We start from the raw sequence: 109,764 nt of genomic DNA, 5'->3' as shown, positions 1-109,764 counted from the left end.
ACATCCTGCCGGCAGAAGCTTTGCCAGTGTAAGGCAAGATGTCCTTCAGGGGAGCTCGTTGGGCTCCTTTGCCTACCAAGCTGCAGCAGTGTGGGTGCCAGTGGCCTCAGCCCAGCAGGATGCAGGAAGAGGCACTTCCCCGGAGCGGGGCAGGAGGCGGAGGGGCTGTGGTGGGCACCAGCCTGCTCCACTGCCGCTGTCGCCTCTGGGTGGCACCTGCCATCTCCTCTGCTGGGTGCGTGTCTGAGGCTGCATCCCTACCCGCAGAGATGGGTTTTACAGCCTCTTCAGGCCTGAAACTAAAGCCATGGAGGACAGGTCTGGAGTCAAAAATAGCAGTCCCTAGTGCAGGAGAGATAAAATATGTCATTACTCATAATGAAGATGACATTGCAGATAAACAGAATGGGACTATCATGGTTTCTCATGCCCATCGTATCTGTGTTCCGCTTTGGGTTTTGTATTTTATTTTAGCCCTATAGTAATAGCTCCCATACCGTTACTACAAAACATCCCTCAGCCCAAGTTGAGGTCTTTGGGCCTCAACCCAGTTCGTTCAATACAGCTTTCCAAGGACAAATCTTGCAAATCTTTAGTGTGTCTTTTTCTGATAAGCCGCTCACTTTGAAACTTACTTCTGGAGTAAGACCTTCGAGACTTTTGTAGGCTCATGGGAGTTCTACAGGAAGGTTCTGAGGTGATGAACCTCCAAATATACCCCTTGTCCCCCATTCAATGAGCACTTCTGGAAGACTTGTCCTCCGTAGCCTGAAGATAATGCAGATGATATTGTACTATTAGGATGTGTAGTTTGCAGGTAAATTTATACAGAAGTTAGAGGTGACAGTTGCTTCTGAACATCCATGCAAAAGTTCTTTTCATACAATATTTGTTGTTCCCTTAAAGTAGCAACTCTCTGAATCACAACAATAAATAACAGTTTTCTAGTAGAAGCAGAGAGTAAAGTGATGAACTTCTGTTAAAAACTCCCTGCAGGTGGTAACTTTGTTGGAAGCAGTGGCCATATTACAGGGCACATGTTCACTGTCAGGCCCAGCTGATCACTTGTCCCTCTGATTTAGAGTTCATGTAGGAAGATAAACAATCATCCATACTCAACCATCTAGTCATGTCCTAATTGTCCAAATTTGCAGTGTTCCAAGCCCAGCATGGTGGTGTTTTATACTTTAGTCTTGCCACGTAAGGAAGGAGATACCACCAACAACATTAATGTAAATATATTTTTTATTATTAGCATTATTAAACAGTTAAAAGCTTCCTTGTTATATTGTTTAATAATGTACTTTTCTTTCCCACACAAACAATTTTTCCGAATTGTATGCATCTACAAACATAATTCTTCAAGTCTCTAACAAGCACATGTTTAAAAAGACAGGCAAAAGGAAATGCACAACGTTTGCCCGACTTAGTGAGCATACAGGCAAATATCCCATGAGGAGCCGTGCCCCTAAACATCTTGGGTTGAAAAGGGAGGAATCATCTTAGTTTGAGGTGATTTAGCGACTTGCGGGGTGCCAGGAGATGTGCTGACTCAGGGATTGCTGTAGGGCTGCGGACAGGAGGGGCACAAGGATGGGGGAGCCACAACTGGGGAGTTTTACTCCCAAGATCTTTCTTTGTAAAGTGAGCATTGGAGACCGCTTATAATTGGGCTACTTCAGAGTAAACTGTGAAGGAATAATTCTATTCCCCCAAACCTGGTGAGTGTTAGTCACTAAGCCCTGATGATGTTCCCAAAGCTTGCTAGGCCAGGTGGATTACACTACTTTTCCAGTAGATGAGGGGAAACGAGGAGCTCACATTTTAGCTGAAAAGCATGATTCTCTCGTTTCCTTCATCTGAAGCTCCACCTGAATCTATATGGAGGAGTAAAATAGTTTATCTAAGACATTAGTCGTATGTACTTCAGAAAAAGCAACTAGTAGGGTTGTAAACAGCAGTTCTCCTGTGAACTACATTTTTTAAATGAGTGGATCCATGGTTAGGGATTCTCTGCAGCATTTTGGTAGTTTTGTTTTCCCTTGTGAAGACACTGATGGCTACAAGACATATTACTGTGCTCATTTAAAAAAAAAAACAACACAGATTTATTAACAGATTTCTAGCAAATGAAAGCATTTGCCAACTGGAACAACCAAGATCAGCAACAAAACCCAAAACAAGCCCTCTGAGGGAAATCCAGTTTCCCAAGTCATCTTTACAAGCATTTTGATTCAAAATACCATTGCGTCTGTGGTTAATATCTTTTTCCCATGAGTACAAGAGTGGGAGTTTGGTAATGTTTACTAAACAGTGCTTACTACAAATGAAAGCATGAAGAAGGGAGGGATGGGGGGGATGTGTGTTTATAACTCCCGTTAAGTTATTAGCAATGAAGGCATTGCAATCCTCTTGTGAATTGACCAAAAGGACTTTTCCTTTACTGCCAGTGTCTGCTTCCACCGCTGAAAGAATCCTCAGCCCACTGTGCTCAGTTGAATATAAGTCCTGCAGACAGGGAAGGAGAGTTTGTTTGCTGCAAGCCAGAGAGACGTGGAGCATGTGTTACTCACTTTGAACTACATGCTAGTGCTTCAGAGTGAGAGTTCTTATCAGATCCTTATCAGGATCGCATTCAAATCCCGAATTTTCTCACAGAATAGCCTTTGCTGACTGAACAGAACTAGCTGCTTAATTGCTTCACCTGGCAAGGCACAGAAATCACGGCTAGTATGATTAATACTAATAAAACTTAATTTTATTCTTGATGTTTTGTAATCAAGCTGGTTTCAACTTGATCATTTTTTTAAAATATGCATGCTGGTTCAAGCAAAAGCTGAAGAGAGCCTTTAACAACCGACGATGACTGAGCTTGGTTTTGTGTCGGCCGTTCTGTGCTGCCTTGTCTCATGTAACAGCAACAGTTAGTTTAAACAGTGGCATTTACTCATCTGCTTTGTCCTTGCCATATGAGGACAACTGCAAGGGGAATGCTGTGAATCTCCAAGGGCCACAGGCGTCAGTCAAGGTTCAGTCATCTTTGCCTTTCAGGTGGTAAAAGCATAATAGGAGTTTTAAAATGCTATATAGCGGGCACCTCTGAGCTCCCAGCTGTGTCAAGTCTCACTTCTGGACTGCTGAGCTCCTCAGATGTGCAGCAGCAACTGAAGTAATGATAGAAGCTCCGAAGTTTCAGGAAATTCAGCCTCTGACTGAGGTGAGTTAAGAAACGTCCACTACTTGCAGGTCTGCTCATAATTGTCCAGGCCAGTTCTCCTACTTCACGTTGGTTCTTCCTTGGAGGCATCTCACACTCGGCAGTTTCCAGGAGAGCTACTGAGACTTACGCTCTGATTCGATGGTACGTTTGATGGTTCCTAGAAAAGCTGATGTCTCTACGTGCATTTGACAAAACAACAATACAAGATCAAGGAACGCAGAGAAGGGAAACAAAGTACTTTCACATGGCTGGGTCATGGGAATTACAGGCAACAAGCTGTGCCTTGAAGCCACAGGGTCTGTTTTGGTAGCTCTCCACTTCCATAAAGGACAGCTGTTGCTATTGTAAAGGAAGAGATGGGGCGAGTTGGAGAATGATCCTATTTCAATGGACACACTCTAGAAAAAGACCTGAAGTTATAGGTGATGACTACTTTTCCACTTCTCTTTCCATTGAGCTCTAATTTTGAATTCTCCAGGGAAACATGAGCCACTTCTTGGACTCCTGTTTTTCCTCACAGTCTGTTAACATCATAAAGGAAGATGTAAAGGGAATCATCTATCAGTATAAACAGCTCGTTTAAAAGGTGAAGACTGAAATTACCTGTGTATCTGAATTGACTCGTCCCATGGGGAAACAAAACAATTATGTACTTCGACACAATGACATGGTCTCTCTGATGCTACAAGTGTGCTATTATATCACTCACTATCTACACTTTTCTATGCATTGTTCTGTGCACAACAGTTTTCTCTGACCAAAGATGGACTAGACCTTCACGTCTTCAAGGCAGCAGTGCCTGTACCTACAGCATGACAGCCTTGGGGAGCAGCACTGCAGAGGAGATTCTGATACTGCAGGTCATGGGTCTGAGCAGGTCAGGAATGAGAGCTATAAAATAGGGTTTGCAAAACTGGAAGGTTTGTAATTTTGTCAGAGCAACAAAGGGGAAAAAATAGTTTAATGGACCTTGTCAGGAAATGGCTTTTATTTTGTAAAAAACGAAGTTAACTGGTGCCTAAAGGTTAGTATTGAAAAGAGGACAACTGATTCTTAGGTAATGCATTTAATTAAACATTCCCTATTTAATTAAATGTTAAATTCCCTGTTTGTCATCTTTGATCAATGCTTCTGTACAATATATGGGAACTTCACCAGCAGCTAAAATGAGAAAATGTCACTGAAGCATGGTGAAAGGAAGCTACGGTGCAACTTCTAGTGCAGAAAAGCTGAGGAGAAAGAAATGAATAATGCTGTAAACTTTTAATTAGCCAGAACACTTACGAATGAAACAGACTGTAGTAACTCAGCATGCACGTTGTCTAGAAAACAGTGCTAACCTTTGCTCTTTTCACTGAACTCCATAGGATCTCCCATTGCAACACTGCTAGATCTCATCAGTATCAGACGTGTCCCTGTAAATGGCAGAATAAATTCAACATCAAGGAACCATCCAAGATCTCTTGATTTTGTATCACATTTGCCTGGGTCCTCACATCAGTACAGCCAAATTGTCCCAGGTGACACCAGTCTGCCAGGTTCCATCTTCTGCCTACTCCCTCTGTGTAAATTATAGAAGAGAATCCTTGGTTATAGGAGGCTGTGGCATGTAAGACAATACAGTGCTCGTCTGTGCAAGGGGATTTCTCTACTGCCTGTTTGCAGCCTAGGTGTGTCACTGACAGGTATGTCCAGGTATCCAGCTTTGGGCTTCTGCCTCCAGGTGCTGCAGGACCTGAGACTGTTGGACCTGAGACCTGTAGGCTTCACTGGTAGTTCATCATGGAAGAAGACAATTCGTAGCACCTTAGATAATCTTCTAATTTGAATTGCCCTCTGGCAGAGCGGCATTTTCAGGGCTTTGCATACATAAACAGACCTTTTTAATGGCCCTGCCTAGCCTTGTCGGGGAGCCCCACCAACACCCTCTGTCCATGGTGCAGGAGCACAGCTCCAGCCTGAGCACCCAGACCTCGTCCAAGCTATGTTGTTAGGTGTGCCTGTGCCTTGCTCTGTTCCCTGCCAGTCTTGGTAGGTGGACTTGAGACTTAGGGGGTAGATACCCTTGCCGGTCTCCAGTCCTGTCTGACGGTCTGTGGACCAATGTCATGGCCTGGTCCCCAGTCCTGTCTCTGGCCCTATCTCCTGTTGTTTCTCACTGGACTCCCAGCACACTGACTAAGGAGCCTGGCCCACAAAGCTCACGAGTGCCCCAGGAAGGGATGAAACCTATTTGCAACAATCAGAAGAGTTCAAATAATTCACAGAAGCAAATAATTGGCAGGGCAGAGTGAGTGAGCCTGTCCCACTGGTTGAGCCTGGTAGGAGAGTCAGCCCAGACCTGCTGTCCCAGTCCTGCCTCAGGAGCTGCTGTGCTGCAGCAAGCAGAATTAAACATCAGGTCCCTCCGGACACAGAGCACCTGCAGCAATAATGGAAATACGGCTTAAATTCTTCCAGTGGTGTTACTGCAACATTAATACCATAGTAGAGCTCTGCTGAGGCAAACAACTTTGGAAATCTTACTGTATCCTACTGGATTTGTTAAATCCTGTGTTTTTATCAGGAAATCACTTCTGCTCGCCATCAAAGGCCTGCAAGTTGTTTTGAGTCTGAACGCTTTAGGCTGTTCAAGTATTTTTGCGTACAAATAAATTTTAAATGTATTAATGTTAGCAGATGAAACTGTATCTAATGGCAAACTCAAGGCAAACAACTGCTTCCTTTGATATTAAGTTGTGCTTCTGTCAAGAGGCACCAGCTGATAACTCTGTTCCTTGTAAAAGAAAAATATTTTGCTTTTTTTCATGCAAAACAGAGGACAGGATAAGCTAAACTGGCAAGACAGTACATTTGCTGTGTAAAACAACGGTACTTTTACTGTGCAAAAGTAACAAGCTGATCAAAAAACCACATAAGATTTCTCAAATGTTAAGAATAATTCCTAGATTGCTGCTTATAATTAAATTTACTTTGCTGCAGCCTGGTGATGTGATACCATGCGGTGTAAGGGAAAGTGGGTGAGTGTAGCTCAGCCCCTCCACAGAACTCTCCCACCGCCAGGCAAATCCCAGGGCTTCAGGAAGCAACACTGTGCAGTGCACGAGTAGCATTGCATTGAAAGGCACTTTCTGGTGTGCCAGGGAGCCAGAGTTTTCGTTGGGGTACAAAACTGAAATATTGATCACCTTTGCTGTGTAATTAGTCGGTGAGACATTTTATAAGACTGTGTAATTGCATATTCATGTCACTTGTCTGCCACGTGATTAGTGTGTGATTAAATGGCTGCGTTACGCATCAATAACCCCACCAATATCGATGACAATATTTTCACTCACAAATTAGGCACACCTTTTGAGAGTCACTGTTCAGACACATCTCTAGGCTCATATAAGTGGTCAGTTCAAAAAGTTCACAGACCATCAAGCCGAAACATATTGTTGCCATCAACTAGTCTTAATTCCTGACTAATTAAATTATGACGTCTTCCCTGACTAATTCTTATATGAATTAAATCTTATCTTTTAGACAAATATTCAACCATGGTTTCAGCTTTCTATCTGTGTAATTATAGCCACTCTCTAAATGCCCATTTCGCCTGGAGAGCTTTTGGTTTGTTTTCAACCTGGATTGCTTTAGTACTATATAATTTGGAGTTTACTACACCCAGTTTCTGGGTGCAGCAACTTTAAATAGCCTATTCATATTAATTTCTTTAAAATCTCCTTTGAAGACTACCAGAATGCCGTTCCTGACCCTGAAAATAAGTGCCAGGGTAGGGGGGATCTGAACTGACAGCAGTAGTAATACAATCATTTTGAATTGGTTACTTTATGTTTGAAGATCAAGCACAATTCATCAAAGATAAAACCGATAAACTCAGTCGTGCAGCTGTGCGTGCATGTAACGAGCTTCACTCACGTGAGCAGGGCCCGTCTGCTAGAGGTGATGCGGAGGAGCATGTTGGCTCCAGTTCAGCGAGGCTGCTCGAGGTCTGCCGGACTTCAGACAACACTTGCGTGCCCCTCCATTACCAATGCTTCAGTAGGACTACTCTTGTGCTTAAAATTAACTGTGTTTTTGAACATCTCGCTGCTCTCTGCTTAGTGGGGTCAAACATCGATGAACTTGAGCTGCACTGGAGTGCCTGATGCCACCGACCTTGACAAAACGACAACAGCGTTGTCGACTGTGTGAAGATTTGTACAAACTCTGCGGTGAAAACGAGGCGCAGGAAAATAACCCTGCTGAAAACTTTTATCAACCTGTGACACTTTGAATTAAGATTGCTCTGGCATAGTAGAGAAAAAAGTGCTCTCGTTACAAGGAGTCTTTACAAAAATTACTAAGCGGACCATTTCTTATAAAGACAGGATAATATAAGTGCTGGTGGCTTGGCAAAGCTAATTTATTTTTCTGCTCTTCAGCTTTCCTATCTGAGAAATATGGGAGGCAACATGTTCTATATGCTCTTGGGTAGAGAAGTGAAATAATAAATAATCCTGGTGCAGGTGTGTCTCTGTTGTGTCCTGATACGGTCTCACACAGGACCAATGCTTCACTTCTGGAGGAAGGTGTCGAGCTGCTTTTTTTTAGGATTGCCTTCAAATCTAAAGATATTTCTTTGCATTAAACTCTTGTATAGGAGAGAGTACCTTAGCACTCCTCAGCATCCTTAATGCAGAAGTGGAGCTCAGCCTTCTGCAACTTTCAACCCCAGCAGTCAGCTTTTGTTGTTTTACATTTCACTTTTCCCTAAACCTGGATGTGAAGTGAGACATGACAGGCCCCAGAAGACATGAAATAGTATTTTTATATGACTATTTGCACTAGCAAGGAAAGAATAATTGCACAAAACGGATCAGTCCTGTGGCATGCAGAGAAGAGTAAACACTAACTTTGTATCTGCTGCTATGAAAAGAGTCACTGTTCTGTGGTTCCGCTAATTCACATGCATGAGGATCGGAGAGTAGCTGCGGACTCCGTTCCCAGAGCCAGGGCAGTAAAACAGAGAAAGAGAGAGAGGAAACTGGAATGAAGAAAACTGCATTCTTCAGATAATGGCAGAAAATAAACAAGAGAGGATATTTAACAGGAGAGTATTACAATTGCAGAGATTAGTGATAACAACCCCAAAATGGTAAATGTGCAGGTGTCGTTTTTGGACTTGTAAATTCTGTGAAGACAGGAGTATAGGCTGACATATATTCATTATTATTACAATCCTTTTTCTCTTACCTTCTAGCTTAAATTCCAAAGTAGAACTGTTGTATACAAGTGCATACAGACATAATTTAAGGGAATTTAAGTGACATCACAGATGTAACAGAAATGTTCAGTAACTTTAACTACATTTAAATTTAAAAAAAAAAAATATTTTGGGCTTACAATTTAACATTTTCCTTCTTGGACAAAAAGTATGAGTAACTTTTAACTAAAATGTTATCCTGGTAATGATGTGAAGAAAAACACTGATCTAAAATGTACTATCCCTTTCATATAAAACAAATTATTAAAAAAGCTTTTAAAACAGCAGGATTTTAACTTCAGCAAATGGCTAGTCCTCAAAGAGAACGTTCTTGACAGTTCTAATTTTTAAAAATTAGAGGTGTCAAAAAGCCGTCTTTATAGCAGTGCCTATTAAATCTAGTCAGATTTTGCTGTTACGTTACTTTCAAATGTCAGCAGCAGTTAACTGTTAACACCTTTCATTCTTCAGGACAATGCTTAAATGTTGAGTATGAACATTAACATGTACCTGCTGGAATTCAGGTTAAACGATATGTTCATTTGCGTTCCTTAATATGACATAAACGTTGCATCAATTCATTTCTTCTTTTCAGTTTGGCCACTCACAAAGTCCTTAAGCACTCACTTTTCTCCAATGGCAGATAATGGTCTGGTACCACCATTGACTTAGTTTTTAGCATAAGTATTTAGTAAGCATATGGAAGGTTTACTTTGTTTTAAAATAAAAATAGCATTCTCAAAAATCTCAAGAAAATAAAGGGTAACAACACTGCCCTGTCATAGTGAAAATGTAGCCAAGAATGAAGGGAAAAAATCTCTTTCACTTTGAATGTCCCAGGTATCAGGAGTGAAAGATCATCTATTGGTTACGAAAATACTGAAATTCTCTAACAAAGAAGAAATCTGTGACAAAAGTCACTAGACTGGTTTGGAGAGCGTTTGAATTAAGCCCTTGTGTATTTTGTGAGTTTGGACTTTATCCTCCTTCTAAAACTGCTATTACAAGCTCCCTCAAGCCATGCACCGTGCAAGGTTTGCCTTCCTGCGATTGCATGGAGCGCTGGAGGCAGGAGAACGGTTTGCCTAAGTACGATTTAAGAGTACAAGTCAATAAACTTGAGCACGTTGTAATCAAGCTAGAGCAAAAACCTAGGTGGTTTTTTTTTTTTTTTTTGCACTCTAGTGCAAACTACACGTGGTTTATCCTTGCCTCTGATACCAATGGAATTTTTAACATAATCTTTTCTAAGTATGTTTCAGTCATTTATCTGCAGCTCCGACTATCAGGCAGGACATTCACAAGGTCGAGGACAGCACTTTGTACAAAACTCGAGCAAGGACAGAACTTTGTAACCATCAAGGGTGCTTGTACAGCATTTGGCAAGAACAACAAAGGTAATTGTGTCCTGAAGTGAACTTCGCCTCAGAATGAGTGGGGGGGCACTTAACCAAACAACCACCCACGACCACCCGAGACCCCCACACATGCGTTGTATAGTTTTGCAACGCCAGCATTATGCAAATGTAGTAGATAGATAGGTGGGATTCGGTGTGATGTATGTACCATGCAAGCAAGATAGGCAAATCTCAGTGTATGAATACATTTTCTGTTCAATTTTGCACTCGATTTGGCAACTTCCCCAAGTGGCCGATTCTGTGCACTACTGAATAAAGCAACGTCTCCTTTATAAACATAGTTTCTTTGTGTGTTTTGGGAGTTACATTAAAATGATAACATCTCTGTCCTCTTGGCTTTTTTATACCTTAAGGATGTAGTTTCTCACATAGAACAGTAAGTAAAAACAGGTGACCAGCAGTTTTCCATTGTGGAAAAAAATCAAAATATATAGTGAAAAAACAGCTTCATTAGAGATAATAAAAGGAAAGGCATCTAAACTTGAAATCTAGATTATATTCTTCTTTCAGGTGAGTTCTAAACTCAAGTGAAGTGTATTTTAAACCACTCCAAACCAAACCTATCTGAATCTAAGTGGTATATTACTCATAAATCTATAGGCAACCCAGTGTGAGAATGTTTTTGTTCATTTAACTTCAAACTCTGAAGTACAGTAAATTAAATTATACTTCCATTTTGTCTTGTGATAATGGCTTCAGGCACTTTTTAGGGTTTGGTTGGGTTTTTTTTCTGGCAAGCTTTGCACAGGTGAAGTTAACTACAGAGCCTCTTGGGCAGGCACCTGAGTACAGTGTCCCAGGCCAACACCCACTTCTCCTTTTTCTTTTGGCTCCTACCAAAAGACATAGGGCTTCCAGAATTCCAGAGGTGAATTATACTCATGCTTCTTATTCCAATGCATCATGAGTCAACTTCTCTCACTTCTTCATTTTAAATTGTTAGGAGGAGACACAGTGCAATGAGATGATGCATATATATTGGCAGTGCCTTAACTAGTGGCATTGGGTGGTTTGAGGCAGAGTGAAACTACCATTGCTTTGAGGGAGCATTTGGTTGCAGCAGCTTTCAACAGTGGAATGATTTCAGGACTTAGGAAGTCAACAAATGGAATAATGAAATACCAGGATAATGAGTAATGGTAACAAAGTCAGGATGACGAAGGTCACTGCTTTTCTCGTACTGGGCTGAACTCCGCAGAAGTCACTGCAGCACAAAACAGCAACAATACTGTCACTCCCATGATTGGTATCAGCCCAGTACTGGTAAGAACCAGTGATCTGGGCTGTTCCATGGGGATTTTAATGCTTTTATAAATGCACAGCTGTCCTGGTTTGTAAGGGTAGACGTTGATCAATGCATTTATCCAAATGAGCATGTTGGGAACCCAAGGGCTTGTATGAAGCCTGTAACTGGGTTAATTGAAAGAGAGAATTAAGAATGGCGTATTCTCCACAGTTTGCAGAACCCCAAGGTTGAGGTGCAGAGCTCAGCCTTTGTAATAAGTTCGTGCACAGGTCTTTATTTCTGCATTATGTGCATGATGTCACTTCTTAGGGCCAACATGAGTTTATATAATGTCCTTCTACTTTCTTTGCTTTGCAAGTGGGGCTGCATTTGCAAAGTCCTTACAAAACTAATTACTGAAGTTATTAGAGGATATTAACAAATAAACACCACAAGACTTTTCTTACTGCATTCTTCCTTTCCACTGACGTTTCCTCTAACTGCAGAATGCATTCGTATTTTTTTAAAACTGCTGTCATCCTTGCTAGTGGTGTCGGTTAGAACCTCCAAGTCCAAATTGGATGGTGATCACATTGCAGTGTTTAATTCTGCTTTATGCTTTCATGAACAAAACCACAAAAAAGCAGCCACCGGGAAAGAGAGGTGCCAACAAGTTATACAGGGCTTCACAGGTAGCCCTGCAAGTCCAACCAGGTAGCTCCCCCCAAACTGGCAGTTATTTCCAGATTGGCATTCCCCTTTCCAAAACCCCTTGTTTCAACACTGGTCAGACTGGTCCTTCCTCATTTCAGCTAAACCCAGTCTGTCTTCTTCAGTCAACCACTCTTATTAGGAACCAGCACTTGCCTCTGCTCTAAGATGACAGAACCCAGGGCAGCACAGACCAAACAATCCTGCTAGAAGGCCTACTAAAGGAGGGTACCTTTAGTCTAGAGATATTTTCAAAGTGATAACATGTATGATGTTACTACTTCATATTATCAGTCACATGGCAGGTTTTCTAGACAGAACTCACATAACTATGGTCTTCTGCTTTCCTGTGCCTCCACCTTATTGTGTTTCAAGGAAAACTCTGACATTTAGGGACGTGGTAGAGGCCACATCACCAGAGTTTTTCAAGATGCTCTTGAACAAGATGCTAGATCATAGAATCATAGAAGCATTTAGGTTGGAAGAGATCTTGAGGATCGAGTCCAACTGTTAACCTAAGTCCTCACTAAACCATGTCCCTAAGCACCACATCTACAAGGACGGTGACCCAACCACTTCCCTGGACAGCCTATTCCAATGCTTGACAACCTTTTCCATGAAGAAATTTTTCCCACTATCCAATCTAAACCTCCCCTGGTGCAATTTGAGGCCGTTCCCTCTTGTCCTATCGCTTGGTACTGGGAGAAGAGACCGACGCCCACCTCACTACAACCTCCTTTCAGGTAGTTGTAAAGAGTGTTAAGGTCTCCTCTTTTTCTCCAGGCTAAGCAACCCCAGTTCCCTCAGCTGCTCCTCATAAGGCTTGTGTTCTAGACCCTTCACCAGGTTTGGAGCCCTTCTTTGGACATGCTGCAGCAGCTCAATGTCTTTCTTGTAGTGAGGGGCCCAAAACGGAACACAGTAGATAATCTAATCTAGGCTCCCTTTCTCACAAAATGTTGGATCAGATGATCTTTTGAAGTGCCCTCCAACCTGGGCTGTTGTATGATTCTATGATTCTTGTAGTGGCAATATATTAAAATTAACCCATTTTCTCATGGGCGATAAAAGTTGAAGAAAAAATACTGAACAAATGCTGCCCTGGTGGAATATCTTTACTTGGACTCAAGTATTACAGACTTGGGAGTACCCAAGTACAAGCTGCCGTTTGCCCCGCAGCTTTATTTCCACATTCCCATATTTCATTTTCATTTGACACTTGCATTAATATTTACTAAAGGCGGCTGCAGGCTTGGGAGCACTGCAGGGATCTACATAATCTGAGTGAATTCAGGTACTTGCTCTTATTCACATGTTACAACAGGCCCATAATTGTGAGAGCTGCACCCTCCCCCCCTCCCACCCCCAAGCAGAAGCAGTATTTAAATTGAAAGTTATAATCTAGTTATGGCAATAGCCAGAAGCAGAGAAGGTAACGTATCTACAAAGGTTTAAGTGAATAATTTTTCTGTAGAACAGGTTAACTCCTGCTTGAAGAAGAGTGACTTACTTCAATTTAAGATGCTGGATAATGAACCTTAAAAAAAGGCTGACATCCAATCCTAACAGATTTTAACGTGAATATCAATCTATTGTCACATTTATCCTGTGCCCAAAACAGGTTCTTTAAAATACCAACAGTATTTCAAGATGTTTCAGTCCTTTATTGTCCGAAAAAGTCACTCTTCTGAACATGATCTAGTCCTTAATACCCAAGAGAGGTGGTATATCCCCTTCATTTTTTTATAGCACTTCATTTTGTTGTCCCACGGAACAGTGGTTTACATTCGCAATGAGTCACCACTCAACAGCACCATGGACAGACCCAAGACAATCTATATTGCTGTAACAACAAAATAGAAATATAAAAAAAGAACCAAAAACTGGTGAATCTGATACTCCTATACTTCAATGATCAGGATCAAGACACCAAGCCTAAGTGAAACCTGGATTAAGATTTCTCACACGTAATTATGTCATAATCATACTTTTACTTGAACTTCTAACACATCTAAAACTCAAGTCACAAATGAGGACCATGCTTCATAACTGGAACCTCTTCAATGCAGAAAAAATTGAGTGTATCCTCTTGGTACTGTGCACATATTGGTGTCACTTCAATATGAAAGGAAAATCAGTGACAGAGAAATCAGTGACAGAGTTATCTCACGTACTAAGGGTACTGATGACTCTGAAGAAAAAGAAATATTCAAGTGTTTAAAGAATAGAATTAATTTGCTTACTGCAGTGACCACTTTTGGATCCTCAAACCTATCAATTTCCTTGTTTCTATCCTAGCTCCTGCATTGTCTGCCTCTCCAAGCAGCACACAGACAGGTAGTGGTATGCCTGTCTGCTCCCTTCTGAGCTCAGGAATTGCTCTCAGCGACACACACCAATTTACAGGCAGTTTGTCACATACTGCAACTTCTTTCTTGTATCCCCTACTCCCCCTCCCCCAAGCTAACAGGTTTACAGCTACTAAATAGTTAAATGTAAGAAAAATTGCATAACCTGTACTCCACTCAATATAATACATCCAGAGTTAAACCCGTCCTTTTTAGAGTTCAAGGGTGCTCAGATCTTTCTAACTACTGGAGACTTATGAGTGGGAATTTCAAAAGCAACTTGGTGTCATCACTAAGACGTGTCAAAGAAAAAATTCTGAAAAATGGCCTTTGAAGGTCCTAGCTGAAGGAGTTAATCCAGATCACGTTCATTCACACGATAACAGATCAAAGCATTTCATGCTGCTATGAGTTTAAAATCACAGATGCCTTCTCACTATAAAAAGCTGTCTGTAAAATGAGACCCGTATTAAAGAGTAGTGAAAAGCTGAGCAGGTCTACTCCAGGGTTTGAATGTATACTTTGTTTCAGGAATCAAAAGAATATAAAAATAAGGCATTTAATTGGAAGAAAAAGTATCTTACAAAAATTGTGTCTTAATTCTAGAAATCACAACAGTATTAATAAAATCTTAAAAGACAACTAATACAATGGTTATTTAGAAGCAGCATAAATCCAAACAATGCATAAAAATTTCGAGCGTTTTATTGTTACAGTTTAAGTGCATATATTCCTTTTATAATTTTGTGCCTTTCCACAGGAACAGACATACAGCAGCCACACAATTTGTTCTTTTCAGAAAGCTTTGAGCAGTTTGAAATCCCATCTTTATAATTAGGTAATACAGTAAACTAGTTCCAGTGATAAAATCCAGATTTATATAGACTAGATTTCAAAAAAAATCAACATGGAAGGTGTTAAAATTTTTGAATACTCCCATAAAAGGTGACATAATACACTACACAGGCAACATAGACAAGACATTCATTAAAAAAACCCAGATGTTTAATACAAAATATTCACCTATCTCTAAAGACAAAAAGCCTTTTAAGTTAACAGTATGGGCTCTGCCTTCTGAATGTTGACAGTGACAGTGATTATGAGGGCATCTTTAAGGCCAAAATACAATCTGTGCTGGCTAAATTGCTTCCATCTCTTTTATAAGTTAATGATGGAAGGTAGAATCATCTAACAGAAGATCCCAAGCACCAGAAGTTATATTCCCAGTTTGAAATGCTTTATAAACGACACTTTCCCCATTCACTACAAGAATAACCTCTGTAGCTTCTTTAGCTGAGGCCATCATCTCTGAATAGTAACCCCAAACAAAACGGGAAACATTTCCACTGCTGAAAGAACCAAAGACTATAGTGTGGTCAGAATGCTAAACATTATAGAGCAATTCTATACTTGCAGAAAAAATGTTGTATTTCTAGAGAGATGAATGTGAATTCACCACTGTAATCTTTAATTTTAGATAATTTAATAAGTATCACAGTATTGACAATCTTCATAAATACCATTAGTTTTTAAATAAAGATGTCAAAAAGCACAGACAATTTTATAATTCTTACTGGAAAAACTAGTGAGTTTTTATTTTAAATTTAGTCTTTTCTTTCAAACATTATGTCGTGGCATCACTTTTGCCAACCCTGTTCTCAGGGAATTGAAGACAGTATAAGCATACAGAACAGGCAACAATGCTTACTTCTTTCTTCCCCTCCTTGGAAAAAAAATACTTCCATAAAACCTTACATACTGTAGATTATGGGAAATACCAGAATTCACCCATTTCACCCATGTCACCACTGCCTACATAAAGTTGCAGAGTACTTTGTGTCTGGCTTGAACAATAGCCACAATGCTTCATCACAGTGATTGATATAGATTAGAGTTCTGTTTCCAGCTTCTTGTCCTTCCAGATGCTGGGGACTGGAAAGAACATAGTCGTCAACGCTTCAGCTCCATGAGGATAAATGAAGTGCTTCACCTCATTTGGCAATGATCTACACCCATTTAAAGAGCAGCAGGAGCATATTGACAAAATCCTTTCCTTGCTCTGACAGATACCAATTGCCGTAAGAAGCTTACAGCCTTAGTAAGTTGAGTTGGAAAGTCCTTTGGCTCTCTGAAAGTTTCAGATCCTGCTCTTCAAGAGAGTTCAAAGAGAACTTTTTGGAGTCTTTCAGTAAGACTCAACATAACTGAATCACATGCAGAAAGCCATAAACCATTTCAGCCCCTGGGCCAGAAACACCATGCCACGCCTGGAAGCACCAAAGCTATGACTATAGAAGAAAAAAGATTTACTGCGTTGTTGTCTAATATAGGTTTTCCAGATATGTGCTTGGAGTCTTTTGTTTGGTGGTTGACAACCATGCCAATATTCGTGTCAAAACCTGGGAAAAGATAAAAACTTAATTTTACAAAGCCAACTGAGTTAAAAAGAAACTCAGTAACTAAGCATATGTAACTTCCTAAATTTAGTTTACCATTATTGTGTTAAACCTCTGAAAGAACAGATACCAACAGACTAAAGTGAGTTACAGTTTAATCTGGTAACTTCAAAGAATGGAATATAAATGTAATACTCGACAAGTTACTTCTTTTGGAAAGTTACACTTCTGTCAGGTCTGCTTCTCTCTTTATGTAGTTTCATAGCAAAGAAAGAAATTAAACAAGCTAAATCAGAAGAGAAAAAAGCTATTCCAACAGCCATTCTAAGGATGCTGTTTTGAACAGAACAGAAACAACAATGTATTTCATTGTCAGGAAGATGTATTTGTTTTCAAAGGAAAACTACAGAAATAACATTATTACTAGATCGGACAGAAAACAAGCTCCTTACAGAGGCTGAATTGATCATTTCTGTTTACACAGCAGTTTTATACTACCAGCAGCTGGATTTTTTTCCTAGTACTTCAGCCATCTCTTGCTCTACCTCTGTATTATCAGTACTCTAGCATTGTGTTTCAGTAGCTGTTACTGTATACACACTGTTATCCTATGTTTTGTCCAGTTGCATTCTTTTATATGTGATAAAAGCATAAAATTCTAGCACACTTGATTTTAATGCCAACTCACACTATGGTGAAGTATAACTGGGTACATGCATAGGCACATGTTTAAGGTTGACATGAAGAAACATTCCAAAACAAATCAGTACATTTTATATTAACATAATTTTTCTCTATAGACTTGAATATCTGCTGATACTCACAATGTGGAAATTTCATTTTGAGCTGCTGCTTTATTACAAAAAAAATTTTAAGCACCTCAGACGAAACTTAAAAAAACGCCACACCACAAACCTGCTTGGCAGGTATATAGCTGGTATTTATTACTGTTACCTTTCAATCACACATTTAAGCCTAACTTTAGGTAATGCAAAAGTGCTACAGAAAAAAATCAAACTTCAAAGCCTGATAGTTTAAAACTCTCAACACTTGCTATGTTTTTGAAAGTCTGAAGTTTTCTTGCGAGAAAAACTGGGAATAACTTTAATAGATATATATCTCAAATGCACACAAAGCATAGATTCAGAGCATAAACAAATAGGAAAGGTAACAGTATGTCTTTCCACTAGGTTATTTACAGAATAGGTATGGTTTCAGACTAGTAACATGGGATAATCTGAATGTAATTCTGTGCACCTATTAAACAAAGTTTTACTTAATAGATGCATGGGCAGGGAAGGACTTTCTCTTAGAAACAGTGGGTATCACAGACTATTAAATAAACCAAACTTAGGAAGATTACCAACAGGAAGAACACTGACAGAAAGGATGAGCAGTGCCAGAGAGACTAGAGTATTTCTTATGAGACCACATTGAGCAGGGATTGGAAAAGTGGGTTAAAGCAGAGAGGAATGCAAAACCTAACAGTGTGCACCACATGAGCAGCACTATTTCATCTGTATCACAACACACATACCATAGCATAATGTGTATATAGTATATATACTCCAGTAGTGCTTATGAACTTATAAAACAAATTGTGGAACTTGAGTACTTGTCCCTGCTACGGCTAGCAAAGTAAATTGCTGAGCATGGAAAAATACCTAAGTGCAGAAGAAATAGATGCTGATAAACGCAGGCATGCATTAGCTAGGTTTACCACATTCTCTTAATGCATCCGCCTCATTAGGAGCATGAAATATTGTCTGAGTGCTCACATGCTTCCTCTTTAGTACAGAAATATTATATCTAAAAATTCCTCAAATGGTTAAACACTCCACTATATTTTGAACTTTCCTGGAACGACAAGAAACAGAGCATAAAAACTGCTGGAAAGCCAAATCCACAGCATGAACAACACTTTGCAGTTGTCACTGTGATGGCAGATTGAAAGGACTTGTATCTCTCAGGCAGTTCACCTGCACATTCAAACCTCAACTTCTAAGAAATAAGTATACTGACAACAAAATCTGAAAACTTAAATTCTCTCTGTAAACCAGCTGCTAAACAGAATAGTGTCAATACGGTCTTAAACAATTCTTAAACATAGGGTAAGTTCACAGTTTAGCCTAAAGGTTGTCTGTAGTGCTTATTCACAGGCAATGATCCTTAAGGACAATGAGCAAAAAACACAGTGAAATAGATTAGAAGCAGCCAGCCAACAATCTTTTTTAAAAATGGATGTGATTTTTTTTATTTTCTAAAGTCACAGCTAGTTTGTGATAAGCTTAGCTTATAGGAAACAGTATTCTATTAAGTGGTGAAAAAACAGAACGTAAAATATTGTGCACATTTCCCTGGAGCTCTTATTTAATTCTTAAAGCGCAGACTATTGCTAAGTCTTCAGGGTTAGAAATGGAGCTTCACAGTGATAAATTAATCTGAGTAAATGGATAAAATTAAGCTGATATTTTCTGCCATAAAGCGTTACCATAATTAGATATAGAGAAAAGGAGAGGGCAGCAATTGCTTTTCCAAGGTAACACGTCGGAGAACTCTGGTCTCTTTCAGTCATCAACAAGACAATAACATGAGATAAACAAATCAAAATGTGGAAAAGGACCAACCGCCCTTGCTCTTGTTCTCATTATCACATCCATCACTTTGGCTCCTTGTGTCCTTTGTGTTGCTAATTCTGTATTTTTTCCATTTAAAAACAGTGCCCTCAGCCTTTCTTGAAATTCAAGTCCATTTTTAAGTTACATTAGGAGAGGGAGAAAAAAAAAAAAGAAGAGGGGGGAAAAAAAGAGAAAAAGAGAAGAATCTTACCACTGTATTGCATTGTAGCTCCCAAATATGAATCAACAATTGATCCCAGGAAGCCAGCTGCCGCACCAAACACAATAATGGGCCATTGCGGAGCAGATATTTCCAGATCAGTCACAAAAATGAGTTGTGTTATGAAGTAGGCTAAACCTACTGCCGTGCCCCCAAGCAAACTTGACAGCAGGCCCACTAAAGTAATTGCTCCATTGGTACCTAAATCAAACAAAACCAAGCTGATTTACAAACTTTTCTTAAAGACTTATATTTGTTCAAATGTTTTATATGAAACCAAAACTGTGTTCATAATGATCTGCCCCCCTTATACCCACAAGGCTTTGCTACTACAGCTTTTATTTACGATTCCTGTTATGCTGCTGAGAAGCTTAAACTGTACCATTACAGCATATTCCTATTACTTTTCCTGTCTCTAAGGCTACGTATCTAGAAATACTCATTAGCATTAAATTAAATAAAACCAGGTAGCATATCTCTCAAAGTCATCTGATATTTGTCTGCTTGTAAGGTGTGGGCTAGGAAAAAGATATTTGCTCCAAAAAATACAGAGCTTGAGATATGCATCTTATTAAAGCAATGCCACTTTCAGAAGTACACCAAGACATGTTTCACCAACACATTTAAAAGAAATAACAAAATCCATAGACAGGAAGACGTTTGACAGCTCATTGAATAAAAATCTGAAGAACACTTAGAAAAAAAAACGTCCATGCATTTAAATCCTATCCCAGAAGATCTAAAACTCAGATCAACATGCCAGCAAGGCACAAAAAAAGGCACACTGCTTTAAAGTAGCAATGTCATCCACTGTGCAGACAAGGTTTGACAGACAGAAGGTTTGCTTTACCCACCCTTGGTAACATATTAAAGGAAATGAGACATTTGGTTAAGAAGTGAATTTTTTGTACTGTCTGTATTGAAGATATATATTCTTCTACTGATTAAAATTTCGATGTCTGAAAAATTCAGTTGATAACCTGTATTCTTTATATTATTGGCAACATAAAGACTTCTAAGCATGCCACAGATGAGATGTGACAGCATTCACTAAGAATGATTTTAGCTCACTGCATGTTATGTTTGTGCATTTCACCACCGAGATGCAGCAGAAACACAACTGAGTATATTCCATTTCAGAGAATGCGTCCCTGCTAACATTTTCTAATCCCAGCTTTCTGATGTTTGTTTTTCTGGGGCTTTTTTGGAACTTTTTGAGTTGGATGCATAATTCAAAATGGATCAGCAAAATATTAAGAACATGGAGAACAGATAACACCTTACCTACTGGAACCTTTTCCCAGGTTGTTATTAACCTTGGCTTGCTTTTACTCATAACACTACCAATCTCCGAAGCCCATGTATCACCAGCAGAGCATGCCAAAGCTCCCAATAGGGATAAGCACATCCATGATGCTGTGTAGTGCTTTGAAAAGTCAATAGGAATTTCACCCGGTCCATTTTCGATCATATATAAGACAGCCAGCTCAGTAGGAACACCACCGTTACAGAATACTTGCACCCAATTCCTCTGTCCACCTAAAGTGACAAAAACTAAATTTTAGCATTTTCAGGCAAAATACCTTGAGAAGGAACAGCATGAGGCAAAGGCAAAATACACATACATAAAGTTAAATTTAAAAAGACACACTTTTAAAACAAAAACTAGATAGCAATTTATTAAAGAGAAAAGAAGCAAAAGCAAAGTCAATTGCTAATGTTCACAGGAATGAAGGTGGAGGGAAAGCATAACAACAGTGTTCCGTACTCTGGATGTTAGATCTCATCTGACCCTTGGAAAGGAAGAGGAATATGCAGTACTTATTCTCCACAAGGGATCTGAAGGAATTAAAATGGTATGGCCTACCTTCTTTGTATTCTGCATCTATTTGCTTCTTTGTATCTTTTTTCCATTTAGTAAGTTTTGAAGAAGTAACAAAAAATACAAACAAAGAAGTGAAGAAACTGTAATTTGCAACTGTAAGGATAAATCCAACGACCAATCCTACGAAGAAAAAAAACAATATTTAAAGTTCCTTCAGGTAACAATGCCTGCTTTGCAAAGCAATTAAGAATTCTGAATCTCTTAAATAAGAAGAGTATCTTCATGATAAACCTAAGACAATCAAGCAATAAGAGAATTACTGAAATGCCTAATACCTGTATGAGAATTCCAGAGACATCTTGACTGAAAAAAAAAATCAGTTATCTTTACTATTTTCTCTTGAATTTTATTGCTAAATAGCTAATTTTATTGCTGCTGCTACAGTGTATGATTTTTAAGGCCTTCTCTTGCCACAATTCAGTAGTACTGCGCAAAAATAAAAGACAGAGGAATAAAAACAAACAAAAAAAACCCACAAAAAAAGCCAAAGAAGATATAACTGAAATTTCAGTACTATGTCTGAAGAATATGATTATTTGTACAAGAAGCATATATACAGCTGTGGTTGTGTCTCTATCAGCAAGTTTATCTTCAGTTTGGGAATCAAAGCCCTCCCTCAAGGTCTCTAAGATAACCTGGATAATCCTCCTCTGTATCTTAACAGATGCTACTTCTCCCTCTGTTTTCCATTTTTTCCTTCTGCTTCTGATTTTTATGCCATCTTTTTCTATCTGTAATTATTCTTAAGTATTTGAGCTCCTGGATGTGCTTCTTTTTGATCTCCTTCACAAGGGAGGTCTAATTCTGACTGTCTACCATGAGATTACAATTCTTCACGACTGAAAGAAAATTGGCTGCACTTAAATGCCAATATAAGGTGGGTAGCAGAGCTGTTACGGTAAGAGGTAAAAACATAGCAAAAGAGAAAAGATGGTTTTTTTTAATTTAGAAAATGCTCCCCTTAACTCACAAACGGAACAAGATTTGCAAAATGGGTGACATGGAGGAAAGGATTTGAGGTCCTGTTTCTTTCCATTTGACCATTAATTCAGACAATGTCACAAGACAAGAGTGAATCACCTCACCCAGAAACTGTGCATTAGATTTCAACAAATACTATTGTACACTACATTGGGGTTTTTCTCACATGGTGGAGAAAAACTTTGTTGAAACGGTCATTTGCTAGAAGTAGAATAGAGATTTAATTTTCTTCTTATTTTTGGAGGCCAAAAAATGCCTAGAACTGCTCATATTACAGAAAGGAGAATCACGTTATCTTTACTGGTTTCCTAGCAGGCAAATAAGCTGCTGAAATGGCTCAGTTTTACAGTATCTCTTCACCACTGCCTCTGCCATTTCATTATCTCTATGCGAATCCATCTACATGTTAAACCAAAACATGCGATTTAACTGCATACTGTGCTGAAGTTTAAAAAAATCTTCTAGTTTTAGATAAATCTAATGGCAATATTAATCAAACGAATTACAAACAGCAGCAAAAATTAACTTGACTATTTAAACAAGCACGAGGAAAAAAATCAGTATGAATTCAAGGTATGTGTGCTTACATTTATACTTTTATTATCATAGAACTAAGTAGGGAAATATTAAAAGAATATTAGGTCCAATAAAAGGGACCTTGATTCAGTTTACTAAATGTTTAGCTTAATAAGAAAAAACATACCTCCCAACGCACCACTGTGATCAAGACTCTTCTTCTTGTAACCTTGTGTAGCAATCATTAGTGGAACTAAGATGGAAAAAAGCCAGCGCCATGGAGAAATGGGTCGTAAAGTACCTGATAAATCAAACAGAAGGGTTACAGATGATCCTTATAAGCCTTTTAAATGCCTTTATATATGAAAAGTCATTATCTTCTAGTACATATTTAAAATCTGATCATAATAGAGATTAAAGCTTTCTGCCCTTCAAAAGAAGGACATTCTTACAAAGGGAAGACCAAAATATCTGCAATTATCCACTCAATTTTTCTATTCAGTTTTCACAGAAAAAAGAAAATACATTACAGGAACTAAAATTAATTACCAAAAAAATAGCAAATGTGACAAGGAATAAACATGGTGATATTTTCCATTCTAAAAGGGATTTATAAACTCCAAAAACTAACATTCAAAACGTTAAGACCATCTGAAACTTGATTTGGATAGAACAGGTAAGCTCAGATTTTAGAAAAAAACCAATCATACAGCCACAGTAAGGTATGTAGAATTTGTTTCAAATATGAATAAAATTCACACTAAAATTCCAGTTAACAAACCATTACCATTCCTCTCATGTAAAAAAGACTGCAAAGTAACTTTAAGTAAATAAATTAGTGCAAGACCTTCCTTCATAGATCAAGTTATGACTTATTCTCTAGTAACTATAGGAACAAATCTGAATTTATTATTATTATTTTTTTATGAAGTTTCAGAAAAGACAGCAACAATAAAGGGAATGAACAACACTGTCTATGGTCACTAATGCTTTTTAGCATTGTAACATAAGGAAAATTAGTACAATATATTGGAAGCTTTATCTTGTTTTTCAAGGCATTCCAAACACTAGTGTTCTAGGAAAACTCATTCTTGTTTATCAAAAGCTTTACCTTGATAGCTCTTGACTATGAAAAGCACGCAACTTTTTACATCCCTTTTTCCATCACCTATGTAAATTATCCCTAGAATGTGCCTGATATTGTCACTTTGTTGTCTATGCCATCAATTAGAATTTTACACTATATTAATAAGACTGCTGCTACTTGGCTGACTCAGAAGACTTCAGAAGTAGTTCCAAGTCTATGCGGAGAGAATACGTCAGCTTGCATATAAGCTAGCTAATGGCTGTGTTTCTATGGCTTTAATATTACTACCATATCCTTTTTATTCTACTTTGGAAAACTTACATATTCTGTAATATATTTCTTAGCTGTGCTACAGTGATACTTGATGTCATAGAACCATTGAATGGTTTGGGTTGGAAGGGACCTTTGTCCTGGTTTTCACTGGGACAGTTAGTTGTTCTTTATAGCAGCTAGAAGAGCTCTGTGTTTTGGTTTTAGTTTGGAATTTGTTATGAGAAAAATGTTGATAGTGCACTGATGTTTACAGTTGGTGCTGACACATCAAGGTTTATTTTTACTAACAAAACTGAAAATAAAAAAATCCAGCTATCGTCTCATCAAAATACCTACAGTGCCTTCTAAAAAGCTTTTTCTTGAGTTTCCAGTTTGTTCCCTTTGCTTAGTCATTCAAGTCACTATGATCTGAATTTAAACAAGCTTGCAGAAGAGGAAAACAATATCCCACTCAGCTGTCACAATTCCACACCATTCCATAAAGCACTAGAGTCCATAGCAACTTTTTATCATCAGTCCTAAACATATTTGTTTCCTTCTAAAATTCCAGAATACTCACTAAAATAAAAGCAGTTAATAAAGGAGTTGTTATTATCCAGTTAAAAGGCATATCATTACCTGACTCAAAAAATGACTGCCTTAGCAGTAAGATTCTTACAACCTTTACAGTCTATCATCTCATTTTGGCTTCAAACTGGAAGATACAAATTTCATTCCAAAAGAGTCCAAAATGGCATCTTAAAGAATACTGAAATTTAAAAGTCTGAGAAGAAATTGTTCTTTCATACTGCAGTGTAAAAGTCTTTCATCTTTGCGATCACAGAAACGAGAAAGCTATTGATTATATCCTGAACTACACTACTTACTCTGACAGAATTTCACTACCAGAAAAATGACAGGAAAGCTAGTCGACTAGGTGAAAGCGGCGTGACCGCTTTCTAAAACATCAGCCCTTTCAATCCTTTTGAACTTGATGTAAAGCTCTCAAAAGTATACTTGCTGATGACTACCTCAGCAAGATTTCAAGTGATAGTTTTTGTTTAAAAGATCCACAAACCTTTAAAAAGTAAAGTTTATCATTAATGTAGCTTTTGAGCTAAAAAAAAAAATAAACCCCAAATCATGATAAGTTATTTATCACATGTGCTATACAAATATAAGGCATCACAAGTGTAGCATTAAAGTCGGTCTCAATCTCACAGAGGAAAGATTTCACACAGGCATAGCAGCTTCTCTTGCTGGAAAGCTAAACATGATGGTTTTCAACAAGAACTCTTGTGTCAGCAGTACCTAGAGCTTTGCAGATACACAGCCTTCCTGGTGCAAAGTAGCACAAACATATTTCACAGTAAAACACTTGTCATCGCAAGCACAAAGATTCATAAGACGAAAACTTCTGTGTACTGAAAAGCCTGGATGCTGTAGGAGGTGCGCAGCAGAGCTTCGCAGCCAAGGTTTGGCTCAAAAACTCGAAAGAAAAGCACCACCAGCTGTGTATGACGAGATCTCCCATGCTATAGCCTGGTATTGCTAATCAAACCCAGAATTTTCATCTTTTTAAGGTCATTTTTAAACGGATCTTATTTTATTTTCGTGGGGGGAAAGAAAAGTACGCACTATACTAAACTACTACTAAATATAAGCAGTTAAGACTAAGATGGAACACGTTCATAGGTTTATTATGGGTTCTTTAACACTTCAATTTCATCAACGTTTTAGTCACTGTTTGGTGCTTAAGCATTACTATAAACTATATAAACTGTAGAGTAATAAATGCACGTTTGTAGTATTTTTATATGTATGGTTCAAGACTGAATTTCATGACTTTTACAGGCTGAAATTATTTAAGTTCTCTTTCCTACTTCATTAAATCCACTCCTACTATATGCTTCATTTATCTTCTCAAGTCAAGGTATTTCCATAGTCTCAGGAAAACAGACAACAAGAGTTGCACATCCTTCTTGTTCTGTAACCATTCTTCACAAAAAGGAGGATTTGTCTGCAATCTCCTCCTTTGTATTAGTCCCTATCCTGATTCACCTGATATCAGACCTCTCCACTCTGTGTTGTCAATTCTAAATCACGTTAGATAGCAAGGACTGAAATACCCTAATTAGAGGCAAAACTCAGAGAGCAGACATGCACAAATAAAAGTCTATTTAAATCCAACTTGGCTAGCTCTAGATGACCCTAACAAAACCCAGTCGTGAAGCCTACTTCTGCATACCTTCTACGAGTCTGGCATCTCACTGTAAACCAAATTAGTAGTGTCCAGGAAACATATTGCTGTACCAAGACTAATAAAATCTAAAGCACCAAAAAACACTAACCAGAGACATCCAATTCCCACTGCAAAAGTCAGCTTACACTAGTGGGATAGTTATTCTAGCTCCTTCTGGATCCAAGGCGACACTAGGCACTTGAGGGTGTTCACAATGCATACCTAGGCGCTTGCAGCAATAGCAACACTGCAATGGCACTAGAGCTCTTCCCGCATAAAATCAGCTGAGGTCTTAAGGACAGGTCTCTACCTGTCCTCAGAAAGCAGTTAAGCTCTTGTACGCTTGAACTGATGCCGAAGGTAGTACTGCTGCTTTTGCAGACGGAAAAAACGGTCCTAGAACTGAAACAACAGACCACAGAAAGTACTAGTGTCCCTGCAACTGTACGCAACTAACCCTTAGCCTGCCTGAGTTGCCTGAACAGAACACAGCTGACTCTGTACAACCATGACAGAGACTCCATGCATATACTTCTCTCTACCTTGACCAGGGAATTCTCGCATGCTCTGTTCAAAGCCTGCACGTGCATTCTTAAAACTGTTTTGAAGACTCATGCACTCCTCCCATACTTTCACTACCTTCCCTGATAGAGGAAGACTTCTATCAGCTTGCTTTTTCTTTTCATGGTTTCATTTTTATCTTATTGTCTTTCTTTTAGGGAGACGAATCACAATAGACCACAACATCTTAAATTCAACGATCTCTCTGGGCAGAGCTGCGAAGAAGGGTACAGCTGCTGTTAACACCTTCTAAATCATTATCAGCTACTGTCAGAACTGATGTTTCCAGCTCTGCTGACGATGGAAGGGGCTGTGCACACTCCTCTTCCAGTTCTTCATCTCCAGCCTGCAGGGGCCGGAGGGGAGGGCAGCGGGGGAGGGCAGCGGGTCCGGGCGGCTCGGCTCCTCCCTCGCCCTGCCGTGCCAGCCTCTCCCCAGCCAGCCCCTGGCCTTTGGACTCACCGTAGTACGTACTTGCAGTCATGGACACGATCCACAAAGCCAGAGAAATACAAATGAGCAAGTTCAGGACGACAATGTTCACCATCATCTTGACGTATTCTTTGAAGAAATTCTCCTGGCAACAGGACATAGGAAGCCCGAGGGAGAACACCTGGCGGGGAAGCACAACGCGCAGCGGATCAGCGACACCTCTGCTACCGCTGCTACCACCACCACCACCACCTCCTCCTCCTCCTCCTCCCGCCCGGCCCAAGCCGGGGCCCGGCCCGCACCGCCGCCGGCACCTCGGGGCGCTGCGAGGCGGCACCACGGCGCTCACGGGGAGGCGGCTGCGGCCACCGAGCGCCGGCTCGGGGCTGGGCTGCGCGGCGCTCAGCGGCCGGAGGCCCCCGCCCCGTCTCCCCCCGCCGCATCGCCCCGCTCCGACACCAACCTGCTTCCCCGGCCCGCCGGAGCCGCCACCATCCCGCCCCGCCGCCGCTCCGCGCATGCCCCGCCGGCCGCCGCGCCAACGCCGGCCCCGCCTGCGCGTCCGTCGGCGGGGGGGTAGAAAGGAGGCGCCGTGTGCCGCCGTGTGGCCGCGCCCAGGCGCGGCACCGTCCTCTCCGCTGCAGAGGCGGCCCCGCGTCCCGTCTCCCGCGCGGGTGGTGTTTTCCCCTCAGTTGGGATGCGGCTGCGTCCCTCCGACAGACGCTGCTTCCCCTCCCAGCAGCGGCCCGCCGCCCCAGCGTGGGCTACCCCGTTCCCTGCTTCTCTGCATGGAGAGGCGGCTGCTCTGCTGCCGCGGGCGGCTATTGCAGCTGAAGGCAGCCAGCCGGTCTCCCCAGCCTCCCTTTTCCCGAGGGGCATCGCACCCGTCCGACCCGGGCTCTCCGCTGGCGTCCTGCTGCAGAAGCCAGGCTGATGTGAGGGCCTGAAAGCTCATGGCTCCTCCGCAGGCCTCGGCACAGACCTGGGGCTGCGCTCCCCACCCCAGAGCCCTTCCCAGCCCTGGGTGGGCTCCCCAGTAATATCCCGCAGCGCTGTCAGGGTCCATCCTTTGCAAAACCCCACGCTGTAAGCGTGCCTCCTCTGCAGCAGGCGACCATCCCTGGCCCAGCCATCAGTGGTATCAGTGATACCAATGACTACTTGGATGGAAACATGGAAAGGTGTTGGAACATTGCGAAGTTCATTAACACTAGAAGAAAAAGACTTGATATGTTTCCTAAAGTTAGCTTAGGATGAAAACAAGGCAAACGTGCTTGGTAGCTTTTTTTTCGGGCATGCCAAAATTACTCCCAAAACACTTGACTATAAATGAGATTGCTAACACAAGTTATGAGAAGGCTCCATAGATCCCCCTTCCACAAATCGGAGGCTTTGTCAACAAAAGCACAGAAAGACGTTAAGCTCCACAACTTTTCAAAAACCCTGCCTTCATTTCGAGGCAGGTGCCTATGAAATAAACAAGACTTTAGGCATGACAGAAGAAAATTTTGAAGTAGCATTTATATATTCAACATTTGTTCAGTGGAAAGTAGATTAAAACCCTTCAAGTTTACAAACACTGGTACAGATGAGTCACCTCCTGAACACCAATAACCTCAGGTGCTTGTTTTCATGGACTTGAAGCAGCAGCAGAATAGAATGTTTATTTAAGTATTCACTGAGAGGCAGAGCAATAGGAAAAAGTGAATTAAATGATCTTTTACATGCAACAGGAGTAGTTTTTAAGCTTGAGAATTCAAGTGAATAATCTTAGTGTAAGAGTTGATAATTCCTTACTGAATGTAAGACTATTTCTGACTTGTTGGCATCCATTCATCTTTGAGGCATGTTCTGTTATTTTTCATTCAGCACCTGGAGTAAGTTTCTAGCAGGATATGAACACAGTCCAAGGTTGTGAATTCTTTTACAACAGAAACTTAGGTATATTTTTGTGTTGTTGTGAAAGACATACTCAATTATCATTCAGAGCTGATTCTTCAGATGTTGTCTAAACTACGGACCATACTCTGCAAAGATTTATGGATACTTGGTTTTAGCTGAAACAGTAGGCTTATTTCAGAGGTTAAAGTTGACACTTGGGTGTTTACGATGTATTGGCTCCAGGCAATTAGAGCCAAAATTTTGCCAGGTGCCTTAGACAAGGGTGTACAGGCTTTATCTTATTTTCTGCTATATTTATGGATAATAAAGACTGGGAACACCCACATTTTCTCTAAACTAGAGATCCCCAAAACATTAATACTAATATAGCAGGACTGACTTTGGTATATCTGGTCATCTTCTTACCTCCCAAATTTTCATTAAACCTTCATTGGAGATCTGAATTTGAAATCTAAAAATCAGAGGCTTAGTAGCTGGGCTCCTTTGTAAGAACAGGACACCTTTCAAAGGATAACACCAATACAAAATTGCTTAATTAATACTGGAATTTCTGGTGGAGAGACAAAGGTTCCTGCAGGAATCACACAGTTCTGGCTGCTATCTGTGGGACGATACAACCATGGGACCATGATTAATGGTAACTCACAAGTTGTTGTGAAGAGGGGGCAGGTTTACAGAGCTCTAAAGGTCCCTTCAGCTTCCTTCATAGATCTCATACCTGCGTTAAGTAGCACTTGTGCTGATTGAGAGAGACGTGCCAGGCTATTGCACTGGCTTATCCATAGACCTTGTATCTTGGCTTAAAGACACAGATGCTGCTGCTGCTTGAGTTTATGTGAGCAAGAAAAGCAAAAGAGAGTGCTGCTCTCAACGCCTAGCATGCGAAAGGTGGTCTAGTCATGAAATCTGTAACAACCATTGCAATGAATAACGTTGGCTTTGACTTCTCTTTCAGCTCTGAGACTTTTGTTAAATGTGGCTTCCCTCTTCCAGTGTTTTCGATTATATGAAACCAACAAACTTTCCTGCAGTTGCTTGCTACACATTAAATGTTACAAATGCAAAAGAAAGGAACCCGAAGTTAGACTTCTTTCTGCATTTAGAAACTGAAAGAAGTACCCATGTTTTTGAAAGTGATGTCTACAGCAGTTACTGTCATTGGTCCAAATACTATGTTCTCTTTTCTAGATGTTGCCCTTTGTTTTCACTAGGTCCTGCAATAAAAACCAAACCAAACCAAACCAAACCAAACCAAACCACAATACTTTTAATAGGCAAAAGTGTGGGGGTTTTAGTTTAAATGTCCACCTAGATGTTTACAATATTGTGAATTTAGAATTCACATGCTTAAAATGCCATCTTGAATCAGTAAGAAGAGTATTATGCATATGCAATACATGCAATACATACATTTCATAAACAATTTTTACTTAGAAAAGCCCACATTCCTCATTCATACTTAATAATATTGGTAAGCTTGATAATTAAAAAAAAGGCAAATAACAGTTGCTTGAGACAAAAAGACCTGAAAGCTTTTCCCCACACTTTCCCATACAAATACATACTTGAACTAAGAAAAATCTGAGAAGTTTAAATAAATTAAAAAAAAAGAGTTAGAATTCTAAGATGCCCAATATTTAGAAGAAGAGTTTCTTCTTACCTTTTACCTAGATCTATAGATGCAAAGCACAACCAACGCGGAGGCTGGAAGTAAAAATAAATACGATTTAATAGGAGACAGGAATGTGAGATGATTAAAGGCAGCATGACAAACTGAAGATAATAGCATGTTACTGTATATAGCATGCTAATCACTCTTTTATATTCATTCTTTTCCTAGGAATACATTAGAATTTAGTAGATTTGCCATGATACAGCATAAAATTTCTGAATTTTCATGAAGATTTTAGAAGTAGACTTTCTGTTCTGCATTACTTTCCTACCTTGTTTGGGTTTTTTTTGTATCTCTGAGATAGTACTCTCCATTTCTCTTCACTTCTTAAAACATTATTCATGTTTGTGAGGCCTCTTTTTTTGTTATGCTATTCTTTTTTCTTAATGGTAAAACATTAATAGGAAATACTGATCTGACCATGGAATAATCCATTTCACCTCGCTCAGTAGTCTTTTTTACAGGATAAGAAATATTGTTTATAGTAGAGGCAAGAAGAGAGATAAAGGGAGCTGGCCATTGGTTTTTAAAAGCTGAACAGAGGACATTATTAAAATTCTGTCTAGAGAAAAGTATTGTTTGTCTTGTAGCTAATACGGCAGTGAAAGAAGAAAAAACCCTTTGATGGTCTTGGTTTTTACTTTCTTTTGCTTAGTTATTACAGGAGAAAACACCATACTTGGACATGAACTTTTATGCTCTATTTTCCTTGTTACACTCCACAAGAATTTTTATATATACATATATTAACTGCTTTTTATCAGTTGCATTTTTTAGTTTTTGTGCTTGATAGAATGCATTATGAATAATATAGTTTGAAACTTAAGTAAGCATTTTTTTTATTATTCTTTGTTAAACATGTCTTACATGTCTGATTGAAAACAAAAAAAACTGATTGAAGACAAAATGCTATTAAATACATGAGATTAAAAATCTGGAAATATTGTTAACATTGTTCTAAGTATAGCTACTTGCAAGGTCCTTGAATAATAGTCACATCTGTACAAATGACAAAATAATAAGACTGTAAAATTTTATGCTGATAGCATTGTTAGGTAGTCTACAGAAAACAGAAAGAAAAGCTTAATAATGCAGGTAAATACCCGTCTTCATTCATTTAATTCACGCCAGTGGCATTAACATACCAGTGCCCATATTATTATCACTATTAAAAAAAAAAATGCATGTGAAAGCCCTTTTAGTGTTATTATTTGTACCATTTCAAAGTGACTCAAGGGCTTGTGCTGTCTGATCTACCTTCTCTGTCCAAGTTTGAACAATACAGACTCCAAGGAAGACGTAGGGAAAAATAGTAGACTTAGTCCAGCACCTGCAGTAGCAATGCGAGGAAGACACCATGAACAAAGTGGCCTCCAGTCCTCTGGCAGTGGAAGAATGTGCTTCTGAAGACCTTGCTGCTCCAACTGCTTTGCCCATGGTGGACTGGAGGCTCATGAGGATGGAAGGTGACCTCAGGCTTATGGAACTGCATGATCATAACATATAGGATGATCACCAATGGGTGTGAAATTTTCAGATGTGGAGGGGAGTCTTTTGAAGATATCTCTGAGCTGGCTCCATTCCTTTACCATTCTTGCACAGTATTTTGGAATCCATACTTGTCTTCAAAAGAATACCCACTGCCTTTGTGGAGACTTGCAACCCCAACTCCTACTAATCAGTGGCTAACTAGCTTTGCGTAGACAAGTCCATTGTGGGAAAAAGAGTGATCAAAGTCTTCAAAGCCATCTGTGAAACACTCTTTGTTTGAATAATGGTTCTGAGTTCCATCAGTGAACTCACCCTTGTCCTTTGGTCCTTTTGAGTTCCCCAAAGAACTACCTGAAAGGAGGTTGTAGTGAGGTGGGTGTTGGTCTCTTCTCCCAAATAACAAGTGATAGGACAAGAGGAAATGCCCTCACATTGCACCAGGGGAGGTTTAGATTGGATATTAGGAAAAATTTCTTCACTGAAAGAGTTGTCAAGCATTGAAATAGGCTGCCCAAGGAAGTGGTTGGGTCACCATCCCTAGAGGTATTTAAAAGACGTGTAGATGTGGCATTCAGGGACATGGTTTAGTGGTAGACTTGGCAGTGCTAGGTTAACAATTGGACTTGATGATCTTAAAGGTCTTTCCCAACCTAAACGATTCCATGATTCTATGGTTCTAAAAGTGAGAGAGTGTTGAGGGAGTCCACATCACTATCCAGCGCCCAGCCCAAAACACATCCCCTTGAAGTGTTCAGTTCTTTGAGAAGTTTTTTGAGAAGATCACCTGCTTTAAATTTAATAAATTATTGCTCAGATTCTCTCGTGTTTGGTAGCAGACCTGAGGTTAGCAACCTCCTGGCACTGTTGCTGAGTTATCCTATTGTTTTCATGATACCTTTGTTACTTTCACATGAACAAGTAATGTTAGTGGATTTCTGGGAGGTAGAAGGCATTTTATACAGCAGGAAAGTTAAAGAGATTGAACTTTCTTTTACAGAAAGAAACTGTAAAAATAAGGTAATCTCAAAGGGTTCAGCAGTGGGGAAGAGTAAGGAAATAAGTCAGGTAAAGATATGAAGGAATGTGGGTGATGATTGAGGAAGGATCAGCAGAGTTTCAAGAAAGAGTTGAGAGCTGGCAGCTGAGGCAATTGCTCCCATGGTGTTTGGCTCTCTAGAGCATCAGACAGATCCAGGGTGTTTGAGAGCTCTGCCCTGCATGAAAACCTCCTATTGGCACTTGTTAAGTTCATGCTGCAGGACTTTGTGATGGTGTGGTCCTCATGTGGGGTCGGACCTCTCAAGCCTTTGAGTGTGTCTGGAGGGAAACCGGGAAGTAAGGCTACTCCAGGAGGAACATAGCTTATGTACACCAAAACTGCTTTGAGAAATGAATACCAACACATGGCGGATGCGAACAACCGTGGGAGACTGGCGTCAAAGCTGCGTCATTGTTCTGTGTCACCACGTTAAGGAGAGCAGTCTATATTGACAGAATAATAGCTATGCAAGGAAACAGGATTGGCTGGCTTTTAGATTTAGATAACTTCTAAGTGAATCAGAATCATTAAGTTCCATACATTTTTAGCCTGTGAAAACACACATCCTTCCACGTCTGCCTCAGCACAAATGGGTGTGACTTGTCATACATGATTCAAATTAGCGGTTTGACCTGTTTAGGCAGACTGTGCACAAGTGATGGAACTATGCACACATATATTTTTCTACATAGATCAAACTGTTAGATTTAAGATTTTCAGCAAAAGAACTATGTCACATTTACCTTCAGGGTATTTAGCAGAATTGGAGAATTCTGGTAAATACTGCTCAAGATTTAAGATGACTAACTTTTCTACTATGTTTAAAATATTTTTTAAGAAATAGTCGGGGAGGGAGGAGTGAACAAAAGCTAAATCTAGATATGGAATAAAGTCTTAATAAAAAATACTGTACTTCAGGTTATTAGTGACTCGTCCTGCATTTTTATGGGTTTGCCAAGCTCACATTGATTTTAGTTGGAAATGAGTGTCCAAATATCTGTGAAGACATAAGCTGTAGTTCTTTAAAATAAAAATACTTGAAAATGCAGTTCAGAGGAAGGGCAGATGGAATCTATGAAATTGTTGAGCTGGGGCATTATATAAAAGAAGATTGGTGGCTTCAGGTAAAAAAAAAAGTCTAGGGCGAAAAAGAGGATTGCAAAAAAAGGAAGGGCAGGCAGAATGTCTGGGAAACACTGGTGGAGATAGACTGGAACATGGGAAGAACCATCAGGAAGAACAAGAGGTAGAAAAAGCTTTGCTGAGTGATGCAAGCAAGAAGAAACACATTGATAGGAAGATAGAAGGGATAATATGATGGGTGTATGCACAAGTGCAAAGCGAATGCTCCAGCACACCTCGACACCAATTTTCAGACTTTAATGCAAAGAGAAGAAATACTTATTTTTGGTCTTCTTATAAGCAAGATCAAATGAGCTAAGCTTGGAAAAAGATTTTTGGCTGCAGATATGACAGTTTCATCAAAAACATTAAATCGAGTGATTCACCTCCAGATGATTTAATGGCTTGGAAATCACCAGGAATGCAGCAGACCAATGTTTACTGGTCTTTACCCATCTTTACAGAATTAAGCAGAACGAGGATAGAAAGTACGTTTACTATTTTTAACTGACTGCTGCAACCATCAGACTCCTAGCTCTTGTAAGGTATGTCCGTGTTACAAGAATTTTGTCCATATTCTGTTCTGACTTTAAGATGCAACAAAAAATTAATCAAAACCAATATGTTTTGGTTTTAGCACAACAGCACTTCCCAAACAGAAAAAAAAAATTGTAAAATTCCTAAACATGTCTTCCTGATAGAGAAACCACACCAACAGGCTATCAAGCCCAACTATTGGTTGAATTTATGTTTCACTGTAGAGGCTCAGAAAGTAAACCAGTCTACAACCCACTGGAACAGGAAGAGCAACAGGGAAATATGTGACTCCCATTTCAGAAGTAATCTCCTTAATAGGATGGTAGACTGTGCTTTCCTTGAGCAGTGGCTGGAGTACCAAAATGCTGTGTCTATGTGAATAGCTTTTAATGAAGACTTGTCAAGCAGTTGCTCATCAAGCCTTTATCTGCATCTGAACTAAACCAGCACTATGGCTATGTGCAGGAGGAAGTCTGCCAGTGTAATCAATGGATGGTAGTCTTTCACCTGCCATGTCTCCAGTCAGGGCATGACTTCGTATCTCCTCCTACTCCCGTTCTCCAACATTTTTTCACTTGCTCTAAGCTATCATGACTCCAGTTCTCTGTCTTTTCCATGTGAAGGAGGGTGGGATGCATAAATTCTGGGATGAACCGTTTGTGGCTGTACAATGCTGCAATGTTGCGCAAGTCAGTGAAGATGCGGGGATATAATGTGCAGATCTGACCTGAAAACTCAAGGTATGTGCTGCTAACACCATCTAATTATTATTTCAAAAGCAGATTTACAGTGAGAATTACTTTTTATTGAAGGAGAGATTAGTTCTCAAACACCAGTTAAATGAGTTTCTTGTCTTTACTTTTTTGCCGTTTGTTCCTTATTAAATTTCCATTTGACAAGTTGGGGTTTTTTTAATTGCTTCTGAGAAATAAGTGGAAGTGGTATTTTTTGTTAATGACAAATGTTTTCAGAGTGGTAAATCACAAAATGCCTGGCTTTGAGTTACCTCTGCCTTTTAGATATATCTCCTTTAAACCAGTGGAAGAATTACGCTTAGGTACTTAATAGACAGCAAAGCTATGGGCCACAAAGCCAGCCTTTGCTGGGCTGATAAAGACAGATGACAGCGAAGAACAGATGACGAAGGCACTGTCCCTGCTAGTGTATTTTGCTTTAGTTGCCTAAGCCATTACAGTTTGGACTGATACTAGATGCGTGGATGAAAGTGATACAATTCATATTTCCAGTGATAAGTGTGTTCATTTCAGCTGAATCATATGATGAATACTGATGTGCTCCTGGTAGTTCTGATAGAAGAAATAAAGTAGTCATCACTTCATCCATTATTGAATGCAGTCTTCATTTGTATTTGTTTCAGGTGATTAAGATTAGAGGTACAATAGAGGTTACCGCACATGTACTAAATTCAGGTCTGACTAGGGAAGTATAGAAAAAATAGCTTTCACAACTCTTTTCTGCAGTTATATTTCTTAGCTTAAATTTATAATCCATTATATAAAATCTAGTGAAGCATGTAAAATGCCTCTTAAATCAACTTCAAAGCAACTTCATTTCACTTTTTTTAGGTTACTAAAAGTATGGGATAGCTGAAAGTGAAGTATCAAATCCAATCTGAATTTTAAACTGAATGAATTGCGGTATAAAGGCACTATTAGGGTAACATTATGGCTGGGTGTTATATGCATCTGAGAGGCAGGAGCATCAATTATTAAGACACAGCTTAAGTACTGAGGGTATTCTGTCTCTCTGAATTAGTAACACATACTTTGTATTTCTATAAGCTGTTCAACCATAAGAGGTTAAAAAACTTCACAAACATTACATTTTGGCACAGTTTAAGGGAGGGAAATAATATCGGTAAATGTCTTGTTCCAAACCAAATGGGAAACTTAATCAAGACCCAGCATAAAACCAGATGATCAGCCAGTTCTTTCATGCATAATGAAATGTTATATTAAATATTTGAAAAAGATGCTTTAAGCCCTAAGCAGAGTCTCTGGATCTCGTAATAAAATAAATTATTAAATCGTCCTTAAAATCAACACTTACCTCAGAAACTACCAAAGAAACTATAAGGAAAGTTCATGCAGGAATTATCCAGCTGAGGAGTGTACCCAGATTCAAATCTACAGCACTACAGGACCTTCCACACACTTCATACATTGTAGAAGCCTTGTACTGATTTGGTCTCAGGACACAGAAGACCCTACATATTAGTAGGAGCATATTAAAAACTACTGCAGACAGCAGTGGTGCCTGAGGTGTTTTTAAAGACAGTTATTTTTCTTACCTACACTGCAGCATTATTATGAGGATACAAATTTTACAATATAAATTAAACCCCGTAATTCTTAGATTTACAGTATATTGTAAATATATACTTGTAAGGTTGCATCTGAAAAATTGTGTTGTGTAGTAGCTGGACAGATGTTCAATTTTCTGTTAAACCCAATAAATATTTCCTTGGAGAGCTATCTATTAGAGGATAACACACTTGTTAAGCACACTACAAATTTAGCTACGTTTTGCAGATAGACGAAAGCAAACAGTTCTCTGTGGCTAACAAATTGGATTTCAGGAGATTTTCTTTTTAATAAAGAACAATTTTTGTATCATTAAATACACTCATGCCAATACAATACTTGTTATTTGGGCAATACAGAATTTTAGTCCTGGTTCACCTGGGGCAAACACCTGCACATCTAACTTTAAACACTGCTAAGGAGCTGAAGACTTAAGAAACTGGATAATTAAGTAAGAAATGTGAAGACGTCCTGAAAAACCAAAACTATGGAGTGAAGAAGGAAAGTTTTACCTAAAAGAAGTGGCTATAACAATGTGCACTTTAAAGTTACATGGAGATATCTCTTACCTTTCAAGACTTCTGTTCAGTTCAGATTCAGTAGAACCAGTGCAGAAAAAGTATTTCAAAAGCGAGATGAGCTTAAGTCCTACAACACAGAATTGCAGATTCCCAACTTTTTCAGCAACTGAAGTTTCTCATCAGAAAGAAAATTTAACTGCCTGTTCTGCTGCTTTGCCGTGATAACTTATTCCTGTTCTTTCAGTCACAAACAGTAAAGTGATGCCACAGCAAATCATCCTGTCATGAAGTAGATGAAAAATGGAGAAATCAAGACGCTAACAAACAGGGTGGAGCCCAATCCACTCTTCTCATGCCAAGACAGTGTCAGCTAAAGACTTCTTTTCTTGTTCTCTTGACTTCAGAGATCCACCCAGTGTCATAAATCGGTATTGAAGTTGCAGAGGGCTCTTCCTCTGTACACAACACTCTAAGGTACCACTGTTTTAATCTCAGAAAAGATTGTATTTTTGACTGGCTGTGAAAGAACTCTGTATTTATTCCCTAGTGTGGTCATAACAAAAATAAACAAAACTTAGTGCTCTGCTTTTCCACATAAATCTGAGCTACTTCCATTTTGGGAAGTCTAGGACATCACTATAACAACGGGAGGTTATCTCACAGCTGCCAAGTCTTGCTATATTTGATATTTTTTCTTGATGACATAGGCATTGGGTAATGTGAATGCAGAAAGAAGAATGACTTGGATTCAAACAAAATCTTCCCAGGAGAAATCTGAAGACATGAATAAAAAGTTAATATTTTTAACATCCATGATTATTTTAGTAGAATGGATCATGATTTTTTGATATATTTTACATTCTTCTATCCTGAGACTTCACCTAGCCTGCTTTTATGTTAATTATTTCAGCCTCCCACTTGTAAGTCTGTTCAACTGTCTACAATTCATCATATATGTTTAATTTCTCTTATGTCAGCCACTGATGCAGTTGTAAGCCTTAGGTAAGCTGGAGCTGTTCCAGTCTTTGTGAGCTAACTACTTCCATAAAAAAAACTTTCTTTTTTTTTTTTTTTTTTGCCTAAAAATTCAAGCTTTTGTCAAAGGCTTTAGATTTCTCTCTTGCACATGAGGAACTTCAGAACTCTTCCAGAGTCAGTACTGCCACGTAGAAGAGCTTCTGAATTATTTTTGTTCTGAAAAACTGATCCTATGGTTTCACTAGAAAATACTCAGATCTAGAAGATAACTAGTAATGGAAAATTCTCTATATAACAATCAGGCCAGTGGTAGCTGCTGGCTGACATAAGGTACTAACACTTCTGCAGAGTTGGCTAAGTGTATGATGTTTACCGATTCATTGTCTTAGGACACTTGTATGTATAAAAGTTAAGTTCAGCCTATGCAAGCCACTCTCCTTCTATTAATTAACACAAGATTTCTGGTATGTGTCCCCTCTCTGAAGTCAGTTGGCATTAGGTGAACTGAAACAACTGGTACAGAAATTTTTCTTTCTCCATCAACTAAGAGAAGACCTTGGCGATAAATTTGTACTGCTAAATAAATAAATAGGACCTGGGTGCAGCTCAAGCACTGACCTCTCTGCAATCAACACTGCTTAATTGTAAACTTGCTCTCCAGCTGTATTTGAATTGCTCCAACTAGCTGTTTCCAGGAGGTCCCTAAAGAGTGGGCTATTCCTAAGCACCAGTTGGCCTTGAGGCTAGGGACTGGACCCAAGCCCACTTATTTGGCAGCACAGACAAAGTCAAATATTCGCCTTCTGTGCTTTAAATTGGGGCCTTTATGAGTATCATCCCCTTCTGCTTCTCTTCGCTTGCCAAGTTAAGGTTACTGAGCTTTCCTGAAGATAGTGTAAAGAAAAGATGTTTGAAGCCGAAAAAAACACTTCAAATTCTTTACTTTTCCTACATATTCACAGTTCAGATTAGGCTGAAAAATAACAGTAAAGTGCTGCAAGAAAAGTTGAAAAAATTGTCCTGGCACTGAGGATCGTGTCACACCTCTTTGCATATCGGTTTAATTCTCCAAAATGGCAATCTCAACACTTTTCACAGCTACCAACTGAGAAATAACATTCATACTCCTTTTTTTTAAATATAGCTTTTATAACGCATTCATTTTTAAAAGTCTGGCTCTCTTGCTGATATGTTTAATAGCAAAAATACTCAGGCAACATCGTGGCCCAGGTCCAATGGGATATCTTTTTCAGCTGGTATAAAAAGACATCCAATGGAAAAAACAACCCAAAACCAAAACAAAAGAAATCACAGAAACTCACTTTTCATTGGAAAGAACCCTGCATACTTTGGTCCTGGGTCATGCCCTAACTGTTGCTCTTCCCCACGCAAACATATTTTCCAATGAAAATGACTCCTATCATCAGCCAACATTTCTCTTGCTGTTTGTTCTGTCTTTAACCCTGCAGCATTACGTCCTGCCTCTGCTGATGGAGACCACCACGACCATCTTTCTGTCACAGAACAACCCCTCCACAACCTCAGAGATGTTGCCCTACAGAAGCCAGACACAATCCTTTTTGTAGATGGGTCCCCATGGCTCCGCAGGGCATGAGCTGCAGGGTGTGCTGTCTGTACTTCCGCCAATGGTCTAGAAGCTTATTCATTGCCAACAACCATCTCTTCGGCACAAATTGCAAAACTTGTTGTACTGTCTCGTGCCTCTGTACTCGCACAAGAGCAGTCAGGCCCCTAAGCAATCGGTGTTTCACTGATTCCCAATACGCCTTTGGGGCTGTGCACAACTGTAGGCAACTCTGAAAACATGTCTGCTTCTTAACATCATCTGCCACTCCTTTTCGAAACGGCTGCTATGTTGAAGCTCTTCTGCAAGCATTATTATTACCCTCTCTTTTACCCATAGTAAAATGCTAAACTCATGTTTTTCCTTATGATGATATCGCACAAGAAACTGCCTTAACGGATCAATCAGAAAGGGCAGTGGGCCTTTCTGCCCAGTAGGCTCTTGAACAAGCTCTCATCAGCTTTTCCACAGTGCAGTTACTGCTTGTTTCTCTTTCAGAACTCTCAATTTTACAGGACCCAGCCTTGAGAGACAAAAATGCTGTCTGGCTCTGCCAGGGATGCCAATTACACCTCGATTCCTTGTGGTGCTCCCCAGATGGCCACCTTATCACACCTCAGGTTCTCCTCCCTTACTTTGCTGGTGTGACCCACCTGGTGACTTGCACTGTCAAATAAGGGGGTGATTGCAGTAGTAAAAACAAGATTAGTTTGCTCCAAATTTCTCTGTAAAAGCACAATAATACTGCAGCACTTGTCCTGTTTATTTGGTCCATAACATCAGACAGTCAAAATCAAGGTTGCAGCACATCCAGACCCATGAGGCTCCTTTGTAAATTTGCAAATGGATTTTATACAGATGCCCAAATGATGTAACTGCAAATACATTTTTGTAAACATAAACATGTTCTTGGGATGGGTATAGGCCTCCCCATGTAGAATGTAGAATGTAGAAATGCAGATGTTACTACTGTCACCACAAAACTCTTGAGAGAATGCCTCATTCTGGAATACCTTGTACTATGCAGCAACTAGGAGACTCATTTTAGAGGACAAGTTGTCCAGGTGGTCTGTAAAGCCCTAGGAATCCAACAGTATTTACACTGTGGAGCTGTTGAAAGGAAGAATTCTGTTTCCAAAACTAGATTGGCCAAAATTTGTGAAGAAACTGGCTTTAAATGACTGGACACTTTACCATTGGCCCTAATGTACGTCAAAAGCACCGTGAATAAAAACATGCACTACCCCCATAGGAAACTGTAATGGGTAAATCCATTCGGGTACTGCATATCCTACCTAAGCCACCTCATTGATCCAAACTACAGATGACTGATGATGTTGTGTTGAATTATTGCAAAGCCCTAATGAAATGTGTGAGGACTATTCACTCACAGGTAAAAGAAGCCCTTCCAGATCCTGCCTCTGAACGTGCCACTCTTGGGAATCTGGAGACATGGGTCTACACCAAGGTGACACAGAGACAACTCAAGATCAACAGAATGGAACCCATAAAGATACTGTCTTCCAAGAGTTGAAAGTCTTTATATTGTCACTTAAACAATCACAATACCTTTCTTCAGTTGGCCTACCATTATGCTAAAGACTTAGATGTTTCAAAATGTTGGGTGTGTTTCCATATCCCTCGTCACACTAGTGAATATGTACCCACGCTTCCTATGGTATGTAATTCATCCGTAAAAAGACCAGTCTGGAATCCCCAGAGGGCAGAAATTTCTTGTCAAAGATTATGCCCAGTGGCAATACATGGGACCTGGTCTGAGTATATCCAACATGGATGAGCAAGAAGCTTCAACTCCTGCTCCCCACCTGGAATCAGATAACTCTGGGGAACACTTGTTACTTGAAAGCAAATGCAACATGCTACATGTGACACAGTAATTGTACCAAAACTATTAATTGTCAGAATGATACTAGACACTTACTTGATAACTCACAAAACTGTGAGTTGACATCATCTTCTATACATACTTTCTTGGGACCCCACTTCATTAGTGGTACATTTGCATACCTGTGGCTCCCAAAGGACTGGTTTGGATTATGTTATATTGGGTATATAATGCCAGCTGTTCAACATTTATCATCTCTCCCCTATGAAGATCCTCAGAAAATGCAAGCTATGTCAGAAAAGGCAAGAGCGTGAAAAAATTTGGCCTCTTATACTTCCTGTGTATGAAGTAGCAAGAGCCATTAAAAATGGCTTATTAGCTATTATTTAAAGCAAATTGGTAATAACACTGCCGATTCTTACCAAATAATGTCTGAAATCACCGCTGTTGTACAGTCCTCCTTCAAAACAGGTTAACGCTTGACTTTATGCTGCCTTATAAGGGTGAAATATGCACCTTACCTGGAAAAGAATGTTTTAGCTCTATCCCAGCCAATTCTGAAACCTTTTGTGATTTGAGTGAACACATTAAAAAAGAGGCAGCCAAAGCAAAACAACCCAATAACTGGAACTTGTGGAGCTGGTTTGAAAACATTTAAAAATGTAGGGTTGCTAGGTAAAAAAAAAAAAAAAAAAGTACAGTGTTTTATTCATATTACTCCTGTTGATTGTACTGTATGTGCTTGTTCAAATAATGCTCTGTACAATAAAACTGTGCATTAAGAAATGCAGAGATACTGTTGTAACCATACTAACCCTGGCCTGGCAGATGGGACTCGTGTACCTTGACATGAAATGAACAGAGGTGGGAAGAGAAGAAGAAATCCAGAAGAAACGCTGCTTGACAGCCAAGCCTAGAGGCAAGAGCAGATGACAAGATGTGACAGTCTGAAGGATGATGGGTCTTTGGCAGCAGAGGTGTAAGACGGCTGCAGCTTGTCTGCTGCACTCTGGGGGCCTTTCGGGATTGTGAGACTGCGAGGTCTCAAAGGGAGGAATGTGGAAGGAGGCTTTCCTAAGCCCAAATGTTGGTCAAGGGTGCAGCAGCATCCCAAGATGGATAAGCTGAACAGCTGTAGGTCGAGGCCACAGGGCTGCAGACGCTGAGTTATCAGGAACACACGAGTACAACTGCTGTAAAAGAGTTTCCTCCTGTGCAGACGCTGCTGCTCTGCCGTATCAGGCTCCTTCACAAAGCAGCCTGTATCTGCCCTAAACATATGTAAGCCCCAGCACTTTTGTTTTCTGTCAGAGTTTGTATCAAGAGGGCTGAGCCTCTGTTGCTTTCTGCTCTCTCCTATAGCTATAGAAACAACCCACTCCTGCCCAACCTGGTTAACCTTGGGCTAGACTTACAAGTACAATACAAGTAAGAATTTCAAGTACAATACAAGCCCAAGAGAAAAAGCCTACAGTCATCTTTGCTTTAAAGAGGGCACGAGTTCTATGGTTCAATTTCTGACCTTGCTTGCTTACTTCTCCTCAACATGCCATTCATTTCTATGAGTCCTCACAGAGATGCTTGTGTAGAGAGTCTCAAGTACCAACACAGGATTCTCAGTTGTAAATCTCTGGGGATACAGGAAAAGGCACTCAGGTTCCCTAGAGGAAACTGCAATTCTTTTTCGCAATATCTAACAGGAGGAAATTAACTGCTACTTGAGTAACTGTGTTCTATCTGAAGTGATGTGCAGCGATTATTTTATGTTCCTAAAAATAACGCTGCTTCCAAAAGAAGAAAGCTGCTTGTATGCATTTTGGGAAAGACGAAACTCACAGAACCAGCTCTTCTACCAGACACTTTTATTACCTGAGGTGAAAACCTGAAATCACATTGTAACATCTCACAAATTTTGAAGAAGTCTTCAGTACTACTGAGGTGTATTTAATAATTAAACAGCCACAAAAAGCAGACTTTTTCTTATCACAGAGTGAATGTCTGAGAGCGTATCAATGTGGCCGCTTAATTTTTTAGCATCAACTCAGCATAAATATAAAAAGTAAAGAATACAGACCTTTTTGAATTGAAAAGCTTTTATAAATAGACTGCTGTAAAATATGTGATTTTTGTCTCCTAGCTCATATAACTATCTCAGACTTTTACCTTGTATTTTTAACTCATCCAGAGGAACACTCCTTAAGGCAGCATCGCATATAATTTGCTCAAATATATCTCGTGGTGAAATATCATTTGATTTAAGCTTCTGATTGTGTGGCTCTGCCTTCTTTTTGAATGCAATTCTTCACTATTTTTCTCAATCTTACTGCCTCCTCTAATTCATATTGCTTTTTATTTTAGCATGTCTTGAAGGCATTAACTGTGTTGAACAAGAACTTGTTTACACTTAACGTTTATTTTGAAGTCGGAAGTTTCTTCTTAGATATAAGCCTCTTTCTTCTTAGGAAGACTTCTTCAAACATTTCTGTTAAGGAAACTCCCAAATCAGAAGAAATATGTTAGGAAACAGAATACAAATGAATGGGAGATTGTGCAACTTGCATAGTGTAAAATTATGCATTAACCTAACATAATTCTCAGAAATTCAAATACAATCTATACAGTGTTCAACCATTTATGTAGAATGGCTTCATCATAAGATTTTACACTCTCCCAAATGAAGAAACATTTTTGTCACATACTTTATCCTCACCTTATTGCTAAATTAAATTTTCAATTCATTCATGTTTTCTTAATTAGTGAAAAATAAAATCCTCATTATTTAGAGTCCATCATATTTAAGATTATAATTGTTTGAGTATAGGACAAGGGGCAATGGCTTTAAACTGAAAGAGGGTAGATTCGATTAGATCTAAGGAAGAAATTCTTCACTATGAGGGTGGTGAGGCACTGGAACAGGTTGTCCAGAGAAGCTGTGGATGCCCCATCCCTGGAAGTGTTCAAGGCTAGGTTGGATGAAGCTTTGGGCAACCTGGTGTAATGGAAGGTGTCCTTGCCCGTGGCAAGGGAGTTGGAACCAGATGATCTTTGAGGTCCCTTCCAACCCAAGCCATTCTAAGATTCTATGATACCAAGCAGAAAACAAACCAACAATCAAACAAAAGGCATTGAAGTTACTTAGTTCCAGAAAGATCCAACCTGTCACAAGTTTGAGGGGGAAAAAACAATGAATATGAATAAGCACTAACTAGTAGCATGTGTATACTCTGTGCATATAGTTTATGTATCCAGCTGTGCTGCATTGATCCTTGCCAGCAGCTAAGCACTCACACAGCCACTTCCTCACTTCCCCCCACCAGCAGGATGGGGGAGTTAATAAGAAGAAAAAAAAAGCAAGAAAACTCATAGATTGAGATAAAAACTAGGTTAACAGATGAGGTAAAGAGAAAAAAAACAAGCATTGCAAAGGGAGTCACTTGCCACCTCCCACAAGAAAACTGATGCCTAGGCAATCTTTGAGCAATGCTCAGCTTGGAAGACAATTTCTCCACGGTCCTTCTTCCTCTACCGTTTTTTTATTGCTGAGCACGAGGTTGCATGGTGTGGAACATCCCTTTGGCTGGTTTGGATCAGCTCTCCTGGCTGTGTCCCGTCCACATCTCCTGGCCACCCCCAGCCCACTCCTGGGGGAACAGGCAGAGTGGAAAAAAGAGCGAGCCTTGAGGCTGTGCAGGCAGGGTACAGCAATAGCCAAAACACTGCCTGTGTTATCTACACTGTTGTAGCCACAAACTCAAAACACAGCACCATGATGGGCTGTGATGAAGAAACTTCATCTCAACCAGATCAAGTACAGCAATACCAGTTTCAATTTAATGTAAAGTGAATTAAGCTTAAATTTGCCTAGATTAAGTCTTGTGTTGGTATCAGACAATTGTAATTGACAATTACTAAGCAGGAACGGAACAAAAATTATAATTAGCCTCAGCCAAACATTATAGTACCAAAAGATACTAAATGTCTTTTATATTCCGAAATATGGCCCGGACCTTAAAGCTCAGGTTGTGCTTCTGAAAAACAAGATTCCACTTTACTAGTAATAATTTAATTTTACTTATATGGTAAACACGTTACTAATTTTCTGCCTCAAACTTTGAAAATTTGATTTTTTTTAATGTTTTGTGGACCAGAAATGAAGTCACTAAAAGCAAAAAACGTCACAGAGACCACTAACTCCAGTATTTTTTTTTCAGCTTTGGATAAAGAGCTTGAGACACATATCATGAGAAAATAAGAGTATGGTAATTTTTTATATCAGGGATATTTAAAACTTTAACAGAAATAATACTGCTAGGATTAGGATAGCTGCACTAATGATCGTAGTTCACATCTGTAAGATATGCAAATGAGTCTTAGTTGCATTAAAGCTGTTTAAGCACCCAGTGACCTTTGCTATTTATATTGAAATACAGAACTTGTTATCAACTGCACCAGCTGAGTCCCAGGAACAGATCTTGAAGATATCTTTTAACTCCCTGAGTCTTAGCAGCTTATGCACACAAATTTCAGTAGTTCAAGAGGTGCAGGTAATATTCAGGGAACTTGACAAAGAATAAATCAAAATCTGTGCTCTAGTATTAAGACATATGCTTTCCTGTATTTTAAATCATTGCATTTGTACTTTACTCAAAACATATTCAGTATTTAACACAAAAATTTGTTCTCCAGCAGTAACATCATCTCTTTGAAAGCCATGAAGTCGAATGCAGCTGAAATTTCTTTATTTTTTGTCTTAAATTTACACATTGCAATAAAACCTCACAAAAAATTCTTAATCTATTCCCCATGCCATAAGCAAGGAAGTTTCTTAACGTTTTCTCTTTGAATGGCATCTCCCTTGCAGTTTGCAAATGTTTACGGCCTCTTGTTCAAACGTGTAGATATCAAAAACATCAGATCAACACATTGTTTTTACACATGCCATTTTATTCTCTTTTCAGAAGAGAACACCTTCAATTTTCCTGTTTATTAACAGTGATGAATACAGTTGATGGATCTGCTGCTTCCTGAAAACATAGACATAAAATTACTTTCCTGATAACTCTAGACAAGAGAGAAAAGCAGGCAGTATCAGATGACTGAAATAAAAGAAGGGACATATGATACTATAGGATATGCAAAGCCACTGGAAGGTTCTCAGGATCTTCTTTTTTGGATGGTTAAGTATATCAACTATAAATTTATAATACATATCATATAACATTGTTGAATAAGTTCAGCACATTTTTGGATGAACTGTAGGCAAACACAGTAACAATTAATAGAGTGGGAATACACACATCAGTTTAACTTCCCATAGAGCTGCTGCTTTTTTGACAATACCTTACAGTTCTATAAACATTTTTCTTCCCACTCTAAAAGACGCTGATACTAATTTCCTGCTGGTGCGTGAAAACACTTCGAAATAAAGGTAACTGTACAAAAGAAAATGGAACCAGATATATGCAAAGCTCTGGGATGCCCAAGTAAGCAAATGTCTGCTGGGAGGGAAATTTCTACAGCCTAGATGTAGAGATATTGAAACTTCTTTGTAACTACAGCAGATCAGATTTCAGACACAGAGATGGGCATGTAGTATTGTTTAAGAAACCTGCCTGACCTCCAGCTGTTACTTCAGAGAGTTTTCAGTAGGTCCTGTGCCATATCTGCTGGCCCTTTGGGGATATTTTTAGTACTGTGGGATATGTAGAATAGTATAAGCCACCAATGAAGCATGATTTCTAGAGGTAATATCTATTTGAATAGAAGAACTGACACAAATAACACACTACTGTAGTAGGATGAATACCTGTAAAGAAAAAAAGCAAACTTTTAACTTGTTTCATTCTTCCTTGTAAATATCCTAATAGAATCCACAATCCACACTGTTTTAAATAGAAGAAATTAGAGAAATTTAGGACATGATATACACAGTCCAATACTCTACCCTGAGTTTTGTATGAAGTCGACTCATTGGAATGGTATCTATTCTAAGTCATGTAGTTTGTCCAGTTAGGTCAAAACGAGAGGACGCAAAGTGTTTTGAGCAAAGAAAAGTAGTTTGTTTGGCACAACATTTTGAACTTTACAAAGTATATGCATTATCAGCTCTCCTGTTCTTGTGGGATCTGAAGAAAATCTAGAGAGAAAGGCAAAGAAGAAAAACAAATAAACACGATACTGAATTTTATTTTTGGTAGTTGTGCTTTTGTAGCACATTATTCACTGAAAAAAAAATCCTTCATCATTCACCCTCAGAAAAAGAACAAAAAGACAGCCTTTCTCCAAGTTTGACAATCGTGGTGTTATGATTTTAATGTAACTCCCAAAACACAGACAAAGAGACTACGTTTAGGAAGGAGACATTGCCGTATTCAACAGTGTGCAGAATCAGACACTCAGGGGAAGTTCCCAAATCAAGTGCAAAATTGAACGTATTTATACACTGAGATTTGCCTATCTTGCTTGTGTGGTACATACATCACACTAGATCCCACCTATCTACTACATTTGCATAATGCTGGTGTTGCAAAACTATATTACACATGCACGAGGTCTCTGTTGGTCGTCGGTGGTTGTTTGGTTAAGTGCCCCCTACTCATTCTGAGGTGAAGTTCACTTCAGGACACAATTACATTTGTTGTTCTTGCCAAATGCTGTACAAGCACCCTTGATGGTTACAAAGTTCCATCCTTGCTCCAGTTTTGTACAGAGTTCTGTCGTCGACCTTGTGAATGTCTTGCCTGATAGAGCCGCAGATAAATGACTGAAACATATTTACAAAGGATTACATTAAAAATTCCATAGGTATCAATGGCAAGTCTGCAAGACATTTAGCATGCATGATCATTGTGAAGAAATTCTCAGGGATTGTGCTAGAAGTTTTAAAAATCAAGTTTTGGAAGTTTTCAAGGAAACACCAATCTGACTTAGAAAGGCTGAAAGGCTTTATTTAAAACAAGGATTCTCCTTCTGCCGAAGAAAGCCATCATTGGGTAGCTGACAACACCCTGGTAGGAGGCTGAGTCCCTGAAACAAACTACAAAGTATCACCACAGTACTCGAAGAAGTGAAATTAAAATAAATTATTTTAAGGAGTTTATGTAATTGCTTTACTCTCTCTGATATTTAGTTTACACTCCTATCAGAGAAGCCATTATGGCCAATCTGAACTTCAAAGCAATTACAGGTTGGGAGAGCTTCCCACAAATGACCCTCTTAATCTGAACCGCAGTGTAGCTCCTGGGAGGGAGCTGGGGGGTCAGTGATGCTTATCAGGGTGCTAGGCTCTGCCAAAACTGCTGCTTTCCATTCTTCAGAAGCCTGTGCACCGTTCTGGGGGCAGCAGGACACGGGCTCAACCAGAAGAGAGTCTGCGGCTCGGCGGAATGGGAACCAACAGGAGTGCCCAGGAAGACTCGTACCTCAGAAGCGTCGCGGTTGGCGCCGCCCCGGACGGTGCTGAGGGAAGCTGCCATTGACAGTGCTGTGGTGGAGTCCAGCACAGCCCGCCGCCAAGCACCGGTTAGCACCACCTCACCGCCCTCCCTCTCCAGGCAGTTCGCTTCCCTTCAACAAAATGGCGGCCTTCCCACTGGCCTCCTTTACCAACATGGCGGGTCGAACCCCCATTGGCTTCCGCCCGCCGCCAGCTCCCCGCTATAGGCTGAGCCACCGGCTTTCCCCGCCCCGTGCCTTACTTGGCCTCGTCTCTCGCTAGGAACTACGTTACCCAGGATACCTCGCGCGCGCGGCGCTCCCATCCCTCCCTCTGTGTTTTTTTTTCCCCCCTTACGTACCGCACCTCCCGCCCCCTCCTGGGCGGAGCGCGCTCTCGCGAGAGCGTGCGCGGGCCGGGCCGAGGGGCGGGGCGGGGTCGCGGAGCGCAGCGGGGCCGCCCTGCGCAGGAAACGAAACCGCCCGAGCGGCTGGGGCGGGCCGCGCGCTGCCTCGCCGGGACCGTCCGCCTGGGCTCCATGGCGGCTGCGGAGGCCGCGCCTGCGGAGGCGGCGCTGGATCCTAGCGGGCTCTCTCCCAAGGAAGAAGGGGAGCTGGAAGACGGCGAAATCAGCGACGATGACAACAACGGCTTCGGGCCGTGTGGCGGCGGCGGTGGCTCCGAGCCCGGCGGCAGCCTCGCCAGCAGCAGGCCCTACTCGAGGCGCAGGCCACCTCCCGGCCTGCGCGGGGGCATGTCCCTCTCCTCCGGGCAGCGCTTCCCCCGCTCGCGGCACCAGCCGCCGCCGGAGATGGGGCACCCGCACGGCCACGGCGGGTATCGGCCCAAGGACTCGTTCCGCTCCCATCCGCCGCCCATGCCGGCGTCGCGGATGCCGTCGGGCTCGCACTCCGAGACGGGCCCCCGGCTCTCCTTCTGGGAGCGCAGCCACAATGCCCTGGACCGATTCCGTTTCCGAGGCCGGCCCTACAGGGGCGGAGGGCGCTGGGGTAGGAGCCGAGACGGCGGCGATCGGGGAGGCAACCCTCCGGGGAGGCCGCCCGGAGGGGGAGGCGGTGCCGGATTCGCCAGCAGCCAGGGCTGGAGGGAACCCTCGCCTCGAAAATGTATCCTTGAGACGCGAGAGGGAGCGGAGGCGCGGAGGCCGTGCTGCTGGGGTGGGCCGGGGTGTGGCAGTGCCGCGTTACGTGGCCGAAAGGCCTGGGAAGACACGCCGTTCCGTCCCGCTCCGTTGGTAGCGGTAACGGAAAGGGTGGCACCCCTTCCAGGCCCAGGGGCCGGCCGGGGCAGCGGGCCCTGCTTCTCAAGGAGAGGCTGCGGGGAAGCCGCATTACTGCCACGACCTGGCTTGCAGCCTGGCTGACCAGTCCCGCGTAGGGAAAAAGAAAAAGCGTAGCCTGAAACAAAGCCTTAGTCGATTGGATCCCAGGCGGCTGCTTTGCTAGCCCGAAGTGCGAGTATTGTGAAGCGGGGTCAGCCTTTGGTGCGGCAGTTTTAATGCATATAATTAAAGTGTTAACAAGCAACCCCATAGCTTGTTAATTTCCCGTATTGGGCAATGAAGGATCCACTGTTTTTTCATTTTAGCTTCCAGCCCTCCAGAGGCTGTTACACATAGCTAAAACTAACTTTAAAGCTAAACCTAAGTTGAACTGGGACTATACGCACAAAATGCGGCTTATATGGGAGTTTAGGTAACATAGGAAAGCTCTATTTATAAAGCCATTGCCGACATTCCTTGTAGGATGTTCTCCATGATTGCTCTTAGATTTGGTTAGGTGACTTTTAATACAGTTCTAATATTTCCTGCTTTTAAGAGTAGGAAATGTGAAAGTGATGGAAAAAACTCTTTTTCCAGGTTTGCTATAGAAAAAAACCCATAAAGATCTGGTGCCAAGTGTAACTGAAGTGCAGCCTGGTATTGAAACTTGATGTAGCTGCATTATTGCTTAAGTGAAAATGTAGACAAGTGTGAAAAACACTGAGCAAGAGAGCTAGTGGTTAAAACCTATTCTCCAGAATCTTATTATTTTATTGTCCTCTGTACCAGTAGCCAAAGGATGCGCGTTGTTTGCTTGACTGTGCTGGTTGATCCCAGGAACAGGAATTTTTCCTACTTCTGCCAGCACTTAAGGCTTTGAAAGCTACTCATTGGATACTGTGTTACTTTAGATACAAGATTGTTTATCCATGTCATTAAACTTTTAATGTGGGTGAAATATGTAAACTAGTAATGAAGAGATGTTTTTATTTAATCTCATCTGGTAAAGTTAGAGCATTACTTCATAAGAACTTTTCATTCAAAGATCTTATCTCAAGAGGCAGTGAGTGAAGATGCGATTTGGCCAGGGTTGCACAGTAAGACGGTTCTAGTGCTGAAAATAGATTTTTTTTTTTTTTAAAAAGTCTGTTAATTTGCAGTGTTGCTCTAAGTACCAGAAAATGGTTACTTTCTGTGTAATGAGTAATTTGCGGACAAACATATTGATCATCTTAAACAGACCTTGTTTGTTTGTGATAATACTTGTTAATACTCAGTCTTCTCCCTTTTAATTAAAAGAGCATTCAGAAACCAATAATTCCATTTTCAAACCAAAAGCAGAAAATGAGGAAATCTTTTTTTTTCTCTTGATACTCAAGATGCACTCTTCTGTTTAAATGTGATAGAGAAGGTTCTAATACTGTTGCTACTTAATGAGTGACATTCCATTGGTTATGGATCATATAGTTCAGGAAGGCCCATGGTTTTCCTTCAATGTAAGTTCTTTTCAGTATTTTTCATATCCTTGCCACCCAAAGGAGTTGGTATTACAGTATTCCTAAACATTGAAGTACCTCCATGTTGCTAATATTGATGTAGTAGGGACATAGTTCATGGGCATGTGACTTCAGAAGAGACCTTCACATCAACTGCTACAAGGAGGCAAGTGGTATTTGGAATTCTCCCAGGAAAGTGAAATGTTTAAGTGTCTGCTAAGAGAGAGAGGTGGCTGTTTTCTTTATCCTTGGAACTAGTACTTTGCACAGTGCTTCGTAGAAGTGTGTGTGTATAAATGGAGTGAATGACACAGTGGAGCACTTCAAGAATTCTTGTTACTTTTCTTTGGATATTAGCTTTCAATAGACTTTTTTAATTCCTAGCAGCTTTAACTTGAAGCTGTTAGATAGTCATTCTGCAGAAATTGTTGCATAGAGAATTGTGGGATTTGGAGTCTGAAATATGGGAGCGAAATAGGACTTTCTGTTCTGTTGAATTCTGAACTCTGTGATTCCCGCTGTACGTTTTTCCCCAGTTTCGTTAGTTGGTCTCTTTTTGATGGTAGGATGAAGTTTCTCTTGAGTTGGTTGAAGAATAACTGTTGTTTTAATGGTTACGTGCCTGTCTGTCTTTCATAGCACTCCATGTAGTTTTACATTCTGTGTGTAGAACCACATATAAATGCAATTTTCTACATCTGTGAAACACAGAATTTCTGCTCAGTTCTCATTGAGGGAGCTCTAGCAATTTTATTATTCTGAGCACAAAAAAAACTTTTCAAAGCTTTGTCTTTTTACCCAACTCTAGATGATTCCAGAAGCTATTGAAGTGTTTCAATAATAGTTAGACTTATTTTTGTAAATTATGTTATATCACTTAATTAGCTTCAGACTTTCCTGCGACTCACAAAATCACTACTGTAGTTGTCTTTTTGGAAGTAGAAATATGTTGGAAGTGAATTTGGTGAATATGCTTTTTGTATAATTGGTGTTATACTGCACACAGCTCTTAGTGTTTTCAGCATATTTGTAGATTGTTTGATTGCCTTCTGGATTTTATGTAGTTTATCTTTATTAGTTTCTGCTTTTTGGGTTGAAGCTTAAAGGAAGCATTGTGTAACAAAACATTTCCTGGTACTACAGAACTTGATTTTGTAGAATACATACGAACGTTCTTCATACTTAGGTTAGAAGTTAACATAGTGAAAGATCCAAGCTGTTGATGCATGTTGTGAGCAGAAGACAAATATAAAGTTATCTTCCTCTGGATTCAGTGTGTCTGCATTCAGAGGACACTTATTTTAGCTTTTAGTTTTACTCCATTTATTGTTTTAAGAGATGATGTTGATGAAAAAGCATTTCACATAACTGGGTGTGAGTCAGCTGTTATCACAGCGGGGTTGATACTGAAAGTAGAGTGAGTCAAACCTGACTTGGTATCCTAAAAGATTTCCCCTCGAGCATGATTATTTTACAGGGTAGTTTAGCTTTCCAAGTGTTAGGTTAAAGTGAGAGGAAGTGAACCTCTAATAGTGACAACTTTTATTCGGGATACAGTTGCCTGAGAATATTTCCATTGCCTGCCTTGGACAACATGTTGTCAAGAAAAATCTGTCACTCGGGCATGCACAGATAACCTTTTCTGAGTAATTAGTAATTCTCAATCCTCTTTTTAACATTTTTTGAATGTTTTGATTCCCAGTATTTAGCCACCATTTTTTTTTATTCCGTTCAGTTGTTGATTATTCTGTGCCTTGCCTCATTTGTTGAGCTATACTAAGTGCAGTGTGTAATTGGGCTATGTCCAGACTTGGCATTTTATGAAAGGATAAAATGAGTGAGAATGAATTTAACCTGTTTTTGGAATGTCAGATGGGGAGTCAATACTTGAGTTACGAACTCTGGAAGTCCAACTTACTCTTTGTGGTGGGGAACCTTCTCAGCATTACAGCTGTTGTTTCTGGGAGCATGGTATGAGCAAGTGACAAGACTTCTCAGCAATTTATGAAATTCCTGTCATAAGTAGGATATTTTAAATTGTTGGTTTGAGAAAATGTTTATTTAAGCTATCAATATATAATAATGTCTACATCTTTTGCATGGTGCTTGTATTTATAAAGGATATTTTTCAAGCTAGCCTTAAGGTAAAATTAAAATATATGAGAATGATCTTAAGTTCTGTTTGTCATAATTTAGTCTTCAGTAGTAATATCGCCACTGTTTTAAGGTTATACGTGTTCTTGTCTTAGTTTTCTTGACCAGTAATTCAGCCAAAACTTTTGGAAGATCCCCATCTAGGAAGCAGAACTACTCTTCAAAAAATGAAAACTCTGTGGAAGAAAGTTTTGAGGATCTGCTCTTGAAGTATAAGCAGATACAGTTAGAGCTTGAATGCATTAATAAAGATGAAAGACTGGCTTTGAGCAACAGGGAAGAAAGTGAACAACAAGATGATGATAAAACAGTGGACAATGAGGACCAAGTAACTGTAGAAAATGACAGTATTACAGCAGATGCTATAAAAGAAGTATCTCCTGAGGAGAAAAATCCGGTTATAGCCTTTCAGGCATTTGAACTGAAACCTCTTAGACAAAAACTGCCTACTCCAGCTGAGAGGAGCAGATTAAAAAAAGGCAAAGAAGGAGCAAAACAGTCATCGCAAAAATCTGAAGTCACAGAATCTGGCCAAGGTAAATACTAGTAAAGTTGTTTTAGCTTGTAAAGTCCTTTTTGCTTGTCATTATCTATCTATATCTATCTATCTATATTAGGTGTTGGAGAAAATTTACTTTAATTAAAATCCTAACTTTAATTAAAATGTTAAACGTTTTAAGTTATAGATTTAATGTACTTAATTCTGTTTTTATGTAATTCCTTGAGTTACATGAACGTGCTTGGAAGCATGTGTTTAGTTTGGTTTTGTTTTGTTTTTTTACTAGTGTGTTTTCTCAGACTAACTGGTAGTTTGGCAGAAAGCATGAGGACAAGATTTGAAGGTTTTAATTGCTGTTCACAGCAGAAATAATTTACTTTCACTTAAAGTTTTCCTTCTGTTTTTCCCTTGTTCTTCATTGCAGAAGCAAAATGTGGTTATTTTTTTAGCTGAAAAGATGGCACTTAGAAACATCTTTTACTGCATTTCATTTTTAAATGTTTTCTTCAGTGTAACAAGTCTGTATGAGATTTTCACCAGCATTATTTTGTTCATAATTGATATTCATGAACAGTGATGAAATCATAGGCCAGAAATAGAAACAATTTGTAGAAGAAATGTAGCTGAAGGGGTAGAGTAAGTATCTTGTTCAGGTAGATCTGGACGGCAGGCCAAAGAGGATAATTGCTCAGATGCGTGAAGCCGTTAGTGGGAAACAAGTTATGTCTAGCTGACCTGCAATGAAGTCCTTGACCTTACTTTTAAGTCTGCAGCAAAATAAGGCAGCTAGCTTTAACTTCCTCTTCTGAGGCTTCATCTAGTTCTAATAAGCGTTTTCTGTCGTTGAGGGTGTGCTTGTGGTTATCACTTGTCATCTTAATGTTAGCTAATTTGTCAATGTGTGTAAACTATCTGTTTGAGTGGGAAGAGACAAAGTAGTAAATGGATGGGTTAAGAACACAGGTGAGTAATTAGTAGGAATATGAAGAAAGGTAGGACTAGAACACTGGAAGTCAGAATGATTTACGTGTACCTTCAGAACGGGGATTTAGGAGACAAATCCTGTAAAGAAACTGAGATTCTGAATTCTATGATTCTAACCTTTTTTTTTCCTTTTTTTTAATTAACAGGAAAGACAAAAGGGGGAAAGAAAAATCTAGAATGAGGTGGTTTGACTACTAATTACCAGTTTTCAGTTAGTAGTCAAACCACCTCATTCTAGATTTTTAAAAAAAGGGTTCTAGTATTCTTTAAGGGGTAATGTAGTTTTAAATGGGAGACAGGAGGAAAAACAACAGAACTTGACTGTAGAAGAAAAAACAGTAGCCTGCAGGAAGAGAACATAGCAAGGCAGGAGTAAAAGCTTTTTAAAAAATAAAACAGTCTCAAAGAAATATCCAGCTTCAAAACTGAGAAGCACTGAAGTTGAAAATACAGCTCATAAGATACTGAAAATAGATGCTATAGCATGCACATTAAAAGCATCTTAATTTTTGCACACCACTCAAATGTATGACATAAAAATGATCTGAAGGCACAGATATTATGTATGCGAGTGATTGTTTATGACTATGTAGTACAGGCTTCCAAAGTGGAAAAACCCAGCGGCTTTCAGTTATTGCAGATTCATGTGTGTAAAGTGAATGTATACTACTTGATTATGCATGTATTAGGAAATTAGGGAAATTTGTTTTTCCCATTATATTAATTTTAAATGATGTACGGGATATTTCACCAGACCTGTTCAAGTTGGATAACTTGTCTTAAAACTCAAGGAAGCTTGTCTGGAATTAATTCTCTGTGGTTCAGTTCTGACAAGAGGCTTTACAGTATCCCCTGCTTTCCTTACCGTGTTACCCATTAGTCTGTTCTGCCTGTATTGTCCCCTTCTGGTTTGAAAGAGCATTTCAGTTTGTGTAGTATGTCCCTGCGTGTGTCTGCATCACAAACTGCTGTACCATCTGTGCCTCCATACTTCTGTCCTGTGGACTGAATGGTTAGGATCTTTGCTTAGTGTAATAATAGCTTTTTTTAATTTTCTTTTAGAATATGTGTGGGTATTAGATATTATTTTTCTTCCTCTTATATGTGTGCTTTAAAAAACGCGCATGTGCAAGCAGGAAGACCTTCAGCATTTGCTACGTAGTATTTTCCCTTAGGTGTAAGGTCTTGGTAAATTTTAAACAGCGCCTTTCTGAATGTGAGTTTTTGTAAAGTGCTAGAAAGAGTAAAAGCTGTATGGAGTGCAAACTTAATTTCTGCCGGTTCGAATTGTGGGAAGGAATCTGTCTTTGAAGAAGGGCTAATATACGAAAAGGTCTCCAATTTTCTCCCTAAATGTTTATTTCCTTCCTCTGATGCACATAAACATATATGTATGTGGTTATTTATAAATGATATAAATATAATTTTGCTATCAATTATATTAATAGTTATTAGCTATAATAATTATGTAATACTATATAATACACATACAACTGTGTTATGTAGCATTAAGTATGTGTTAGTGTGTAACGCTGTGTAATCAGAGGGATATATAGGTTTTGGGCAGTCTAACAAATTAATGTGTCAATGTCTTGATGTTTAGCAGGAAAGCATTATTATTTGTTTTTCCTTTCCATAGGATAACTCTTTTCTATTTTCCTTTGGCATGAAATGGAACAAGTGTGTTCTTAGTGCAGCTTTGGGCCTTTATATTTCGTTCTGCAAAAGACTGATCAGTTACTCAAAATAGCTGCCAGTGGAATCTGAGACACTCAGGACAGCAGCTGATATGAGATGGTAGCATAAAACAGATGGCAAGAAGTCATCTTTTCCCCTGTCTCCAAATCTTTTTTTTTCTGCTTCTTGGGGAAGTATGTGTCAACCTTAAGACAGAGAATTATTAAAAAATGACAAATCTTGCCTTAGGCTTATGGCATCATGGTGATGTAGATTTCATCAGACATGCCAAGTTTATGTTGTTAGTTAATGTGGTTTTATACAGACAACTGCTATTCTGTTTTACATTATGTACCAATGATACTAATAAAATATGTTTGTATGGATTAAATTCTGCACATCATTTTAATGTAGCTCTGTCTCATGAGAAACAGCTCTCACAAATATGGTATTTTTTCTTTTGGAAGGTGCAGAAGACAAAGAACAAACATCAGTGCGAAAACTTAGCAGTTCAGATGTTACGTCTGAAAAGGTAAGAAAGTTTTTGTCTGTAGATGAGGCATAATTGCATTATGATACTCTGATTGCTTTTTCCCAATTACAGTTCAGAAATGTTTCAGTGATAGAAACAGTCCATTCTTAAGGAATGACACCTGCTAGTACAGTAGGATTTTTAAGCTTTCTTGTAAAAAATTTTGGGGCAGACTTCAAAAGACCCTTTCAAAAAAGATGTAGTTATTAAATGATATTTCTTCACTTTTTGTCTTATCCTTTCTTCTCTTTTCTTCTCAAGAAGCTGCTTGATGATGAGGAGGAGATGTCTGAATTGCAACTTAGGCTTCTTGCACTTCAGTCTGCTAGTAAAAAATGGCAGCAAAAAGAACAACAGGTGATGAAGGAAAGCAAGGAAAAATTAACAAAAACGAAAAGCGTAACACAGAAAGTCAAAGCCAGTACAAAAGCACATTCAACCAAAAAAACTAGTGCTACAGGTAATAAGTTTAATGTTACTGAAATGGCTACCAATGGCATGACCTCTGAAATAAAAAGTGTAGTATGTTGTGTGGAACATTGGGCAATGAGCTTTTAATCCTAAAACACCGTACGTCTACTCGAAACTCTTGAAGAATGTAGGATTAGGAGGAACCATTTAGGTAAGATGGAGTTAATCACATAGCTTTTTATTTTAAAGCTAAGCAAGGTTTGAGGAAACAACAGACATCAAAGAAGATGCAGCAGCAAAAGGAACAAGACAGGCGTCAGAAAGAGGAAGACCAGAGGAAACAAGAAGAGGAGGAGAGAAGAAAGAGAGAAGAAGAAATCAGAAAAATTAGGGACCTCTCAAATCAGGAAGAGCAGTACAATCGATTTATGAAGCTGGTTGGAGGAAAGAGGAGATCAAGAAGCAGGGTAAAAAAAATCTATTATATGTTGTTAAAGTGTTATATTTGTGATTCGTGGGTCATTTCTGTCTTTATGCCCCTCCTGGTTTTACGTCCCTCGTCCTACACCACCCTTCCTTAAAAAAAAGAAAGAAAAGCTCAAAGTATTTCAGTGTTTACGGTATTGTAATCCCATGCTAGGCAGGCATTCCCTTTGGGTGGTATTGTAATCCCATGCTAGAGAGGCATTCCCTTTGGGTTTGGTAACATCAGTTTTGTACGAGTTGTATGTTTGCAAGTCAGTGGTAAAGCGTTCCCTTCTAAAGATATTTTGAATGTCGTGATCAAGGAGCAGTCTGTATTTTAACACAAACCAATCAACAAGATGTTCTTGGCTTTCTTATCTTGGATTGTAGTTTTGTCTCCACATTTTCAAAGTTTCTGTGTCATATTATACAACTTCAGTGGCCTGCTTCTTTCAAAATGTCATCTGTGGTTTGGTTTCTTTGTAGTATTGTTTTAATTTGTCGAGGTACAAAATATGCCCAGATGCAAAAGATAATTAATTATTTCAGTCTCATTACAGGATGACAGAATTGTGTCAAATTTATGAAGGGATAGAGTTACTGCAGTGACCATCATGCTGCACTTGCAGGCTGTCTTCATTCTCTCATCTTAAGATTAGCAAAAGTCACTTGAATCACAAATGTTCTGTCTCTTAAGCATGGGTACGTTACCGAGAAAAATGACAGTGTGTCTTCAGCTTTAATTCTTTCATCATGGAATCAGTACAGCTGCTGTAGCTAGATGCTTCAAGTGCTTGGAGCTACTGATGCTGTAATGAGAAGTGAAACGGCAGCTAAGGAAATTGGGACTCCTTGCTTGAGGTCGTGTTATAGAAGAGTCCCGTTTATAATAATAATGAGTGGAAAACTGACACTAAGAGTGCTTACCTGTTAACACTAGAAAGTCTAAAAGCTGCCGAAATGTCTACTGTATGCCTCTGAAATATGCAAGTTGAGAAGTCTAAGAAGTCATACTCACCTGTTCTGTGGATTTTCAGTGTTCATGGAACATCGATTGGCATCCGTATAGTTTTAGGCATTCTTTGAACAATCTGCTTTATTAGTTGACAGTCTCTAGACATGTTTCCATGTGATATGTGACTCCTTCGGGACAATAAAAGGATTATCCACCTAAGACATCAGTCTTGCAACAATCGGAACATATTTCACATGAACACACAACCTTTGTCATGGTGAAGATGCTCCTTGTGCAGTTCTGTGTGATTTCCATCAAGGGTAGTTCAAGTGCCCTTAGTAATTGCCATGACAGTTTAGCAGAAATAATAAAGCATTTAATTCTCTTTCAGTGTTTCAGAAATATATAACCATGACAATTACCAGATACATAATGACTTAATAGGTATTTAAAAATTGCTTCTGTGTATCATGACACCTCCCCAATTCCCCTCCCTGAAGAGATCCAGTTTTAAAACTAGTTAGTTTGTCAAGTCACACCTGCAATGGATTTGATTAAAAGGTAATCTTCAGTTTAATCTTTTTGTACAACTAAGTAAATTGTATTTATAAAGCAATTTGAAGACAAAATTATAAAGGCTTGTTTCTAAAATTTACTTTTAATAGATCTGCTCTAAAAGAATAACATATGACCAGCTAAATAAAATACACTTTTGTTGTTTAGTCTTCAGATACAGACTTGAGATGGTCTTTGGATAAGCCATCTACAGAGAGTGCAGGAGGCATATATCAGTATGATAATTATGATGAAGTTGCTATGGATACAGATAGTGAAACAAACTCTCCAGGTAAGATTTACTTATAGTTTTCTCATATGATGATCGGTGAAAATAGTTAAAAAGTAGGAAATGAGCTATCATTTTAGAAAGAAAGCCTTTCTTTTGAGACGTGGCAGTCATAGAAAAACATTTAAGGTGAGCTAATCTGTCTTGTTTTAATGCTGACTCTTTCCTCTCCATCTCAGCTGTAGTGGTATTTTGATGGTCTTCAGGGTTATACTGTTCTCACTGCAGTACTGCAGAATTCATTATTCTACATTCCCAAGCAGATGTGTGGAAAGTAGGGGCTCTAGGGTGTGGACTGGATAGACAGCAGCTTTGCACATAGGGCCTGGGAGTCCCAGTGGGTGTGAAGTGACCTGTGGGTCCACAGTGTGGCTTTGGGTGATGAAGGGTGAGCTGCAGCCTGGGTGGTCGCACTGCGACTGTCACTGTGGGCAGTTGGAGGGGCTGCCAAACGCTGGTGAGACCACGTCAGCTTTCTGGTTCCAGGGTAGGAGAAAGATAGTGACGTGCTGGGAGTTGTTGTCTAGCAGAAGACCTTTTTGACTAAGGGAAATTGTTTCAGGCTGTTTTTCATAAGTTAATTGGCGACTGGAGCACTTGATTTGTGGAGAGACACTGAGAGCGCTCAGTTTGTGTTGAGAAGAGAAGGCTGAGGAAAGCTTTTGCTGCTGTCTTCAACCACCTGGTGGCAGTTAGAGAAGACAGAGCCAAACTCTCCTGTGAAGTGTGCAACAGGAGGACAAGGGACAACACTTAAAATTGTAACAAATAAATTCTGGTTAGATGTAAGGGAAAACTTTCACAGAGGGTGGTCAATACTAGAACAGGTTAACTGTAAACATTGTGGAATCTCCATCCTCAAATATACTTGGAATTTGGCTGGACAAGGCCCTTAACAACCGGACTGTGGGGCACAGCCCTGCTTTCAACACCTGTGCTGGGGCATATTCCTTCCAGAGACCCTGTCTGGCCTAAATCATTTAAGGACTCTGAGCTTGAGGTACATTTTAAGGTATTCAGGTTTCCCTGTTCCATCTCAACATGCGGAGTGTTGGGAAGGTTTCATTAAGTGTACTACTTTATTGGCCACTTGCGTTCTCTTGCCTTCATCTTCCATCTTTTTTTTCTTTTTTTCCTTTATTTTCTGCTTTCTTGTCGGGCTTCCTTATACATTAGTTTGTTAAAATACTGCACCTGCTGGTTTTGGCATGTAAGCTACATGAATCTTCTCTTGAAGCATCTGAAGCTCTAGTTTTATGTTTCAGAATTCAACATCAGTTATGTGTTTGGTCTGCTTCCGTTCTAATTCATATTGCATTTTTTGGAAGCCAGTAATTGGGATACTCTGTGTTGAGATACCTTGTTTAAGAAGGTAGATTCTTGCAAATGAAATCAGATATGAGGGCTGAATCATTCTGAATCATTACCTTGCTAGTAGAGTTTGGCTGTACTTGCGTTTTTGTATGTAAAATAGAAAAAACGACAGGTAACTACTCTTTTATATACATATATGGAAGAAATAAATGCACTGTGCTGTGTCTGTTACCTTTCAAATTGGTAAAAACATTTTTCTTCTACTGCATTACATCAGTTGAAGTATAAGCATGAGTTGGTGTTTAGTAATTACCTGTCTTATTTCTTACACTTGATTTTTTTTTAATTACAGCTTCTTCCCAGTGCAGCCTCCTTTCTTTGAGTGTCCAATAGGATATTTTCCACCTCCAGTTCCACCAATCTCCTTGCCACTGCCACCTCCAATTCCAGTAAGTAACCTTGAAAGAAGTGTATTTTTTAAAATATTGATAACTCTTATTTTGTATCTTATATCTAATGCTAAAATTAGAATTAAGTTTAGATTCTGCTTTTGATACATTTCTCTATTTGGTGATTCCCTTGAACTATCTGATAGACTTGTGATTGTTTTTTTTAAAAATATTTTACTTCAGCTACTTTTTGGCTTATCCAATTCCTGTTCAATGGAAAGTTCTCCCTATTGAACTAAAATTTTCTCTTGTTAGATATGTGCTGTTTCACAACTGAAAGCAAAAATTACCTGAAGCATATAAGCAAAAATACTTGGAACTTAGTGCGAGGCAGGTTTACCTCTTATCTCTAGGCCATGTATGTAGATAGGCTTATTCTCTGACTTGTTACCTAGAGGAGAAAAAACCCAAAAATGTAGGTCATCACAGTCCCTTCTTTCAGACTTTGTGTGTTTTGACTATATGCTGTCTACTCACCAAAGAGTCCACATGGAAACCGAGTTAGTGTGGGCTTTTTGCCAGCATGCTTCTTCACGGAATGATTCTTACCCTTCTTAGTAAAGCAGTAGAAAGCTGCCATTCCCTGCCATGACAGCTTCTGAATTTTGACTAAGGGAACTGTAATTTTGTTAGCTAAGACAAATTCATAAAACTGTTTAAGGATTTCTTTTCAAGCAGTGTGAACCTGTCTGGTCAGCCCTGTTTTTCTGTGGCTGGACCTATCTGGTTCTGAATCCTCATTACATTTTAGTGTGTATGTCTGCACTAATTTACTATCTAAATGTACCTTGTTTCCATTATCTTCTTTGAGTAATTACTAAGTGTTCGGCAGCAGCCTTTGATAGTGGTCTAAATCCACTCCAGTTGAATTAGTTTTTAAACCATGAAATAATTTAGGTCTTAACCTCTGCTAAATAATCATAAAGTAGTAGTAATTTTTCAAGTTTCGAACCCTTGTTTTTCTTTTTATCTCAGCCTGTACCATCTTGAGCCAACTTTATGTGGAAGGTATTCTTGTGTTTCTCTTGAGGCCACCTCCACCTCTTCCACCTCTTCCCCCTGAAGAGCCTGAGCAGCCACCAAAACCTCCATTTGCAGATGAAGAGGAGGAAGAAGAGATGCTCCTAAGAGAAGAATTACTTAAGTCTCTAGCCAATAAACGAGCTTTCAGATCTGAGGTACTCCATTGTTTTTTGAATGTAAACCTCTAGATGGCAATCTGACCAAAAACTTAAATAGGATCTGCTAAGTGAGGATTACAGGCCTTTTATGCTGCCTTTCTGATTACTTAAAAAAAAAAAAATATTAAAAAACAGTTCTCTGTTTTTTTATCACCCCTCTGCCCCCAAAATAAACCAAAACAAAGACCACCCCAGAGTGACTTTTGAATTGTAAATTGCAGCTTATCTTTATTTCTGAAGGAATTAGAAACTTTAAGATTCTGAAAATTGAGTATGTTCAGGGGAATGAGGCTTTATTTTTTTTGCAGAAAATGGTTTATTGTATATCAGCTGTCACTTAGAAACAAGACAACTTTGTTTCAACCTTCTAGCAAAAGGAGTTAGGAAAGGTTAACTGTTCTGGTTTTGGTTGTTTTGGGTTTTTTTTGAGGTGAGAAGCCAAGTTTGTGGTTTTGAAAATTTAGATGATTTTTGACGTCATTAAAAGGTCACAGATCTCTTGCAGTTGACCTGTGAAAAACTAGCATATTCTTGTGTGCCTTTATGATATTATTGCAGAATTGCAAGATTTGTCTAATACATCTGGATAATCTGCCTAAATCACAATTCCAAGTTCCAAGACATGTATGGAACAATCTCATTTATGCTTATGTCTTTTAAAATAGCTGTGTATAGTGTGTGGTTTTTATGACTATGTTTTTGTTTTATTTTGTTAGGAAACATCAAGTAACAGTGGCCCACCTTCCCCTCCTGTTCCAGATAATTTGCAATCCGTGCCAAGAAGCAATTTGTCTGCTGTCAGTATTAATACTGTGTCCCAGCCACGAGTACAAAATACAAAGTTTGTTAGAGGACCAAGGCTTCCACGAGCAGTGATCACAGTAAGAAAATATTGGTGCTTTCTGTTAATAAGACTATGAGTTGGAGTCAAAGTCCAAGTGAACTCAGTCCAAGTGAACAGCAGATAGACTTAAGGTTTTCTAGTGATACAGCACAGAATGATGGAGCTTCAATTAAACATTTGAATTATTAGTAACTTTTATAATCCATGTGCTCTTTTAGAAAGAATTTGACACTAAGCATTACAGCTTGAGGGAGCATCAAAACACACTAGCACTTATCTGAACTGAAAGAGACTGTAAATACTGTTCAATTAATTTATTTTCCAGATTAGCACAGACTAAAGGGTGCTGTTCAATGGTAGCCGAGCCTACCTAATCACTGTTTGTTGCCAAAAAAAGAGGTGGTCTTGCTCTTTCTCATGCTCCTGGCCAAATGGTGTCTCCCTTCTTTTAAACTGGGTTCTGGAACCTCAGACCTCTTGCTTAACTTAATTTACATGCTAAAGTGGTTAAAAAACTAATCTTGAGGGGGGAAAAGTTAGTTTTCCTTCTAGGGAAGGTGAATTTTTTCAGTGAACAGTGTATGAGCATCAGAGCTAGCACAAAAGCGGTGGCAGATGGCGTGTCTGTGAGTGTGGGTGGAAGACAGAGGAGAGAGTATTTTCCTCTTCAGAAGGCAGCAGGCTTCGTTATATTAGCTCAAGGCAAGTTCTGTAACTTGACCTTCGTTTCAATGATTGTGGGAAATAATGTGCAGGTAGCATTTGACTTGTGATGTCTGCAGTCTCCTTGGATCGTTGGAGACATGTTAAAAAAATTTAATTTGCTTATGTTATGCTAGACTGGAAGCCCATGTAATCTACTGTTCTATTTATGGCAGCGAACCATCCATAGTAGATACTTTGTGATTGTTTTAACAATGCATGTTAACAAAGCTTGGTTTGTGGTAGCTCTTTCCTATGCAGATTTTCTAATGAAGAGTGCGGTTGAGTCCATACCTTTATCTTTCTGTCAGTGGATGGTGTATCTAAAAAACTATTTTTTTTCACTAAATTTGGAGGAATATATAGTGTCTTTGAGACTGTATATCACTGTCAAATCTAGCTGTAGCTGGCCAACAGCTTTCTTGCTCATATAAGAGACTGTATGATCACATGGTCACTTGATGCTGTAATGAAAAAAAGAAAGTGAGATGGTAGAGACATGAATGGTCTCTTTTTGGTCATTCTAAGGCCCACTTTCCTTTCTGTAGGAAAATTGTACTCTTAAGCTTAAAGTGGATGTCTTTTTTTTTGTCTGTACCAACCTTCATAATCTACTTTAAATTCTAGATATAAGTAGAGTAATTGTTCAATTTGCATGTGTTTATATTCTTTCTGTAATCATTTCACGTTTACTTTCATTAAGTGTTCTTGTGTTTAAATACTAAACTTCTGAAAAAAACCTTAAATTACCACATGCTCTATTGTCCTGTTGCATAAATGAGGGAGAACACATGTTATTGGGGAGCTGTTGGTTTGTTTTAGTAACATAATAAATGTCTCTTATCAGCTGTGCTGTTGAAAGGCGTTATGTAAATGTTAGACCTGCAGCTGAAATTCAGTGCCTGTTGCTAATGATGGTTAGCTTAGTTTAAAGCTGACAGATTAATACCTTGTACTTGAATCAGCTACCTTGGCTAGTGTCTTTTTTTACAAAAATGATAATAGAAACAAAGCATTTTACATTTGTTAATTTTTTCAAAATAGCTTGGGTTATAGAGTATTTGTATATAAATAGATGTGTGTTTTAAAGAACTTATGGCCAAATAATATTCACAGGAGGCTAGTCACAAGGTATTTCTGTCCTCTGTGAAAACAATATCAATTACTCCTGTAAGTTCAAGCTTTTAAGCACAATTTGTATTGAATGCTTATGGCTTTATTTGTATTTGGTATTTCTTACTAGAGCCTAAGAAACAGTGAACTCAGGAGAGTTTTGAACTTAAAAACTGATAGTTTTTCTGTGAGCATTTTTTGGTATATCCAGAAATGAAAACGTCACGAAGGTATAGAAATAGTAAATTCTTCAGGTGTTTGAAATCTAATTTTATTGTTTTGAGAGCTTGGTAGCTTTTGAATGTTTGAGTATGCTGTACCATATTTCAGAAGAGGTTTTAAATTCAGAAACCTTGAGATTTCTGCTGTGAAGTTGAGGACCTCTGCATAGTGAAATAGCCTACAGATACTAGTTTTTTCAATGACATATTGTAACCCTGTTTCAAAGTAGTCATGGACACTCTCAGGTCTGTTCACCACAGATTGGAAATACATCTTAGACATGGAGAGATTCTGTGTTACAGCTGAGGCTGTGGTTCTCTTGCAGTAGAAGCTAATCTTAATGAACGCAGTGTGGTGGTAGTTGCCTGGTGTTGATCGCTGATGGTTAAGCATTTTGCTGAACCACATCAAAAAATAACACCTGGGAAAAAGCACTTGGAGAAAAGCTGACTTTGACCCTCCCTGCTCTCAGCTTTTCCCCTAGAAGAAAAATGGGGAAGGCAGTTAGAGACAGTTAACTCTACACAGGTGTGCCAAAAGCAGCTTGGATCTTTTAATACCAAGAGCCAGCGATCGGGAAGGGATGTACTGAGCATCTGAGGATGAGGGGAAGGGTGAGGTGCCTTGCCTGATTAATTTAGGTTTCTGTGGAGCTAGAGCCAGAGAATATTTGTGAGGAGAGGACCAGTACCTTGTTCCGTTTTCTTGCACCAGTATAAATTGGGATTTCACCTACCTGTACAATGGTGGTGCAAAAATGATGCAGCTGTAATACATTCAGGAGTAGTAAATGTGGTCCTTATTTTAAGAGCTGCCCTGAAAGAGAATTTAAAAAAAACTACTGTGGAAATCGGGTATTTTTTGCTTTAAAAAGTAGGGAGTTTGTGAGGTGTGTGCTTTAAAAGACACTTAGAGCTTTGAAGAGATCCTGTCCTGAGGTAAAGGTTAAATGTGTAACTGTAGTTGTCCCGACCTAGACTGGGAGGTGGGAAGAGCAGTCCTGGAAATGTGCACCAAATTGCTTGTTTTCAAGCTGAAACTCCAGAGCATTTGAGGTTAATCTAAATTGTCTGCTTGTTTCTGCATCTGTCTTTGTGCTGGAATTGGCAGTCATCTGATCTTCAGTGAGCTTTCCGTTAGTTATGTTGGCAAAAAGTGATTCGTCTTATTTCATTTGTTCTTTATGTACTGTTGGTGTTCTGCCAATTCAACTGCCTGAGCAGCTCACTGTAAGGACAGCTAAGTATAACTGTAGAACAAGAGGCATCACAGCTGTGTGGCAGAAAGATGAGGGAGTTCTGATGTCTGCCACAGCGTTTCTGATGCAGAATTGATTGATTGTTGCCTCTCAGTTACTTAAAGAAATTGCTTTCAAATGGCTGATGGTGATTTTCATTACAACTGAAATAATTCATGAAGTATAGGAATCAAAGGTTTGAGATTTGTAAATAGGAGGATGTAAATATGCTGCAGAGACTTGGAAACAGGTTGAAAGTGTTGGAGAACCTTTCATGTTACAGTACCAAGAATGGGTACAGTATGTTTATCCTGTAGTAGAGATACAAATGCTTAGGTTTTCTTACAATGTGGAATTGATATGTCATGATAACAAAAAGGGTTAACGTTCTTTTTCTCTTTTAGTAAATATATGCTCAGTTTGTGTGTCGTAGTAACTTTTTCTTGCTATAAAGCTTTTTTCATTCTCTCCACAGCTTCCAAAGCACAAGTCTGTTGTGGTTACATTAAATGACTCGGATGATAGTGAGTCTGATGGAGAGCCATCTAACTCAACTAACAGTGTGTTCGGAGGACTAGAATCTATGATAAAAGAAGCAAGGAGAAATGTTGAGGTAAACACTATCAGTATTTAATAGGTTTGTTTGGTCAAGAAATACTGAATTACATCAGAAATGGGCAAGAGTGAGTACATTACTCCTGTCTGGACCACTACATTGTAATTTGGGTTGCACAAGCTAATTAAAATGAATTTTTGGTTAAGACAGCATTCTGACGGTAGAATTTGTAATGTATTTTGGTTTCATTTTTTAATTAAAATTCAGTGCATCTTTAGTTATTAGCAAAAAAAATTGGCTTAAGAGATCTCACTAGCCTTCAACAGCTTTGTTTGTGCTGAAATGCCTCTTACAAATAGTAGTTACTAGCTGTTGTTTTAAACTTAGTGTGACTGGTATTGACTTGAACTTCATTGTAACAGGCCTCAAAAATCAAAGCCCCTCCAAAATCAGAAAAAGAAAATGATCCAATGAGAACTCCAGAGGCTCTACCAGAAGATAAGAAGATAGAATACAGACTCTTAAAAGAAGAGATTGCCAGGTACAACTGAGTTTAATTGTTAATGTAAAATGTATATTCTTTATAGTCCTTTAATAGTCTATTTTTGTAACTGGAAGGAAAATCTGAGTTAGAAAACCTTGTCATTATCTTCAGATTTTTCCCCTCACTCAATTTTTAGTAAGACAACATTGGAGTCTAAAGAAAGTCCTGGGATTTGAACTGACTTACAGTAATTGATTGCAGTTGTGGAAAGTTCTTATTCTTTTAACTTGCATTTTTGTCCTGCTACTTTTTTTTTAAGATTTTAAAACTATTGGGAGTACACATGGAAATGAATGTTGAAGCTACTGAACATCTTTGCTTTTAACATCTCTGTTTTAGTCGTGAGAAGCAACGCTTAATTAAATCTGATCCGCTGAGGAACAATTCGTCCCCTGCAAATTCTGATGGTGAAGTTGATGGAATGGGCAGAATAGCGGTAGTGACAAAACAAGTCACAGAAGCAGAAGCAAAGCTTAAGAAAAACAGGTACATACTTCACTGTCATAAGTCCTACCTTGTTTGCTTGGAAGGATGAAAATATTAACTCTTTGAGTGTGTGGCGTTTGAAGTACAGCAAACAGTTGGGTTTCTGTTGTCTTGAACTATTTAGTCTTGAGTTCTGTTGCTGTACAAGAGGAATTGTGTTGTAGTGCCAGTGTGGTGTTTGATGGTAAATTTTAAGTATGATCTGTCACGCTAAGTGTTTTCAGCTGTGTATGTTCAGTGACCAGAGTATCATCTGTGCCACCTAGCAACTCTGAAATATGCCTGATTTTATATATATGTGTGTGTAAAAAAAATTAAAAAAAAATAAAAAAAAATGAATGTTTCTGCTGAATCGATGTACTGTTTGAAGCTTTTCCTGTATGCCTATTCTCTGTTAGCATGCCTCTTACATGTTTCTCACCCTTCTTTCAAGTTATTCTGGAAAATGTAAATGCTTTGCATCCTTCTTCTCTGCTTCTGTTGCCACTTGATTATTTCTGTGTGGTCTTGGGAACAAGCTGGTTCATGGTCAGACATCAGCTGAAGGACATTATTCCCCCCTCACTTTGTTCACACCCATCTATCTAAGTCTTTGTCTTGCTTACTTCAATACATAGCTTTTATATTCAATTACTCTGTTGTTGTGCCATAATACTACAGCTTGCAGTCTGCTAATGGATGTATGCACCCTAAGGAAGAATTGGGCTGTTACTTAACAGAAAGCAAGAACATATGTGTTTTGAATGTTTTAAGGTTAAAAGCACTATTAAAGATACACCATTAGCTTACCTTCCCCTGTCCTCATAACTAGAATGTTTTTATCTACTTAGTACTGACATGCTGAACTTAAGATACTGAAATCTGCTGTATGTGCTACTGATATATAGTCTCATGGATGTTAAGACTGACTGAGGAAACTTAGAATGTTGTTTGTTGATAAGTGAAAAAGAACTGGGTTCTTAAATAACTAGGGTTTCAGAGGAACATTGATAGCTCTGAGAAACTTAACCTTGGAAAAAAAATTTCTTACATAGCTTTTCTACTTTTAGACTTCTGTTGATGAAGGATGAATCTGTCTTGAAACATTTGTTGCAACAAGAGGCCAAGAAGAGAGAGAATGTTCGAATTGCCGAAAATAAAATTAACAAACTGGCTGAACAGCTACAAGCAACAGAGAAGATCTTGAATGCTAATAAGATGTTTCTCAAGAAGCTTCAAGAACAAGTAACTTTAATTTTGACATATTTCTATTTCCTAGAGCTGGAAATCTTGAAATGGGAGGCCTGATTTTTGGAGGCAGTAGGCTTTCTTTGAAATAATCTTTAATTTCCAAGTCTTCTCTGATTATATTTTATTATGTGGTCATATCTGAAAATTTGCGTTTTACTATAGTTTTTTCTTTTTTCAGATTCATAAAGTTCAACAACGAGTTACAGTTAAAAAAGCTCTGGCATTAAAATATGGGGAAGAACTGGCTCGAGCAAAAGCAGTAGCAAGTAAGGAAATTGGGAAACGAAAACTGGAGCAAGATCATCTTAGAGTAAGTCTGTTGCATGCTTTTAAACCATGCTGTAGTTGAAAAGCAGTAGCAATTTTGATTAGGAAACTTAGTGCAAATGAGATTTTGGCAAAATAGGAAAACATTTCAAAAGCCCTATAGGAATCTTCCTATTGATTTCCTGTATTTTTGAGAATTCAGCAGAAAAAGCATTACTAATTTAAACAAGAAAACTATTCAAAGCCTACATTTCTGTGCCAGGGGAATGTCATTAATAGATAAACAATAAGAGCAACTATATGCCTGTGAAGGAAGTACTTTACTGTCTGTAGACATCAGTGATCTGGTTAAAACTACCTAGCAAAGGTGCTGAAGAAGGAATCTGGTCTTGTTCTAAAAAACAAGGCTAAAATATTTTTGTGAGTTTTTCTTTTGTGTCCTCAACACCACTGTATATACTTGTTTTATAACTTTCCTTTTAAATGTGGCCAGAACTTCTCCTGTATGTGGTGTAGGGTAATCTTTATCAAAAAACCTACAAACCTGCCAGTTGAATTGTGGCGAACTCTTTTGTGGTTTTCCTGCTGTTTGTTGAAATTTTCTGGCAAGAGTTTAAAATATGTTTTTATAAAGTCTGAATTAAATATCTTGCCCATGTTTCATTTACCTCCTGTCAATAGATCAGTAAATGTGAAAATGAAATAAAGGGAATTTTCTTCTTTTTAGCCAAGCAAAATGTTGAAATTGGAGAACTCCCCTGCATCAAGTCCAAAAAAGCATTCAGCAGAATTGATTGCACTAGAGAAAAAACGACTACAGCAACTAGAGTATGATATGCTCTAAAGATTCAGAAATTGAAAGAGGCCCGTGCACTTCAAACCAGGGAACAATCAAATATTGCACCTCATGCGGAAGAGGAATCTGAATTTGCATTACCTCAGCCATCACTTCACGATCTTACACAGGATAAATTGTCTTTGGACAGTGAAGAAAACTACTTTGATGATGAAGTTCTGTCTAATTCAAGCCGAGAACGAAGGAGATCTTTCCGAGAATCTAATTCTTTCACTAAACCAAATCTTAAGCACATGGACACTCCAAAACAAGAAACTGTAAACAAACTTTCTAAAAAGGCATCAGAGGAGCCTGAGCTGTTCCTTGGGTTGAATATTGATGAACTGAAAAAACTTCATGCTAAAGCTGACAGCTTGAAAGAGCTGCTAGTGAAAAGTACTGAGTTTATAGTACCTAAAGAAGATCTGTTATGTGGTCAGGTAAATGCTTTAAAACTAAATATGAAGGTTGTCTTTATTAGGTGATATTGCAGTTGCTTTATGTCTGTTTATCTGTTTCCTAGGAAATTTCAGTGGATATGGATTTTGTTACATCGCAAAATAAACAAACTGAAGTGAAACCATTTCCGTTTGGACCGTATCATAGTCCTCTTCTAGTATTTAAATCCTACAGGTATGAAGACTGTAGCAGCTCTTTGATTTCTGTGTGTTATGTGTTCTTATTTAGGTGTTCTTCACTGCTCTACCTTGATACCCAGGAGGTGTGTACAGGAAGACAAGTTCCAGTGAGAAACTTGACTATCCTGAAATGATTTTGTCTAGTTTAGGGAACCTAATGTTTTTATTTACTTTTTTCTGGTATGCAGGAGTCCTTTGCTTGTGTGCAGTATGCTGCTTTTACATTGTGTTGTGTAGTGTTCCCTGCAACTGGATTGTTGTTTGATATAACTAAAAATAACAGTTAAGCATTTGAGAACAGGATTTTTGTATCCACTATGAAGCAATCTAAAGTCCAGGAAAAAATTAACAGAAGCGTATTTCAATTATGCAGTCTTTAAACTTGGCTAGGATTTACATTGTCTGAGTCGATTGAGCCAATCACTTATTTTTAGGTGCCTGCTCAGTGGAAAGAGGCATGACCACAGTGATTCATCTTGACTTAAAGTAGGCACCTGCAAGTGTAATCTATTTGACGCGTCTGTCTTCTGACTAGAGAGCTTCGTTCCAACACGTTACACTTTAGAAAACAAAAGTCTGGAATTTAAACTGGAGCACTTGAATTCAGATTTGTTATTTCGATACTCTTTAAGTAGCAGAAGATGGAGGATGCTATCTTTACAGGAGTATTTGTTTTAACTTATTTAGGTTATGGCTGCAGTTCCTTAAGGAGCTAGAAGTCCCAAAATTGACATATTCCAACTTTAGCTAAAGATTTAAAACAAGCATTAGTCTGCTCAGCTCAGACTGGTTCTTGTTTGTTTACACGTTCTGTAATCTGATGTGGATTTTTTCACTGTTTTTTCAGGTTAATCTTTCACAGTTGTCTATACTTTTGTTTGATGTTACGCTGAGCATGAGTGCAGTTTTTCTAGACTAAACTGGAATTCAGTTTCAGTAGTTTGCTTTCCCCACTGGGTCATTACTACACTTGCTGTTTTTATATGAATGAAGTTCTGCACCTAAGGTAGAAGTGAATGCTAGAAGAGAATCTATTTAGATTGGGAAGTACTGGTTTGTTCCCTCCCTCTCTCACTGTTTTCATCTTCCTCTTAACTCATAAGTCAGCAATGCTTTTGGTTAGTAGTAGGGTTTTGGAAATAATGAGATTTAATACAGAAAAAGTGAGTACTTTTTTTGAATTTTTTTTTTTTCAGTAAAATGGATGTCTTACCTTGTATCACAATAATTCACTGTTTCATTTTAGGTTTAGTCCGTATTTTCGAACCAAGGAAAAACTGTACCTCAGTTCAATATCGTATAGCAATATGATTGAGCCAAAACAGTGTTTCTGCCGTTTTGATTTAACAGGCACGTGTAACGATGATGACTGCCAATGGTGAGTTCTTTTTAATTTTGTTCACTCGAACTAAACATCTCTTCTAAATGTCCAATTGAAAGGCCGAAATAGGAGGCCAAATAGGCATGCTTTTCATTTCTTTAAAAGATTTAGATTTATGATCTGATGCACAAGTTCTGGAAAAGAAAATTATCTTTAATATCCTATTTCGGATACTTGATTGGCAGGGGAAAGAAAAAAAGCTTTTATCTAAGCCAGGAAGAAAGGAGGCTCTTTAGATGTAAATTTAGTGAAGCAGTATGGACTGTTAGAGAATACTTCAACTTTGCTTGCCTTGTAATTCAGGTGGGACTCCTTGCTCTTTATAGCTTCAGCATAACTTCAGACCAGACCATGATAGAACCTCAGGTAGTGGTTGATAGTGTTAAGCACACTGGAGATGTATCATGCTGCTAACGGAAATAAAGCATGTACCAAATATTATGTGATTATTTCAAAAGAAGCCCCAACTATTGCAGTAGTGGATTTCTAGTTTACTGTGAAAATACTGGCTAAGTTTGTTTGTTTGAAGCTTGGCGTTAACTTATCTTAACAATGTTGCACAGGATATTTAAAAAGTTAGTGTAAGAGCAAATGGATATGACTTGGTCAGGAATAAACTCAATTTGGAAACTTCTAACTATTAGGAAAAATATAATAGAATGGACTTTAGCTGTTTATTTTTGCCCTTTCTGTGGCAGACAGCTTTTTGGATCAGCTTTTAACTGTTGCCACCAAACCATAGTGAGATATCACTTGGTATTTGAAAGATTAAAATTCTTATGACTACCCTGTTTGAACTGGAAAGTTCTTGTGGGTTTGTGTTAGCGCGAAGTGAGTGTATAGAGGTTTATTTTAAAGAGAAGGCTGTAGTGAAATAGCGAAGCCTAGGATTAAGTTGCTGATGCAAACTTAAAGTGTAGGGACGACCAAGATGTTTTTAACAGATTTCAAAGCAGCCTGCAGCATTTTCTGTGGGTATAATTTTCTTTGTGCCTCACTCCTAGCATGTACTAAAACCAAATTTCTAGCTACAAGCCTTATTAAATTGTTGCTGTGGTAAACATTAATTGTTTATTTGTTTGTTTTAGGCAGCACATGAAAGATTGCACTCTTAGCCGTAAGCAGCTGTTTCAGGATATTCTCTCTTACAATTTAGAACTGATTGGCTGTTCGGAAAAAAGCACCGATGAGGAAATCAGCACTGCTACAGGTTTTTAAGAGTCTTTTTGTTCACTTTTGTATACAGAGATTCATTTCTGAAGGGAATGGCTTTCATTAAAAGCTCTGGGTGCAAGGACTTTGGTGTAGAGCGATGTATAATGTACAGCTATATGGAAAACATAGGCTTCTGCAGTTGTTCGGTTCAGTCCTTTGTAGTGGGTAGTGACCTTGGTGTCTTTACAGAAAGAAAATATCAATAATCTGTGGAACATTTCACTAAAAAAAAAAAAGTATTGCTGTGATTCAGGGAATTGGGGAGCATAGGCACGAAATCTTTCCCTCTCCCCTTCCTCGCTTCTTTTTAACTATTGGACTGGTCTGTTTCAGTGAAGCTGGAATTTCACAACCCCACTGTTGTCATATAGGCAAGTTCTGAACAGAACTCTTCCATTTTTTTTGTTTCTTTGTTCTAGTATGCTAAATTACCATACCTCTTGAAGCAGTCATATTTCTTGAATTCAGCTTAGGTTGTGCTAAATTGCTGTTAAGTTACCTATCCATTTTCGTTTATGTGTTTAACTAAGATACAAATGTTCTTATTTCAGAGAAATATGTTGAAAAACTTTTTGGTGTAAACAGAGACCGTATGTCAGTGGATCAAATGGCTGTTCTTCTGGCCAGCAATGTCAATGAGAGTAAAGGTCACAGTAAGTAACTTGGTAGATTAAAAACAATATAAACTTTTAAAAATTATATTAGTACCTTGATGATTTTGTAAACCAAGATTATTTTTTTGTTGCTTAGTTTTTTTTATCTTAGTATTACAGATTCTGCTTATGGTAAACTGAAGGCAGCAGAGTTTGTTTTAAAGCAATAATATGATAGTTTTGGAGCCTAGTTTGGAAAAGTGACCTATGCACTTGAGCAGAATAGATTTTAAATAAGTAGTGTTGAAACTTACACACTTGTTTTACACTCACAGAATGTTTTTATGTAAAATCTTTATTAGCAAATATGTTTTAATCTTGAATACAGAAAAGTAAAAGAGTTTATTCTACTCTGCTTGTTTACAGCACCTCCATTTACAACGTGGAAAGATAAAAGGAAATGGAGACCAAAGTACTGGAGAAAACCTCTGTTAGACAGTAGCAGCAGTGAAGAGGAACAGTTCATTGGACCTATTAAATATGGTAATCTGGATGTGTGACATCCATTAAAAAGAATACTGGGGGAAAATACCTACCAACCTCTTCCCAACAGCTAATTTTTGAAGTGATTCTTAAGAAAACTGAAGCTTTTAATAGAATCATAGAATCGTTAGGGTTGGAAGGGACCTTAAAGATCATCTAGTTCCAACCCCCTGCCATGGGCAGGGAAACCCTGCAATACACCAGGTTGCCCAAAGCCTCATCCAACCTGGCCTTGAACACTTCCAGGGATGGGGCATCTACAACTTATCTGGGCAACCTGTTCCACTGCCTCACCACCCTCTGAGTGAAAAATTTCTTTCTATATCTAATGGAAGTCTGCCCTCTTTCAGTTTAAATCCATTGCCCCTTGTCCTATCACTACACGCCCTTGTAAAAAGTCCCTCTCCAGCTTTCCTGTAGGCCCCCTTTAGGTACTGGAAAGCTGCTATAAGATCACCCCAGAGCCTTCTCTTCTCCAGGCTGAACAGCCCCAACTCTCTCAGCCTGTCTTGATAGCAGAGGTGCTCCAGCCCTCTGATCATCTTTGTGGCTCTCCTCTGGACTCGTTCCAGTAGCTCCATGTCCTTCTTGTGTTGGGGACTCCAGAGCTGAACACAGTATTCCAGGTGGGGTCTCATGAGAGTTGAGTAGAGGGGCAGAATCACTTCCCTCGACCTGCTGGCCACGCTCCTTTTGATGCAGCCCAGGATACGGTTTGCTTTCTGGGCTGCCAGCGCACATTGCCAGCTCATGTTGAGCTTCTCATCCACCAGCACTCCCAAGTCCTTTTCCTCAGGGCTGCTCTCAATCCATTCTCCGCCCAGCCTGTACTTGTGCATGGCATTGCCCTGACCCACGTGCAGGACCTTGCACTTGGCCTTGTTGAACTTCATGAGGTTCTCACAGGCCCACCTCTCCGGCCTGTCAAGGTCCCTCTGGATGTCATCCCTTCCCTCCAGCATGTCCACAACACCACACAACTTGGTGTCATCTGCAAACTTGCTGAGGGTGCACTCGATCCCACTGTCCATGTCTCCAACAAAGATGTTAAATAGCACTGGTCCCAGTACTGACCCCTGAGGAACACCACTCGTCACCAGCCTTCACCTGGACATTGAACCATTGAACTCTTTGAGTGCGACCATCCAGCCAATTCCTTATCCACTGAGTGGTCCATCCATCAAAACCACGTCTTTCCAGTTTAGAGATAAGGATGTGGTGTGGGACAGTATCAAATGCTTTGGATAAGTCCAGGTAGACAATGTCAGTTGCTCTTCCCCTATCCATCAATGCCTTAACCTCCTCATAGAAGGCCACCACATTAGTCAGGCAGGATTTGCCCTTAGTGAAGCCATATTGGCTGTCACCAATCACCTCCTTGTTTTCTATGTGCCTTAGCATAGTCGCCAGGAGGATCTGCTCCATGATCTTGCTGGGCATAGAGGTGAGACTGACGCCTGTAGTTCCCTGGGTCTTCTTTTTTCCCTTTTTAAGGAACAAAACGCTTGCTAGAGCATCAGTAACCCAACAGTGTTTCATACAAGTGGGAGCTTTAGGATTTGTTGGCAAATCCTGTAAAAGGATTTTTAGAAAATCAGAATTGAGGTAAATGTTTCTCTGTCAGATGTGTCCATTTCCTAATGAACTACCTTAATTGGTGTCTGTTGATCAAAGAAGCCTTTTATTACTTTTTACTTCTTACCTTCACATTTGAAACATAACCTGTTTTCTGTAGACCGCACAGTTCTAAGTTTCAGAGGATGTTGAAATAACCATATTTTGTTCTGATCAATGGCTATACTTGAAATAGATAAATGCTTCCCCTTGTGTGAGTTCTAATTTTACAGGTTGTTTCTGTTTTGAAAAGAAGCATGGTTTTTATTTTTTTTTATTTGCAGCCCATCCTACAGAACATAAAAAAAGACTTCCAGCTCTTGATGCCGTAGTGACGCCAGATGATGTTCGGTATTTTACAAGTGAGACTGATGACATTTCCAACTTGGAGGCAAGTGTCCAAGAAAACCCTTGTGATGTACAGCTTTGGATTAAACTTGCATACAAATACTTGAATCAAAATGAAGGGTAAGTCTGCAACATCAGATTTGGTTTTGTCCTTTACCTGTGCTGCTATGATCAGGTTTCCTTTCTGATGTTAAAGAACTTTCTTCAACAATGCCACAAATAATTTCTTACTTAAAAGCAGATGAAAAAACAGATTAGATTTCCTACTGTATGCAGTATAGTATGTGACTAATAATTTATAGAAATGGTTTATCTGTAGGTAAGTTCTGATTCAGAATGGAAGTGGATGGAAAGTAGTGTGGGAGAAATAATTATTTGTGTTTGAAAAGTGCACAACCATAATGCATTCACAAGATTACAGTGGAATGTTGTACTTCCAGTGATAAAGTAGTGGACTAATAAACTCAAATCAGTTTCTCCTCTACAAAGTGGATGGTTGGAATAGTGTTTGAAATTACTTTCATCAGAAAGCTTTCTTATAAGAACAGTTCTGCTATATGGTTTTGTCCCTGTAGAAGTGGCCTAGTTGAGCACTCAGTTTCTTATTTTGTAATTTTTTAAACTTACGTATTTCTAAGTCTCTGTGATTTCTGTTCCTTTAAATTTTTCTGCAGGGCAGCATGCTCTTATTGGTAATCAGATAATTTCAGTAGGAATTCTGTCATGATGGTTCCCTTGTAGAGATTGATTTATGATTTTGGTAGTGAGATACTGGCTTTGAAGCAGCTGCAGCAGAGAGGAGAGGGAATGGAGAGAAGCAGGTCTTTTAAAAGCCTTGTGTAAACTGTGAATAATGAAAAATGTAGGAAAAGATTGGTTTAGCTGTATCAATAGCTGCCTCAATACTAGAAAGGGTAGAACTGGAAAGGCCGGTACTCGAAGAAAATACTTACCAGCAAGTGGCAGGGTGAGAAGAACACACTTTCTAAAAATAAGCATACTTGGAAAAAGACCAAGAAAAGAAGGAAGAAAACCTGATGGAAGACAATGCACTTCTGTAAAAAACAGGAATGTCCCCCATTCGCGCTACCCCAGTACTCTGAAGAAACAGTGGTTTAGTAGGCAGCAGCTGTGATAGAAGGGGCTGGGAAGGCTTCAGACTGACTTACTCATGATTAACTGGGTTGGTTTTATTTTGAGACATGTGTTTTTCCTCTTGTAAATGTCTATGCAAAGTAATTTCTAAAGATATTTTCAGAATAAATGTGACCTCAGAAGCTTTCTGTGGTTTTATGGAAGTTTGTTTATGAATTAAAGCTCAGCTCTGTGGTTTGCAATATAATCAGTTATTTGAGCTAATCTTGTGTTACCTTGCTGGTGTCATCTCATGATAGTTAGTTACCTCAAAAAGTAAAATCTTTTTTAATGGTTTAGAGGCAGAGAAAACCTGCATGACCTGCATAGAAACATGAAATAAAGGCTTATATTTGACTGTAGAAAGTAAATTAAATATGTAACAAAAATATTCTACCTTACTTAACTCAGCCTTTGAAATTCCTACTTAGTTTTTAAGTCTGTATAATGTAAACACCTTTATACGATTGCAACTTGAGACTTTTGCTTACATATGAATCTTACCCGTTTTCAGTTAAACTGGACTCTTACTTGAATTGGCACTGTCGTCCTAGAAACATATTTTTTCCATGCACTATGATAATTGCACCTAGTAACCTTTGAAGGATGAACTTACTGAAACTTTCATTGTAAAGGACAGCACGTTAAAAAAAAAAAATGGCTGTCTGTATCACTTCCTTTCTAATTATAAACATCCATTTTCATATTTGATACAGCATAAGTCACAATACTAACACAGTTAATGTGAGTGATTTTTTTTTTTTTTTTTTTTTAATTTTTACAGCTCATCATCTGAGTGTTTAGATTCTACTTTAAATGTTTTGGCTCGAGCCCTTGAGAACAACAAAGAAAATCCTGAAATTTGGTGTCATTACCTCAGACTCTTCTCAAAAAGAGGCACCAAGGAGGAGATACAGGAAATGTGTGAAACAGCAGTGGAATATGCTCCCTCTTATCAAATCTGGTGGACAGTAAGTAAGAAAAAAAAAAATTATACGTGAAATGTTCATGTAAATGCGTGTTTCTACTGTATAAAATCAGTATGTATGATAGGGAGAGTGTGAAAGGAAAAGCACTCTAGCTTTTTGAAATCTCAAAAGTTGCTCAGAAAATGAAGCTATTCAAAGTTCTGTTTGCAGGGTATTTGTAGAAATCATCACTTTTCCTCAGGTAATAAAAGTTATTTAAAACCCAAGATGCTAACGTTTCTTATTTTTTGTTACTCAAACTTGCAAAATTTAACTTTTGACTATTTGATCTTTAATATTTAAACTGTTTTTTGAGATTTAATGTGAAAATTTGGTGTGAGGGAGGGAAATATGGTTCATAAGGTGGTGTCAAACATTATCCAAAGTTTTTGATTCATATGATTTTAAACTTTAACTTAGGAGCTTTAATAATATTCTGATCGTTATTATTAATATGAATTTTTCTCTCTAGTTTTTGAATTTGGAGAATTCCTTTGATGGAAAAGACTATGTTTGTGGGAGGATGCTACAGTTCCTAATGGAAGTGACAGGGAGAGAAGAAAATCCAAATCTCGTGTCCTTTCAGCTGCTGGAGACTCTTCTATACAGGGTTCACTTAAGCCTGTTTACAGGAAGACATCAGAATGCTCTTGTTCTGCTGCAGGTAACTTCCAGGTTACCACCCCAGGAATTGTCTTCTTACCTTCATCTTTCTAAAGCCTGTGGCTCTGATAGCATTAACCTTAGAAGAACTATTCCCTCCTTTATTTCCTGAAGGAATTCTCCTAGAGGCTTCTGTTTTGAGCTAATGCCTTTGTAAAATTTGAATATACTTCTGGAGTTCATATAGGATATACCTATTTTGCTTTGCTTGTGTAGCTGATACCCTAGACTACTACCACTTGAAATAATTCCCAGAGAATTGCTTTACTTCTTGAGGCATAGAACACTTTTCTGCAGTGAAGGGCCTATGAGTAGCTTATGGCCTCAGGTACTCAAATTTGTATTGCTACAGAAATAACCAAACCAGTAGCTCTTGGGAAGAACATAGTATGATGTTGTCTAACAATATTACCCTGCTCCAAAATTCGGAAACTGTTAAATCAGGCTTTATTGATCCCATGATCTCCAAAGTCATGGAGATATCTTGGGATTTTATTGTGACTGTAGAAGGAATTCAGGTCACTGTTGCTGTTCTGTAGTCAATAGGAGTGGTGGATGAAGGTGAGAAAGGTGACATCAGCTCCTACTAAAATCTGCTTGTAGTTTCAAGTGCACCATTTTTCATTCCTACCAGCAGGTGGAACCTGTTGCTGGTGACATCGTTTTTCGGTTTAAGGGTGCAGTGCTTTCTGCTAGCTCCAGTTCAAGTAGAAAGTGTAATACTGCGTTGTCTTCCTCCAAAAGCTATTTTAAACACAGCAGTACTGATAAATGTAACTCTGAATGTTTGACTGAATGAGTAAAAAGAACAGAGGGAAAGAACACTTGGTTTGTGTCCAGTTGGCATGGAAATGCAGAGTATATGGGAGTATAACATGGGTTGGTGTCCCTTACCTTTCCCCAAAGCATCATCACAAAACCAAACGTGATCTTTGGTGTTCTTTTTATATTCATCTGGGGTGTGTAGTTGGAAAAAAAAAGTCGTGAGGAGAGATTATTTAACAGTATTTAAGAGAAGATAGCTTTTAAGTAAGTGCTACTTCAGAGTAAGTAGCAATGTGTCTCTGAAGACTTGAAAGCAAATTTTCTGAAGTAAATATTTTGAAGTGTGAATAAGTGAAATGTTTTTGAAACTTCAGTTTTCGCCTATTACAGGACAAGTGTCCTGTTGAATTTTGCTTAAGTTTGCAAGTACTTTCATTCCCTTGAAAGTGCGTTCTTTGATTGTACTGTGTTTATCCAGAAGAATGTTGGCACATCGCTAGCCATGACGTTGTTTGTTTTACGAGCAATTGTGTTTAGACTTTGTCTAATTGCATGCTCTAATGATTTTATTTGGGATCTGCCAATTTAACTGGGCTATTCTAGTTTGCGTATGACTGGAAGGAAAATTTGAAGCAGTATGCTTGTTCTCGGTAATGTTTGCACATGTTTTTTTAAACAATATCTCTAGACATCATGATGCCTGCAGTAGACTTGGACAGCTGTAACTTAGTAGCTGCATAACTAGAACTTAATAAAACCTAAAGCCCAACAAACAAATAAAAAACCCACAAAACCCAGTGGGATATAGCAAGCAGAATCCAACTTGTAGATGAGTTGTCTATTGAGCTAATGTATTGTTTCTATGCAACTGGAAATAACTGTCCAAGAATTAAGCAGAGAAATGGAATGCATGTTGGGAGATGCATGTTTTCAAAGTCTCTCTGTGTACTTTTCAAAATAAGTCTTCTACAGTTTTTCTAAACCTGTTACTAGAAGTTATGCATATGATTGGAATACAGTTGCACGTTGACATAAGCCAAATATAATCATGATTGATGTAAAGAATTATTTCTTGTCTTTTCTATGGGAAAGATTTGAGAATATTAAAACCTATGCTTCCTGTTTCCATTCCTTATTATTAGATCTTAAAGATTTTATGACTGAAATACATTGTATTTCTTTTAACATTTACAGAATGCTTTGAAATCAGCAAATGAAAAGATAATATCAGAACGCCTTACTGCGAGTGACCGTTGCTTGGCTTGGCTGGCTTACATACATCTAACTGAATTTGGCATTCTCCCTGTCAAGTTCTATGATCCAGCTAATGTCAGTCCTTCAAGGATTATGAACAAAGAGCCATTTTTAATACCATGGCAAACAGTTCAAGATGTGAAGACGGATCCTGATATGCTGTTAGCTATGTTTGAAGGTAAGATTAAGGAGTTAAATTACTTTAAGCATTGCTCATTTCTTATAAATCAAGACATTATCAAACTTCTGGAATTTCAAGGCAATAAAGTATTGCTCATGACTATGTTAAGCCATTGAGATTAATCCAGTTAATATTTCATCTTGATTTGAACAGAGCAGTGAGGAAAGTCCATGTTCTCAAGTACTTAACACACATACACACTGAGTTTTTTCATCTGTGGTTGAAAGCCATTGCTTTTTCTCTGAACTATGATATTGTTTCAAGACAAAGATAAGTGGTTCGTGACAGTATGACATTGCTAGTTTTCTTGGGCTTGTGCGAGCATAAAGCCAAGCTTCTGTTGTCATTCTGTCTCTTACCCTCCCTCCCCTCAATGGAATGTGTCTATTAGAATGTTGCTTTCCTGGAAGATTAGCATCTTTCCTTAGAAGAGGCAGAGCAATGCATGTGTTTGTCTTCATTCGAAGTTTAAGAAAACAATAACTTTTTGAAGATGTAAAATGAATATACTAGAAGAAATTGAATTCTTGTCTTGTGATGCTGCTGGAGGTAGACTTTATAATAGCATTGTATAAGTGTCAGTACTTAGCATGTTAACCAGCAGCATTATTGAATTGCCACTGAGAATTTATCCATGCTGCAGATGGTAATGCAGTGTGGAAATACTCAAGGACATATTGAGGAGCCCAACTGTGGAAGTGAAGGCAGCGTAGCCATGATAATGAGGTGTTTGTTATGGCGTGTTCATTGTTGGGTAACTTTTTTTATGTTGAGAAGAAAAAAATATATACTAGCTTTTTTTCGCAATAGCTTTCAGTAGCTGTGCTACAAATCTTGGAATGTAGTTTTAAATACAGTGATACCCTGGTATCTGTAATGTCTTTAACATTTCATTGGTAGGATGTGTCCTTTTTTTAAATGAATGAGGGATGAAACTTCTGAAAGACTTTTGTCTTTGCACTGTGGTGATAAGTGTTAAGAAAGCTTTTCTGAAGATGGTCAGCTTCCTTTTTTTAATAACTTGCAAAAGCAGCACACTCAGAAATATCTTTCCACTCTTACATATTTTCATTACTTTAAATGAGAGTTTTCATTATGCTAAGGCTTCAAATAACTTTGACATTGCTTGGGGTCTAAACGCTTGATTTATATTTTTGTTTTGAAGATGCGGTCAAAACATGTACTGATGAAAACCTTGAGGCTGAGAAAAGAATAGCTATCTGCTTTCCTCTCTACAGAAACATGATAGCTTTGCTGAAACTTCTAGAAAGGTAAGTTGTTTGAAGATTTTTAATTGGAGTACTTAACTCTGCTTTTCTGAAAACTTACCTTTTTTTTTTTTTTTTAAGATGGGAGTCTGCTGCAGAACTTTGCAGGTCTTTATTGGAGCTCTGTCCTAACAACTGTCAGCTCTTGGAGAGTTTGGCCACCTTGTATTTGCAGATCGAGCAGAGTGACAATGCCTACAAAGTGTGGATTGAAGCTTTTGAGAAAAATCGTCAGAATGCAGAAATCTTTTATCAGTTGTGTAAATTCCTTGTTTCGCAGGTAATACTCTGCTCCAAAACTCATTATTGATCTGCAGGCTTTATAAAGTCGAGGTTTGTGTGTCGTTTCAGACAGTTAACAAATTGATTCGTCTTCATGATGTTTCTCTAATATCTAGTTCCCCTAATTTATATAGATGGAAAAAATGGAATTGGCAGATTAGTGACATGATTAAAATAATCAAAGGAATTACATAAGCCATAAATTTATAGTTCAGATTGTTCTAATCCAGTTTTAATATATTTAAGCAAGAATAATAGATGTTAAAAGTAAACAGTATAATATTTTCAGCTTTTTTCTGCTTCCTGCCAACGTGATCCAGTTAGACTTCATTCTTGAGAGAATGAAGACAATGGAGCATTGCAGAGATAGACACACCACTTGTTATTTATTGTGCTTAAATTGTTCTTGTCATTTTCAGGTTGATGTCTGATTTTAATTTTTTGTTTTTAAAAAATAAACCCCCAAAACAGGAAAGATCAAATAGTATTCTTCCATTGTTGCAAGATTTTGTGGCAGCTTTCTTTGAAAATACATGCCAACAGCATGGTCCCATGGATCTCTTAAGGTACCTTTAGAATATTTTTTTCTATTTAAGTTTCAGTAATGTTGGCATTTCCTTGAAAAACAAGGCAGTCTAGAACTTATAAACTATTACTCTATTTTGGAATATTTTGCTAAAACTTCAAGAAATCACGATTTGGTAGTTTATAAGGTTTATACTTGTTGTGCATATATGCTAAATTGTGAAACCACAAGCATTTAAAGATGAAACAGCCAGCAAGTTTAATGTCTGGATCTGGGGAGTGGAAATCAGTCATATGTAAGCTGAAGTTGGTTTTTAGATGCTTGGTTTTGGTTTATTTTTTTGTTCTGTTTTGGGTGGGGTGTTTTTGTTCGTGGTTTTTTTTTTTTTTGTTTCCCCCAAAGTTAGGAGCCTAAAATTGCATAACTAAAATACTGTGTTTAAGCACTTGCAAAAGACCTCACTTTAGAGGTCCAGCATGCTATTAATCAACAGATTATTACTGCTGAAAGGGCACAGGTTCATATCTAGCCTGCTGATTTTTCCACTCAAATTTTAGCACCTAATTGAGAGGCTTACTTAGGTCTGTTTTGAAGCATATACAAGTTCCCTATAGTCAAAATGGATGCCCATGAAGGCCTTCAAAGACAGACCTGTGGTAAAGCTTATGAGGCTTTGAAATGTTTTTATCTCCAAGTTAGGTGTTAGGTTTTATTCCTGCTACATTTCTTTATATTAAATCTAGTACTGGCAATGCTGCTTAGCTGACTGTAGTTAGATGATTTTACATTACCTGATTTATTTTGTGGGGGCAGGAGGAGGAGTCAGATCTAAAGGAACCTTTAACTTTGTACCTAATGAGGGAGTGAATGCTTTCTGTATAGACTATTTCTACATTTCCATGTAATGCTTTCTGTATAAATTGTATCTGGAATGAAACTAAAATCTAGGAAAAGTGTGTCTTATTTAATATGTCCCATGAACTGGATTTCAGAACTAAATGTTACATCCATATAGTAGTCTTCCATGTAGAGAGATATTCTTGTTTACTTGCTTTTTTCTCTTGTAGATATCTCTTGAATTTTCCCATGCCAATTGAATTTACATCACCTCTCTATAAAGAACATCTTACAGATGATGTTGTAAACCAGCAAATCCCATACCTGTGGCAGATCTACTGGTGAGACTTTCTAAAGTGTTTCTGAGAAACAGCTATTGGACCTAAGCAATTTGCACTTTTAAAAGCAGAAATTCATTATTTGCCTCAGGGTATATCACTGGGTTCTTTCAATAAATGATCCGCCAGTCCTTAGAGAACTTAACCTGCCTGCTGCACAACAGAGACGGTTTTGTGAAACTCTGAATTGCATGTCAACTTAAATGTTCCACTTGAGAAATCTTTCAGAAGTTCTGCCCTATGGGAACAGTAACAAGTGTGTTCATCTCAGAAAATAATTTTCTGTTTTACTTTTGTTTTAGGTTGCTACTGCTAGTAGTGGTGTTCTTTCTTCTGACTTTCAGCTGTCTGCCTTTTGTTTTACAATCGTTCCTGCACTCTGTTTAACTTTGTTTAGCTCTGGTCTCCCCACCTTCCTTGACTCACTGTTTAAGCTGTTTATGGAGCTACTATCAACAGGCTATAAAAGTTGGAACTAGCTACAGATGCCCCTCGTAGCAAAGTTATACAGCAAAGTGACCTTTTCCTCTGCAAGAGGCTACAAAGGTGACAGGTCTTTGTCATGTATACATAATCTTTTTTGTTTCTTCCACCATTCCTTCTGATAGCAGCAATATCCAGGATTGGCAAGGCACCAAAGTATTGGCCATCTATAACTCACTGGTATAACTGTCGTTACTGAGATGTTGACTTAAGCTGTTTTAAGAAGTTTACCACTTCATGGTCTGGGTTTGTCCATCTTCACAAGTAGCTATCTGGCTTTTCAGATAAGTAAAGGGCAAAGATGATAACGCTTCAGGTACTGAGTGAGGACTCCTCAGAACTCCTTCAACACTGTTGCTTATAGTTTTTAATTGGTGGACAACTTATAAACAGGTAAAATGTATGGTTTTCAAGAAATATTTATATAAGGTTTTAATTAAGTTATCTTAATGTTTTCTTTCAATATTGTGCATTAATATCAATTTAAATAAATTGTTTTTTAGAAAATACCTCTTCACAAGTTCAATTTTAAGTTTGGTACTTGCACAGTAGAAACACTGTTAGATAGTTGAGGTCACTGTTTGATCTAGTCAGTAGAGACTTAAGCTCAGAAGCTCCTGTATTTTAGCACCTGCTTCTGAGAGAAAAATTAGTGCTCTTGAAATAAGTGCCTAAGTTACTTTCAAAGCTGATAATTGAGTGTTTCTGTGGTCGAATTTTGCTACAATATGTGCCTATGTATCTGTCTTTCCTTTTTTCAGGTACAGAGGACAAAAGACATAAGTTCACTTTTACCAAGTGAAAGTAGTCAGACTGAAATCAACAAAGCCTCAAAGCTCAAGGAACAATGCTTTTCTTGAAAAGATCATTGACTGTGTGTACACATATGTATGCATGTGCATAAACATATACACACACTTTTTTTAAAAAGAGTAGCAAACCAGTGATTTAGTTTGTAGTGCTTGCAGAAAGCAGGAGTAGAATCAGGCACTCCGACGTGACCCTAGTCAGGAGGGTTCTGTAGCGAGGTAGCAACATCAGCCCTCTCTTATTTTGCCTTAGTGTAGTCTTCCTCGTCATGAGTTTTTTTTCCTCTTACGACTCAGTCTTTCCTTTTTTTCCACTGTTACTTTACACTTTGAAATAAGGATTGTTCACTGAATCTTGGTAAAAAATGTATCTGCTTCTGTCTTCGGTGAGATTCTGTATGTTGGTCTGACGATATGTTTCTTTGAGGAGTTGTGGAAAAAATGAGGAGGGTTTTTGACTGTTGTTTGTTTTCTGATGTGATCAGCATGTTTCTATCCCAGATCCCCAGTAGTATTTTTTCAGAACACTATTTTTGTTATCACCATCTGATACCATTTCTCAAGTGGTTTTAATCTGACTGAAATCTGTTGAGCTTTCCAAACAGAAGTTCAAGACTTGTCTCCATTCTGTAGCAGTCAGAGCACGTATTGTAAGGGTTATTTAAAGGGTACTTTGTAAGAGTAGAAGACAATTCATAATATTTCTATTTAAGTTAAGAGTGTTGTTTTAAACTGCATGTGTGTTGTATTATTCCTAATTATCTGCAGTTGAGACTTACCCATTTTAATAAGTTAACTGATAAATTAGCCCATAATGCTGCTAATTTATGATGCTGTAACTGAAAACAGTTTTTTCTTGTATCTCAGAATGGGAAGTTCTTTGTTGTTTCTCACTCTTAATACATAAGAACATACATTGCTTATGACGTACAACAATTTTTAACTTTTAATATAAACAGTTTGTGCCAGTCTCTTCACGGAAGTGTTGGTGAAGCACTGGATGCTTATGAAGCAGCTCTGGGGGCAGTGATGCAGCAGGAAACTGTTCAGAACATCTGGCTGGAGTAAGTTCTTAAGGGAGGAAAGTAAATTAATCTCACAACTATTAAATGAAGGCTACCAGAACTATCTTTTTCTCTTTTTTCTTCCAGTTACCTTGTTTTTATCAATAGCAAAGTTGTTGGATCCAACAACAAAGTTCAAGAATTCAAGCTTTTTACTGACCTAGTGAACAGATGTCTGGTTACAGTCCCCACACGATACCCAATTCCTTTTAGTGCTGCTGATTATTGGACCAATTATGAGTTTCATAATAAGGTAAAAACGTGTCTGTGGACAGTTTTAATTAACAAAGAGACTGATGACCTTTTAGCAGCTACCTGTAATTTACTTGTTTGAATATAGCATCAGTAGTGTATGAACAGTGAGAGCTAGGTATTGGTAGAAAAGAAACAAGTATCTGGGAAGAGTAGTGTTCTGAGCAGAAGACTGTCTAGCAGTGACCTTCTGAATAAAGGGTGTGTAAGGCAAAGAGAAATTTTATTGTGTTATGCTTTCATGTTGTGAGTAGAGCTGTTAACAGCAAACTTTTCCTTCCTAGAGAAAAGAGAAAATGTGTAAGGGAGGGAAGAGGGTTGAGCGAGAGGGGTCTGCAGAGCTGTAACACTGGCAGATGGAGACAGTATTTAAGCTGTCAGTTTTGATCATAGAAGTTGCAGTGGTTAAGAAACTAAAGAAATAAAATAGAAGTAGGAGTAAAACCAAGTTGAGCACTTAGATAGAATAAAACTTACAGAAATTCTGGGTCTCGTTAACATCCAGTGCATTTCCCTTTACTCACTAAATGCAGGCTAGAAGAACTGAAATAGGCGGTCTTAGCAACTTGACACTAACTTTTTATTATAAAAATGAATTTGTCTACCCTTGAGGGATAAAGTCTGTAGTTGATAAGGTCTGTAGGTGGTAACTCACTTCAGTCATAATGTTCATGATTTGTCATTCCATTATTCTTAGGAAAATTAGACACCTATAAAGTGGATTTATGTTATAATTCAAATTCTACAGGTAATTCTTTTTTATTTGAGCTGCATTCCAAAATCTCAACATTCCAAACCTTGGAGCGGTTTTGTTCTACCATGCCTGCTAATCCTGGACTTGCACTGAGGTATGTAAAAATACTTGTAATAAAAACAAACAGCTGGTTAACATAACTACTGATTTTGTGCATGACTTGCTTTCTACTACAAAATTAAAACTCTTCCTCTATTATTGCATGTTGCTTGAGGCATATTGTGCCTGCTGACATCATCTCAATCTTTCTTGTATTTGACAGGGTTCCATTCTATCTACAGAAATGTTATAATTGTACAACACAGTGTTAATCCTATATATGATGAGTACAAATGGTCAAAATTTAAAATATGTAGAGAAATGTCAGATACATACTAAAATCTGGTTGTTACTTAATGATCTATTAAAAGCATAGTTCCAGCATAGAACAAGTAAAAATGGATGCACCAGTGTGTAACAGTGCTACCTTAAGGCTTAACTTGACATTTATTTAGCAAAGAGAAACCATTCTTAATTTTGAAAAAAATCTTATGGGAAGCAAAACCAGCTAATGTAAGCATCACATTGATTACTTGAACAGTGTTTCAGAATGTACCCTTCCAGGATTAGAGTCCATGTTTTACTGTTTTCAACTGCAGTGAACTCATGAACATTTGAGTGATTTTGAGAAGTCCCCAGACACTGTTTGTCATCAACAATGACCCCAAAGAATGCAAAGCAAGTCTTGAAATGAGTGTATGTGGTTGTGGGTGTGGGAGAGTATAACACGCCTGCCTTTGGCACACGAGGTTGAATGGCTGCCTTTTAAATCAAGTTGCGATTCTGCCTAGATGGAACTTGCAGCTTCCTTAGACAGTGTTGATACTACATGAAATGGGTGAGCAGAACTCACTGAACAGTATCTCCTAGCCACCTGACTATAAAACTAATTAGCCTCCTTTCAAATATACAGTTACCTTGTGCATGCTAAAAATTAATCTTGTAATGTGCCAGGATCATATTTTCTCTCTGTTTTCACACTTCTTAGTTATTCTCTGAAAGCATATCTTAAGTTTTTTGTGTTGTTTTGTTCTGAGAGCATGTTCAGTCAATATTGTGTATGGTGGCTTGGGTTTTTTCCTACTTGCAACTCTTGGCTCAGATTAAGTACAATATATTTTGTGTAATGTATTTGTTCCTTTGGATTACTTTTGTTCCCAGTGATTAGAGCAGTGTTCCTTTCTCATGAATGCCTTTTACAGACTGCTTCTGCGATACTGGGAGGAGAGCAATGTTCAAATTCTGAAACTGCAAGCCAAGATGTTTACATATAATATCCCAACATGCCTGGCCATCTGGAAAATGTAATGCAACAGTCATACATCTGTTTTCGTAGATATTACTTTTGTTTATAAGGTTTACATCACAAAGGTAAATCTGAAATGTCCTTACAATTGGGCTTGTACTGGAAGTTTCTCTTCATTAGCTTATTATTTAAACAGTAACTGTTTGTTACAACAGACAGAGGTATTGTCGCTTCTTTAAAATGAGAAATGAAATTTCCCTCTTGGGGAAACTTACGTGAATTGATATTATGCAGATAAATATGAATGATGTTTTCAAGCTGCCTTTTTAATTCAACTATTGACTTCTGTCTCCCCCTCTCTACCCTCCCCTTTATATATCACAATAGCAGTAATCTCCATTATCCAGTGATGCTGAACTGATTTTTCTTCAGTGTTTGTTCATAATGGGGAACCACTGAAATGTCTTGCTCATGTAAGGTCGTTTTTAAAAATGGCTATTTTTGTCTTTTCACTGTAGATTAACATCATTGGAAGTTAGTCAGTTTCTTCTCAAGGAATTTGTAATTCCATTCCATAGTCAGTATTCTGCCACTAATGGCATTTATAATCATTCAAGAATAAATATTTTTATATATTTCTTTTCCTCAGAGCCATTGCTGCCGAATGCTTTCTAATGGGACAAAGAGAAGTAAGTCAACACAGCTTACTAAAATGAGTAATTAAAAAATTCTGTAAAACTTTTCATACCTTGGCTTTATCCAAAGCAATGGTTGTCTCTTAAACCCAAGGTTTCTAGATAATTGAAATACTCTTTGTATAAACACTGAAGCATTTGCCTCAAGTGTGAGAAACATCTTTGGCAATCAAGATAGAATGGGTCATATCATGAGTACTTGTGTGTACTGTTTGTGTGTATCTTTCCCTTACCAGGGGCAGGGACTGTATTCTTCCGACACTTTTGGTTGTGTGGTGGGTTTTTGGTGGTGGTTTGTGTTTTTTTGTTTTTTTTTTCACCTGGAGGAGATTGCTAGCACTTTATACAGTAGAGGGAAGGAAGGATTGTTGTGCTGTAAGATACTGACAACTATCTTTACAAGCAGTTGGAAAGGTGGGTCTGCCAAGCCAATCTATGTAGAAAGTTGAGTAGTTCCTGACCCACCAAAGACATCAGCTCTTTTTTTCCAAAAATAACACTTTTACTCGTTGGTACTCTGAGGAGGGAAATATTTTTGTCACTCTGTAGACAAATACAAGAGACTTTTGGCACAGAAACTAAGTCACTTTTCGGTTCAGATGGAATGGATCTTCCTGGTATTGTTGCTGTCACCTTCAAAATATTCTTCTGCCTGTGGAAAGATGCTGTGTATTGAGGGGATTGCAAGGCCCTGGGTTTGTGACTCACCACCTGCTTGTGGTGTTTCTGAGCTACTTCTCTGCTGCTTGTTTCATGTCATTCTTGTAGCGGCTGATTCTCAGCTTCCTTCTTTTCTGTCAGTAGTCTGTCTTTGAAACAGTATTAAAGCTTTAACTGGTCTGTAATGGGTAGCGTGGCTATTGTTAGACTCGCATATGAAATCTTCTCTTTCCTTTTTTACTGTCTCCTAGAATGTTAAAAAGAACAACCCCCCCAAGCAGACAGTTATTTGGTTTGTAAGATCAAATAGTTCAAAGACAGGAGATATCAAAGGCATGGTTGCCTATTCAACCTTAATTCTGTTTCCATGTTGATGGTTTGGTGTAATCTGTAATTAGTCACAGATCCCTGCTTCAGTCATTGTATTAGATGGACTACATTTTAAGGTACTACCTGTAGTGAGGCTACTGACTTAAAAGATCCTTGCTTTTTTTTGGTTAGAAATTTAGAAAAATATATTTAAAATGAATCAAAAGGAGCATCCTTAAAGAAAATGAACCAGTTAGAATGAAGACATATGTAAAACATTGTGGCTGGATTACACCCAGAAGAAATCTTGTGGTTTTCTTCTGCAAGCACCTGACTAACTATACAATGTGGAGTAAAATCACTTTAGTAGTCACATGTAGTGCAGTTGGGTTTTTTTGGGGTGCTTAATTTGGGATGCAGTGAGCACTTACAACTGTCTACGCAAATCAGTGACTGTTCCAGATAACTAGATTTTTCTAGTAAACAAGTAGGATATTGTTTTAAAATTGAATTGTCATTCAGATTCTGGATTTCATGTTTCTGGAGAACCGGTCAGTTGTTCCCTTCAGCAGGTCATGTAAAGGTTTGCTAAAAGGATATAAAAATGAGTACGAGTATTGAAAATGCCAACAAATACGTCTTCTAATGACTCTGTGATTAAAGTTGGTGCTTTAGATACCAGTAATTGAAGAAGACCTGAGTAAACACTTGCATTAAACATTTTGGTTCTCTGTTTCTAACTGTAAAATGGTAGAACTGTTTTTTTTCTTTTCAGAGAGTTGCAAAGACACATACTTTGCTAAAGCACAGATAGATGCTGAAGGAAAAAAGCCTATGAAACAGTTATTTTCATTGCAGGGTGGGGTGTTATGCAATAAGCAAGACCTTGAGTCCACATATTGAGTGGTGAAAGAGAAATATTCAGTAAGCTGCTTCATTCCCTGAGCATGTTCCATCCTGTGCAATGAATGAAGCAAGAATCTTGTGAAGAAAAATAGAATGTCCTCATGTAATTAATCATGTGCATACAAGGGTCAGAATTAAGGTCAGACATAACTTGCCTTTGCTTTTAGTAGCAATTTAATGCTCGACTTTGAAACTTTTTAAAAACAGATTTTAAAAAGTGCACGAAACTATGCTGCCTTTAATACTTGTTTTTGTTTTACAGGTCCATCATTTATATCAGAGAGCCCTTCAGAAGTTACCTCTGTGTGCAACACTGTGGAAAGATGTAATGTTTTCTCCTTATGATTCAGTTTGAGGTTTCATATAAATTTTCTGCATATCCCATATCCATAGATGTGGTGATGCTCAAGCTCTGGCTAAATCTTATATCTGCTTCCCCATCTCTTACAGCAACTCTTGTTTGAAGCATCAGGAGGAGGTAAAACTGATAACCTGAGAAAACTAGTTTCCAAGTGCCAAGAGGTTGGAGTCAGCCTAGATGAGCTTTTAAATTTAAACACTTACAGAACAGAAAGCAAGAATCACTGAACGCTGGGTACGGTCAGCCCTAAGTCCTATTAAATGCCAAAATCAGATTCTTCAGGCTGATCCGTGCCTAAGATCTGTGTAAGGCAGATGAGTATTGCTGAGCATATCAAGTCTCCAATCTGCTTTCCTTGAACCTGGAAACAATTAACGTGACCCTCCTCTGGAAAAATGAACTCCCTGTCTGGCCTTGCTTCTGGGCCCTGCCAGATTCTCATAACGTCATGTACGTAAGTATAGTTAATCAAAATGACAGACATTATTTTTTTATGTTTTCTTTTATTTTTTGTTTTCTTTGTTTTGCTGTTCCTGATTCACTTGACACTCTCGCTGATGCCTGAGAGATCTGTGTTTGGGATTAATTTACTGGGCTGTGTTTACAGTAAAAAGCAAGTAGTCCATTTTGGGTTTTTCCTATTTTAAACCTTTTTTGAGACTTTTTCATTACAGGATTTAAAACAAAGCAGCCGCTCTTAAGGAAAGTGTAACTGCCGTGGCCACAAGTATGCTTCTTGCACTTGAAGGCTCTAAGAGGGTTGCTTACTGCCCTTTTCTGCATTGGACTCACGGCAGAGACTATTAAACTTGAAGATTAAGGAAACTATTGCAAATGCCAGTGCATCAGAACCTAAGAGTGGTCAATTATGTGCAATTTTTTGTAAAGAAATTTTAATTTATAATAAAGTTTAACAGTTTAAAGATATTGATCTGTTCTGTATTGGTACTCCCTTGTAGTATTACAGGTGTTTTTACAGAGATATTTTCAATACAAGCTGATCTTTTTTAAAAAAATAAAATCTGTTGTCTTTTGTCATTTTGATCAAAAGTTAGGTGAATGTGGTTGAACTCCATGTTGTCGGTGTAGAATAACTACATCTCAATGAGTTTTTTCCTACTCTTGCCTCGGGTACACAGACATTTGTCCCGTAACAACTATTCCTGTCAATACCACTTCAGTAATGGAAAGCACATTTTATACATTGTCCTTTTCACCTTTAATGAAATGAAGCCCACTTTCCTAAGTCACTGACTGTACTTTGCGTAGAGATACTGTCAGCCCACTGAACTGGTGATGGGGCTCTTCACATCAGCTTGGCTTGCCACCTGTTTTTTTCCATCTGTGCCAAATCATACCAAATGATGGTTATAGTACCTTTTGCCTAGGTGGTCGGTGAAGGTGCCATGAAGACAGCGAACAAGTGGTCTTCATATTTGAGGCAAAGTGGTTTGTGACATATAACTTCCAGTAACTTTCAGAACCCTTACTTTTTCTGAAGTTACACGTGAAGCAGCTCTCTTAAAGGAGAGAAAAGTGCGAAACAACCAGTTTTCATCTACGGGAATGGAGGGTGGTGGGCACCTTAAGTCCTTTTAGATAACTCAAGCATAAATTATAAAACAAGTAAAACTTCAAATACCCACTTCAATGGCCAAGTTTCTCTGTGTACTACAAAACCACAATCAGAAAAGCTGACTCAAACATGTTGTTGATGGTAGTAGAGCGGTATTCAGGCTTCTTATGTGGTACGGCTCGGAATGAAAAAAGCATAGACCAGAAAAGTGCAGTATTTAATTCTTCTATTAAAAACACTTCAAGCATGGTAAACGCTGGCTTACACACATTGCTCAAATATTTTTTCGAAATCTATCTTTAAAACTTGGCTCATAAACAGTCAATGATTTTTCTGCAGCAACACCTAAATGCCTACAGTTTTTATTCTAGTGTGATACCTATTACCTGTTAAAAATAGAAAAACTTACACTGTCAAGAGCTTCAGCACTTTCGATGCTGTCTTATGCTTTCCCTGGCTCAGGCTTGCCTTACGCTTAGGACTATTACTTTACCTTTCTTGCTTTGCTGTTCAGTGCCTTTATAACAAAAGGCCTAGTGTTCTTTCTAAGGAGACCTTAAGCTTTAAATTTTCATGAAGGACTAATCATAGGTACTCTGCCTTAGTGGCGTCTCACATACTTGGAGGTAAGAGGAGGGGAAACCAAAACCTCACAATGTTCTATCTTCCATTGACCTTTATCTGTATTGTTTTAATTAAAATACTCCCACTTTATATGTGGCCTTTTGACCCAATTTTGCTTGGCTGGATGGCATGTGAAAGTGGCAACTCAGAATGGAAACTGTTCGTTTAGGGGCTGGGATGAAGAAGCATGAGGAAGTTGTATATTCTGTAGAGCTGTGTAAGCACTTTTTCGCCAAGCCAGAAACAAAACGCACAGCTGGGTAACATAGAGCTGCCAGGAAGGGTTTAGTGCTTCCACTGGCCTGCAGTCAGCGTTGAATCCTTTCCGTGCTCTGGTAGGTACAAAGAGACATTCTGTTTAACAAAGAGAACACCTTGTTGACAAACAAGGTGGTTTCTTTCAGTTGTTTGCAAAACTTCATTAATTCATCACCAGGAAGATGAAATTATACCAAGGGTATTAATTAATGGTGGTATATTAAATTAAGGGTATTATATTAATTAATAATTAATATTAGTGTTTTAAATTAATGATCTTTCCTGAGGACTGTTCTACAAGAAATAAATTTCAGATTGTGGGGAATAATGTAAGAGAAGATAACTTCAAGCAATCAAAATACTAGCTGATTAAGAGGAAAAATAACATTAGCGGGAAAGCACAGTAATTTTTCACATAAAACTATGCTGCTACTTATTCAGTGCTCAGAATGGCTACTTTATGAATGGTGATCTGATTATTTGACCTTTAGTTGAAGTCCTTCCGGAAACAAACTCTGGGTAGGTCTTTAGTGGTACTGCACCAAGCTATTGCTACTGCAGTATTTTTCGTTTTCTGGCTGTTGCAAAGACAAAACAGTATGAACAAAACATTCAGCTCTATTGATTAGGAAGAAAAATAAATGGAAATCATTCATTGTTTTAGTGCATTCAGTGAAGACCTACATGAAGATTATCTCTCAGTATTAGTCATTTTAGTGCTTACCGAGACAATGATCACTTTGTGGGATGGCATGGTGTTTAGTTTTCACAAAAGTTCGTTTTTTACCTAGCTTTGTTATAGATATGCTTTCCACAACTACAAGGTGAAGACATATTGGAAAGTAAGCACAGAGGGAAGCAATAAGAGGAGGTAAGGAGAAAAGTTTTAAAGAATTGTTTAGGTAAGAAATTTAGGTAGATTTAAGGTATTAACCTTTCTGAGATAACCGAGACTCTTTTCCTATGACTATTTGAAGTTTTGAGTAAGTGTTTTTCTGCAAGACATCCTCTTTTCACTGGTTTCAAGGATGAGCCTATTCATTCTTCTAGGCCCATTGATTAGTTGCATTTTATGTAACAATGTTTATTGAGAATTAGCAACTCTGAAAAGCAGATGTAGTTTCCCTTTCACGTTCCACAGGCCCTATTTCAGGTGAAAGATTTGAAAACTTGTAGTGCATGGTTTGGTTTTATATAAAACTTAAAAAAGATCCAGGGATTTTCAATGTCACAGGAATGTTACCTTAAAATGAACGAGTGCGCGGGTTCACCTGATGTCAATAGCAGCAGAGGCGTGAGAGGTTCGAAGAGGATGGCAAACTAAAGAGATGCAGTGCAAACACACAGGAAGATGACAACAGGGAGATGCAAAATGGGTCAGACTGCTGCAGTGAGACCAAAGCAGTCCACTGTAGGCCAGCTTCAACAGGGCTGTGACAACAGCACGCACCCAGCATGCTGTGGCATCAGCCACACACCTCTTGTTCTGCTGAGGAGCTTCCCACTCAGCAGAAGAGCTCTGTAGTCTTCTGAGAACCTTGATGCAGTGTCTAGCCTGCTGTTGGCTGCCCTGCTGCCTCCTGTAGGTCTTGGTGCTCTCGTGAACACAGTGGGCAGCTGGTACTCTTAACGTTCTTACAATTAAAGGTGGCTACCTGGGGGCTTACCTGACTGTAAGTGAGACAAAACAGAGTTCTTGCACTGTGACTTACAGACTGTTCTCTTTTGTGCTTCTAGAAATAACTTGTTTTCATTCAATTACATTAATTTCACTTTTGTCATGCTGCTTGTGTTTGGGGGCCCTTAAGCCTCCTGTTATCCAAAGTGTAAAAATAAGAAAATCCTCCACCTGTTCTTATTGCCCAGGGTTGTGCAACAGAACCCTGTGTTGTCTGTTTCCCTTCACTTACCTGAGTCTCCAATTCATCTGCAAGTTTCTTAAACTTTTGTGAGGAGAAAGGAGACAGTAGGTCAAATGAAAACCAGGAAGAAAGATCCCACTAGGGGTTCCCTTGTAAAAAAAGTAGAGAGCATCTACTCCTGAACTTTAGGCATCATTTGTGACAGCTTTTTTTTCATAGTGCATGTTCTAAGGTTCCTTACAGCTTCAATTCCACACTTCAGTTTTTCATGGAGATAAGCATTGTCAGATGTTGAATTCCCCCTGCCTCTTTTCTGCTTTGCTTTTCTGAGGTCCCTCTGAACGACTGGCTTTGCTCTGAGCTTGAGGCTGCTTGTGAGCCCTTGCTTTTCTCTGAGGTTCAGAAAAGAAGGAATGTTTCTCCGGGGTCTCAACTGGTCAGTATTCAAAGCTAAGCAGCCTTCAACTGTGGAAGCAGACCCACCAGCAAACAGGATTTCCACCACTAACGTTTATGCAATGAACGTTCTGAAACACGGGGCTAGTATTGGGAGACACAGAGATGGCTACACTGGTGTTGAATACAGTTGTTCTGGATGACTGTGCCATGGGTTTCTCAGCTCTCAACATCTGGGTGCAGAAGGGGATGGGTGCTGATCTGATGCAAATCCCTAGTTTAGTGGAGTAGACTGATGTCCCCATGGGCAGAGACATCCTTCACTAGATCAGGTTGTTCAAAGCCTTGTCCAACCTGACCCTGAACACTTCCAGCGATGGGGCATCCACAACTTCTCTAGGCAACCTGTTCCAGTGCCTCATTATAAAAAATTTATTTCTTATGTGCCATCTAAATCTACCCTCTTTCAGTTTAAAGTCATTGCCCCTTGTCCTATCACTACAGGCCTTGGTAAAAAGTCTCCATCTTTCTTACCAGCTCTGATTCTTAAGCCCTATTGCGCATCAGATGTCAGTCAGATGTGTTGGACTAGGAGTGATCCTTAGGCTCGTTAGCTCAGAAGTTTGGAATTCTTGGAGTTAAAGCTGTTGGCTTTCAGATCTAGCAAGTTGTTCTGTAGCAGCATCCAGGCTTTTGAATTGCAGTCATTGATCATGTAAGTGTACCGAGTTTTTTATTTCTGCTCGCAGTGCTGAGTTAATGCTAGTCCCATATGAATTGCATTCTGTGCTTTGATGGTAGGTTCTTGAGCTGCTTACCATTTTCATGCTTCTAGGACAAACTGTGGAGACAAGGACAAGTTCTTTTGTCCAGATTACAAGCTTTGAGTGAGGAGTTAAGGGAGGGAAAACAAAGCCTTGGCTCAACTCATTCATTTATTGACAGCTTTTCCTGGTTGGGTTACATAAAACTGCAAAAATATATTAAAAAAATGTAGTTACATAAAGAATAGGACTTTTTACCCAATTAAAACATGCTTCCTTTTATTCATCCATGCTGACAATTAATAGCCTGGTACCTTTTTTTTTGGAGTCCTGATTTCTATTGAGACTACAAGAGGTGTTATAGCTGTGCATCAGAACCTGACCAGTACTTGTAAGTGTAAGTGCATGCTGGTATTTGATATTAAAGATTTCGTAACCAATTTCTCTCATATCTGACAACCCACTTAACAATTGCTGTGATGCCACTCTCATACCAAGTTAGATGTCAGTAAGGAAGCTAGACTTGCAGGATTACGAGGGGGAAGTTCTTCCATGGACAATACTCATGGGAAGTCGTATGCCATCCTCATAGAGAAGCTGATGAAGTGTGGACTAGATGAGCAGATGGTGAGATAGACTGAAAACTGGCTCAATGGCTGGGCCCAGAGGGTGGTGATCAGTGGCACAAAGTCTGCTTGGAGGTCAGTCGCTAGTGGTGTTGCCCGGGAGTCAATACTGAGTCCAATCCTGTTCAACATCATTAATCCTGTGGATGATAGGGCAGGGTGGTACCCACAGCATGTTTGCTGATGACACAAAATTGTGAGGAGGGATTGATCTGCCAGAGGGTCATGCTGCCATCTGGACAGACCTTGACAAGCTGGAGAAATGAGCTGACAGGAACCTCATGAAGTTCAACAAAGGGAAGTGCAAAGTCCTGTGCCTGGGACAAATAACCCCAGGCACTAGTACAGGCTAGAAAGCAGCTTTGTAAAAAAGGACCTGGAGGTCTTGGTGGACACCAAGTTGAACATAAGTCAACAATGTGCCCCTGTGGCGAAGGCGGCCAACAGCCTCCTGTACTCCATTAGGAAGTGCACTGCCAGCAGGTCAAGGTAGGTGATCCTTCCCCTTAGCACTGATGGAGTGATGTGTCCAGGTCTGGCTTTTCAGTACAAGAGAGCTATGGAGCTACTGGGGAAAGCCCACTGAAGTGCCACAAAGATAATTAAGGTACTGGAGCATCTCAGATGTAAGGAAAGGCTGCGAGAGCTAGGACTCTTCAGCCTGAAGAAGGGTTGGGGGAGGATCTTGTCAATGTGTACAAAAGGAGGGTGTAAAGAGGACGGAGCCAAGCTCTTCTTAGCAGTGCCCCGTGGCAGGACTAGAAGTGATGGGCACAAACTGAAACATAGGAGGATTTGGCTGAACATCAGGAAATACTTCTTTACTGTGAAAATGACCAAGCACTGGCACAGGTTGGCCAGAGAGGTGGTGGAGTCTCTGTCCTTGAAGACATTCAAAAGCCGCCTGGAGATGGTTCTGGGCAACCGGCTCTAGGTAGCCTTGCTTGAGCAGGAGGTTGGACCAGATGACCTCCAGAGGCCCCTTCCACCCTCAACTGTTCTGTGATTCTATCCTGTTCCTGGTGTACTTTAAATCTGTGTGCTTTCACCACCTTTGTCTAATCGGCGGCACCTGGCTCCTAATTGCCTTCATGCTCCTTTAGGTCAGGGCAAAAAGCACAAAGCCAGACCAGCAATCCAGGTTCTTTCCTACCATGCCTGGCTGATACAGAGCTGTGAGCATCTGAGCTTTTGCAGTCGACTAACTTTGTTTGTAAAAACTTCTTATCTTAGTGTATACAGTAGCTTAAGATCTAGCTATGGACTTAATAGAGTTTCTCTAGTGCTTTCATTGAGCGTTCTCACACTGCACACCCTTTGTTCTGTATAGTCAGTACAGGGATTGCAGTTACTGGTAGAGACTTTCTGCCCAGCTTTATTCTTTCTGTAGGTATCCATGGCCTTCAATGAAAGATGTATTTTAGTTGTTGTTTAGGTGATTGGCAGAAATAAAAGATTAATGGTTTAAATTGAGAAGACTAAGGATGCTTGTTGATCTTGCATGGCAGGTAGTTGAGACCCTGCCTCAGGTCTGTGAGGGTGAGGTGTAGAACTGGCTTGCTCTCAAAATCCTTCAGGCATGTTCGTCGTGCACCTGTGCTGGTTCTGCCCTCAGTGCTCATTAACTACCACTCAAAGGAGTAGCTTCAGAGGAGCTAAGTGAAAAAGTGAAAACTTCCACATCTTCCAACTTTCACGAAGAGCATAATACAGCTCAAACTCCTATGCCTTCATTGGTCTGTGGTTCTGTCCTGTATGTATACTTTGTCCAGCCAGATGTGTGGAACCAATTTCAGAATAAGCAAGGCTGACATTGTGTTGATAATGAAAGACTGTGTGTTTCTGTCTAATCAGGAAGCATTAGCTTATTTTTTTCTCTTCAGGCTTTTACTGTGTTATCAAAAATCTGACCCAGCCTTGAAGATTCTCTGTAATTATTACCTAGGACCTGGGATTAAAATCCTTTGAGGAAGTAATAATTGTTTTCTAGTCCAAAGGGTTTGAACAACAAGTATGTGGTGAGAAACAAATCCAATGAGAAATAGCAGAGGTCGTCCTTACTGCCATTTTTTCCTCATTCTGCCAGTTCTTCATCTGCAGCTGATAACATTTTACTCTAGCATTTGACAAATATAATGGCCAAATCTCTGCAAGTAGATATCAAAATAGTCTGAAACTTTTGCTTGTTCCTCAGCCCTCAATGCTGGAAAGACTATCCAAGTCAGACAAAATTTGCTGGATTTGTGTGCCACCTGTTACTGATGGCATAATTTGTATTTGTCTGAGAAAACTGATGAACTATCTAGCATCCTAGGTGTTTTGTTTTTTTTTTTAAAGAACATATCCACATCTATATTTTGCTTACTAACTGTAGCAAATCGAACACTCCTCTTTCATCCACTTGCCCCAAACTCTAAGTGTGTAGCAAGTGTCAAAGGAAGCCTTCCTGAGACAAGCAGAAGTGATTGGACTTGGAGCACTCTTGAGCTAGTCTGTTTTAGAATTGCAAACCATGATGACTGTTACAGAGGTGCAATTATCCCAGTAGAGTTAATGATCATGAGCATGTTTCTCCTGGCAATGTATGGATAGCACTGTACGGGTGAGTTGAAATTTCCTTGATTGAGAAAAATTCAATTGTAACATATATGAGGAAGCAATTGATGGTCCTGATGTGGCCTTAAGATATATGAGGTTTTCATTGTCACTGCAGTTGCTGTCATGGTTGTACTCTTCCAAATTTGGAAGCTGCAAATCTCTAGAAACGTTCTCCCCTCTGAGATACGCACTCACACAGTGATTAAAATGGAGGAGCCCTTCACTCAGAGAGGACTATCACAGACTCTGGCTTCTAGTGAGGAGGAGCGATAGGAAACATACACCATAAACAGGCAGCAATGACAGAAAGCCGACCCTTGGAAGCAGGTGAATCATCTATGAAGGAAGAAAATAATCACAAAATAAAAATCTCTTCCTTGCAGAAGCTGGTTTCTCTGTGTTCCTGAGAACCATGTCGTCTGGCCCTCTGTTAGTTCGGCTCTTTTCTAGCAATTTTGGGCGTTGCTTGATTTTGTTTTTCCTTTGGTCCTTAGAGAAGACCACCTCAAGATTTTGTAAATTGTCAAAATAGATTATATTATCAGGTAGAGTAATTTAATAGGATAGACTTGAATGAATTTTCTGATAGAAGAAAAAACCTAATTCATGACTTGCCCATCACTAGATCTGTGGGATGGTTTATGTCCCTGAGGCTCCAGAATGCTCATGGACCTGCATCTCTTTAAGCTGGTCAGACCCTTCCTCTTTACAGGTAATTTGAGTTCGTGTCCCATGATGTCATTCAGAATCACAGAGTAACAGAGTTTCTGTTTTATGTGAATAAATGAGAAGTCTGATCACCCAAATTTATGTCGCGGAGCAATTCAGCTGAGGGATGAATGCGTTTGTCATCTGTTCAGCTTTTAGGATTATAAGCAGGCTTCTTCCATATGAACATGAAAATAATATCATGAAAATAATGTCATTTCTCCTCACTAGTAATATTTATTGGATTTCAAATTAGGTTCCAAAGTGACAGTCACTAGTCAAACCAATGGCCAATCCATTTGCCTTGCATTTTTATGTTGACTGACTCTGGTCACATCTCTGCTATCACTTTGTGTGTTTTAGTTTTGTCTTTGTTTTAAACCTTGATTGACATCAACATCCTGAACTGTTGTGGAACGAACTGAACTCCATCCTCTTTGTTTGAAACACACCATTTGTGTATCCACAGAAATCACAGGCTGTTTTACTGACACTGATTTTGGTGGGATAGGGGCAACGCATGGTATTTACATTGATTTAGGAATACAGAATTTTTGACAAACAGCATGTAATCAAGCCCATTTATGTTTATGGAATTTCCTTGCTAGTTGTTTCTTAAAACCTATCTTTCACCATCTGGCTAATGAAGTGATTTATTTCCTTGGTACTGGGAATCTCGAAAGAAAATAATTTGAATAATTTTGCTAGATGCCGTGTCATATCCTTGCATTTGAAAGATTCCAAAGATAGTTTCTAAGTGAGTTGAATGTAAGCATTTATGTCTTGGCAGTATTTAGTTACAAGATAATAAATTGTGGGCTATGTATCCAGTGAAAAGACTGTTAATTGACTGTCTCTACTTACTTTATCTAGCATATAAGATATACTAGTTATAGCTCTACCCTGAAATGGGAGTGCAATTATAGATGTGGCGATGCTCCCAACTACCTTGGATAGAGTACAAACAAAGATGTAGCAGCATCGACTTCAAAATTTTACAGCTTCTTTCAAATCCTTCAGAAATTTGAAGATTATTGAGGTAGTTATAGTGCATAGGAACACATGGAGCTGTATCTTACCTGAGGAATCGAGACTAAAACCAGCAGATGTCCTTATGTGTCCTGCCACTTCACCTGAGACTAGGAGTCATCTTACCATTGGATTTAGGGAGTGGTCAGGAATGAAATGAGAGCAGAAAAGGTCTGTTTTCCAGAGGCAGTCAGTATTTTATGCCAGGGAATAGCTGTTGCTCTGAAGAACAGAGCAGGGGTGTTAGCTTATCCTTATCTGTAAGGTGGCTTAATGTTTGCAAGGAACCCAAGATCGAAATTTGGCTTAAAAGAGGATATAGACGTTAACTGCTACTTTTCTTTTTTATTGCCTACTACGATTTGTTGTTTTCCTACCTGAGTAGCAGATAATAAAGCAGAGTATGGCTTGTAACTGAAACTTAACCTTGTGAAATTGTTGGCAGTGTGTTATCTATGTGTCTGTTTGCTCTCTGTTAATGGGGGCATAAAATCCAACCATAAAGTTTGTGGTGCTGCACCTGGGGTACTGGTAGAAGTGACCGTATCATGTCATGGCTCAGTGAAATGTTGGCAAAGAGTAAACGGGAAGAAGCCTTTTGGTGCAGACAGCAGGACCTGATCTAGCAGAAAATAGCATAGAAAATACAGTGATGTTGTCGTATAAGTGGCTTGCTTCAAAGAGTCTGAGTTGGGGAAAACTCTGCACCTTTGAAAAAGGGAATGATTTTTAACTAATATCTCACTGCTACTACAGCATGTGATGGCTGCAGGTGATCTGAGAGGAACATTTGCTCTTTGAGATGATAATTGTCATTGATTTCTATATCTGCTTTTATTTTTGTGACAACTGTCAAACTGTCTCTCATTTGTGACCATTGCAGTTATGTCAGTCCCTTTTCTGGTCAGCTTGAGAAAACTGTGTGGCTGAGGAAAGGTGGTTGGGGAACTTCTAAGTACGGGTCTCAAGGGCAATGCTGTTTTCTCTTGCACTGATCAGAGTTAATACAGCATGAGTAGGAAGGCAGAAGAACTGCGGCTACAAGCTTACATGAGGAAGTTTTCGTTATGATGATGTCATGTGGGAATAGACCATATTTTTCAGCCCCTGGCCCTTGTAATCACATCTATCTTTCCCACCAGCTTTTACCTTTCCCTCCTGAGGCTCTCTACTCCCTCTGAAACCTTCTGTGAACTTCCTTTCTCTTCTAGAAGAGATGTTAGGGGCACCTTTTTCTGGCAGGAGTAGTCGGATGGTTTTGGTAGGAAGGTTATCAGCAAGATCTGCACTGTTCAGGTCTCTGTACAGTCAAGAAAAGCCAAACTTTGTCTAATGTCTTGTTGGGACAGCAAGAAAGAGTGGCAGTGCTTTCCTTATGTGGCCCAAGGTAGACCAACAAGACTGAAGCACGCTTTCAAAAGGGCAGTGGCTCTAAACTGTGCTATTACAGGTGTGACACCATTGTTCCTGTAAAGTGATTGAGGGAGGATCAACTGAAAATCTGCCTATACAGAGGACAAACTCGGTGGTTTAAAAAATGATATTCACAAAAGTCTTAAGATAGCTGAGGCTATGCCTAAAGACATCAGTGCAGGGTGTGCTGAATATTTGGCAATGGATGCACGAGATGGTGTATAGCAAGATGTCCTGGTTTTGACTGGGACAGAGTTAGTTTTTCTTTTTAGCAGCTAGAAGAGCTCTGTGTTTTCGTTTTAGTCTGGGATTTGTTATGAGAAGAATGCTGACAGCACACTCATGTTTATAGTTGGTGCTGAGGTCTCAAGGACTTTCAGCTGCCATGTTCTTGCCAGTGTGTAGGAGCACAACAGGCTGGAGGGGAGCATGGCCGGGACAGAGGGTCCACAACTTCTATCTTAGGATTTGAACTTAGATTTAGGATTGAGGCTAAATTGTCCAATGGAGTATTCCATATCATGCAGTGTCTTGTCCCTGTCAAAACCAGGATACAAGACCAAATTCTGCAGCAGATGCATACTCCAGTACTGTGTGGACAGCACAGACACCTCTTTGCCTCCTAAGCCAAAGTCTTCAATACAAGATAGTGGGCAGAGGACTGTGATGTACCTGGGTACTCTGAGACGCTCGTTAAAGAATTAGAGTTGGGCTCCCTACTGGAACGATTCTCTCAGAGGAGCCTATGTCTCTCTGTTACTACAGAAGGAGCCTGGAGAGGTCAGCATCCCTGCCTCAAACCAGCCTTAGGTGTCCCCAGTGAATAGATCAGTCTATGCTGTCCTTGGGAGGAGCACCCACTATGGCCTCAGAAACCTGCGACAAACTTCCGAGTATATAGACCAGGGCTCTGAGATACAGGTGCTACACTGGGAACAGTTATTCACAACAGCGTTGGGCATTCCCTGTCTGCTGGCAAGGGCTCAGCCTATTTGTAGAAGATAATGTGCTTTTTTATCCAGAGGATTTTTTGGTCTTTGCGGTACATTCATTCCCTGTCGGCCTGAAACCAAAGGTTTTCATGGTGTGTTACTGTGCTCCCTACAGCACAAATACACAGTAAAGGGCATTGTTAACTATACAAGGCTTTAACTGGAAGAATATTGTGTAGATGCGTATTTTATTTAAGCAGAAGTTGAACAACATCATAAAAGCAAGCATGGGTTGGTGACAGTAATTCTTTTCAAGAAAGGGTTAGGCTTTTATTTTCCTTTCTTTTACTCTCCCTCCCTGGATACAGAAAAAAGAGGCAGGACTCTATTGTCTTTAAAACATTTTCCAGCTAACAACCTGTGACATATTTTTTGCTAAATTGTCAGAAGCCAAATGTGGGAGACTTGGATAAAGCTGAAGACTGAATTATGGGCAACAATTTTGTTTAGACTGCAAAGAACTTCGGCTCTTTGTTTTTGTAGTGGGTCAGTGCTCTGTCTGAGCAATGTCCAGGGGAACTGGCATATGGCATTTGTGCACCAATTCTGAACAGATTAGCTTTGACTCTGTAAGTAGGAAGTCCTGCTTCCACGTGTTTTCTGGTTGTAAAGCCCCAGTACAATCTGATGGATTGTCTGGAGAATAATGTGGAGAGAGAAAGATATCGCACCATAAATAGTGTAAGTGGATTTATAATTGCATGATGGGAGATAGGAAAACGACCATTGGAGTTTATCTGTGAGACAAAAAGTCAATGTTTTTGTCTGAAATCAGCACGTGAGTGGGTCAGTATCTGTAAAGTGTCAATGAACACAAAGACTGTGCTTTTATCACTTGTTCAGCATAATCCTTGCAGAGTGCTATGTTGTTTTCGAAGGCCCTGTGCCAGGACTTTATCAGATCAACCTAGATCAAAGGTTATGCTTGAGTATTATATTTGTATATCTTTCCACCTTTTTTCTGTCCAATTCTACTAAGCAGTCCAGAGGCTTTACATTATGAAAAGTGTTTGTTGAAAAGGAGCAATGAAAACTGTTTCAGCCTGGCCTTCTCTCACCCAAGATGTAGATGGGTAGAGAAAATGGAGGTACAGTGCCAGGACCTGAACTCACTCCCTGTATTGTACACACTCTGATTTCTGATGTGGTGGAAGTCCTAAATCATACTGGGACAAATGGCTGCATAGAGAATAACCCATAGATACTCGGAGTCAAGAAGCCTTGATCCAGTCACAAAGCACCCTCTGATGGGCTACTGGACCTTATCCAAAATTTATTTTTATGTTTGCTAGATCACAGGCAATTGGACAATGGAGTGGACCAGGAAGTCTCTAAGCAAACTCAGAAATCAACACAGTTGCCTGGGACATAGTGCTTTCAGGTCTGCCAGACACACTGATAGGATGCTAAGCCTAAACCCTGGACCCTATCCCTCTGAACCAACTGATATGTGCCAGAAACTCCAGAAACATTGATTGTATTAGTGTGATCGGGCAAGATATGGACTTGAGCACAGGCTAACAGTTCAACATGCTGTTAGCAGGCTCCCTGGCATGGTTTTGGCCCATGCAGCATCTGTCGCAGGTATTGTTCGGTGAATTAACGTGGACCAGACACTGTTCCCAAAATGGTTTGGACAAGACCACTCTAGTTTGAGGGAAAGAGGCATTGGGAGTGTAAGCATGGAGACCTGGATTACGCCCTGAGGGCAGAGAATAGCCCCAAACTGTTTAATTCACAGTACAGACATAGCAACTTCATGTAGAGGCATAAGACAGGTTGCGTGCTGGTACTCTAGAGCCAGAGGAGCTCATAAAGCCAAGCACACCGACCAGAGCCTCCTGGCTTTTTTGGATGGAGCTGGGATCCTGAAAGTCCTGAGTGCCCAAACTGCCAAAGACAAGATTCTCATGCCTTTTCCAGGAGGCAAGATGTAGCAGCTGGGCTGCTGGCACTGCCTGAGTGCCCTTCCAGCTGAAGTCCTCCAGTGCAGCTCACATCTCTTTTGCTTCAGGTCTCCTGAGCCAGCACGAAATGTCAACCTTCTCAGGACTGTAGTGATTGAAGAACGAGTATGTAAATAGTTATGGAGGGTGAAAGAGGAGATGCTTTCCTAAGAAAGTCTTTATTTTTCCATATGGCTTGTAGAAACTGCAGTGATGGTGGCGGCAATGAAGATCCCAATTTGACTGAGCAGTCAAATATGTGCAGATTGTGGTAGGTTCTAGGACATTTTAGCCTTTGAGGAGCGTAAGTCTCTCGTCATACATCCCTGTCGTAATTTGTGACCTGCACACTTGCTGGGCTGCAGTATTTTGATTGCGCACATGGGTTGGGAGACTGATGTCAAAGTGGGCTGCAGTATTGACTGTTTTCTTGGCTTCTTGAGCATACTTTGTAATGTCCCACCTGCTTTAAGATTTTGGAATTGGGAACTGTAACACTTCAACTGGCCCAGGACATCCCTGTCCCATCTCCAACTTTCCAAATACTTTGGGTTTAAAGCTTATCTTTTTAGATAGCTAAAGCAAACAGGAATATGTGCTTTTATAGAATATGCATAGATACGAACAAAACTAAGTCCTGACACACTTAGTTTCCTTGATTTCCTGACCACTCATCTGTACGGACATGAGAGTCCTCTGTGCATGATTTCCTAATCCCCAGTTTCCCACAACTGCTTGACTTGGATCTGATTTCT

At 39.1% G+C, this 109,764-nt stretch overlaps 2 protein-coding genes across 3 annotated transcripts; one reads left to right on the top strand and one right to left on the bottom strand.

Moving 5' to 3' along the window:
- Window positions 1–15,138: 15,138 nt before the first annotated feature.
- TMEM19 (transmembrane protein 19) lies at window positions 15,139–27,880 on the bottom strand. Of its 2 annotated transcripts, XM_086610033.1 has the most exons (7): window positions 27,824–27,880; window positions 27,391–27,541; window positions 22,974–23,087; window positions 21,272–21,409; window positions 20,689–20,943; window positions 19,396–19,605; window positions 15,139–16,569 (listed from the first exon to the last, which is right to left on the bottom strand). In XM_086610033.1, the coding sequence occupies exons 1-7, from the start codon at window positions 27,878–27,880 to the stop codon at window positions 16,406–16,408; spliced, it is 1,089 nt and encodes a 362-aa protein (XP_086466159.1). In that variant the 3' UTR covers window positions 15,139–16,405. The 2 variants fall into 2 exon arrangements, with proteins under 2 accessions (XP_086466159.1, XP_086466160.1); XM_086610034.1 differs by lacking the exon at window positions 27,824–27,880 and having other exon boundaries at window positions 27,403–27,538.
- A 22,470-nt stretch (window positions 27,881–50,350) lies between these two features.
- ZFC3H1 (zinc finger C3H1-type containing) lies at window positions 50,351–95,120 on the top strand. Its single transcript, XM_086610868.1, is given in 37 exon segments — window positions 50,351–50,939; window positions 54,861–55,280; window positions 58,372–58,436; window positions 58,698–58,896; window positions 59,097–59,314; window positions 60,991–61,130; window positions 62,778–62,878; window positions 63,850–64,052; window positions 64,772–64,936; window positions 68,649–68,786; window positions 69,152–69,270; window positions 69,613–69,759; window positions 70,809–70,983; window positions 71,168–71,299; window positions 71,984–72,086; window positions 72,089–72,531; window positions 72,615–72,724; window positions 73,976–74,107; window positions 75,199–75,320; window positions 75,877–75,978; window positions 76,345–76,461; window positions 78,360–78,543; window positions 80,342–80,528; window positions 80,998–81,189; window positions 83,148–83,385; window positions 84,554–84,659; window positions 84,738–84,936; window positions 85,410–85,504; window positions 86,532–86,642; window positions 88,891–88,995; window positions 89,083–89,248; window positions 89,996–90,038; window positions 90,041–90,095; window positions 91,243–91,344; window positions 91,936–91,975; window positions 94,119–94,181; window positions 94,307–95,120. Coding segments are annotated over 37 exon segments (5,964 nt in total). The 3' UTR covers window positions 94,445–95,120.
- The last annotated feature ends 14,644 nt before the right edge of the window (window positions 95,121–109,764 follow it).

Source organism: Tauraco erythrolophus, chromosome 4 (genome assembly GCF_009769465.1).
Source record: "Tauraco erythrolophus isolate bTauEry1 chromosome 4, bTauEry1.pri, whole genome shotgun sequence".
Lineage (NCBI taxonomy): Eukaryota > Metazoa > Chordata > Aves > Musophagiformes > Musophagidae > Tauraco > Tauraco erythrolophus.
The sequence above is the reverse complement of the archived record's forward strand: the minus strand, read 5'-3'. Positions and strand labels throughout refer to the sequence as shown.

What these genes read in the sequence shown, in the direction of transcription:
- TMEM19 (XM_086610033.1), bottom strand. Translation starts at nt 27,880, where the DNA reads ATGCGCGGAGCGGCGGCGGGGCGGGATGGTGGCGGCTCCGGCGGGCCG. An exon ending in GACTGCAAGTACGTACTACG is followed by an intron (nt 23,088 to 27,390) that starts GTGAGTCCAAAG and finishes TTGATTTATCAG; the next exon opens with GTACTTTACGACCCATTTCT. An exon ending in TCACAGTGGTGCGTTGGGAG is followed by an intron (nt 21,410 to 22,973) that starts GTATGTTTTTTC and finishes TTTTCTTCGTAG; the next exon opens with GATTGGTCGTTGGATTTATC.